This window comes from Prinia subflava, chromosome 8, assembly GCF_021018805.1.
Source record: "Prinia subflava isolate CZ2003 ecotype Zambia chromosome 8, Cam_Psub_1.2, whole genome shotgun sequence".
NCBI classification, from domain to species: domain Eukaryota; kingdom Metazoa; phylum Chordata; class Aves; order Passeriformes; family Cisticolidae; genus Prinia; species Prinia subflava.
The window spans coordinates 16,612,230-16,727,769 of NC_086254.1; the positions used below are offsets into that span (position 1 = coordinate 16,612,230).

The 115,540-nt window shown below is 52.5% G+C and overlaps 5 protein-coding genes across 10 annotated transcripts; 3 read left to right on the forward strand and 2 right to left on the reverse strand.

Annotated features, from left to right (window-relative positions):
• The first annotated feature begins 940 nt into the window (after nucleotides 1-940).
• On the forward strand, nucleotides 941-4,948 carry FEM1A (fem-1 homolog A). The gene has a single exon (XM_063403440.1). It carries the CDS (start codon nucleotides 1,104-1,106, stop codon nucleotides 3,108-3,110), a length of 2,007 nt encoding a protein of 668 aa, XP_063259510.1. The 5' UTR covers nucleotides 941-1,103; the 3' UTR covers nucleotides 3,111-4,948.
• On the reverse strand, nucleotides 4,074-10,372 carry TICAM1 (TIR domain containing adaptor molecule 1). 2 transcript variants are annotated; one of them, XM_063403438.1, is made up of 2 exons: nucleotides 10,303-10,372; nucleotides 4,074-9,524 (listed from the first exon to the last, which is right to left on the reverse strand). In XM_063403438.1, the coding sequence occupies exon 2, from the start codon at nucleotides 9,021-9,023 to the stop codon at nucleotides 6,984-6,986; it is 2,040 nt and encodes a 679-aa protein (XP_063259508.1). In that variant the 5' UTR covers nucleotides 9,024-9,524; nucleotides 10,303-10,372; the 3' UTR covers nucleotides 4,074-6,983. The 2 variants fall into 2 exon arrangements, with proteins under 2 accessions (XP_063259508.1, XP_063259509.1); XM_063403439.1 differs by having other exon boundaries at nucleotides 4,074-9,181; nucleotides 10,303-10,342.
• Nucleotides 10,373-10,593: 221 nt separating this feature from the next.
• Nucleotides 10,594-16,324, reverse strand: LOC134553572 (perilipin-4-like). The gene is made up of 7 exons (XM_063403423.1): nucleotides 16,035-16,324; nucleotides 15,385-15,580; nucleotides 14,731-14,813; nucleotides 13,240-14,455; nucleotides 12,617-12,816; nucleotides 12,318-12,446; nucleotides 10,594-12,245 (listed from the first exon to the last, which is right to left on the reverse strand). Exons 1-7 carry the CDS (start codon nucleotides 16,215-16,217, stop codon nucleotides 11,697-11,699), a joined length of 2,556 nt encoding a protein of 851 aa, XP_063259493.1. The 5' UTR covers nucleotides 16,218-16,324; the 3' UTR covers nucleotides 10,594-11,696.
• Nucleotides 10,681-38,858, forward strand: UHRF1 (ubiquitin like with PHD and ring finger domains 1). 4 transcript variants are annotated; one of them, XM_063403425.1, is made up of 19 exons: nucleotides 10,681-10,754; nucleotides 20,970-21,052; nucleotides 21,717-21,789; nucleotides 26,157-26,319; nucleotides 29,152-29,409; nucleotides 30,157-30,329; nucleotides 30,715-30,930; nucleotides 31,659-31,765; nucleotides 31,900-32,083; nucleotides 32,791-32,914; nucleotides 32,988-33,095; nucleotides 33,822-33,926; nucleotides 34,468-34,574; nucleotides 35,050-35,212; nucleotides 35,288-35,425; nucleotides 35,783-35,894; nucleotides 36,015-36,172; nucleotides 36,431-36,529; nucleotides 37,451-38,858. In XM_063403425.1, exons 3-19 carry the CDS (start codon nucleotides 21,734-21,736, stop codon nucleotides 37,595-37,597), a joined length of 2,418 nt encoding a protein of 805 aa, XP_063259495.1. In that variant the 5' UTR covers nucleotides 10,681-10,754; nucleotides 20,970-21,052; nucleotides 21,717-21,733; the 3' UTR covers nucleotides 37,598-38,858. The 4 variants fall into 4 exon arrangements, with proteins under 4 accessions (XP_063259495.1, XP_063259497.1, XP_063259498.1 ...); XM_063403427.1 differs by lacking the exons at nucleotides 10,681-10,754; nucleotides 20,970-21,052; nucleotides 21,717-21,789 and adding an exon at nucleotides 24,611-25,399; XM_063403428.1 differs by lacking the exons at nucleotides 10,681-10,754; nucleotides 20,970-21,052; nucleotides 21,717-21,789 and adding an exon at nucleotides 24,611-25,216.
• Nucleotides 38,859-40,351: 1,493 nt separating this feature from the next.
• Nucleotides 40,352-112,452, forward strand: KDM4B (lysine demethylase 4B). Of its 2 annotated transcripts, XM_063403593.1 has the most exons (23): nucleotides 40,352-40,490; nucleotides 49,650-49,800; nucleotides 51,223-51,398; nucleotides 52,325-52,439; nucleotides 53,692-53,885; nucleotides 69,817-69,866; nucleotides 72,178-72,281; nucleotides 74,744-74,881; nucleotides 83,691-83,887; nucleotides 84,331-84,363; nucleotides 87,350-87,519; nucleotides 92,481-92,851; nucleotides 93,270-93,390; nucleotides 96,093-96,271; nucleotides 97,569-97,791; nucleotides 100,554-100,630; nucleotides 101,433-101,488; nucleotides 101,937-102,045; nucleotides 106,607-106,792; nucleotides 107,224-107,388; nucleotides 108,073-108,192; nucleotides 108,992-109,084; nucleotides 109,743-112,452. In XM_063403593.1, the coding sequence occupies exons 2-23, from the start codon at nucleotides 49,660-49,662 to the stop codon at nucleotides 109,926-109,928; spliced, it is 3,204 nt and encodes a 1,067-aa protein (XP_063259663.1). In that variant the 5' UTR covers nucleotides 40,352-40,490; nucleotides 49,650-49,659; the 3' UTR covers nucleotides 109,929-112,452. The 2 variants fall into 2 exon arrangements, with proteins under 2 accessions (XP_063259663.1, XP_063259664.1); XM_063403594.1 differs by lacking the exon at nucleotides 84,331-84,363.
• The last annotated feature ends 3,088 nt before the right edge of the window (nucleotides 112,453-115,540 follow it).

A 115,540-nucleotide genomic window follows, 5' to 3' on the forward strand; every position in this document is an offset into this window, starting at 1 on the left:
AGCAACAAAAGTGAAATTCTGTGTGAAGGCAACAGGCATCAGTGGGATAATCCACTGTAATTCCAGACAAGACCTAAAACGGGTGGATGGACTGAATAATAATCATGACAGACAGAATAATAATAATGGAAATAATGAGACTAAGCTTATTTCCCTGGGTAGGAGAAACCCAGCTATAAATAAAATACAATGGGAGAAACCCTGTGCCAGTTCTCTGTATAAAGGTTAAGGACACTTAAACTCAATTTATGCCCTAAAAATAGACTCTGGTGAGTAAAGCTTTGCTCATCTAAGCTGAGCTATTTATTGCTTGAGTGTTTTCCCTCACTCCAAACAGGTATTGTCATTCAGGGATGGAGTGAGCTGGACATAATGTCCCGTGGGAGGAATTGGAGCGAATAAATCTGTGTTTGCTGGTGGGGACGAGGCTTTGCCACCTCCAAGGCAGGAAACTCGTACTTTAAAACACACCATCAGGCTGTGCAGGGCCGTGGGCTGGGCTGCGCCATCCCTGTGGCTCAGGACATCATTACTTCATAAAACCTGCAATTAAACCACGTTCGATTAATGCTGTGCAGCCGCTGTGTTTTGAAGCGCCATAACATCAAGGGATTTCAGAGACATAAATCGGCGATGGAAGGAGCCCACGCCGGCAGTCCCGGCCACGGCTGGACAGCGCCCGGTGCGCGCGGGGCGCGCTGGGAAGCGCAGTCCCGGCGCTGGTGAAGCCCCTTAGCGACGCGACCCGCAGCGGGCGAGGGGACTACACTGCCCAGCATGCCCCGCGAGGAGAGGGCGCACATCCTTCCCGCCTCTCCCCCCGCCCGCTGTGCCCTCTGGGAAACAGAGTTCGCTCGGCGCGGCGCCGGGCGGGCAGTGCCGCTCCTGGGACTACAGCTACCATCAGCCACCGCGCGCCCCGCTCCGCCCCGCGCGGCGCCATTTTGTTCCGCGGCGCAGCCTGAGATGGCGGCCGGGCCCGGGCGCTGAAGGTCCCGCCGCGCTGAGGGCAGGGGGGTCCCGCCGGCCTCCGCCCGCCCCGCGCCGCGCTGGGGCTGCGCCGCCGCCACCTGGTCCATGGCCTGGGGGCGGCCGCTGGCGCCATGGACCTGCGCACGGCCGTGTACAATGCGGCCCGCGACGGGAAGCTGAAGCTGCTGCAGAAGCTGCTGGGCAGCCGCAGCCGGGAGGAGCTGGAGGCGCTGACGGCGGGGCCTGGCGGCGGGGGCGGCCCCGGGGCCGGCAGCACCCCGCTGCTGATCGCGGCCCGGCACGGACACCTGGAGGTGGTGGAGTACCTGCTGGATCACTGCGGGGCCCGCGTGGAGGAGGGCGGCTCCGTCAGCTTCGACGGCGAGACCATCGAGGGGGCCCCGCCGCTGTGGGCGGCCTCGGCTGCGGGGCACCTGGGCGTGGTGCGGAGCCTGCTGGACCACGGCGCCTCGGTGAACCAGACCACGCTGACCAACTCCACCCCTCTGCGGGCCGCCTGCTTCGATGGGCACCTGGAGATCGTGCGGTACCTGGTGGGCGAGCGCGGGGCTGACCTGGAGGTGGCCAACCGGCACGGCCACACGTGCTTGATGATTTCCTGCTACAAGGGGCACCGGGAGATCGCCCGGTACTTGCTGGAGAAAGGGGCCGATGTGAACCGGCGCAGCGTGAAGGGAAACACGGCCTTGCACGACTGTGCCGAGTCGGGCAGCCTGGAGATCCTGCAGCTGCTGCTCCGCTCCAAGGCCCGCATGGAGAAGGACGGCTATGGCATGACCCCTCTGCTCGCTGCCAGCGTCACCGGCCACACCAACATCGTGGAGTACCTGATCCAGGGCGGGCTGCAGCAGGACGAGGCTGCGGGGAGCCAGAGTGGGACCTGTGCCTCCGCTGGGAGCCATCAGAGGGGCTGTAGTGAAGAGGGCTGTGAGGGATGTGGTGCCTCAGCTTCCAGTCAGGACGAGGTCCCGAACGTGTTCTGCACTCGAGAGGCTGCTGTGGAAGCGCTGGAGCTGCTGGGGGCCACGTTTGTGGACAAGAAACGAGACCTGTTGGGAGCCCACAGGTACTGGCGCAGGGCCATGGAGCTGCGCTGCGAGGGCGGGAAGTACCTGCCTAAGCCCGAGCCGCGGCAGCTGGTGCTGGCCTACGACTACTCGCGGGAGGTGAGCTCTCTGGAGGAGCTGGAAGCCCTGATCACGGACCCCGACGAGATGCGCATGCAGGCGCTGCTGATCCGGGAGCGCATCCTGGGCCCTTCCCACCCCGACACCTCCTACTACATCCGCTACCGCGGCGCCGTCTACGCCGACTCCGGCAACTTCGAGCGCTGCATCAACCTGTGGAAGTACGCCCTGGACATGCAGCAAGGCAACCTGGAGCCCCTCAGCCCCATGACTGCCAGCAGTTTCCTTTCCTTCGCCGAGCTTTACTCCTACGTGCTCCAGGACCGTTCCAAAGGCACTTTAGCCACCCACCTGGGCTTCTCCGACCTCATCGGGGTGCTGAGCAAAGGCGTCCGGGAGGTGGAGAGGGCTCTGGTGCACGGCAAGGACCCCGTGGCCGACTCGGCGCAGTTCACCAAGACGCTGGCCATCATCCTGCACCTGGTTTTCCTGCTGGAGAAGGTGGAGTGCACCCCGGAGCAGGAGCACCAGAAGCGCCAGACCATCTACCGCCTGCTCAAGTGCAGCCCCCGCGCCAAGAACGGCTTCACCCTGCTGCACATGGCCGTGGACAAGGACACCACGATGGTGGGGCGTTACCCCGTGGGCAAATTCCCGTCGCTGCACGTGGTGAACTTGCTGCTGGAGTGCGGGGCGGACCCGGACAGCCGGGACTATGACAACAACACCCCCCTGCACGTGGCCGCCCGCAACAACTGCCCGCTGATCATGAGCGCCCTGATGGAGGCCGGGGCGCACATGGACGCCACCAACGCCTTCAAGCAGACGGCCTACGAGCTGCTGGACGAGAAGCTGCTCACCAAGAGCACCATGCAACCCTTCAACTACATCACCCTCCAGTGCCTTGCTGCTCGCGCCCTGGACAAGCACAAGATTCCCTACAAGGGATTCATTCCCGAGGAGCTGGAAGCCTTCATTGAGCTGCACTAGGGCGTGACAGCCGATGGTCCCCAGCCTGTCCCCAGCCTGTCCCACCCTGCTGAGGTTGTGCAGCTGGAGGGCTTGGGCTGGCTGTGCCAAAGTGCCCAGGGCCGTCGCTGTGCTGAGCTTTGTCCCCATCTGTCACCACCCAGCTGGCGTGTCGGGGCAGGGGAGGAGGAAGCCCCAGAGCTCATGGCTGTCCCTCGTTGTCACCTTCAGGTACCAGCTCTCTCCAGTGCACTCTGTCCACAGAAGGCCACAGCCCCTGCCCTTCCCCATGCCACCGTCGTGTCCTGAGAAGGAGGAGATGGAGATTCCCTGGGACCTGCTGCCTCTCCCGTTAGTGCTGGATTAACTCAGTGTTCAGCTTTGGAGCAGCTACACATCCCCCTCGTGCTCTGGCCCTTCCCACCCCACACACCCAACAGATAGAAAGTGAGTGAGGAATAAAACAGCCTCCAGCTGATCCCTTCCCCTCCCTGCTGTCCAGGTTTGGGACAGCCCCAGCAGCCCAGGGGCTCGTGCTCTGCCCAGGGATGGCACAGGGCTGGGTGTGCTGAGGATGGGGTTTGTCTCTCCCTTGGTTGGCCAAGTAGCAAATAGTGTTAAAGGCCTGAGGTTTCCATGATTGTGTGTAAAGCTGGGATGTTTTTTCTCTCGTAGAGCCAGGCCCTATCTATGCTGCAAGACTTCTCCAATCCTGTAAGATAGAGGAAGGTCAGTTCTGGTTATACAGTTTCATCCATAGATGTTGTAGTTTATGAATGGGGAGGAAAAGAGTACTTTAAGAACAAAATGCTGCTGTGGTGTTCAGGCCCTTGGCTTGTCCATTCCACAGCCCTTCTCTCCATTCCCAGCGTGTACATGCTCTGGCTGCAGAGGGCAGCAGGGATTGAGCTGGAAGGGTGAGTGTGGACAGTTTGGGAGCCAAAACTGCACATTTGGAACTGTTTTTGAGTCTGAGCTCAGGAGGTACCTGCACTGTGGAGGTGCTTGGAGGGGTTATGAAAGCAAGTGAGTGTCTGTGGTGGGTTTGCACCAGGGTGGGCTGAAGGAAGAAGCAAGAAATGAAAGTTTAAGGTGCCTCCTTGTCCTTCTGAGGTTATCACCTGCTTGGGCTCTGTTATTGCCCCATTCTGAAACCTCGTGCAGTCCGTTCTTAGCAGCTGGTTTGGGCTTTCTTTTTTTTTCTTTTTTTTTTTTTTTTTTTGTAACTTCACTGAGGATGGTGCTACTTCCAAGGTGGAATTTGAAATCTCACCTGGCTGCAGTTCGGGCAAGCTCCTTCCTTTGATGAGCATCTGCACCCACCTTGTTTTTAACTCTGTAGTCTCAGGGCAGGTTTTTGCCTCCGTGAGCAGAACCCTCTGTGGTGGAAAACAAAGTTTCCAGCGGTTTGTCCTTGTGCAGGGGGCGATGGGCAGCCCGTGGCCCCTTCCCTGGCCCCAGCAGGGTGGGGAGCACAGCTGAGGGGGGCAGCAGCTGCCTGGAGCTCTGGGAAAGGTCCCACCGGGAGAGCAGACCCCTGGCCCCACCCTCGCTCTCTGTGCTACCCAAGCTTCTCTACTTGTATTTATCAGCCTCAATAACCACGCTTTCTGCCCCCTCGAGGTATTGTAGATCTGCCAGTACATTTTGCAGTGTTACCTATAACATTTATTTATAAAGCAAGGAGGTTTAACTTGAATTGAGCTGTAAAGTGCAGAGTTAGTTTAGCTGCCTTCTATTTTTTTTTTCCTTTCGGCTGAAACCTGAACTAAACTGCAGGAATGGGATTTGTTCCTTTGTGAGCTGATGAGCGCTCTTAACTTTAAATAATAAAACAAAAAATGGCTGCTAGAATGCAAGTGCCTTGGACTTCTTCCTGCTAACCCTCTGTATTCAGGTGTTTTCCTCTATTTTCAGTTTGTTTCCCAGGGATGGGACTGTGGGTATGGAATTCTGGGGTATTTGCAGGTAACAGGCAGGATTGGTTCAGTTCATGGTCACCCCTGTGAAAAACCGATCTGTGCTGCAGTGGCAAACATTTCTCTTGGAAAAGAGGAACTCTGGAGGGGATTCCTGCAGGCAGGAGCAGCTCTGGGGCTGCTCAGGGAGCTGGGGATCCAGTCAGGTGCAACAGCCACAAGGAGGAGAATATTCGGTGTGATGGAAATGGCTGCACTTTTTTTAAACACAAATAATCTGTAATTACATAGAGGGCCCAGCAATTAAATGTTGATAGTAATTACAGGGTGGGAGGAATCACTGCGTGATTTAGGGGTAATTACACTGAACAGGCCTGATTGACTGTAGGGCCAGCCCCATGTGGGCAAAACACAGAGTTGTGAGGAGCAGGCAATGTTTCAGTGATTATTTTGTTAATTCTTGGACAGAGAGGAGTTTTTCCTCCTCTGTGGTGGCTGCAGTCCCTCCTGTACCCCAGGCACAGCTCTGCTTCCCCTTTGTGTGATCCAGGCACGCTGGATGTGGCTGTGCTGAGGTTGTTTACAAGCTGGAGTAGCTTCCAGTTGCCTGATTTTGCGTGATTATTTATAGCAGGGGAGGAGCTGGGAAAGGAGGGATCTGTGAGTGCTCCCAGGGGAGGAATGTCCCGCCCCAGCTGCAGGGAGCAGGAACTGCAGAAACACAACACCTCTTCATGGTGCCATGGAGGGGAGAAACCTGGAAAATTCAGTGAATTCCTGCACCTGGAGGATGCCAGCAGGCTCTGGAAGGAGGAGATGAGTGACTCCATTGTCACTGGGTCCGGCAGAGTTAAAATGGTCTCTGAGAGCTGGAAGCCGAGTTGGGGGCAGCCCAGAGTCTCCTGCCAGGATTCAGTAGCTCTGTCTCACTCAGGGTGGGCTCGGAGGGCTCTTGGACAAAGGCTGCAGCCCGGAGTGAGCCCAGCTCGGGCAGGCCCAGGGCCGGGATGGGCTCAGATCCTCCTGGAACTGCTGGGGAGGCCCAGGAGCGTCGGGAGCACGCACAGGAGCACACACAGAGCTGCAGGAGGAGCTGCAGGAGGAGCTGCAGGAGGAGCTGCAGGAGGAGCTGCAGGAGGAGCTGCAGGAGGAGCTGCAGGAGGAGCTGCAGGAGGAGCTGCAGGAGGAGCTGCACCGGGGTCACCTCCCTGTGCGGATCCAGGGCCCCTCGGCCTCCCCGCTGGCCGGGAGCGGCTCCGAGCTGTGCCCTGCTCCGGGCGGAGCCGGCTCTGGGCTCTGCTCCCGAGGGAACAGCCCCGGGTCCTCTCTCGGTGGCTTTTGGTGACCTCTGCTGACGATCAGGAAAACGGCTGTGCCTGCAGCGTGGGAGGAGCCAGGGCTTTGCTCCGGTGCCCTCCTGGTGTTAAAGCTCAGCCTGGTACATCCCTTGCTCCGATCCTGCAGAATTACCCCTCCCACTCCCCGTTCCTGGATTTCTCCACCCTTCTGCACTACTCTGCTTACTGCTTGTGGTTTTTCATTCCACTTTTTCCTTAAAGGCAGCTTCCCAAAGCATCCCTTGCAGATTGTCCCTCAAATCATGTGGTCAGTGCCATGTCCCAGCCCCTCCAGCCAACATGCAGAATAGTTTTCCATATATCCCTGACTATCCCTTTTCTAATTCTACAGGAAAGAACCAGAAGAACACAAATAAATACATTAAAATTTATTTATAAAATCTTCAAGTATCTCCAGACAATCAGAAAAATAATTTTCTCAGTTACTCGAAAATAAGCACAAGGAAGAACAGTTCCAAGAGATCACCACATCTTTTATCCCAGAAAAAATGAAGAATTTTCATTTGTGCTTGAGGAAAATGGCACTCTTGATGCATAGAATAATAGTCCTAGTCCCAGCAGAATCACTGTAATCCAGAATTTGAAATTAGTTTTGTCTCTAAGCCTGGCTGCCCGGGTCAGAGCCCGTGCCTGGTTTGCCCCTGGCTGTCCCTGGGCCCTGCTGGGGCAGTTCCCGCCTGCATCACGTTGTGGTTCCCGATCTGAACCATGCTGGCGTGTTGGATGATGAGGGCTGGGGGCCCCCCCTGGCCGGGGGGGAGCTGTGCTTGGGCAGGGGGGGGTCCCCTCTGGGCAGGCGGGGGCTCCATCGGGGCAGGGGGACGCCAGTGCTGCGCTGAGGCCTCTGCTGGGGGCACCCGGGGAGGGGAGCCCAGGCCCAGGGCAGCCAACTTCTGCTGGGCTTGCTGCCATTCCCAGCACGCCTGGAGCTTCCTTCTCTGCTTCTGGTCCCACAGGGCTTTCTTCTCCATGATCCTCTTGGGGCTAAAAGTCTTGTGCACATTCCTGGAGAAGAGAGGAGAGCTCTCGTTCAGGGTGACGAGCACACTGAGCATCGTGGGGATCTGGCTGCGCTCCAGGGCGTTGGCCTTGGGCAGAAAGGGGATGACTGAGTCTTGCTTGGAGGGGTGCAGGATGGACTGCATCAGAGCAGTGTCTGTCTGGAACAGGCACAGGTTGCACGGGAAGTTCTTGGTCAGCAGGAGGATGGTGAAGGCAGAGTTTTCCATGGCATCCTGGAAGCAAGTCATGTGGCTGCGTCCGGCGATGAAGAAATCCTCGCTGAGCGTGGCACCGTTGGACACCCCCATGCCCTCCAGCAGGGTCTTGACCCGCTGGGCCACAATCTCATCTTCACTGGCATGCAGGACAACAAACGTGAAGAACTTGGCACCGTCTGGCTCTGATGGATCCACGGCTGGGACAGCAGGAGGCCAGGCTGGAGAGGGAGATGAGCGCAGGGGAGGGGGATAGAATAGGCTGGAGTGAGATTCCTGGAGAGGAGGAAGAGTTGAGGAGAAGGAATAAGAAGGAGGAGGAAGGGAACAGGTTGAAATAGCAGCAGGAGCAGAGTTACAGGGAATGGCTTCTGGAGTGTAGGACTCAGCTATGGGCGTGTGGGCAGGAGCAGTATCCACTGCAGCCCTTGGCTCAGGGACACCAGTGGATAATTGCTCTTCATCCTGCTTTTCTCCTGCTGTGTGAGGCTCTGTCACTGTGCTGGACACGTCACTGCTTTGGGCAGGCTCTGAGGGCAGCAGCGTCTTGGGAACGGGGACAGGGGTGGGGTGACAGGGACCGAGCTGCAGAGCCTCCTGTGGCTGGGGCCCTTGGGCAGCCGTGTCCTGCCCAGGGGGAGAGCTGTGTGTGCTGGCCCAGCTGCATTCCTGCGGGCTCTGGGTGTCCCCCTCGGGGTGTCCAGCACGGCTGGGCCACGGGACACACTCGGGGACAGAGGGCTGGGTGTGAAAAGCAACTGTTGGTGATGCACTGATCTCCAAACAGCTGGACAGGGAGGAGCTGCCCACAGAGCACAGGGTCCGTGGGCCTGACAGGTCTGAGCTGCCTCCGATCTGCACTGGTGAACTCCTCACCCCGTGGTGCGAGCTGGCTGCGTGGGGAAATCCTGCATCCTCATGGGATCTCAGCGTGGAAAACCTGTCCCCTGAGCCCCCGCTGGCTGCAGAGCCCTGTTTGTCCTGTTCCTTGGGAGGGACGTTGGTGAGTGTCCCCCGCTGAGTGTCCTTGCTGGCGTGGCAGGCTTTGGTGGCAGCCTGGCAGGCTTTGTCCCTGGCCTCAGGACTGCACAGCTTTTCCTGTGCCAGCACTGTGTACATCTGTGCCAGCACTGCCATGGCACCTGCGCCCAGCTGGGGAGGCTGCAGATCCTCCCCGTCCTCCCGCACTCCTGCAGCGCCCAGTTTGATCTCCTGGACGTACTGGGCCCCCTGGTTATCCCTCAACGCATCCAGACAAATTCTTGCCTCCGTTTCTTGCCCCAGAGTAAGCAGGACCATAGCTTGCAGTAACTTGCTGCAGGGCCCAAGTACCAAGTGCTTCAGTCTGAGTTTGAGGCTGAGCAGTTTCTCTGGTGGGGCCTGGGACAGAATATTGAACACATCCTCGAAGCTGGGCTGCAGCTCAGTGCTCTGTGCCATCTCAGCAGCTGCTGGCCCGGACCACGGACTGGAGCAGGGGATGGAAAAGCATCTGGCAAAGCCTTGTCTGCCTGTGGGGCTCGGGGTGCCCTGGCCGTGCTCCTCGTGCCACACAAACCCTCTGGTGCTGGGAGCTGGGGCCTCTCAGTGCTGGGAATCTGTGAGGAGAACACAGGACAGCGTTCAGAGGGGAGATGTGGGCACTGAGGGATCTCCTGGAGCTGCCAGGCTCTCTCTCACACCTCCCAAATATTTTTCCATCTGTTCTGTGCTTGCAGCTGTGCCAGTGCTCTGTGCGTTATTCCAACTCTGTGATGAAGCGAAGAGCACATTCTTTGTGTTCATTTCACATTAATTACAAGTGGTTTAAAATAATTGATGAAATAATGCTATATTTAGGGAAATCCACGTGTCTCCTTCAGGCAGCTGGCTCCAGGGGTCTCGCAGGCTCCTTGTGATGGAATAAAAGAGGTGTAGAGGAAAACCCTTCCAGCCGATGACCTGTGTTAGCAGGGGAGAGTCACAGGAAAGAATTCCTTTGCATTATCCCATCCAGCCCTGCCCTCTGGCAGTGGGAGCCATTCCCGGTGTCCTGTCCCTCCATCCCTTGTCCCCAGTTCCTCTCCAGCTCTCCTGGAGCCCTTTTAGGCCCTGGCAGGGGCTCTGAGGTGTCCCTGGAGCTCCTCCAGGTGAGCACCCCCAGCTCTAGGGCAGAGGGGCTCTGGCTCTTGGAGCAGCTCCGTGGCCTCCTCTGGACTCTGTCCAGCAGCTCCGCGTCCTTCTTCCATTGGGAGACTTTATATCCCCATCCAGTGGTGATCCCTGTGCCCCTGCACTCACCCCAGGCCTGTGATGGGATTTGAATTGAACCACAGGAGTGCCAGGAGGGGAGGAGCGGGTTCCCGGTGGGACACTGCTCCAGGCGCTGCCTGAGCCTGCTGCAGAAACCTTCCCTATTTAAAGGCAGCCCTGGCAAACGCCCCGAAATAACTCTCAGCTAGGGAAAGTTCCCAATTGCAGTTTTGTTTTCCTGTCTCACGAAAACCCTGCAATTGCCCAACTGCCCTCCGTCCCTGCCGGGCGGGCCTGCCCTGTGTCCGCAGCGGGCCCGGGGCGGCACGGCCGGGCTGGAGGAAGCTGGAGCGGGACCGGGGCGAGCGGAGCGCCGCCACCGCGGGCCGGGCCCGGGACGGGAAGGGATCCGCCGGGACGGGAAGGGAAGGGGTCCGCCGGGAAGGGAACCGCCGAGACGGGAAGGGAAAGGAAAGGCTGAGCTTACCTGCGGCCGGTGCCCGGGACAGGCGGAAGCGCCGCGGGGCGATGCGCGCAGAGGGCGGAGCGGGGCGGAACCGGGGCAGCGCTCCCGGGGACCGGCACGGCACAGCCCGGCTCGGGAACCGCGGCAGGAGGGCCCTGGCCCGGTGAGCCACCCTCTTCTTCCCCAGGCAGGGCAGTGCCGGTGGGAAGTGCTGGAATAGGGATGAGCCAGGCAAATCCCGGGATCCAGGGGTGGCAGAGGGAGCTAGCAGGGAGGAGTGGGGCATGGACAGATGCACCTGAGCCTCAGGAGTACAGGCAGAAGTCAGGGAAATTAATTAATTAACGCATTTTTGTGCTTAAGAAAGCATGGGACCTGCTAAAGGCACTTTGTTTTTCCTCTCCAGAAGAGCAGGAACAGACGAGCTGGCCAGGGACAAGGTTTGGTAAAGGCAAGGCTTCATCACAGCTCAGGTAAGGGGAGAACACAACCCTGCAGCTTTAGGTACACACAAACCCACATGGCTTTGAACGCAGGTCAGGCTTTATTGCAGTGTCTGCTCACCAGCCCTGGCACAGGGACAATGCCAGGAACAGTTACCAAAATAAGTTACATTAGAAATTATTAAAAAATAGTGTTTTCTGGGAAAGAACCAGCACCCGGATTAAAATCCCCCCTATTTTAATAAAAAGATATCCTAATCCCGTGGCAGAGTAACTCCTGGGAAAAGCTGCCTCATTTAATGGCTATGAAGTGTTTCACACATGGAATTACTCACAGATAATCCTTGAAGTCATTCACAGAACTAGGAAAGATGATTAAAGAAAACTCCACACTGCCCAGTGCCTCTCCATGAAGGAGAAAGTGTTTGGCTGACCCATGAGGAGAAGTCTCTTCTTGAGAAGCAGCTCCTCGCCCCAGCTGTGCCAGATGTGCTGCAGGGCCCAGCCTCCCCCAAAGCACAACAGGCACAAAGGAAGTTGTGTGTGCAACTTGAGTTTTTAAACGTGGAGAAGGCGGGAGATGGTATCAAAGGTCAAGCACAACATCTTCTCAAGAGTTCCACAGCTTGGGTGAATTAAAAACAAATCCAGCATTAAAAATAAGTTGAGATCACTTCTTCTCTCCCACAACTTGTCTCAGCAAGATTCAGCCACTCACAGCTCCAGCTGGGCTGAGTTAAAAAGCTGAAGTGCAGATCCCATCTCCCCTTTCCGCACAGCAGTTGGATTTAAGAACAGTTAATCGAGATTCAGAAATTCCCCACCTTGGTTATCAAATCTCTTTACAACTACATCTGACTCTAAATTCAGAGAGCAGAGGCACTCGTGGCACAAGTGGGCAGACAATTAGAAGATCCAGTGCTGTTCTAGCCAAGTAGCCTTGGCCAGAAGAGCTGGGATTTATCAGAGATCCTACTCTGGTGCACTGGTTTTTATCTCCTTTGCAACCAGGGCCACTTCTGTGTCCTTCTTTGCCTTCTCCTCCAGCTTCTCTAGCACTTCACACCATTTTTCTGAGAGCCTGTTGGTTTCCTTTGGCTCTTCAGGTGCCTTTGTCACCTCATGTGATAGTGGGGCCTTTTCCAGCTTGGGTAATTTTCTGTCACTCCTCATCTCCTTCATGTGCCTTCTGCTGTCCTGTGCCACCTTAGCCATGGCCCTGAAGGGCCCCACAATCCAGTTCAGAGGGGTGTTGTGAGTGACATATTCAAAGAGGACATCCAGGGACCTCCGGGCCTCTGCCACTCGGTCCTGGCTCCGGGCCAGGGTGGTTCTGGAGAGGTCCTGGAAGGACACGGCCCTGGAGAAAGAGCTGTGGAGCTTGTGGATGTGTCGAGCGGCCCGAGCCACAGCTTCCTGGATGCCGCTGGGGAGGCCGTGGATGCTGAGGCGGAGGCGGTGGTAGGCGGGCTGCAGCTGCTGGGTGATGATCCTGAGCATGGCCAGCGTGCGCGGCTCCACCTGCCGGGAGAGAAGAGCTCAGTTACGGGCTCGGAGCGCCTGCCCTGCTCCTCCTGCGCCTGCCGGGGCTACCTCTGGCTGGCACGCCGTTCTGACTTGGTTTCCTTTGGGCTGGGTCAGGCTCCAGTCCACCCACAGCTGATGGAGCTTCTCCTGCCCCTCCAGCAGCTTCTTGCCAACCTCCTGTTTCACAGATTCAATCTGATGGGAAAAACGAGAGGAAAGGTTGTACTGCAAGCACACACAGAGGCACAGCGCTTCCCTGCCAGGGAAGGATCCAAGGTGACACGGGATGGAGGAAGAGCTTCCAGCTGGATAGCAGGGCAGGGAAGGCTACAGGCAGGAGGAGGAAGGGCAAAGCATGTTGGTACCAGTTTTATTGCCAGCTGCAGCCGGGAGAGCGTGTCCTGGGTGCGGTGCCTGAAGCCCTGCAGCTTGGCCAGGGAGTGCTGGTAGGCTCGGTGCCGGACCCTGCCCGACAGCGAGCCCAGGCGCACAAAGTAACTCTGCTGCCTCTTCTGCTCCTCCACGGGGGCCACGCCAAACCCCTGCACCATGGTGGCCAGTTTACCTGGAGGAAACAAGAACAGAGCTGCAGCTGGGCTCCACTGCCAGCGGGGAGGGGTGCAAGAGGTTGGATCACCCATTGGAAAACATGGAGGCTGAAGCTTGCTGTGGGAGCAGGAGCTTTGTAGTTGTTCATGCGTTAAAGGCAGGTTAGTCCCTGCTCAGTCTTCAGGTAAGCAGACTTGATGGAGAGGCTGAAGCGTGAACCCACGTGTTTATTTACTTGAGGCTGATGGGTAAGGATCAGCCACCAAATGCTTGAACTCTGTCCCATACCACGTGGCAATTTGGTGTTGACAGCCACCAACTTGGTGACAAATTCAGAGCTACCTGTCTGCTTCAGAAGCTGAGTCTTGCTGTGTCAGGTGCTCTCTACTCACATGGGAAAGGACTTGCATCTACAAGCGCCAGGTAAGTATTTTCTTACCTAGTTCCTCCTCGGTCATCGGGAGGTAATGATCCACCAGATCTTCTGACATTCCCAGGACAGATTCCACGCCCCCAGCCACTGCCTGGCTCACTGCCTTGGCTTTGCTTATGCTGTTGGCCACCACTGAGTTGGTCATCTCCACACCGTCCTGGAGAGCCTCCCTGCCCTGCTCCAGGGCTGTGTTGATCTTGCTGGTGATGGTGCCATAGGCAGCATCCAGGGCTGTACCGACCGTAGAGGTGACCACAGATTTGGTCTTCTCAACGCTGTCTTGAACAGCCCCTTTGGTCAGGTCCACTGCTTCGGTCACCTTGTTGGCCACCAGGTCCTTGGCCCCCTGGGCAGCCCCCACAGCTGCAGTGATGGTGGAAGCAACAGCAGACTTGGTTCTGTCCACGCTGTCCTCCACCATGTGCTTGGTGACATCCACAGCCTCTGTCACCTTGTTGGTCACCAGCTCCTTGGCACCCTGGGCAGCCTCCACAGCGTTGACAATCGTAGAGGCCACTGCAGACTTGGTCAGGTCAACGCTGTCTTCTACAATGTGTTTACTGAGGTCCACTGCCTTGGTCACCTTGTCTGTCACCAGCTCCTTGGCCCCCTGAGCAGCCTCCACAGCACTGACAATCGTGGAAGCAACTGCAGACTTGGTCAGGTCAACGCTGTCCTCCACCATGTGCTTGGTGACATCCACAGCTTTGGTGACCTTTCCCACAGCATCTGTCACCTTGTTGGCCATCAGGTCCTTGGCTCCCTGGGCAGCCCCCACAGCTGCAGTGATGGTGGAGGTCACAGCAGACTTGGTCCTGTCCACACTGTCCTCCACCAGGTGCTTACTGAGGTCCACAGCCTCTGTCACCTTGTTGGTCACCAGCTCTTTGGCCCCTTGAGCAGCCTCCACAGCGTTGACAATCGTAGAGGCAACTGCAAACTTGGTTCTGTCCACGCTGTCCTCCACCATGTGCTTGGTGACATCCACGGCCTCTGCCACCTTGTTGGTCACCAGCTCCCTGGCACCCTGCGCAGCCTCCACAGCACTGCTGACAGTGGAGGTGACCACAGACCTGGTCAGCTTGACACTGTCCCCAACAACATTTTTGGTGAGGTCCACAGCTTCGGTGACCTTATCAGCCACAGCTTCCTTGGCCTCGCAGGCGGCGTCCATAGCAGATGTCACCTTGGTGGACACCAGCTGCTTGGTGTCTGAGATTACCTGCACCAGGGAGAGGCACAGAAAGATTTTGTTGTTGTTGTTGTTCCAAAATATGTTTTCCCTCCCTGAAGAAGCTTTTCCACTTGGGTTAGTTGTGCTTGCAGTCTGTGGGAGGGCCAGGGAGGTGAGCACACCTGTATTGACATGGACGTGGTCAGTGCTCACTCCCCCATGCTGAGGGCACCTCTCCAGCTTTCCCTGCTGCTGGGCTTTATTTATTTCCCCATATTCTTCTGTACCAAGCCATGGCTTCCCCAGGAAAAGCCTTTCCTTACCTTGTCTGCTGGCTGCTGCAGGAAGGGCAAGTTATTCTCCAGCTGATCCAGACCTTTACAGGCATATTCATTCACAAGGGCGACTGGAAGAGACAACAGGCACCGGTTTATTCTTACACTTGGGGATGGGTTTTTGACCCTACAATGGCCAGTTCAGGATATACTCATGAAAACAAGCCCCCCAAAATAAATCACCGTTCTGGGGTGGGATGTGTGTAGGTGTCTTGTTAAAAGTGAACAAACCCTAAAATTTGGCAGGCTCAAATAGTCTCCATTTTGCCTTCCCAGCTTTCCAACTGTAGACTTTAACCCAACTGCAGTGTGGCACCTGCCCTTGGTGGGTTTAAAGGCTTGAAATTGTTGGGATAAGCCAGACTGAGCTCTATCCCAGACTGACACAGCTCCAACCTGGGATGGCCCAAGCTTGGAGTGAGAGAGAGCGAGCAGGGAGTTACTGCTTGGTGACCTAAAGAAATCAGACTCTGTTTCTGCTGGAAACAGTTTCATTCCCAGGCAGTTCAGGGTCTCAGAGCTGAGCAGGAGGCTGGGTGCCAGAGGAGAAGGTGCTGTGGGAGGTGGGATCACCCTGCAGGAACATGAGCCTCCCCTCCCCGCCTGTCCCTCTGTCCCAAGGGTGCCCAGCCCTGCACTTACTCTGCGGCTCGAGCTGGCTCAGGATGGGCTGTGCCCCTCCGACCACGCTGCCCACGGCCACGGCAGCCACGGTCTCGGCCACGCTGCAGACGCCGCCGAGGCAGGGGTGGGACTCCTTGGTGTGGGTGTAGGCAGAGGACACCAGGTTGAAGGCAGAATTGAGCAAGGGCAGGTTGGTGACTCGACTGACAGCGCTCTAAACCCGAGAGAAAGAGTGACATTAGAGCCCAGCCTGAGCTGGTGGGTGAACACGGCCGTGTGTCTGTCCAGAAAGGTCCCAGCAAATCCATCTCCTCACCCTTCTTCCACTCAGAGTTGAGGAGACTCATCCAAAGGCCTCCACCAAGTGAGCAAGCCAGGGTTCAGAGGTCTGAACCCTGAATTCTGAGCCACACTGGTTTCAGCACCAAACCAGATGTGGAAGTAGGAGCTGTAACAGCCCCAGTTTCAGAGCTCCTTGCATCACTTGGCCAGCCCTGGAGTTGTCTCTTGAACAAAACAATTACCTTCTGTACTGAGGGGGTTTTGATTTGGCCATAGCTTCATGGGGCTAAGCTTTCTGTCCCCCAGTCTGGTTCTGGGGTGCTGGCAGGGGTTTACCAGCACATGTCAGTGGCTGATTTAACTGCTGTGTGTGCCCGGGCACCTACCACGCTCTGCTGCTCCTCAGCCTTCAGCAGCTCTGGGGTTGGGGTCTTTCCTGAGGCCATTCTGACTTCAGCTGCAGCTGGAAGGAAGAACAAGAGTACCATGAACACAATTTCATTGCCTCCAAAGAAATAAAATCCTGCCAAAGCAGGAAAGCAGAGGGCAGCAAAGCTGGGATTTGTCATTCAGCTGTTCCCAGGAAGGTTCAGGTCAGAAATAGGTGAGAACGATTTTATCTGTCTTGTGTTTTCTCTGTGGGGTGGGATGACTCTGGCTGGACACCAGGTACCCACCAAAACCACTCCATCTCCCCCCTCCTCAGCTGGGCAGGGGAGAGAAAATATAACAGTATAACCAGTTTGGGAAGGACATGAAAATCCAGTGGAGTTTTCCCTGGAGGATGAGCCAGGTTTCCCAGCTGCAGCATTCCATGGCTACCTGGCTACCATGGCTTCCTGGCCAGCAAGGCAGGAAATCTCCCTTCCTGTGAAACCACGGCTCAGACATTCTCATGACATAAGGAGATTGAAGAAGTATAAAATGTCGCAATAATCTGAAGGGGTATTGGTTCCCCAGCGTAGATCTCCTGTGGTATCTGGACACTCCTGTACTGGTGATAAACCCAGGATTACTCTGAGCCTTAGGCACAGCAGGGATTTCAGCACATTTGTTCTTCAGGACAGAGTCTGCTTTTCTCTCCTTTGCCAGTTAATTCCTATTCTTAGATTGGCTATGACATTTTCCAGTGGAAAACCCTCAAACCAAATTGCCTCCCAAACTGGATTTCCAAGCCAAGCACTGCTCCAGGCTCACTGGCAGACTCTTCCCAAAACAACTTGAGTTGTGGTGGAGCCCATTGTCTTGTTTCTTGTGTTCTCTGCCTTGGCCAAGGATTTTATTTTGCTGAGAAACAGGAACAGAGAAGAGAGAAGTAGTGAAACCAGCATTTGTGAGCCCTGCACTGGGCTGATGCTGGCCAGGGACATCTCAGGAGGTGACTTGGCAAAACACCAAATGTTGCTGCATTTACACCGAATTAGTCAGAATTCAGAGAGATTTGAGCAGGGCAGGGATGCTGAGTGCCACGTGCCTATAGCAAAAGCTGTCACACGAGTTGTCACCTCCAGCTCTCCAGTGAAAAGCTGGGAGCCCCTCTGGGAGCCCTCCCCTGTTTATCTGCACAGCAGAAACACCAACGGGTCCTCACCAGGCTGGGAGAAGTTGTAAAAACCTGTCCCAAACAAAGCAAGGCTGAATAGAAAATCCCAAAGTCCCAAAGTCCACGGGTTTGCTGTCAGGGGCTCTCCCTCTTGCTCTGCCTCAGGGCAGGTTTGTTATTTCTTTGGAGCCAGGCTGGGCTGACTTGGGGGCAAAGCACAGCTCTTTCAACACCATCACAAACAATCCCTTTCCTCAGTTATTTTACTTCTGGACAGGTGGAAAAAGCTCAAACTGTGGAGTTTGACACCGTGATGGCCTTGGTGTCAGGGCCAGCACAGACACTGCTGCAAAAGGAAGAGGGGAGGATTCTTGTTGGAATAATTCAGGAGTAACTCCTTGGCTGATGTAAAAGCTGGTGTAAGGTTGGATCAGGCTCTGAAGTGCAGGGATCCCGTGTTAATTATGGATGCAGCCTGCCAGGGAAAATCCTGCGGCACAGTCATGTTGAAACAAGGTTTGCTCTCCGCTGTGTAGGAGAAATCCATGTTTTGCAACACTCAGATTTGCAGTGTGGGCAGATCTCCACGGCGTGGTTTTCTTTTCTCTTTCCCTGCAGAAGTGCTGAGCAGCCCTTGCTTTACCTCAGAGGCTGCAGGAAAGGCCAGTGCTTGGCAGCTCTGGGTCAGGCGGTTCTGACTCCTTGGGAGAAGCCACAGCCAAGCCAGGATGGCCGGGAGGGGAAATCCCGGTGGGCAGAGCAACAGGAACAGCACCACTTTGTTTTGGTTGTGGTTCGCTTCGTATGAAAGTGATGATCAGATGATTCCACACCATTGCTACATCCGAAATATGAGGTCACTGCTGGAGAAAACTCTTGAAACGGGTGGTTTCAGAACGATGAAACTTCAGCGCTCTTTTCTAGCATCAAGGTCAAGAGATTTTCTGGCATCAGGAGCTGAACTCCTGATCATTGCCCAGCTCGAGTCAGTGAAACAGCAAGGGCTGGCACCAAACAGCAGGACAGGGCCACCAAACCCACCCCGCTGCTCCCTTTTCTGCCTCATCCCTCCCTGGCCTGGCAGAAGAGCCAGGAGTTCCCTGCAGGGCCCAGCACCTCCCTGGTTTCTGTCACTGCAGTGACCCGTTCATGGCTCTTTACTCCCCTGGCTGGAAGGTTTCCCTGTGGGAAGCACTCAGCTCCAGGAGAACAGGCTGTGTGTCCTGTGGGATCTTCGTGTTCAGCAATCTCCTCTCCCTCCCAAGGGGTTTTACCTTGGGAGACAAACTGAGCCACAGCAAGCACGGCTGGTTCAGTGGCCTGGCTGGCAAATTAATGACCACTGAGGAAAACAAAGCTAAATTTAGTTCTTTAGATGTGAGCAGGGAGGGCTCATCAGGGCAGAGGAATTCAATTGTAGTTAAAGCACCTATTTACATTCTTTTCGAGATTTGCTACTGATACCCCATTCCCAAAAATGCAGAACTGGGTCACAGGATGTCTGTGGGGAATGGGCTGCAAACGCTCTGAGGAAGGAATTAGTTTTAGAGGAGGATCAAATGATTCCCAGCTTTGACCCGAGGACAGTAGTTTCAGGAGGGCTGGCAGAAGTGCCCATCTCACCTTTCTGGATAAACCAGCAGCACTAGGAAACCTCAAAGATCAAAGGCACCCTTGCTGATGGATGCAGGGCTTCCCCCACACACCTCCAGCAGAAATTAAACACCACAATCAGTGGCCACCACTGGATCAGTAACTGCTTGGAACAGAAATATTTTAGGAAAGAGAAGATGAAGTTTTAACTAAATCAGCTTCTCAGTACTTCCCAATCTTTCCATGAGGACGGAGCTCTTGGTTTCACCTGGAAGCTGTAACTTGCAGACCAAGCAGCTCAGCACATTTCCATCCGGAATTTTCAGCAGAACCAGCTTCAGAAACTGAAATCCTTCCCAGCAATGCACAACTCAGGGCAGTCATGACCACATTTAAAACCTTGTTGGTCTTGAGAAACGCTAATCCAGTTTGGCAAAGCTGCCTGTGGGAGCAGGCAGAGCCCTGCAGGGACAGGATGCTCCTGAGCAGGAGTTCTCTTGTCACTCAGGTCTCATGATTCCACCAAAGGATCATGAGAAACAGCCTCAGGCAGGGCTGGCAGCGCTGTCACAGGAAGGGAATGCCCGGCTGGTCACCTGCGCCTCCTGTCCCCGCGGTGTCACCTGCACCTCCTGTCCCCGCGGTGTCACCTGCACCTCCTGCCCCTGGAGCATCCCTCTCGTCCCCACCATCCCCACTCACAACGCTGGGCTGTGCACGTGGAGGTGACTGGAGGGATTCACCTCCTCTGGAGCCCCCAGCCGGGATCCTCAGCAGACAAGAAGCAGAACAACCTTTTACACCCCAAACTGCTCAGTCACAGGTCAGAGATCCATGGAGCTACCAAGGAGTCACCTCAAAGCTGAGAAGAGTTTGAATCCTAGACTGGTTTGGGTTGGAAAGGACCGTAAAGATCTCCTAGTTCCAAACCCCAAACCTCTCAGCTGTTACCCAAGACAGACACATCACGACACCAGAAAATGTCACCTTTGGCCTCAGAGGGCAAAGCCCCTGCACACACAGGAGAGCAGGGACACAGGGCACAGCTCCTGCTCTCCCAGAGGGCTGGAAGGGCCCGTGGCACCCACAGCTCCCACAGCGGGGACCTCCGAGCCACAGCTCCTGCAGCCACGGGCGTGGGGACAGCACCGGGTCCATCGCAGCCTCCGCCCTGGCCAGGGCTGCGGAGCCCCTGGGACAGCGGGGACAGCGCTGGGAGTCACCCCCAGCCCCCAGACAAGGCACAGACCCCCATCACCCCCAGACAAGGCACAGACCCCCCCATCACCCCCAGACAAGGCACAGAGCCCCCATCACCCCCATCGCCCCCAGCCCAGCCTTACCTGCCCGCCCGGCGCCCGGCAGTGCGGAGGGCGCAGCGCGGGCGGTGCCCGGTTAAATACCCGCGGGGAGCCGGCCCCGGTGGAACCGGCCCGGCCAATGGGAGCGGCGGGGCGGGAGGGCGGCGGGGGCGGCTCAGGTGAGGGGCCGGGGCCCCTCGGGGCATGGGGGGCGTGCGGAGCTGCGGTTTGTCCCCCCGGGAGGGACGGAGCTGGCAGGGTGTCCGTGGATCTGCCGGGGTGTCCATCCCCGGGTGCTTTGGAGTCACGGAATAGTGAATACCGGAGTTGGGAGGGGCCCGCACCCCCTGGCCCTGCACAGACACCCCAACAATCCCCCCTGGGCCTGCGAGCTGTTCCTGCAGGAGCTGCGCACGGGGGTCAAGCCCTGGAGCTGCCTGGGGACAGGAGCGGGGACAGGAGCTGAGCCCGCTTGTCCCCAGCTGGGGACAGAGGCTGCCCTCGGCTGCTCCTTGCAGAGGGTCACAGATGTTGTCAGTAAGTCCCAGGGAAGCAGGACACGGCGTTTGTGGTGTGCCCCATCATCCTCATCCTGATGTTTTCTTGGCAAACTCCCCCTCCCCACATCGGGGCTGCCCCTCTGAGGAGTCAGACGGGCTCTGCCCCCTCAGCGCGGGCCAGGCCCAGCAGACACCTGCTGATGAAACCTTCTGCTTCTCCCGTGTGCTGGGATTTTCAGGGTAGCAGTTGATTTATGTTTCTATCCTTGCAGAGGGCCCGGCAGTGCAGGACTCCAGGGAGCTCAGGGCTTTTTGACAGCTATAACAAATACTGAAAACTCCAGTTAATGCTTTTCTTTTCCATTTGTGCCTTTTCATCTTCAGCTCTCAAAAACTGGTTTGAAAACATCAATTAAGCTTCCTGTTGTCTGTTTTCAAGATCAGCGGGGGAGGAAACTGAGGCACAGGTAAAAATTATCTGAAGTCTTCTAACGCTATTACAGTGATTGAGTCACCTTGTTTTGGGCCACTGGATGCAGGAGACCTTGGCTCTGTTCCTGTATTGCCATTCAGGCAGGGAGGTGCCAATGATTTTTGAAAATGTGCTGTTAAGCTGACAAAAATGTAGACAATTGTCACTCCTCAGCTTTGGGGTCGGAAGGAATCCTCATCCTGAGGCTGACTTAGCTGGGAAAGGCTGGAAAGGCCTCTGGAGCTCAGGCACTCCTGGAGAGCTGCCAGGGGGGGAGATCTCACACAGCCCCTCTGTCTGTGGGACCCATTGGGTCTGGAGAGAGCATTAATGGAGAAGCAGTTCCCAATGCCCACCCTGAACCTCTCCAGTAACAAATTGTGGCTTTTGCTTTGATCACCTGCACTGCTGGAAAGTCCTTGTGCATTGTGTGAACTCCATATTCTGTCCTCACCTGGGAACCTGACACAGTCACAGGATCCCAGAATGGACTGGGTGGGAAGGACCTTAAGTTTTTGGTGCAGTTCTGAAGTGTTTGATATCTTGTACTAAAACTGAAGTCAGCCAGGAGATTTTAACAATTGTGATGTTTGTAAGGGAAATAAAAGCTGTTCTTGTCTGTCCTGTGAAGAGCTGATGAAGTGAAGGTTTTTTTACAGGAGCAGGGAATCAAGAAATGAGTCCTGTGTGTTTTGCAGTGTTGGCCTGGCACGGCCAGTGCTGCATCCTCAGGTAACGTGTCAGTGATCCACTGCCAGGGGTTCCCGGGTGTGGAGGGCCCCAGTGGGTCACTTGTGGTGGGGATGGGGAAAGTCTCACGGGACAGGTTCTATTTCATCCCCTGAGTGAGTGGAACAGCCCTGTCTGCACCAGGCACCTTCATGTGGCTGTGGTGGGGCACAGGGGAATGTGAGAAGTGATAACCAGTAATTAAAATTGACCAGGCAATGTTTGATATCTAATGTGTGGGTTTGATATTAGGGTGAAATATCAGTGCTGGGATTTCCTGCTGGGTGGCAGAACTGCCTGCAGGGTCAGGAGAAGATTGGGGGGATTGCAGTGGCAGAGCAAAGGTTTGCACAATGGTTTCTGTGACCCTTGGTGCTGTATAAAAGGCACAGATTTAAATCTGAGATAAAATCATCACTAAGGTTTGGTGGGCGTGGGAAGGGCGTGGGAGGAGGTGGAGAAACACGTTTGGGGAAGGGAGAGGAGCTGGCTGGAGCATGGGAGCCCTGTGCAGCCCTGAGCAAAGCTGCAGCATCCAGACCTGGGGCAGGATCCTTGAGGAGCGAACCCCTCCCTCCTGGTGCACCTGTGGGAGCCAGGAGCTCCTGTCCCCCAGCCCTGCTGCTCCTGCTGGCCTTCAGCTCCCTCCTGGCTCTGCCTGGGGACGAGGCCTCACCTCGAGCTTCTCACTTGTCCCGTCCTGGTGGGGTTTCTGCTGAGTGCAAACCTGCAGGTGTGTGGGGGATTTGGAGGGTCTGCCCTGTGTTGGGAGTTCCTTTCCTGCTCTGGGGTGTGTCACAGCTCAGCATTGTCCCTTTGGGGCCCAGAGGCCACACGTGACACTGGAGTTGCCACTGCAAATGTTCATCTGCTGCAGCAGAAATCCTCTTGCTCTCCCAGGGCACTGACTCCATGAGTGATCTGTCACCGTGCCATGTCACCTTCCCCATGTCACCTTCCCCGTGGTGACCTTCCCTGGGGCAGGCACAGGCACGAGAAGTGATGAGAATGATGATTCAGGGCTGGGGCATGAGGAGCTTTGGTTCTGTTCCAAGCAAACCCTTGGGGTCCTGCAGGGCCCACGGAGGGGACAGCTTTGGGTCATTGTCATTCACTGCTGTGCCAAGGCCACCAACCTTCCTGGTGCCTCCAGGCCTTCAGAGCAGTCTGCTGGGTCAGGACACGCTGCAGGTCTCTGCTGCCCTCCTGCTGCATCAGCCCAGCAGGGCCCTCCTGTCCCCTGTGCCCTTGGCTCACCTTGAGGGTCCCCACTCCTGCTCCCCTCCCCGCAGCTCACCTGGGCTCCCCAGCCCCTGTTCCCCTGCAGGTCCTGCTCCCCTCCCAGGAGCTCCCCTGGGCTCCCCAGCCCCTGTTCCCCTGCAGGTCCTGCTCCCCTCCCCGCAGCTCACCTGGGCTCCCCAGCCCCTGTTCCCCTGCAGGTCCTGCTGCCCCTGGCCTGCTGGTGTGACAGGCCTGAATCATCACCTGTCCCTGGGAACAGCTATGCAAGGAATATGTATTTATGCACCTAAAAGCATAAATGGCAGTGCCTGTGTCCTGGTTTTGGCTGGGATAGAGTTAATTTTCTTCCCAGTAGCTGGTTCAGTGCTGTGTTTTGGATTTAGCATGGGAATAATGCTGATAACAACCGATGTTGTAGTTGTGGCCGAGTTGTGCTTACTCCAAATCAAGGACTTCAGTTTCCCAGGCTCTGCCAGCGAGCAGGGCACGGGGAGCTGGCTGGGAGCGTGGCCAGGAGGGCTGACCTGGGCTGGCCAGAGGGATGATCCATTCCACAGAACATCCTCCCAGTACAGAACATCCTCCCAGTACAGAACTGGGGCCTGGGGCCTGTCTGTCTGCGGGGTGAGCCAGGGGTGCCGAACAACTGCACTGGGCAGCTCTGCAGGGAGGAATTCCTTCCCAGTGTCCGAGAACCTCTCAGGCTGCAGGAAGGGCTGTGGTGGGCCCAGGTTAATCCTCCAGTACATCCACACGGGCTCGTGTCCAGGCAGAGCCTCGGCCCTGGGAGGAAGGGAAGCCTGGCCCGGGCAGGCCGCGGGTCAGAGACGCTCCCGAGTGCCCGAGACCCCCGGCCTGGCCCGGGCAGGCCCTGGCGCTCCGTGCCTCACCGGGGGCCATGGCGGGCCCGGAGGGGAGCGCGGTGCGGCAGAGGCGCGGCAGAGGCGCCGCTCAGCAGGCATGGCCGGGCCGGGAGGGCACCACAGCCCCACCACAGCCCCACCACAGCCCCACCACAGCCCCACCACAGCCGCTGCCGTGTTCTGGTGCGCAGGGGGGCCGTGGGCAGGCAGGGGGGCGCGGGGACCGGGGTGTGCCGGAGTTTGCCGGGGTTTGCCGGGGCCTCCCGCGCCTCGTGCTCCTTTGTCCGCGGCGCCGCGCGGGCGCAGCCTCGGCGCGGCTCTTCCGGCCCAAGCGCCGCCATCCCCGCCCGGCCTCTCTCCCCCACAGACACCGAGCCTCGGCCTTTCGTCCTTCTCTTGCAGCAGGCTCCTCTCAGGGGCCTCCTGGCCACGCTTTCCCCCTTCCAATGGTTGTTTTAAGCAAAAATTATCATTTTTAATTTCCTCGTAGTGGAAATGGTTTTGGGGATAAACATCCCGCAGGATCGGCCCTTTCTGTCGGCTCACGCGGCCGCGCCACGGCCCTGCCGTGTCACCCAGGCCATGCTGTCACCAGAGGGGCCCTGCAGAGTGCCACAAGCCCCCCTGGAGCTAACGGCCTGGGGAGTTAGAGCCCTGCTGCGGATTACTTGGTTTATTTGGACTATTCTGTTTATTCGAATTCGTTTATTCGGATTATTCGCTTTATTCGCATCATTCGGATTATTCGCTTTATTCGCATCAGGGCAGGGCCTGGAGCCCCCGGGGGGACAGGACCCCTCTGGAAGGGTGGCTGTCACAGGGAGGTCACTGGAGTCTCCCGTCCCGCTGGGGCTCCCCGGGGCCGGGTTTTAGGACAATGCCCGGTACCGTGCCCGCGGCCCCGGGGTTGGCGGTGATGGAGCCCCTGGGGATTGCCGGGGTTTCGCCCCCCCCCCCCCATCGCAGCGGAGCGGGGCCGCCGGGCCGGGCCGCTGGCGGGGGATCCCCGCGGTCGCCCCCGGTTCCCGGGGTGTTTTCCCGGTCCCGTTTCCCCCCGGGGCCTCCCCCGGTCCCGGGAGGCGGCGGCGGCCCCGCCCCGCCCGCGCGTTCCCGCCAGCGGCGGCCAATGGGCGCGCGCGGGGCGCGCACGGGGCTTTTCCGCGCCAAACTCCAAAGCCCGCGGAGAGCGCGCGCCGCACCGGCTGCAGCACCGCACCCGGTGAGCCCCGGCCCCGGCACCGCACCCCGGTGAGCCCGCGGGAGCCCCGGCACCGGCACCGCACCCCGGTGAGCCCGCGGGAGCCCCGGCACCGGCACCGCACCCGGTGAGCCCGCGGGAGCCCCGGCACCGCGCCCCGGTGAGCCCGCGGGAGCCCCGGCCCCGGCACCGCACCCCGGTGAGCCCGCGGGAGCCCCGGCCCCGGCACCGCACCCCGGTGAGCCCGCGGGAGCCCCGGCCCCGGCACCGCACCCCGGTGAGTCCGCGGGAGCCCCGGCACCGCACCCCGGTGAGTCCGCGGGAGCCCCGGCACCGACACCGCCGCCCCATCGGATCCCGCCGCGGGCCGGGGAGCGGCCGGTGGCACCGGGAGCGGGAGGACAGCGAGGGGCGCAGGGGTTCCCCCGAGCCGGGGCGCTGCGGGAAGCGGCGGGAGCGCTCCGCGGTGCCCGTGCGGTGACAGCTGGCTCGGTGCCCGGAGGAGACGCGTCGCTCGGGGCCGCGACAGCGGGACCGACCCCCGCCCCCGCACGGGCCCGCGGGAGGGGGTGTGCCCGTCAGGGGCGGTGCCGGCGGCACTGGTGCCCTGCGGGCCCGGGGAGTGGCATCGCCCCGCAGGGTGCGCGGGGATGACGCGGCCGGGCTGGGGCGGGTCCGGGCGCGGCGGGGGTCAGTGACACCCCGCGGTTCCCGCCGGTCCCGGGGCGGGTGCGCTGTACCGGGGCGCGGGGCGGGCACGGCCCCTTTAAGGCCACGCGCTGCCCCCCCCGCCTTTATCTCCTCTGTCATTTGCATAATCGCGCGAGACTCGGCGCGTGGGCGCGGCGGGCGCGTTTCAATTGTGGCGCGAGATACGGTCGGCGCGAGCCGAGCCGTTAGGCTCCCGCGTGGGGGGGCGGGGCCAGCTCCCCGCAGCCAATCAGCGGCCGAGCCGGCCGGGCCGCCGGCCAATGGCGTGCGGCGCGCGCGCGCGAGGGCGGTGCGGGCGCGGGCGCCGGGCCCGCCCCGCCGGTGCCGCCGCTGAGCGCGGTCCATTCCCGGGGCAGCGCCGGCGCCATGTGGATCCAGGTGCGCACCATGGACGGCAGCCAGACGCACCGCGTGGACTCGCTCTCCAAGCTCACCAAGGTGGAGGGGCTGCGCCTGCGGATACACGAGGTGTTCGGCGTGGAGCCCCAGCGGCAGCGGCTCTTCTACCGCGGCAAGCAGGTACCGGCGCGGCGGGGGCTTTGACAGCCCGGCACCGGCAGCGGCGCGGAGCCCGGGCACCCCCGCCCGGCCCCGTCCTCCCTCCAGCTGGGGACGGCTGTTTTAATTTAGTTCATTTTAATTGCGTGGAAGTGAGGGGGTTTGCTGCCATCTAGTGATGCCCGGCTCCCTCCCGCGCTGCTCCTTCCGCGGGTTTGCCAGGAGGGGAGCCAGCTGCAGAGTAGCCTTTATTCTTACTTTTCGTTACTATTTTCCAGCTAATGTGTTGCTCTTCTGCCTTGACATCGCCTTTATGAAGTGTCTGAAAATTACCAGTGATTTTATGGTCTTTAAAGTGCTTAATGTTTTTGAGCCTTGCAAGTTTCACTGCTCTGAAAGCCTTAAAGATCTCATTTTTCTTTGTAAACTGGAAAAAGCAACTCATGATTTTGAAGCTCTTCAGCTCTGACATCAAATTCTCACTGCATACAGAGCACTTGAATGGCTTAGTGCTGTGTTATGTTCTCACTCATACGTTTACAATTGCTATTGTACAACTGTTTTCTTCCCTGTGAGTTAATAATATTACTAAATTAGCACTGAAGTCAACCAAAGCCATTTTAAAATGCAATTGCTCTGCCTAGTCCTATGCTGCTAAACCTTCGTGCTAGAGAAACTCCTGGTCTGGTGTTTGGTTGATCACAGGATTAATTTCAGGAAAAGCAGCGGGATGCTGAGTTGGCTGGAGATGGAGAATTCTTTCTAGCTGCTTTTCTTTCTGTTTTAGGCTGTCTTGAGCTAACTGTACTCTGTAATTAGCAGGTGTGGCTGTAGAACATGGAAATACACCTGGACTAGCCTCAGTCTAAGCTCAGGTACCCGTTCTAGCACAAAAAGAGGAGTGTAGGATGGTGGAACCCACCTTTCTGTGGGTTAGTGTAGATCTGGGTGCGTTAATGACCCATTTGTGTTGTAAATGAAGCGCTGAGGGCGGGTGGTTCAGGCAGGTGCCGCCTGTCAGCCTCAGCTGGGCCTGTGCAGAGTGCCAGGGTCAAACAGAATTTCACAAGTGGGGATTTCTCAGTCAGGAGCTCCTGCCCTCCAAAGGGAATCAATCCCTCCTGCAGCTCCAGTTCCTCGGTGCGGGCAGGAACCATCCCCAGCGTGGTCCAGCCTCTGCTGGGCCCCGTTCCCGTTCCCATTGTGCTCTGGCTGCTGGAATCCCTGCAAATATTCAGTGTCTTACTCGTGAGCGTTTTGAAATGGGGTTAGAAAATTAGCTGTTGGTTCAAACCCGCCTCCTTTGCTGGAGGTTTCTCGTCAGTCTCGGGCTCTTCTTTCTGCTTTGAGCTCCTGTGGTTTCCTGCCCTGCTCCTCTGCTCTTCCATTTCGCTCTGCACCTGTTGCCACTCGTGTCCTCTGCTGCTGTTCCGTGCTTGTGACGCTGTCTCGGCTCAGAAGAAACAACCAATTTCTGCTGTGTCCTTACACACCTCGAGGAGTTTTCATCTCTAAACCAGCAAAAAGCTCAGAGCCCTTCCTGTGCAGTCAGATTTCCAGGGATTGTTCCAGAGCCATTTGATGCCATAAATCAGAATTGAATTATCATAGTGATTCCTGTGAAGTGTAAATTTTTGTGGTTTTGCTCTGCTTCCCCCCGATAGAGAACAAAGCTCCAGGGATTGCTTTTTCTGGTGGTTTGGACTGGAAGGGGATGATCATTTCCTGTATAATTTCTTAGTCAGACCTTAAATATGTGGGGAAGCTTGTCTGAACTTCTGACTGCTCTGTGGGCTCCAGCCTCACATGTTAACTCTAAAATGGTTGTGCTCCTGAGAGCTCCTGAGAGTTATCGAGGGACCTCTTTCTCCCTCTGCACTTCTCTTTTTGCAGGGGCAGGGTCTTGGTTTGACTACAAACCGTGCCAGACTTGCCAAATAAACTCTTAGAATGAGAGAGGGTGTGAAATTAGGGCACGCCTGGCCACGCTAAAGAGCGATTGGGGAGTTTCAAGTTGAATTGAACCTTTTTTGATTTTGCTTTCAATGGAAAAAACGTGTGTTTGCTGGGAGAAGAGTGTGATTAACTCTGGCTTCTCCTTACTGCTATGATGAATGGAGATGGTGTAACAATGATCTGGATCACACACAATTAATATATAAAGACAGTCAGAATTAGCATTTGGTATGTGTCTGAGTTGAGTAAGGAATCATTTCCCTTTGAATTTGTAGGTAATGTGGAATTATCCTTGAATCCTGGCGGGAATGTGGGGGGTCTGCAGTTGTTTAATTGACGTTTCTCGGGAATTTGCTGCAAACTTTTCCAGCTCTCGTAGAGGCTGGGTAGCAAGTCCAGGGCAGCATGGGAGCCTTGCCCTTGCAGACTGGGGTGACTAAAAACACTTTAAAGGGCAGAGTGAGGGGGAGAAGGGCCCAGGGATGGCCCCAGGGGTGCTGTGAGGGTCCCAGGGGTGCTGTGATGGCCCCAGGGGTGCTGTGGTGGTCCCGGGGGTGCTGTGGTGGTCCCGGGGGTGCTGTGGTGGTCCCGGGGGTGCTGTGGTGGTCCCAGGGGTGCTGTGGTGGTCCCAGGGGTGCTGTGATGGTCTCAGGGGTGCTGTGGTGGTCCCAGGGGTGCTGTGGTGGCCCCGAGGGTGCTGTGGTGGTCCCAGGGGTGCTGTGGTGGCCCCAGGGCCGCTGTGATGGCCCCACGGCCGCTGTGATGGTCCCAGGGGTGCTGTGATGGCCCCACGGCCGCTGTGGTGGCCCCAGGGCCACGTGGCGCGTGCTGGCGGGCAGAGCCGGCGGCGCCGCGGGCCTGGCGTGGGTGACCGGCGCGTTCGGTGCTCTCCCCTAGATGGAGGACGGGCACTCCCTGTTCGACTACAGCGTGGGCCTGAACGACATCGTGCAGCTGCTGGTCAGACAAAGCCCGGCCGTGCTGCCTGCTGCGGGCAAGGAGAAGGACCCGGAGCTCTCGGACACCGACTCCGGCTGCGGCCCCAGCGAGTCCGACAAAAGCTCCCACAACGGGGAGGCTGCGCTGGAGCTGGAGGGACAGCCCGGCCCGGCGGGGCAGCCCCCCGGCACCGCGCCCTGCCTCGGCCTCTACAAGGTGGGTTTGCACGGGCTGAGCCCCCAGACCCGCGCCCTGCCACGGGAATTGTTCTCTGCGGCCGAGAAGGGCTGACAATCTTCCGTACCCCAATTGTGTGGGCAGTTCCTTTCTTCCTCTCAAACCCTCCACCAACAAAGACAGAAATACCAACCAAGCCACAAACCAATTCAATGCAACATGCTGTAGGTCCAAATACTTAATTTCTTTTATTTTGTCCTTTGAACTAAAACTACAATACATTGGTTCATTTTTAAAGGCATTCAGAGTGTCTGGTTTGATTTTTTTACAAAATTTCCCAATATTTTTGCTTGGAGACACTACATCTGTCAAAGCTGAAACTTTCTTGAATGAACAAAAGAAAATCTTGAGCAGCTGTTCAGAATAATTTTACTTCTCTGTTTCAATGGATTTTATTACAGATCTAGTGATGTCTTTGCCAGGTTGTGAGCAAGACACTTTGAAACTCTGTTACAGACTAAGCAGTAGTGGTTGGGCTGGCTAACAGGGCTGGGTTTGCATGTGCTGGTGTGGGATGGATTTATAACCTTACAAATTCAGCCCAAGCAGACTGCAGGGCTGCACAACAGGACCAGGAGAGCAGAGGAAATCTTAATTTTTAAGGTGATCAGTTAAATATCTTGATAATAGTGCAGTTCTTGAGATGGTTAAATCTTCAAGTAGGTTGGAAATGAGTGCCTAATCTGCAAATCCCTTTTGGTGAGCTGTGCTCTTTGCTCTGTACAGATCAATGACTTGGTGGATGCTCGGGACACGGACATGGGAGCGTGGTTTGAAGCCACGGTTGTGAATGTAACCAGGAAAAAACCCACCAGTGAATCAGCTGAGAGCTGCACAGAGCCTGAGCAGCCCACAGCTGTCCCTGAAGAAGATGTAATTTATCATGTGAAATATGATGAGTGAGTTTGGTTTTGTTGCCTTCTTGACCAGTAAAGTCATTCAGGTCATGATGTTGATGGGAAATTTTATTGCAGATTTTGCTCAAGTTAAAACAGAACTGGGCAGTGACTTAGTAATTGTCACTGAGCCCTGGCAGCTGCAAGGTTGTTTTGTAGTCGGAATTCCAGGGGGTTGGGATCGTGTTTTTATGGATACCAGCATTTATAGGAAGTGCTGGTGTCCAAGTGTAGAAGGGAGCAAAGTCAAAATGGCTGGGTCTGTGTGGGAGGAGATTTTATCCTTGGTGTTCTCGTGCTGCACAGCAAAATCAGCCTGTGTGCATAACCCCAGTTCCTCCTCAGAACCGATGCTGAATCTGATTTTTGTTGTGTCCCTCCCCTGAAGTTACCCCGAGAACGGGGTGGTGCAGATGAGCTCCAGCAACGTCCGGGCGCGGGCTCGGACCATCCTCAAGTGGCAGCAGCTGGAGGTGGGGCAGGTGGTGATGGTCAACTACAACCCCGACGAGCCCAAGGAGAGGGGCTTCTGGTACGATGCTGAGATCCTGCAGAAAAGGGAAACAAAAATGTCCAGGGAGCTCAGTGCAAAGATACTGCTCGGGTAAGAGGTTCATGTGGAATAAACGGAATTCCCCTGCTCTGCTGCAGCTTTCTGAGGGACTCTGCTGGCAAAGAATGGTGCAACAGCAGTGCTGGGGACAGATGAGAAGTGGCCTGTCCTTTTTGGGTGATTAACTTCAGCATTCTGCAATTCTGATCAACTTCCACTGAGGAACTGGACACTTTAAGGAGTGCTGATCCATGGATTCACCTAATGCTGAGAGGATGCAAAGCCCTGTACTCCCTGTGAGGCAAATTATTGTTTGTGTTAATTATCCACAGTGGCTTTACAAAAACTGCAGTGTATTTCTGGAGATAGGATGATATAGAATGAACTCTCACTTTATAAAGGTGATGGAAAGTTATTCCAGTTCTCTCCTAAAGGAGACTCTCAACTTCAGGAAGAAAAGGATATATTTTTTTAAAATTTCAGGTAATTTTCTCTGAGTTGCCAGAATATTCCTCCTTTTTCCTCTCACCACAGTGATTTTGACTTTTTAAGTATAAAATATGAGAAGCATTAGTCTGAGATACATTTGGGGGCAGGGTGAACAGTCACTCTTGATAATTGAAAAGCTGCTAATGCTTGGATTCTCCCTAAGACAAGAGGGGGTTAATTGTAATTGCATGAAAATGATTTGATTTTTAATGCCAGAGCAGTCTGGTGCATGCAGAACTCGAGCTCTGGGATACTTCCAAACTTTGATCTCTTTTCTCAACTTCTTCTAGGGAACCTGGGGATTCTTTGAATGACTGCACAATTATATTAGTGGATGAAATCTATAAAATTGAAGAGCCAGGCACTGCCTCTCCCATCAGTTCTGGTACCCCAAAACGTGAGTCTGATGTGGAGTTGTTGTCTCTGTGAGGATCAAAGCTCTGAGAGTGCCCAGACTCGTTTGGTGGTGCCTCTTTGGCCATTGCCCGTGGATTTTGGCACGTGCTGAGTGTGGTTTGTGTTTGCCCACAGGACAGAGTGGCCCTGTGTGCAAAGCCTGCAAGGACAACCCCAACAAGACCTGCAGGGTCTGTGCCTGTCACATCTGTGGGGGAAAGCAGGACCCAGATAAGCAGCTCATGTGTGACGAGTGTGACATGGCCTTCCACATCTACTGCCTCAACCCCCCCCTGAGCAGAATCCCAGATGAGGACTGGTACGTTCTGGGAGCTGTTGGGGTGTCCCAGTTACCCCAGTCAGGAGCAGGAGCTGAGGTCTGGGGCTTGGAGCTGCCCTTTGCAGTGGCTGTACAGGAATGTGTTTTGGGTTTGTGTTTTTTGGTAAAACTGCAAAGCTTTTCTTGAGCTTAATGAGAGTAGTTTTAAGCCAGTGGCTTGTACAGTCCTTTTCCTAGTTCTGGGATCTTGGTGCTTTTTTGTGTACCTGCCTAAGGCCAGGGCTTGGAGCAAGCTGGGACAGTGGGAGGTGTCCCTGCCTTGGCAGGGGTGGAACAAAATGAGCTTTAGGGTCCTTCCAACCCAAACCAGTCTGGGATTCAAAGAGCACCAGATGAGAACCTGATGTTGGGAGGCTTCAGCTGTGCAGTGGCTTTTTCATGGCTCACTGTACATGGGATGTACAGTGACAGGTGTGGGTAGTGAAAAACACCTTTCAACAGGCACAGAGTCAGTGAAATGCTCTGCTTTGTGCCCTCTGCCCTGTTCCAATGCTGGGTGCAGTGATTTTATGGCACATTGCAGTGGCTGGTGCAAGGACAGGAGCTGTTGTAGGTCAGGGTTCAGTATGGAGAGTTTCTGTGTCCTGGCTGGTTTCACATGGGGAAATTGTAACGTAACTCACTATGTTTGGAGGAAATGCTGCTAATTGAAGGCTTTGCTGCTTGTTAATTTTCAATGGCTTTAGGTATTGCCCTGAATGTCGAAATGACGCAAGTGAGGTGGTTTTAGCAGGAGAGAAATTAAAAGAAAGTAAAAAGAAACAAAAGATGGCATCTGCTAATTCCTCCTCCCGGAGAGACTGGGGCAAGGTCAGTCCAAAGCTGTTTTCCTTGGAGTTGTGTTTGTTCCTTTGGGCTGTGGCTGATCCTGCTCTCTGCCCAGGGCATGGCGTGCGTGGGGCGCACCAAGGAATGCACCATCGTCCCCTCCAACCACTACGGACCCATCCCGGGCATCCCTGTGGGCACCATGTGGAAATTCAGAGTTCAGGTATGAACGGAGTCCTGGCCTGACCTGCTGTGGGGAAAAATGGGAACGATCCAGCTGCTGCAAGAAACCTGAACCAGTTATTGTGGAAATGTGTGTGTCACTGGATATGTGGAAGTGCAGAAGGAAAAGAATTCTGGCTTTGTCTGGATCAAGTGTTCCATAACTAATGCTGCATTGTTGGGGCCCATCAGGTGCTGGTTTATTTTGTTGTAGTGCTCTTTTTGGTAACTCAAAAACCCCAAAACAAACAGATTTGTTCGCAGTAGTTTGTCCTGGAGGTGTGTAGTGTGCCCTGGCAGGGATGTCTCAAACATCCATACATGGAACAGAAAGTTTCTCATCCTGTTAAAAAGCTGGGGCAGAAAAAAGCACTGGCCTATCCCAGTCTTGTTTTCAAGTATTGAGGGAAGGTTGCTATTACAACTCTTTCAAAACTTTATACAAATATTTAATACCTGTATTATTCCTAAATACCTGGAGCCTTTTCATTTCAGTAAGAAATATCCCAATTGTTAGATTTGCACCACAAGCCTCATCTACGTGTTCAATTTACTGACACAGTCAGTGCCTTATTTTTCTCGAAGCATTTTTGTTTCTCTCTCTTCCTGAAGCGTTTTGGAGGGTGGTGGTGAGAGCAGCTCCCCCGTGGCAGGTGGGGAGCAGGGGTGGGGCTGGGGGAGCCGGGGCTGCCGGGACCGGGCGCCTCCAGAGCCGCGTCTGCCGCAGGTGAGCGAGTCCGGCGTGCACAGGCCCCACGTGGCCGGGATCCACGGCAGGAGCAACGACGGCGCCTACTCGCTGGTGCTGGCAGGAGGATACGAGGACGACATCGTGAGTGCAGCCTGGTTATTTACGCACAGAATCTTGAAACAAAGGCTCAGCCTTCGTTATGTTTTACTGTCTACACCAAACACTTGCCCAGCCTCACCTGTTTCCTTCAGAAGCAAATGAGGCAAGGGAAACCTGCAGCAATCTGTGCCAACCTGAGCCTCAGGATCAGCCAGACCCAGTTTAATATCCCTGTGTCAGCTTTGGGTCCCAGAGCTGTGACTTCTCAAGGTCTGCATTGCACCCCCAGCTGGAGCAGTCTCAGGGCTGTGCTGCCCTGTGCACTTCCAGCAGATCCTGTGTGAGCCTGGGCTGCTCAGGGCTCCTTGCATTGCCCAGGGCTGTGACAAGACAACGTTGTCACCCTGGCCTCCCCTCCTGGCACCTGAGAGAGCCAGAGACTGGCCCAGTCTGGGAGCTTAAATACAGGAAGCACCTTTGCTTTTTTTGAGAATGTCCTGCTAAACCTCCCTGGTTGAAAGACTTTTCTGCTTTTATTGAATTCTTTTTGTGGCTGTGTCAAATGCATCTGTGTTCATTTCAGGATCACGGGAATTCCTTCACCTACACGGGGAGCGGGGGCCGAGACCTGTCGGGGAACAAGCGCACGGCGGAGCAGTCGTGTGACCAAAAACTCACCAACATGAACAGGTGGGCACGCGTGGGCTCCCCCTGCCCTCGGTACTGTGGGCATCCAGGGACGCTGGCTGAGCGGAGAAAAGGCTCAGGATGGGGCTGGGCTGTGCTTTAGGCTGCAGGTCAGATGTACAATGGGAACGCTCCTGTCAGAGCACTGCAATGGACAGGACTGTGGGCGGTGTTGGTGTCACTGGCTGAAACTTGAGGAACAGAGCAGAAATTGGTGCAGGAGTTCTCCTGCTCTGTCCTGGAGACCTTTGCAGCCACTGGTCACCTTGGGAGACCAGAGCATTTGTAATTCTGAGCTGTTGCTCACAGATGGGCCCGGACCTGAGTGCAGGCAGTGACCTGGGCTGGTGCCCTGGGGCGATGCCACGAGTGATGAGCTGTGCCAAATGTGCCAGGAGGGTCCCCGGGGTGGCAGTGTCCCACGGGTTAGGTGGCAGGGCTGTGCCGAGGCAGGCCCTGAGCTGTGCCCCTGCTGCAGGGCCCTGGCTCTGAACTGCAGTGCCCCCATCAACGAGAAGCACGGCGCGGAGGCCAAGGACTGGCGCGCGGGGAAGCCGGTGCGCGTCGTGCGCAACGTCAAGGGCGGCAAGCACAGCAAGTACGCGCCCCTGGAGGGCAACAGATACGACGGCATCTACAAGGTGAGCACGGGAAGGGCTGTGCTGGTGGCCAGGGGGCTCCTGCAGAGCGTGAGGGACCTGCTCTGGCTTTTCCAGGTTGTGAAGTACTGGCCCGAGACAGGCAAGTCTGGGTTTCTAGTGTGGCGTTACCTGCTGAGGAGGGACGATGAGGAACCTGCTCCTTGGACCAAAGAGGGGAAGGACAGGATGAAAAAGCTCGGCCTGACAATGCAGGTACTGCCTTGGCACATCACTGGACTGAACTTGATGGAGAGCAGGGATTTTTCTGTTAATTCTTACTGAGGATGATCCTTAGCTAAAAATTGAGACTAAGGGGGACATAAATGCTTCCAGTCTGCTGGGTTGTTTGTTTTTGTACATCAGGAGGCTAAAAGGACGAAACTTTCTCTCTTTTTTTGTATGGAATTTCTGTAGGGTGTGAAGTGCTTCCCTGTATCAGGGATCTGTTGTTTAAAATAGATGAAAGCTGCCCCTGGAGCAATTCTCCAGGGGTTACTCTGGGCCTGTCTTGGTCTGCAAGTCTGACCTGCTGTGTTTGCATTGGATGCTCTTTGTCTTGTTTCCCTGCAGTATCCTGAAGGATATTTGGAAGCTGTTGCAAACAAAGATAAGGAAAAAGAAAATAACGAAGATGATGAGTTTGATAGCCCAGGGAAAGGGAAGAGGAAAAGGAAATCAGCAGGTTTGTGGAGTAGGCAAGTGGATATAGAAAGCCTTGGAGGTTTTTGTGCATTTTACTTGGTTAATCTTTTCTGGTGGTTTTTTGGGTTGTTTTTAAAAAAGTCTTTGTGTTTTCTTTCAGGTGGGGAGGAAAAACTTGTCACCTCTCCAGCAGGGACTCCAAAGAAAACTAAAGTTGAGCCATACAAGCTGACATCCCAGCAGAAATCTCTAATAAAAAGTGATGAAGCCAACGAGAAGCTGTGGAATGAAGTCCTAGAGGCTCTCAAAGATGGACCGGTACATTGGGCTTTTCCCCAGCTGTGGTTGTGCTGTCCCCAGACACAAACCCTTGGCTGAGTTAAAGAACAGCTTTAGACCTAAAATGATCTTATGTTAGTGTAAACACCCCCAGCAGGTTCAATGGGACAGATTTTGCGTATTAAGGTTTGTTGAGATCTCACTATGATCAAAGTAATCCCTTGCATTTAATGGTGGGGGTTTGGGTAAATTTACGTGTCTTTCAGCACCAAGGTGATTGAAACGTTCTGTTTGCAGAAATTTCTGAATAAGGTGGAGGAGGCCTTTCTGTGCATTTGCTGTCAGGAGGTTGTGTTCCGGCCCGTCACCACCGTGTGCCAGCACAACGTCTGCAAGGTGCGCCGGGGGCGGGGGTGGGCGGGGCGGGGGTGGGCGGGGCCCGGGTGGGCGGGGCCCGGGTGGGCGGGGCCCGGGTGGGCGGGGCCCGGGTGGGCGGGGCCCGGGTGGGCGGGGCCCGGGTGGGCGGGGCCCGGGTGGGCGGGGCCCGGGTGGGCGGGGCCCGGGTGGGCGGGGCCCGGGTGGGCGGGGCCCGGGTGGGCGGGGCCCGGGTGGGCGGGGCCCGGGTGGGCGGGGCCCGGGTGGGCGGGGCCCGGGTGGGCGGGGCCCGGGTGGGCGGGGCCCGGGTGGGCGGGGCCCGGGTGGGCGGGGCCGGGGTGGGCGGGGCCCGGGTGGGCGGGGCCCGGGTGGGCGGGGCCCGGGTGGGCGGGGCCCGGGTGGGCGGGGCCCGGGTGGGCGGGGCCCGGGTGGGCGGGGCCCGGGTGGGCGGGGCCCGGGTGGGCGGGGCCCGGGTGGGCGGGGCCCGGGTGGGCGGGGCCCGGGTGGGCGGGGCCCGGGTGGGCGGGGCCCGGGTGGGCGGGGCCCGGGTGGGCGGGGCCCGGGTGGGCGGGGCCCGGGTGGGCGGGGCCCGGGTGGGCGGGGGGCCTGGGATCTTGGGCAGGAATTGTTCCTTGGGAGGGTGGGGAGGCCCTGGGATGGAATTCCCAGAGCAGCTGTGGCTGCCCCTGGATCCCTGGCAGTGCCCAGGGCCAGGCTGGAGCAGCTTGGGGCAGGGGAGGGGTCCCTGCCATGGCAGGGGGGGCACTGGGTGGGGTTTCAGGCCCCTCCAGCCCAGGCCAGGCTGGAATTCCCTGCTCTGCACTCTCAGTGCTCCTGTTCCCTGCGGGCCGTTCCCGGGAATCTCGGCCGTTCCTGGGAATCTCGGGGTTATCCCCGACGAGCCCAGCCCTGTCCCTGACCCCTGCTGGCCTCTGTCCCCAGGACTGCCTGGACAGGTCCTTCAAGGCCTCGGTGTTCAGCTGCCCCGCGTGCCGCTACGAGCTGGGCCGCAGCTACAGCATGGAGGTGAACGAGGCCCTGCAGAGCGTCCTGGCCCAGCTCTTCCCCGGCTACGGCAGCGGCCGGTGAGCCCCAAAGCACTTCTCCCTCCCTCCCTCCCCAGACACCCCGGGCTTAATTTAAAACAAAAAAAAACATAGCCTGTGTTTCCTCCCAGCCCTGCAAAAATGGTTTTAAGTCTTCCTCGTTTTTTAAAAAAACTGTAAACTCCAAGGATGATCCTTTTGTATGTTTGTGGATTTCGTTTTTGTTCTCTATGTTGAACTTCGCATTTGTATTTTTTTTCATCCCCTCAAACCTGCCATTCATCAGCACAGAATTATTTGTTTTTAATGGACTGAAAGTGCTTCCGGTGAGGCTGCTAATGATGAGGAACGTTCTCAGAGTGCCCCTGTGCCCCCTTTGTTTTTATTTGTTATTCCAAAAATGGCTTGGTTGCTAGAACAATCTTCACTGTCTGGGGATTTGGCCATCAAGGTAGACTTGTGCATCACCTTGGCAGCATTTTGATACTCAATTTGTACAAGATGGTTTCTGGCTTTGTACCATAAGTGGGTTTTTGCTATTTTTTTGTAAGAACTGGGTTTTATACATTTGACAAAAAGCCATTTCCTGCTAATTTTGTATCTCAGAACCAGAAGTCTGCTTGCTTAGAGCCAAGTGGTTGGAGCAATATGAAGTACTACCTCACTGGACTTCTCTTAGGGAAGGATTTGTTCAGCCAGGCGCTGTCCCCTGTCCCGAAATGCCATTGTGGAATATCCTAAAGCCATTCTTAAGTGCCTTTTGTCCTTTGCTGGAAGACTGGGCTCTGAATCACCGTCAATGTGATTTTTTCACATTTTTTTCATAAGCACTGAAATGTTGGGACTTGCCAGCCGGATTCTTTGGGAGCGTGGATCACTGTAGCTGTGTGTGATTAGTGGGGATTTGCAGAGGATCAGGTTTCCTAGTCATAGGTGTATTGGGGAGTTTTTTTCTTTGTTTCACTGCATTTCTACCTGGAAATGAAAAATAACCAATTCTGGCTTTTTTATGAACTGTTTTGGATTGGCCACGCCTCGAGAAGGCTCCCTTGGTCTCCCTCTGACAGTACCAAAGTTTGCAGTTCGATACCTCAGCAAGACAGGGATGTTTTAAATCACACTTTTCTGCAGACAGACTGGAACAAATGTGCCTCTTTTTGGTTTCCTCAACTCTTACCCTTTGGAGTGATTATGTTAATACGTTAGGGAAAAAGACCCCGCAACATTTTATAGGTGTTTTCAGTGAATTTGTCAATTTTTTGTATAATGTGCAAGTTGATGTTCTCAAAATAAATATCTTCTCAAATTAATTGTTGACTGCTCTTCAATTCTTTGAAATTTCATTGAAAAGGTCCTTGCACTTTTTACTCTGTGTTGTGATGGGAAGAATTGGGGGTGAGTGAAAGTGAGGAAGTGTTTTTGCATTTAAATTGCTACAACTGCAATGACTTCCTTTGTTTATTGGTTTTGTTGTTATTTGGAACTTGAAAAACAAACTTTGTTTCCTCCATAGGTGCCAATGTAGTGTTCTGTTAATGGCTTTTTAAAGCAACAAGTAGAATTCCTCTGCAAATTGGACACTTCTGGTGAGATCTGCCAAAATTATCTGTCCCATATTATAAAGTCCTCCTGGGAACTGCCTGTGCTGCTCGGCGAGCGGCTCTGGCTGTGGCACAGGAATTCCGTGCTGGGGAGGATTGATTTCCTGGGGAGGTTTCAGCTCCCACAGCCGGGCCCGAGAGGGGAACAGGAACCGAGAATTTCCCGGCAGAGACCCGGGAAGGGGCGGGACGGCAGCAAAAACCGAACGGAGCATCCGCTGCTATTCTGGGAATTCCCAGGGCGGGCACAGGATCCCAACTCTGCCCGGTGGAACCGAGAGCGAACTCCCCAATGCCCCCGGGGCTCCCGGGGCTGCCGGGGCTGTGCCCGGTCCCCGCCGTGTCCCCGGCCCCGAGGGCCGCGACCCCCGGGCCCCTCCAGGGACGGGGACCCCAAAACTCCCCGGCCCCATCCCCGCCCCTGCCCCGGGGCTGCGGTGCTGGGGAGCGATGGGCGCCGCTCCCCGCTGTCCACCCCGCTGTCCCCGCTGTCCCTCCCGGTCCCCCCCCGGTCCCCGCTGTCCCCCCCCGGTCCCCGCTGTCCCCCCCCGGTCCCCCCCGGTCCCCGCTGTCCCCCCCGCTGTCCCCCCCGCTGTCCCCCCCCGGTCCCCGCTGTCCCCCCCTGGTCCCCGCTGTCCCCCCCCGGTCCCCGCTGTCCCCCCGCGGTGCCCGCTGTCCCCTCCCGGTCCCCGCTGTCCCCCCCGGTCCCCGCTGTCCCCGCTGTCCCCGCTGTCCCTCCCGGTCCCCGCTGTCCCCCCCGCTGTCCCCCCCGCTGTCCCCCCCGGTCCCCGCTGTCCCCCGGCCCCGCCGTGCCCCGCCCGGCCGCGCGGGGGCGCGCGCGCTCGCCGCTCTCCCATTGGCGCAGCGCGGCCGCAGCGCCCCCGCCCCGCTCTGTGCGGCTCCTCACGTCCTCACCGCCCCGCCCCGCGCCCGACGGGCACCGCGGGCCGCCAATCAGCGCCCGCCCGGTGCCCGCCTCGCCCAATGGCCGCTGGGGGCGGGCCGCCGGCGGGGGCCGACCGCGTCCGATTAGCGGAAAGCGCCGGAGAGACGGGAGCGCTGCCCGCTGCCCCGCCCGGCGGTGGGCGGGCCTCCCGGCAGCGCCACCGGCCAATCAGCGCCCTCGATATCCTTGTTATTCGGCGAGCGACCTCGCCAATGGCTACGGCCGCCGTCCGTCCCCGGCGGCGCGGCCAATGAGCGCGAGGGCGGTGCCGCGCACGGCCAATGGGCGCGGCCGGGAGGCGGGCGCAGGTGGTGGCCGCGGGGCGCTGCGCTCGCCTGGGCGCCCCCCCTTCGCTGCGCCCCCCGCGCCGCCGAGGGCCCCGCGCGCAGGTACGGCCGGACCGCGCCCCGGCACCGGCACCGGCACCGGCACCGGCCCGGCCGAGCGGGCCCCGCCGCCCCCGAGCCGCGGCGCCCCGCGCTGCGCCCCCCCCCGGCGCCGGGCCCGCCGCCGCTGCTGGCCCGAGCCCCGTCCCCGCCGCTCCCGGCGCTGCCGCTCCCTTCCGGCCCCGCAGCCTCCGCGCGGCCTCCCCGCGGGCCGGGCCGGGCCCGCAGCCCCGGGCCCGCCGCGCTCGGTGTGGGTGGGAGCCCGGGCCCCCCGGGCCGCTGGGGCCGGAGCGAGGGGCGGCCCCGCGGGTGCCCCGCTGCCGCCGGGATCCGGGCACGGACGGGGAAATGGCGATCCCGGGGCTCGGCTCGGGCCCCAGGGCTGGGGCTGAGGCTGCCGCGGCTCCGTGATCGGGTGCGGGCGCTCCGTGCGGGAATCCGGGGGCAGGAGCGTGACAGCGGCGCGGGGTTGGAGTGTTTTTTCTCCGCTTTCCTCCTCCGGAGGCTGTCAAAGTCTGGGGCCCAAGCGGAGCTCTTTTCTTCTGTTTTGTTTCAATTCTCGTGTCACTTGTGCTGCGCGTGGTGTCACTGGCACGAGCGGGGTGCCCAGCCCGGAGCGCTGCGGGCTCTGTGTCCGGGCAGGCTCGGGCGGCTGCCCCGGGTCCGGGCTGCTCCTGTGTGCGGGGACAGAGGAGATGGATGCGGTGTGGGGTGTGGGGTGTGCGGTGTGCGGTGTGGGGTGTGCGGTGTGCGGTGTGGTGGAAGGGGAGCTCTTCAGGAAACCCTTCCCAAGGGTCTGCAGAGGGGCAGGGGCTGAGCTCTGCGCTGGGACAGGAGCCCAGGAGGGGCTGGAGCTGTGTCAGGGTTGGGCTGGAGCTCAGGGAAAGGTTCTTCCCCCGAGGGTGCTGGGGCACTGCCCAGGGAATGGTCCCGGCCCCGGGGCTGCCACAGCTCCAGGAGCCCCCGGGGATGCTCAGGGTGGGATTGTTGGAGGCCTGGGCAGGGCCAGGGGCTGGACTGGATGATCCCTGTGGGTCCCTCCCAGTTCAGGACGTTCCGTGATTCACCCCAAGGTGGTTCTTGGCTTTCCTGGAGCTCTTGGTTTTGAGGCTGTTCAGGAGCCGGGGGTGTTGCAGGGAGGCTGCTTTGGACCCCTTTGTATTGAAGAATGAAAGGCACCACTGGGGTTTCGTTTCCTCTGTGCTCCCTCTGTATTTTAATGGAGCTGCTGCAGGGCTGTGCTGCTGCTCTGACCCAGGACATTGGTTTTTCACTCTGGAACTCGTTTGTGCTGGGCCAGTATAAATTATGTTATATCAAGGTTGACCCTCCCAAGCCTAAGTTTTCTCTAGCCAAAAAGAGCTCATTTTAAGGAGCTCTGAAACCTGACAGCACTGCACCCACCACATCGCCTCTTTCCTGGGAACTTTTGCTTTTTTCTCATCAGTTTCCTTTTCCTGTTTCATTGAAATTCACAGTCAGGGAAACCTTAGGCCTAGAATGGCAAATTTACTGTTACATTTCAGCAATTACATCAAGGAGCTGTTGGAGCAGCCGGTGACTGCTCTGTGACAGCTCCTGGTGCTTGTCCCTGTAACAGGAGAAGGAAGCTGGGGCAGGCTGAGCAACTCCTGCAGTGCCTGAAGGAGTCTGAAGGAATCTGAGGGAATCTGAGGGAATCCACGGCTGTTCTGTCTCGTGAGAGGCAGGAGTTCCTCCCATGCAAAGGAGATGTAGGTGGATATAAAGTGATTCCTTGTTCCAGAGCTGATGTTCATGGATGAGATGCTGGAGCATCTTTTGACAGGGAAATTCTGTCTAACGCTCCGTGGTGGATTGTTCTTTCTCCTTTTTGTGCTGATTGGAAAGAGATATTTCCCCTGACTGGGACCAAAATATGTATGGTCTTATATATATACATTATGTATAAAATATGTAATATATATACAAAAGGACATAAAATATATTTATATATATATAAAACATACAGAAGGAGTCAGTTTTGTCAGTAAGTCAGAACACTTTGGTAAAGACCCAAAGTACACAGGTTTCAAGTTTGGCTTTAGCATGAAGGTGGGCTTTTATAAATAAAACCTCACACGTGAGAGGTTTCACCAGCTTTTGATGGGAATTCAACACCAAAATTCCCTTTGAGGGAGAATCCCACCCTTCCCTTTCAGTAATTCTGTTGGTCCATGGGAAGTGCTCAGCTGCTCCCCTGAGCTGTGGGGACAGAGCTGCTCTCGCTGGGGACAGCTCTCACCTCAACTCCTGTCATGCACCAGAGAAAGATTGAGCAGCTCCAGTGAGAGTTCCACAGCTCTGCAGGTGTTTTAGATCACCCAAAATACAGACAGCTCCTGAAAACGCTGAGCTATTTCCATATAAAAGGTCACAAGAAATTTGATGTGCGTTGGGAAAACCAGTTTGGCCAGCCCTGCTGGAAGGGCACGGGAGCTCCGTGGGGATTTTACATTTATGCAGGGTTATGTTTTATTTCCTCCTGGGATGTCCAGCTGCACTACAGCAAACACTAAGCATCAGGAGGCTCTGAATCACCTTGCAAATTTAAATCTCATATTTGAGAGCTGGGAATCCACCTGAGAGCAGAAATAATCACTGTGAGCTGCAGGCTGAGCCACCCAGGCAGCAGGGAGGGGAAGCTCTTGGCGGTCAGGACAGACTTGGTGTTCCTCAGTTAACTCTGGGCGGTCCTGAGGGCTCAGGACCGGTGATTTTCCCCTTCCTGACTCATTCAGTGCTCGGGGTGTGCTGTGGGGAAGGGTTTGCAGTGCCTGGGCTGCTCCACGTTCCTTCACTGGAGCATCTGCTAATAGCGAAGATGGATGACAGCTAAATATGTCACCACAAGTGAGGGATTTGCTTAATGGCTTTGGATGCCACCGGGATCCTCCGGGGCTGCACAAGGCGCTGCTGGAAATAATTATTTGTCATCTGGTAAAGAATTCAAGGGGGTTTGTCCATTTGTAGTAGCAACTGAAACCCTGGAGTACTGCAGAGTGTTGGCAGAACTTTCATTTCACACAGGCTGGGGGGTGTTAATGTCTGAGCACTGTGGGGTGAGAAAGGTGTTTTTCCATTTTCAGTTCCTCCACTAAACTGATCATTGCTTAATAAGATTTTCTCTTTTTAACCTTTGTTCTGGACCAAATGTGTTCTGTCTTGTCACAACTTAGGGATAGAGTCATTTGCTACCATGGCTTAATTAAGGTACTTATTTTCATTTATATTTTCCTAGGGTAAATCACTCTGCTTTATAAATGAGGCAGTTCCTCAATCACGTTCTTCCTGGATTACACAGGAGAACACATTTGTATTCTGCCCTTCTGTGGTCTGTGAGTGCCTCACTCATGGCAGGAGTGACCTGAAGCTTCATTATTTTTATATTTCCTTGCTGCTTCATGAGGCTCATGAACAAGTCACAGTCCCCAGATCCTTAGAAAATACAGGATTGTCCTTTTGTTTCTAAATCTGTTAGAAATTCTGCTTTTGAATATGGGCCAAGAAGTGAATGCTGGAAGTTGCTGGGGGGTTAAGGTGATTTCTGAGGTTTTCTGATGTTCCTTCCCGATTTTGGATCCACCCCCAGGGCAATGGAGAGGCCTTTGGTGAGGTTTTGGTGCAGATAAGAAGTTTTTATGAAGTTTCCCATATTTGATGTGAGTTCTGTTGGCAGAACAAGCAGCACAGCTCTGCCTGGGAGGGTGTGTCAGGTTTGGAGCCTCCAGAGAGCCTGGATAAAACAGAGCTGGGAGAGCTCAGATTGGTTTCACCTCGAAGCTTTGGGTTTATTGTGGGTTTTACACTGCCACAGCTCCAGGTTTGACTGAAAGGTGTGGGATGGGTGAGAGCAGCCCGGGGCTCTCCCCTGTGCCAGGAGGGGCTGAGGGGGCACCTGGGCAGGTGAGCCCTGGGGCTGTGCTGGGCTCTGGGGGCTCTGGGGCTGCAGTTCTGGGTTTGGGGTTGTTCGGGGGGGCCCTGGGGTTATTCTGGGGTTATTCTGGGGTTGTTCTGGGGGGCTCTGGGGGCCTCTGGAGCTCTGGGGTTGTTCTGGGGGGCTCTGGAGCTCTGGGGTTGTTCTGGGGTTGTTCTGGGGGGCTCTGGGGTTATTCTGGGGTTGTTCTGGGAGGCTCTGGGGTTATTCTGGGGTTGTTCTGGGGGGCTCTGGAGCTCTGGGGTTGTTCTGGGGGGCTCTGGGGTTATTCCAGGGTTATTCTGGGATTATTCTGGGGTTGTTCTGGGGGCCTCTGGAGCTCTGGGGTTGTTCTGGGGGCCCTGGGGCTCCCTGCAGAGCCTCTGCTCGCCCTGCCTGGGCCGTGCCCTGCCTGTGCTGGCAGCTGGAACTGGGTCAGTGTGTCACACCCAGCCCGGGCACAGAACTGCCCGGGCTCCCTTTGGTGTGGGCAGCACGGCCAGGAGCTCACACAGCCCCCCTTGCTGAGATGTTTTTGTTCTGGAAATCTGCAGGAGCTCAGAGAAGTGGAGCAGGTTGCTGAGAACTCCGGGTTTTTCATTCTGGCAAGGAAAACCGGGAATGAGTCCTTGTGAAGGTGTTAATGTGACACAGGAATCACCCTTGGGCCAGGCACTCATGACAGAGGTTCCTGGGGCTTTGCAGGTTTCTGGTGTCCTTTCCACAGGAATAAGAGACTGTGGAATTCTTTATTTTAACCTTTGCAGTGCTGCTGCCTGGGGCTGAGGTGCCACGCGTTAAAACTTGGAATTCTTGCTCAGATTCAACAGCTCAGTCCACATGAAGGGCCTTTTTAAAGCTTATTTCTGAAGTTGTTTTTGAAACACTCCTGAAGCCTTGCAGTAAACCCAGTGAAGATAAAGCACAGCAGAGATAACTCGTGCCATGCAGCAAACAGCCCTGGTGAGGCTGGGCCTCAGCAGTGCCCTGTGACCTGATTTGTGTGGGTTTGGGACGAGTTTATCTTGCCTGTGCAGTCCAACTTTTGAGTTTTTGAGGTTCTGATCTGGATTTAGTCAGAAATAACCGTTACATGTTAACTACCTTGCTTCAGGCAATAATAAACTGCTTTAAAGTCATCCAGATTTATTGCTCTTAAATGTAACCACTTCTTTTTTTCTTTTAAACACTGTAACTAAATAATTTTGTTGTTAGAGAAATGTGTGAGTAACTGTGCACTTCTACAGCAAAGAGGGTGTTTTGGGGGAAAATTTTATTTTCCCTTAATGAGCTACATATGCTGCTTGCTTTCAAGTACAGGAGGATCTGGAATTGCAGAGGAGCCTTGTGGAGTGTAAAATTTAATAGAAAATAACTCCCAGTTTGTCAAATCCCAAGCACTGTAGGTCTTCATCCCTGTGCTGGGTGGGAATGTTGTCTCTGTTCCTCTTTCCCAAATATTTTCTGTGTTATGTTTACTTAGCCTTCATGGAGGATATACAAAACTCAAAGCAATTTGAATGTTAAAAATGTAATGAATTGAATATATAAATATTTTGGGGAGAAAGGTGTTAGTTTAAATCCTTGCTGTAATTCTACAGTTGTTTAAAACGGACGTGAACAAACTTCAGACTTAAAAATTTACCCTTTGTTTGTGTAAATGCTAAAATCAGATTCTTGAGAATAGAGAGGACGGAAGGGAAGCTGTGTCAGATCTCCTTACACCACATAACCATTATAGTTTTAATAGATATAAAAATATATATAGCTTTTAGTAGTCTGTTTTATACACAGACCTGATGTCTTGCAGAAGTTTGTCTTTGGTTCTGCTAAGAAACTTTGGATAGAGCCTGATCCGTGAGAATTGATGGAAATCAGTAATTTGTTGGCTTAGTGAGAAAGGAAGTAGATGGAAATAGAAGAATCTGCCCTCGTGTTCCAGACCAATTCATCAAAAATGCCATTTCAGATAAACACATGAGGCTTCCATTAATATTTGTGTGCAGGACTTAAGTTAAATAAGGAGTTAAGGACAAGTTTGAAGGAGTTTTTCGTGAGCAGGGCTCTCGTTATTGTTGGGGAAATGCCTCAGATAGTGAGTGAGGAGGAGGATACTGAGGCAGGAGGAGTTAATGCAGGCACACTGCAATGTACATTTTGTGGGTGGGATTTTGTGCCAGGTGTCTGGCACTGGGCACTCTGCCCTGGAGCCGTCCCAGCCCACCAGGGACCCTCCATCGCTGGCACACAGAGGGCACGCAGGGGCTCAGTGCAGGCTGTGCTGACATTTCCTGCTGCTCCTCCTGAGCTGTGTTTGTCCCCGCAGCTCCTGGGGCTCCTGCTCCCCCAGCAGGGCGTGCCCAGCCCTGTGCAGCCTCCCCTGTGCCCTCTGCTCGGGGCTGGCAGCAGCCTGCAGGCCTGCAGGGTTTCTGTGTGTCCTTGCAGCCCTTCCAGCACCGCCCCGGGGATCCTGGGGGTGTTGTTGTGTCAGGAGGGGCTTTGCTCCAGCCCCCATCGCCTGGGGACAGCTTTACCTGAGACCTGCTGCCTTCTCCAGAGGTCTCTGCAGGAACTCGTGTTCCGGCCTGTGGAGAAACAGAATTAACTTTGTTTAGCAGGAGCAGCAGTGTCTGTGTGGTGTTGGTGGCCTCAGCTGCTGTCCCTGCTGCCTGGGGCCGCCTGGCTCTCACTCCCGGGCAGGGTTTCAGTCACAGCCAGCCCTGGCTCTGCCCAGCTCAGCACTGGGAACTGCCTGGAGCCCCAAACCCTTTCCTGGAGCAGGGATTCCCAGTCCTGGCAGTCACTGATCTCAGCTGGGCGTCTTGGACTTTCTCTCTGCTGTACAAAGGGTTCAGTCAACAGGGGCAGGAGTTCAGGCACAGAAGAGTCTTGGTTCACATCAGTTTTGGAAGGGAGAAGTCTCAGGTAAAAGTCACTGAAATTAGAACTCAGCTCTTTGTGTGCAGCGAGATCGTCCCTCTGGAGACAAGGTCTAGTGCTTCCTCACAGTGCTTGAAAATGGGAAGGCTTTCATAATATCTCAGGTTCTTCTTCTCTTACAAAGAAACAGAACGTATCCAGCTGAGAAAAAACCCTTCCCTGTTCTCTTAGGAGCTGATGGGGGCTGTGGCTGCAGAGCCCTGCTGGGTGGAGAGCGGGGTCTGTTCCCCCTGCCGGGGCTCCCGGGGCTCCCGGATTCTGCCCGGGAACCTTCCAGAGCTCATTAGGGCACTGCTTAATTGAGGCCACCTGAAAAACCCAGAGGAGCTGCAGCCCTGTCCTGTTGAAATGTTCTTTAGGTGGGACTGCACATGGGAAAATCCTGTGCTTTGCTGTGTCTGGGCTAAAGAATCCAGAGTGCCAGGTGGTGCTGCTTCTATTGAGGCAGTAAACCTTTTAATTAATTAATAAGGCTTTGCAGGAAGTAGTTTTATCCTTTAATTAATTGATTAAGCTTTGCATGAGGTAGTTTTTGATCTCCCTTCCTCACTGGAGCATGTATTTTCACTCTTTGCTCTCAGTTTATTGACTAAGAATTGGAATTTTGTGAGAGAATCTTGAGGGAAAGATGGGATAAAGCCTGGCTTTGCCTGTTTGTTTTTTCCCTGGTCGTGGGTAAAGCTGCAGATCCCGGGAAGCCTCTGAGCAGATGGTGCTGGCAGGGCTCCTCCTCAGGGCGAATCCGGGCGCCTCTCCCGAGCCAGCTCCTCCCGGGACCCTGGCGGGCTCCCCTCGGCCCCCCGGCATTCCCAGCCCCAGAAACAGCTCCAGGATTCCCGGGAAGGCTGTGCCAGAGTTTGGGGTGTTCCTGGCCCTGCCCCTGCCCTGCTTTCCCCTGGGCTCGGCCGTGTGTGAGGAGCTTTGAGCTGCCCTGGCAGATGGATCCCCATTCCTGGGGCTCACCCGGCCTTTCCTCCCCGGGTTCCTGCAGGGAATTCCTGCATCCCCAGGGGCCTGGGCAATCTGTGCTTCCCAAAGTGCTGACCCTGAAACTGTGATTTCTGCTCCCAAAAGGCAATTTCTGCTCCCAAAAGGCAATTTCTGCTCCCAAAAGGCAATTTTTGTTCCTTGTTTGGCAAGGTCGGGAATCTCCTTGGGCAGGGCCACCCTGAAGATGGAGGGGTGCTTAAAGGGCCCTTTTGTTTCCAAACTGCAACAATTTCTGTTGGAAATTGGAAGTATCCTGGGGTGAACGGGGTGAAATGGAAGTTTTCTCCCTCAAGTGGTTTTGCTCTGGGATTTCCTGCAATACTGGGATTCATAATTTGATTTTATTCTGGACTGGGTTCTGCATCTCTGGCTCCTGGCTTGGGAGGGGCTTTTCTGACTGTGAGAAGCTGTGATTTTCTGCATAAAATTCCTCTAAAGACTCCTTGGGGAAGGACATAAGACTTGCAGATCCTTGTTTTGAAACAAATTTGCATAAAAGTGACTGTGTAAAACTCTAACGTTTCCTGGTTTCTAAAATTTCACTCAGAACTGTTCCTGTGCCTTTGAAATGAAAAGTTATTCGCAGTTAGAATGAAACCTTGGTGCCCTGGGTGTACCCTGGTGTGGGCTGTGTCCCCCTCACCAGAACCTCCGATTGCCCTTCTGGATTTCCAGCACAGCCTTTAAAAAGTCCATTTTAAAAACTGTGATTTCATCCCGAATCGTTTGAGAGTTTGTTTTGGGCGTTTTGGAATTGTGCATCTGTATTTCTTGTAAGACTTGCCTGACACTTTGTTCTATTTATGTACACTGCAAGTACAAAGTGTAATGAAACTACATTAAAACCCCCTTAATTTTATAATTTTTAATGTCTAGCACATGAAAAAAACCCCAAATTAGGGAAAGGTGAACCTGGACAGAAAATGGTGGAGCGTTTTGGTGGCAATGCACACCGACAGTGCTGAAGGTGGTGAGGGGTTGTTTTTGTGGCCCCGTCCTGCTGAGACTCCTCTCTGTGGTGAGCTCGGGGAGATGTTAGCCCGTGGTCTGTATTTAGCCCCAGTCTGAGCTCTCGGGTGATCCTGGTGTCAGGAGTTCCTGACTAAGTGGATTTTTGGTTAGAAGCTCCTCTGTTAGAGGAGGTTCTTACAAATCCCCCCTTGCGAGAGGGAGAAAATGGAAAATCTCTCCAGGCTTTCTGTGGGACTCGTTGGAGCTGGGAGTTAAAACCCGAAGGTTTTAAGCGTTGTTTTCTTCTGCCCCTTTCCCTCCTTTGTCCCCGCGTGTCCCCTCTGCAGGACTGGAGCTATGGGGTCGGAAAACCCGAGCCCGCAGAACCCCGGCTGCAAGATCATGACCTTCCGGCCCTCGCTGGAGGAGTTCCGCGACTTCGGGAGGTTCATCGCCTACATGGAGTCCCAGGGAGCGCACCGGGCCGGGCTGGCCAAGGTGAGGGCCGGGCTGGCCACGGGGAGGGCCGGGCTGGCCACGGGGAGGGCCGGGCTGGCCACGGGGAGGGGCTGGGCTGGGCAAGGTGAGGGCCGGGCTGGGCAAGGTGAGGGCCGGGCTGGGCAAGGAGAGGGCCGGGCTGGGCAAGGAGAGGGCCGGGCTGGCCACGGGGAGGGCCGGGCTGGCCACAGGGAGGGGCTGGGCTGGGCAAGGAGAGGGGCTGGGCAAGGAGAGGGGGTGCCCAAGGGGAGGGGGTGCCCAAGGTGAGGGGGTCCCCAAGGTGGAAGGGGTGCCCAAGGGGAGGGGGTGCTGGGGCTGGAGCTCCTTCCAGGAGCGCAGATCCTGCAGCCCTTTGTGTTCATGGAGTTGTGCTTTAGCAAACTGTACCTGGAGTCTCTGCTCTGGTTGTGGGGAGAGGAAAGGAGAGGAGCTACAGGGCTTCTGTAGAGCTGTGGAAGGTCCTGAGCTGGAGGGACCCGCAGGATGATCCAGTGCAGCTCCTGGCCTGCACAGACACCACAGCAGTCCCACGCTGTGCATCCCTGAGAGCCCCTGGAGCTCTGGCAGGGCTGGGACCATTCCCTGCAGTGCCCCAGCAGCCTCTGGTTATGAGAACTTCTCATGTGAAGCTTCTAAATTCCAGTACCTGACACAGAACTGCTTGGAAAACTCCAGGACTAAGCGATTAGAAAGGGTATTTCTGTGGCCATGTCACCACAGGCTGATGAGATCATTTGTTCTGACAAGGACTCGTTAGGAGCGGTATTTAGCTGGCCTTAATAAAGCACAGCGGAGAAATAAAGCTGTTAGGCATGAAATAATTCTTATTTCTTCTAAAACATAGGTCAATTAGTGGGTTTATTGCTGCTCTAAAGAGAGCTGGCTATTGATGAAGAGCTCTCCGTGGAATGTTTCCTTGTCCACTCATGTGTACAAGCAATTACCTTCCAGGACTCTGCTAGGGAGATCATTTTAATAAAACTTGTTGGTAACTTCCAGGTATTGTATAGAAATTACTTCACTTGGAGGATTATTCTGAGCATTCCAGGTCGGTTTTGTGTCTCCTGCAGTTCAGACCCTGTAAGGGAAGTCGAGCCCACCCTGCCCAGCCAAACCAACAACTCCAGTGTCTGTTAGAATTCCCTGTTTTTTGTTCTCCCTGTCTCAGTTTGAAAGGCAGGTGTCTGCTAGGGAGGGCAGGGCCTCCCCTGGAATGGAGAATTCAAACCCCTCCCTCCAAACTGGGCCAAATTGCCCCCACCCCGTCCTTTACCTGCCCCCAGACCTCCTTTCCCCTCGGAGGGGAAGCTCCCTGAGACCCCAGAGGTGCAGCCCGGTGCTCCTTTGGCCTGTTCTTTGTTTTCCTTTCCCTGTGGCACCTCAGGGATGACTCTGTAACCCCCAATCCATCCCTGCCCGCAGGTGATCCCGCCCAAGGAGTGGCGGCCGCGGCGCTCGTACGACGACATCGATGCCATGGTGATCCCGGCGCCCATCCAGCAGGTGGTGACCGGGCAGTCGGGGCTCTTCACCCAGTACAACATCCAGAAGAAGCCCATGACCGTGGGCGAGTACCGGCGCCTGGCCAACAGCGAGAAGTGCGTGTGGCAGGGCCCTGCCATCTGCCACGGGTGGCTCTGGGCTTTTCCTGGCACCGCTGGCAGGGAAAAGCAGCCGTGTTAAAGGGGGAGCTGCTTTTCCTTGAGTCTCAGAGGGGTTTGTAACTTGGTGGGTTTTAGGGGTGTCTTGGATCTTTTTCTGGGAGTTGGTGTAGAAAGATTGTTCGAGGTCAGTGTTTGGCTGAGTCTTCCTGAAAAGAATGGCTTGGGAGCAAAAAGAGATCTCTTGGCTGTTCTGGAAAAGGGGTTCCGTGGCTGGGGTAGAAATCCAAATACCTTGGAGTGCTTGGGCTGGTCCTGGTGACACGGGTGGGACCCTGCAGGGCACTTCGGTCAGCTGGGCTGTGCCAGCTGCAGTTGCATCCTGGCTCCAGGCTCTGGAGTTTTCCAGAGTTCTGGAGGACCCTGGGTTTTAATCAGTATTGAGTTTATGCAGTCCTGGCTTTAAGCTGAAGGAGGGTGGATTTAGATGGGATTTTGGGAAGAGATTCCTCCCTGGCAGGGTGGGCAGGCCCTGGCACAGGGTGCCCAGAGCAGCTGTGGCTGCCCCTGGATCCCTGGCAGTGCCCAAGGCCAGGCTGGACAGGGCTTGGAGCAGCCTGGGACAGTGGGAGGTGTCCCTGCCGTGGCAGGAGTGGCACTGCAGGGGTTTAAGGTCCCTTCCAACCCAAGCCATTCCAGGATAATCAGCTCTGGAGTTTTTCTGGCACCTGGGAGCTCCAGCTGCCCTCAGCTCCCTGTGGGATGGGATCAGCTCCTGTTCTGTGGGATGGGGATGTGGTGCTGCACATCCTGGCAGTCAGCCTTCCCCGAGAGGCTTTGGGCAGAAAAGCAGCAAATTCTGTGAATTGCAGGAGCAATGCACCCCCAGGGCTGCTGCTCCTGACGTCCCTGTGTCCCTGCAGGTACTGCACCCCTCGGCACCAGGACTTCGAGGACCTGGAGCGCAAGTACTGGAAGAACCTGACCTTTGTGTCTCCCATCTATGGGGCTGACATCAGCGGCTCCCTGTACGATGCTGTAAGTGCTCTGCTCTCCTCCATTCACTTCAGACACAGACACTGACTTCCTTATTGCACTTTTCTCATTAAGGAGCAGTAATTCAGAGTTTCATTGGCATGGCCACCCTAAAAAGTCCCCAGTACCTTTGTTTTTCTCCCCTCATTACTAAAGTGGGACTAAACTTCCTCTGAGATTCTGGATAATAGTCAGTGGAAGCTGTGGAAAGCTGTTTTTTAGTAGAAAAGTGAGGAAAAGTGTGATTTAAACAAATTCTTATACAGAATGTGGCAAAAAATGTCTATACCTTGGGTTTTGTTTCTTTATTAAGGGAATAAAATGGAGATTTCTGCTGAAGCTCCTTAGAAAGCCAGAAAAAAGCAGCATTTCAAGGAAATGGTGCTTCATCAAAAATATTTTTTGATTCTTAACATAAATAAATTATTTGCATTTGGATTTTAAATTATTTGCATTTGGATTTTTTCTTTGTAGGCAGCTCCATTAGGATACAATGCACCTGCACACTGAATTATTTTACAATTCAAATTGTTTAAGCTTTTCCATGGTGAAATTTCATCCTCTGCTTCAAGTAATTCTGTAGATGATAAAGGTTTCTCTCTTCTTACTCCTTTTAGGCAGATAATTTAAATCTCTTCCTCTGTAGTGTTCTTTTGAGTGGAAATGGCCTTTTTTGGAGTGTTGTCTGATTGTGTGTGAATGTACAAGTGTCTTTTTATTATCAGTGTGGTTTCACATGGGATTAACTGGAGCAAGCAGAGGTATCTGAGGTGCTCAGAGCCAGAGACATCCCAGGGGTGCAGGGGATGTGGTGCTTGGCTGGGAGCATCACATCCTCTCCTGCTGTGGTCAGGCACAAACACTTCCCCAGCTCTCCTGTTTTACCTGGAGCTCTGAGCTGAGGGGGAAGTTCTGCCCCTTTGGCCACCCTGGGGTGTTTCTGATCGGGGAGGAACATCTGAGGGAGTGTTCTACCCTGAGTTTGTGCTGTGTTCCCTGCCAGAACAGTAGGGACTGTTAATACAGTTAATTTTTGGGTATTGCACAGTGCAGGAGCTCCTCAGCGTGCTGGAGCTCCCTCCTGCCTGCGCTCAGAGAGGAGCAGCACTTCATGTATATAAATATGTATATAAATATGTATATAAATATGTATGTAAATAAACCTTCCTGCAGCAGAGGGGGTTGAGTGAGTGCAGGTAACCCCCTGCCTGTGCTGGGGGGAGCTGTCCCAGGACAATCCTTCTGTCTGTCCCAGGACGTGGACGAGTGGAACATTGGCAACCTGAACACCCTGCTGGACATGGTGGAGCACGAGTGCGGCATCATCATCGAGGGTGTGAACACTCCCTACCTCTACTTTGGGATGTGGAAAACAACTTTTGCTTGGCACACAGAGGACATGGATCTCTACAGCATCAACTACTTGCATTTTGGGGAGCCCAAATCCTGGTGAGTGGGGGCTCCTGGACACCACTAAAATTTCCTTTCCCCAGCTCTACCAAATTCCACCAGGTTTACCTAATCTGTCAATTCCCATTTTTTCTCTCCTCTTCCCTCCTACTCTACATTTAAAAGCAATTTCACTTTCTTTCATGCTGGCTTGCTCAGAGGCCTAATTCCTGACTTTCAGCAGGATTAGGGAGACTTGTTGACATCACGATTAAAACCAGATTTCGACACTTGGGGATTTTTGCAAACTAATGCACAGGAGAGCAAATGGGATGGGAATGTGTGGATGCTTCAGAGGCTCTGTAATAGTGAAACACTGTTGTTCTTGCTCTGTGCTCTAGGCAGGAAACATCTGTTACTTTCACATTTCCATTATTTAAATACATAAATATGTGCACAGCTCCAGGGACAAGTTCAGTGAAAAGGTTACTTTTCCATGGTCATTTTTGGCGTGATGGTAAAGCATTTTTCAACACACTTGATGCATAGACTGGTTGGAAATAACTTCCCACAAAAGCAGTAGATAGTTAAGGATGAAATAAAGAATGTAGGAAATCTGGAATAAGTCACCAAGAGCCAATACGCTTCTTTTGAAAGCAATTTAAAAGTATAAGTGCAGAGACTCAGCAACCCAGGGGAGCTTTGCTGAAGATCTTGATGTGACTAATAAATATTGACATTTGCGTGCAAACTGGAGCAGAAATGTCAGGGGGAGGCTGTGCTGTCACCGTGCCCTGGCAGTGGCAGAGGGATCCTCCCCCCCTCGGGGCTGGGGCTCCCTGGGGGCTCCCGGTGGCTCCGGGTGTTGGTGCCTGTGGCCCATAAAAGCCCCCAGGGGCCAGGAGGCTGTAAATGAACGGCTCCAGTGCTCTTTTCCAGGAAAAGGGGTGCAGGGAGGGGCTGGCTCTGTGGAACATCAGTGGGAATTTTTAAAACCCTTCCAACACATCATGAAATCTGTTTCCCAGCATTGCTGATCCCTGGGCTCGCTGTCCACAGCAGATGCACGAGGATTTTGCAGAATCTCTTGTGGTACCTCTGTTAAACAAGGTTGGGCTCCAGAAATGTATTTGTGGGATGTGACTGATCCCAGGGAAAGGTTCTTCCCCAGGGGGTGCTGGGGCACTGACCAGGGCATGGTCACAGCCCCAAGAGCTCCAGGAGCATTCGGACACTGCTCTGGGACAGGGTGGGATTGTTGGGGGGTCTGTGCAGGGCCAGGGCTTGGACTGATGATCCTGTGGCTCTCCAGCTCAGAATATTCCATGATTCAGTTTGGATCCTGTCAGTTTTTCTTCCAGAATCCTTTAATTCCCATCTCCAGCAGGTGGTGCCACAGTCCACGGGAAGCTCCTCATCCCCTTTGCCATAGAACTCAGGGACACCAGCACAGCCCCAGCAGGAGTTCAGGGACACCAGCACGGTCCCAGCAGGAGCTCAGGGACACCAGCACGGTCCCAGCAGGAGTTCAGGGACACCAGCACAGCCCCAGCAGGACGGGGCTGCTGCAGGAGGGGTGTGGGCAGCTGTCCTGAGCTCTGGGTGGGGTTGCTCCATCCTTTCTCCAGGCTGTGTCTGAGTCACTCTGAGTTCTCCAAAGCTGCCCCAGCTGGGGGAAAATGAGGATTTTGAGGACAGGCCGTGTTTGGAGCAGAAGCTTTTCCCTTTCAGTGGGGTTTTCACAGGTGGGTGACAGTATGTGGCACAGGATGGGATGGGTTGTGACAGGATGCCACTGCTGGTTTGGCAGGGCCTCCCTGCTCTTCCCTGGAGCATCAGGCAGGAGTTTGCCACTCCCAAGTCACTCCTTCCTTGTTCTGCACTGTGACAGCTCCTCTGAAGGACTTCTCAGGCTCTTCTCTGAACAAGCATTGGCTGCTAAGAGCAAATCTGAATCCCCTCGGAGCAGATCTGGAACTTTCCAGGTGCCTGAGCTGCTCTGGGAGTGACTGCAGCCTCCGCAGAGCTCAGCTGGGGGAGCTCTTGGACTGCACTGGTGGAATTCCAGTGCTGCAGCCTGGCGGTGCTCGGGGAGGGCTGAAATGCTCGTTGTGTTTTGCTGGCACCACCTCTGTGGAAATTTCCCAGCTTCCTTCATCCTTTTTATAGACTCTGGGACTCTGACAGTGATCATCTTGGAAGCACCTCAGGGAATAGCAGGAGTGTGGAGAGTTACAAAGTCTACCAGTTTGGGGTTGAGCTCTAAAATAAGAGGCAGAGTTATTGTTTGGCTGTCAGAGATATTTATTCACTGGAACCAAGGACTCTGTATATTGGTAGTATCTGCTTCAAAACTGCCTGTTAAAAACTGTAACTCTTTGTTCATGTCTCCCATAAATTATCTTGGGGTGCTTCTCTCCAGGCTGTGGGAAGGGAAGGGCAGAGAGGAGCTGCTTCCCTCACAAACCTCATTTGAGTGGGTTTTAGGAAAAATCTGTATTTATTTCACAGAATCCCAGAATTGTTTGGGTTGGAAGGGAACTCTGGAGACTCCCCAGTCCAAGCCCTGCCGAGGTGGGGTCACCTGGAGCAGGGACACAGGAACGTGTCCAGGTGGGTTTGGGATGTCTCCAGAGAGGGAGGCTCCATGGGCAGCTGTCCCAGAGGGAAAGGAATTCTTCCTCAGGTTGGGGTGGGGCACCATCCTCTGACACCCCTGGGGATGTTTGTAGGGATTGATGAGGTATTTGTAGGGATTGATGAGGTATTTGTAGGGATTGATGAGGTATTTGTTGGGATTGATGAGGTATTTGTAGGGATTGATGAGGTATTTGTAGGGATTGGTGGGATCCTCTCTCAGCCTTCCCTTCCCCAGCCTGTCCAGGCCCAGCTCCTGCAGTTCCCCCTGCTGTGGGAGAGCTGAAATTCCTTCTCAGGGAGCTCTGGGTGCCCATAGGAGTTGTTCTCCTGGGTCAGGGGGATCATTACTGACTATTTCAAGTCTCTCATTTCTGTCTTTGCAGTGGTTTTCCCCTGCCAAGCAGGTGTTTGGGGGCAGGTAAAATCCCCGTGAGGCTCCTGTGTCCAGGCTGATGGAGCCTGGCGTTCCCAGCCCCAGCTGAGGGGGGTCTGTGGCTGCAGGTGCTGCTGCCACCCCCCTGCTCCTCCTGCCCTGGCCCTGCCTCCCCTGGGGCCCTGGGGTGCAGCTCCAGAGCTCCTTCAGCCCCACGAGGAGCAGTGCGAGGTCACGCAGTGATGAGGAGAACAAGGGGCTAATGGAGAGCAGCCATTTTCCTGTTTGCAGCCTCATTCAGTGATTTCTCTGTGCCCGTGGATTGCAGTGCATTTATTTATTGAGTTGTGTAGCAGTGGCAGGGGGAGCAGGGCTGTCTGTGCTCAGCCCATTCCGGGGGATTTTCCCTCTGGATGTGCTGCTCCTGCCCCTGCCCTGCTCTGGAATCCCTGCAGGATTTCCAGCTGCAGCTTGGGCAGCAGGCAGGGCAGGGTGGGCACAGCCTGAGCTGGGAGCACTGGGGGAACTGGTGTGAAGCCCCTCAGGCAGGAGCTGCCAGAGCCAGCCCTTCACTGGCTTTTTGCTCAAATTACAGGAAAATGTCCCTCTCACGTTAGGAATTTAATTGCCACCTTTTCATAGTCTCAAACTTCAGTAAAAACTGAAATGTATTTAATTCTGCAGCCCCATATTAAACCCCTCGTGGTAGGAATTTTTGCTGTATCAATTATACATATTATGTATAATTACCTCATACACTCCTGTGTGAGATCTAAAATTGAGCATATTGTCAAACGGTGCAAGCAGAAACTGATTTTATAATGACAGAAGCAACAAAGCTGAGTGCCAGGCCTCATTCTTCATGGTTATTATGGCATTTTATTGAGGAGTGGATGTGGCTCAGCCTTTGAAATTCCAAAAGAATATTTTTAGATGCTGAGGTGCTCCACCAGCACTTCCTTTTATCTCCATAAAGATGTGCACTCCCTACCTGGAGGCTTCCTGGCGTGGGGAAGTGCTGCAGGAAACTTTGAACCTCAGTATTGTGAATTTGTGATACACTTCTGGAGTGTAACATCTTTTTTTTATCAACAGTGTACCACCTGATTGGGTAAGAAAGTTATTTTTGTGGGATACTTTGTGACCCATCTTGCTGTACAGTGTTTAATTTACCTTCTCTGGGTGCTGCTGGGATGTTGCACTCCTCTCAGAAACCGCAGGTGTTAAACCAGACTGACACTGAGGAAGGTAATTGATTTTTATAAAATGTCCCTTTTCCCTTATCATGATGGATGTTTAATCCCCTTTAATTAAAACAGGGAGCCAGCTTTAGCTTTTAAGTTATATCATCTCCTCTCCAAAACACTCCCTTGCTGGAAGTGGATCATGCCTAATCTGTTTGACTTTGATATCACAAAGTACACTTTATGCCAGAACAGCAGTTTATGTGGAATTAAGGACAAATTACCAAAGGAACTTTAAAATAATATGATTAGTTGGAAGCACTGGTCACAGATACAATTACATTCCAGAAACACTTCTGGAATTCTGTCCTGTGGAAGTCTGAGGACTGCAAACCTGAGAGTCTGTGGAGTTACCCCAAACCTTTGTTGGTTAAAGTATTTTAGAATTTCTGCTTTCTTCCCTCCAGGTGCCCAGCGAGGCTCCCTGGGTGGGGCAAGTCCAGGCAAGGAGGGCAAATCCTCCTTGTGGCTGTCCCTGGATCCCTGCAAGTGTCCAGGGCAGGCTGGGACAGTGGAGATGTCCCTGCCCGTGGCAGGGGTGGCACTGGCTGGGATTTAAGGTCCCTTCAACCCAGGCCAGTCAGGGATTCCGTGGCTTTCTTGTAGCACCTCAGTTCAGTGCGTTTGTGGTGCTGCTGCCAGCAGGGAACCTCTCCCTGAGGGGGAGATCCAGGCCAGGACTGGGGGTTCCCCTGGGAGGGGTTCTCAGAGGAGCCTCTCTGTCCTTGGCTAAGAGCCCCTCCTGGGGCAGCAGCTGAGGAGCTCCCTGGGTTTATTTCTCACTCTTGTCTGCAGGAACTGCAGCTTTCCTTGCTGAACTCTTGTCCTGTCCTCCCCCAGGATAGGAAATGTTAATCCCTGGAAAACTGCCTTGGAGGAGGGAAATGACCCAATGCAGTCCTGGAGCTTAACTCTGCCTCTTCCCTGCTCATTTTCCTGCAGGGCGCTGCCCCTCGCTGCCTCCCCCGGTGATGTTCTGCTCTCCCCTGCTTTAGCTCCCTCCCAGATGTGCAATCCCAGTGCCAGCAGCTGCCTCGGTGTTTGTTCAGCACTGTGGCTGCAGGGCAGGGCATTGTCCCTTCACCATTTATTGCTCCTGCTGTTCCCCCTCAGGGGCACTGCCCGGGCTGCTGCAGCCCTGCAGGGCTCAGGTGTCACTGCAGATGTCAGATGTCACTGCAGCCCTGCAGGGCTCAGGTGTCACTGCAGCCCTGCAGGGCTCAGGTGTCACTGCAGCCCTGCGGGGCTCAGGTGTCACTGCAGCCCTGCAGGGCTCAGGTGTCACTGCAGTCACTGCAGATGTCAGATGTCACTGCAGCCCTGCAGGGCTCAGGTGTCACTGCAGCCCTGCAGGGCTCAGGTGTCACTGCAGCCCTGCAGGGCTCAGGTGTCACTGCAGATGTCAGATGTCACTGCAGCCCTGCGGGGCTCAGGTGTCACTGCAGCCCTGCGGGGCTCAGGTGTCACTGCAGGGTTGGGCACGGGGGTCTCAGCACCCTGGAGATTCCTCATTCTGCATTAGCTGCAGTCACTGCTGAGATTTGCCCTTGAGGGAGCTCATGCTCCACACTGAGAATTTTTATTTTTCTGAGTTTTGCTTTTCCTGTTTCTTGGTGTTGGGGAGAAGATTCTGCAGCCTTTCCTCCCTCAATCCCCAAGGTCTGCATCATCTTCCATGGGAAGTGTGTGAGTGAGGTGTCCTTGCTCCTGGAAGTGTTCCTGCAGAGGTTTGGAGGATTTTTTTGTGGAGTGGGGAGAAAGGAGAAGCAGGGAAGGCCATTTGGCCGTGATGGCAGCTCCTCACAGCTCCCAGATTTCCTTCCTGCCTCTGCTGTCCCATGTAATCTGTTTTACAGCTCTGCAGTTTTGGATGGAGAAAGAGCAGAATTTATGGTGATGGTTGATTTATAGATTAACTGCAACACCATTTGCTCTCAGGCAGCTTTGGCAGAGCAAGACCCTTTTCTGTTGATAAAAGGGAGAGAGAAAGGAACAGGGATATTCATTAAAAGGGATAAAAGGAAAGTGAGATAAAGTATGGCCAGGCAGAACAGCTTTTCACTCTCCTGACTCTTCTAAAATGAAGGTGAAATCTGCTTTGGAATGGGTTTCTGCACTGTGGGTCCGTGTGCACGAGGGTTTGCTGGGAGCTGCCTGGAAGGAGGGATGTGCTGGGATGCAGAGTTGTCCCCCTGTAACTCCCAGATAACTGAGAGCAGTGAGTCATTAGCACAGCTCTGCAGTCATTAGTTAATCAGTGCAAGGCCCTGCCCAGCTCCCAGCCCTTCCTGCGGTGGTGTAGGGGGATGAGGGGGGACAGTGCTCACTGCTGGTTTGCTTTCAGAACCCAGGGGTCACCCCCTCGTCCATGACCCGAGTGAGCTCTGGCTTGGATTATCTTCCCAATCAGGTGGTGCAGTCGGAATAGTGGAGATTTCTCTTTTTAATAGACTCAGGTTTTTGTGGTCTTTCATTAGGCTGTGTAGACAGATTATTGAAAGGTCATTTTTGTGCTGCAGAGGAGGCACAGGATTAGGGGAGTTAGGACTCAAGTATTGCCTTTCTTCATTCACCCTCATCTAACTGAGGAAATGCCACGAAGGTCAAGCCAGACTCTGGACTGGTGGAATCAGCTGAGGAGGGGCAGATGGGTTATCTCAGCCTCAGCACCTCTTTCACTCAGCTCTCTGCTGTGTTGTGCTTCCTCTCCAGAGCCCTCTTTGGTTTTTATCTCACCCAGACCCACTGCAAAAGGCATGGAATTATTTTTGTGCTGCCATTTCAGTTTTCATCTGTGCATTTTATGTCCATTTTCATTGAGCCTGTTCTGTTGGTTGAAATCAGAAATCTTAGAGGCTGAGGTGGGTCTGTGAGCTGCTGTACCTGGCCCAGCACAGAGGAGCCCCTTCCCACCGGTGGTTCCTCTCTCCAGAGTGTTTTCAGCAGGTCTGGGCTCACCCACCTCCCCTGCAGCACCCCGGGGTGGCTCCTGCCACTCCCTGCTGTGGGTGCCCAGCAATTGCTGCCAGCCCTGGAGCCCCAGCTGGGCTTTGGCTCCTGCTCCAACCCATTCCTGCCTTCCCAGAGCGTCTGCTGAGAGCTCAGTTTGAAATGAAGACCTGTGCAAGTCTGACAGGATCACAGATCGCTTTAATAAGAGAGGCCTGTGAGCAGAGCAGCGAGGCTGGGGGGGAGGATGTGCTTCCACCTCCTTCAGCCTGATCTGACCCAGCCCTGGGACAAGAGCTGCTGGATTCCAGCCTGGCACGGAGCTGGTGCAGGGCTTGGGAAGGCTGGGAGGAACCAGGAGTGGTGCTGCAGAGCTTTGTCTTTATTCACATTCTGGTAACACATTGGCAGAAATCAGCGGGGATTTTTTTTTTCTTTACTCAGCAGAGAAAATTGTGGAGGGGCGATGCCAAGTGCAGCACAAGGGAGGTTTAAAATAAGAGGAGCCCGTAGTAATGACAGCACTTAAATGGCACTCGGAGCTGTCTGAGAGCTGTGACTCGTTAACCCCTTAATGCCCCAAGGAATAAAGTGCTGGCTTTGCATCCCCTTCATTTCCAGCTGCCCAATCAGCCACGCAAAGGGGATCAAACAGAAGAAATAAAGGAAACTTTACAAACTGTGTCAGTGATCTTTATCAAATCTCAGCTACAACACTTGTGGCTTTGATGCTGACAAGAGCACAGCTCTCACTTCAAGGCAGGTGTAGTTGGGAACGGCGCAGTTTGATGGATGAGCAGCATTAAACCTTTGGAATGCTGGTTTTTCTCCTCAGAAAAGAGTGTGTGTGCAGAGGCATTGCACCTCTAGCACAAGGGGTTTCCTAATCTAAGAATATCTTTCATTACTGGTGAGCACATTTCTTTTGTTCTGCTGCAGGCAATTAGCCGTGTTTTGTCAGGAGTGCTGTTGCTGTGCCCGGTGAGGGAGGCAGCTCACACAGGTCACTCAGTACAAGGCACAGAGAGCTCTGATCTCCCCTGGTTACCTTTTTTCTTCTTTTCTGGAGCTGAAATGAGCTATTATTTTAGAATATGAGCTCTTTGAAGCATAATCTTTGCTTTTCTTTCTATTTGTATGATATGCACTACAAAAACAACCAGTAATTAATAATCTGATTGCCAGTTTAGGGAAATGAATCTGATGTGAACAGGTTCTTCCAAACAAATAACGGGGAATGGCAAGGGGGTGAATCTTGCAGTCATTCATCTCTGTTGAATTGTGTACTAATTATCTTCTTGGCTAAACTGAATGAGTAAATGACTTCATAATGTTTTTCCCCAAACACCTTTTGGTGGTGAAATGGCTCCTTCCTGCTGCTCACTCACGGCAGGCAGGGGCAGGCTGGGGTTATTTTCACACGTGCAGGGAGAGATGCTCCAATGTGCTCTGCAATTTTGTGCTTTGTGCCTGGCACTTGTGCTGGGGAGCTGACTGGACTGGGGCACTGAGAGTCCTTCCAAGAGCAGATGGTTGTTCACATTAAATTCTCTGCTTTTAAAAAATGGATTTAAAAACTGCATTTGGAGTTCTGGAAAAATCTCCTCTTTGGATTTGTTGAGCTGGGGGTTAGTGAATCGCTGTGGATGTAGCCCATTGTGCTAATCTCAGAGCTCAGTTGTACCTCTTGAAAATTCATATTGCTTTAAAATCAGAACTTTAAAAAGCTCCTGTCTAATGTCACTTCTTGAAACTAATGGTTCTTTAATCCTGTTTCTAGCTCAAGGCAACTCGGAGGGTTGAAGAGTCCTTTAGAAGTACATGATTGGCACAAGTTAGGCTTGACTCTAATCTTCCAATACTCAATCCCCAGGGATTTGATCCCAGCTTCAGAGTAACCTGGGATACTCTGCCCATCCCCACTGGAAAACAAAGAGAGTTTGCAGTCACAGCTTCAGTTTCTCTGGGGAGGGAGGAAGTTTCCATCGTGCTGTTCCAGTGGCAGCAGAGTCGCTGCCATTTCTCCCTGCTGTGGATAATGAGGAAGTTCTGTGTGTGGAGAAGGAATTCTGTGCAGGGAAGGGGCCCTGTGGGTGGGTGCTGCCTGTGTCTGGTGGTGCCCAGCCCCTCCTGGGCAGGTTTGCCCTGAGTTTCTCTCTGTGCTGGTTCTCCAAGGGTTGCACTGAGCAGCCGTGGCAGGCAGGTGGGTTTGGTGTGTTTTGGGATTGTGATTTGGTGGTGTCATTACCTATTTACTGCTAATTATGGCTTTTGGAGTTGATACTCCCCAGCCTCTGTGTTTATCTCTCACTCTTGGGTGTATTTCAATAAAAATGTCATTATTTGAAATCATTGACACTGCTGGTTAAAGATACTGAATTCCACCATCCATTGTCCTGTGAAATGATCCATTCAAGATAAAACTGCAGGCACTCGATCAAGGTTCTGTCCTAGGAGCAGGGAGCTCTCTGATCCTGTGTGATTTTATCTCCAGGCAGAGTCTGCATTCCTGCCACAGCAAGGGGAGAGGAGAGGTTCCCCTTTCCTAACCAGGGAAGGGAAATGGAGATTTCCAGCCCATTCAGTGTGGGCCAGCCTCAGATTTGATGAGAAGAGGAAAGGGAGTTGATTTCAGTGGTTTAACGAATTGTTGGGAGAGAGAGATGAAGGGAGGTTAATGATGGAGGAGGGTAAAGGTGAGGAAAGGAGAGGTGACCCTGCAAGGGAGGTGACAGTGCCACCAACAGAGGAACAATCAGTTCTTCATTTTGAAATGCCTTTTCTTCTTTTCTCATACAGGTAAAACAGCTTAAAAATAGTGTTGGACAGCAGGAGCTGGGCTCTGATCCCCGTGGTCCCTTCCAGCTCAGGATATTCTGGGAGGTTCTAGCGTGGAAACCCCACTTGTACCCTGAGCTTTGCTTTGGCACAGTCAGGAGATCTTGTTTAATGTTTTACCTTGTAGAAAAACGAGGCCTCAGGAGCAGGATCTGAGCTTTGCAGGGAGGGCCCGCCCTGTGCTAATGCTGGTTCTTAATGGTCCTGTGGGGTGATAAATATTCCTGATGGACCAAGGGGTTTTCTTTGCAGGCTCTGCTGCCGTCGTGGGGGCTAAAGATGCTGAAGGTCGGGGTTCAGATTCTGGGTTTATGGGCACCCTTTGCCTTGCAGAGGCTGAAATAGCAGCTTTTCATTCTGCTTGTCATGGCTGAGAGCAGGTTGGCATTTGAATCTTAAAGGGTCACTGTTCTTGGCACAATTAAATCTGCTTTGAAGACAGATAACTCACCCCAGCTTGACACGCTGGCCTGGGCATTTTAAATGTGCTGCTCCCGCTCTGTTTCTGTTCCTTATTCCATAATTATGGTGTGTTAAACTGTGTGGGGCCTGCTTGGGCAGCCCTTGTGCAGACTCTGTGAAATTGAGTTTCCTACCTTCTCCCAGGAACTGAAGTGACATTTCCAAAGCCTCCTGCTGCCCAGGAGCCCAGGGGGTGGGATGTGGTGGACTAATCACGGCTTAATTGCTCCGTGTTGGTGCAAGAGGGAGTAGCTGAGGTGTGGAACAAGGTGTAACTGGCAGGAGCTCTGCGAGGACAGCTGGAGCAGGAAAAGGTCTTGGAAGCCTTGGGGGATGTGGGATGGAGGGACAGGAGGTCTGGTCCTCTGCCAGAGGTAGGGATGGCTTCAGGTGAGAAAAATCCCTCCTAAACAGGGAGAAAACTGCTCTGGGCAGGCCTGTGCTATGGATGAGGTTTGGGTTTTTGGCCACTGGAAGCCCAAACTGAGCTGACGCCTTTGAGGCAGCAGCAGGGAGGGGAGAGCCTGGACTGGGGGTCCCTGAGGAGCAGCTGGAAGGTGCCCAGGGGGGTCCCTGTGACACCAGTCCTTGGTGGCCTCCAGAGGGGTCCCTGCACCTCAGGATGGCCTCTGCTCCTTTTTACTGACACACTTGTTTAATTCTTAATCCACGAGACATTTGCTTATTTATTCTCATTGTTCCTGATAATAATTCTAAGCCATTAGAGGGGAAAATTGTATTCAGAAATGCTGTTTCACACTTTATTTGTTTGATGATTTAGAGCGATAGAAAATAGCACATTTGCTGGCTTTTATAGTCTGATAATTATCCACATCCATCAAGCCCCATTCCAGGGGAATAAACAAAACACCAAGAAAATTACTCTATTAATGATATCCTGTGATGGCAGATAGGACAGACCTCTCTTTTGTAGTAAGGATGGAGTGGAGGCTGTCCAGTTAAACTCATGCTGGGAAGGAATTCCTGCCTGGGAGGGTGGGCAGGCCCTGGCACAGGTGCCCAGAGCAGCTGGGGCTGTCCCTGTCCCCTGGCAGTGCCCAAGGCCAGGCTGGAGCAGCCTGGGACAGTGGGAGGTGTCCCTGCCCTGGCAGGGCTGGAAATGGATATTTAAGATCTCTCCCAACCCAAACCATTTTGGGGTTCCATTATTGCACATTAACAAAAGCAAGCCACCACTCCAGGAAGATCATTTTCTAACACATTTACAGCTCTGGGGCAGAACCTTTTGGACCTGTGATCCTGGCTCAAGGACTCAGAAAATGACATGAAGTAGAGATCAGAAATGCTGGAATTAGGTTTCATGAAATAAGTTTGGAAGCTGAGAGTCTTTCCTACAGAACAGCAAGTTCTAGATGTGTACAAGTGGTACTCGATCCACTTCAGGGATTTTCTGTTGTTTTGGTGGAAAGTAGAAAAAGGTAATTTAAAAGGCTCAGTATATTACTTTCAGGTTGTTGACTCGGGGGTAAGATGACATTTGAGTCATAGAACTATAACTTTTTTTTATCTTGAGCTGGTTTTTCTTTCTCCATTGTGTAAATCTCGCTCTCCCTGACAGAGCAGCAGCTCATTTTTCCTGCTGTAATCCCCAAACTGCTGAGTGCCAGGGTTTTGGGTGAAGCCTGGCCCTTTGTCTTGGTCACCCTGTGCAAGGCTGGCCCACAGAGGGTGCTTTGCCTTGGAAGTTTGATTTCTCTTCCCCCAGCTGCTGGTTTGGCTCTGTGGCCATAAATTTCCTTTTTCCTGGGGCCGGGCTGAGCCAGAGGGGGGATCCAGGCCGGTGTCCAGCACTGGGGCTGGTCAGGCCTGCAGGAAAGGGGAACTGAATTTTGTGTTTTTTACTGTGCCCACACCCCTGGGTCCTGTGGGTGAAGGTTTTGCTGAGCTGAGCCCAGGTGTGGGGACAGTGACAAACTGTGGGGACAGTGACAAACTGTGGGGACAGTGACAAACTCTGCGGGACAGTGACAAACTGTGGGGACAGTGACAAACTGTGGGGACAGTGACAAACTCTGGGGGACAGTGACAAACTGTGGGGGACAGTGACAAACTGTGGGGCACAGTAATAAACTGTGGGGCACAGTGACAAACTGTGGGGACAGTGACAAACTGTGAGGACAGTGACAAACTGTGGGGGACAGTGACAAACTGTGAGGACAGTGACAAACTGTGGGGACAGTGACAAACTGTGGGGACAGTGACAAACTCTGGGGGACAGTGACAAACGCTGGGGGACAGCAGCACCCACCCGTCACAGGGCCCAGGGCTCGGTGCCACCCGGGCACACAGAGCCAGCCCCTCCTGGTGCTCACTGCACCCCTTGCACTGCAGCAATTTTTAATATTTCCATTGTTGTTCTGCCTCCTAATCGATCATTTTGTGTGTAAGGGAGCTCAATCCCTGCCGTACATGCAGGAGCCTTCTGTTTCTCTTCCTGGTTTTAAATAGCAGCCCAAATTCTCTTTATTGCCTATCTTTATGTAAATCAGTCAGATTTGTGAGCATAACTTAAAGCAGAAAATGACCTACTTTTAATTCTCTTCTGCAGTTAATATTTTGAATTCCTAAGAATAAATGCAGAGGGATGTGTAGGCTCTGCTTCCTAAAGACTGGCCCAAAGAAAAAAGTTAATTTCTAAAATTGGAGTCAGCTATTACCATGCTGTGCTGGGGTATTTTGATTTGTATATTATTACATATAGTCCTTTTTTATAAGCTGGAAATTCCTCCTCTCTGACTGGTTTCTGTCCAAGCAAGTCTTTTTTCTTTGTCTCTCCATGGGCTGTTCTCTGAAGCCTCGCTTGGCTTTTTGCAGGCTGCAGTTTCAGATAACACAATAACCATGTTCCGATGTATTAAACTTTTAACATCCTCAAGATTCAATTAATCTTATCTTTACAACTCCCAATTACAGGCACTAATTAAGTGAAGGTTGCATTGTAGACTGGGGATATTACATTAATCATCAGCAGCCTTGTAGCCATAAATTAGTTCTTTCCCAATCCTTCAGAATTTTTCCCAGAAGGAATGGAATGTCTCATTTCCCTGTTTTAAGGGACATTAATCCCACAAAGGAGCTTTGGATCGGGATTAGTTTTATCACATTTATGTAAGTGATGAATGGTCTTTGTAAAATAAAAGCCACTAGCTTTGTCCCAGACAAATGAAATTGAATTGTTTGATAATTATGCAATTTAAGGCACTGTCAGACTTTGGTCAGGGGATGTTGGGAGTCCACTGCTGCATTTATTATTTTACAAGATTAGGTGCTACATAGTGTTTTGCCTTAAGTTTTTTGAAGCCATCGGTTGAAATCAGCTTAGTGCCTAAACCCAGTGTGTGATTTGTGTGCTGGCACCCCCTGCCAGGCACACGGGAGGGCTTCACATCCTGCCCTGCTGAGCCTCCCCTGCCTCCCCCTGTCGGGTTTACACCTGGAAATGCAGAGTTTGTGTGGCTGGGATCCCCAAATCAGTGCAGAGTTTGTGTGGGATCCCCAAATCAGAGCAGAGTTTGTGTGGGATCCCCAAATCAGTGCACAGAGTTTGTGTGGCTGGGATCCCCCAGATCAGAGCACAGTTTGTGTTCCTGGGATCCCCAGTTCAGTTCACAGTTTGTGTTCCTGGGATCCCCCAGATCAGAGCACAGTTTGTGTTCCTGGGATCCCCAGTTCAGTTCACAGTTTGTGTTCCTGGGATCCCCAGTTCAGTTCACAGTTTGTGTTCCTGGGATCCCCAGTTCAGAGCAGTTTGTGTTCCTGGGATCCCCAGTTCAGAGCAGTTTGTGTTCCTGGGATCCCCAGTTCAGTTCAGTTTGTGTTCCTGGGATCCCCAGTTCAGTTCACAGTTTGTGTTCCTGGGATCCCCAGTTCAGAGCAGTTTGTGTTCCTGGGATCCCCAGATCAGTTCACAGTTTGTGTTCCTGGGATCCCCAGTTCAGTTCAGTTTGTGTTCCTGGGATCCCCAGTTCAGAGCAGTTTGTGTTCCTGGGATCCCCAGTTCAGTTCACAGTTTGTGTTCCTGGGATCCCCAGTTCAGTTCAGTTTGTGTTCCTGGGATCCCCAGTTCAGAGCAGTTTGTGTTCCTGGGATCCCCAGTTCAGTTCAGTTTGTGTTCCTGGGATCCCCAGTTCAGTTCACAGTTTGTGTTCCTGGGATCCCCAGTTCAGGAGCATCCTGAGCCCTGCAGGGCCAGGGCTGGGCACTGCTTTGTCCCCTCCTGCAGTGTCCTGATCCCAGTGTGGGGTAAGGAGACAGGATGGGTTTGACATCTTTATTGGAAAGAACAAAAATAATGCATTTTTTATTATTCACTTTGAAGAGAAGTTATAGCTGGCAATAAATGCCATTCCCAGAAATGTAAATTCTCAGAATTCTCTGTCACAAAAAGCAGGGAGAGCCATATTTAATTTGCTGCAGAGTGTAACCAATGATTTACAAATTTCCATTGGCAATATTATTGTGTGTCATCATGTTAAACACGTTTAAATGTATCCTGGTGTTCAGTTCCCTTCTTGTAACCTGCACACATAAATCTTTGTCACCTGGGCTTTGCTCCTGAGAGTATTGTGAACTTCAAAGCACTAAGAGAACTAACAGCTTTGGGGAAGAAAAAGCATCTGAAACTTCCCTGATGTTTGTACGTGCTGGGCACACCCAGCCCTGTGTCTGAGACCTGTGGGACAGCTGATTGTTTTTCCAGAGTTATGTTCAATAATTTGCACTCAAAAGAAAAAATTCCAATCAAATTCTTTTGTACTTTATTGACCCCTACTCTAAGAAAGCTCTCTTTAGGAGGTGTAGAGGTTGTTCCCTACACCCTGTAATGATGTTTTCATCAGCAGGCCCTACATTTCAGGGCCACCTCATCAAGAAAATTATTGAATACTTTAATTCCTTTATTTTTCATCAGACAGTAAAATCCAGCAGGGACATCAGGATCGAGCCATGACTGCTTGAGCTGTGCTGAGGAATATTTACTTTTTTGAATAAAATGAAAGCTAGTTGCACAGAAGAAGGTTTGTTCTTTTCCAAAGCACACAGACCCTCCTTCACACCTTTCAGCCCATCCATTCCTTGCTTATTAATATTTAGCACAGTTTTATTTTGCAGGTATTTTCCCCATGGAGGACACACCTGCTGTTCCCTGCACTCAGTTATTCTGGGCTTTCCAGTGCTCTATCTTCGCTTTGTCTTCTCCATTTTCCTTCTACCTTGTGAAATCTTGTGATGCTGTTTGAGAACGTGGCAGGAAAATGACACTTCATGTGACATGCCTAAGGACTTCTATTAAATGCTGTTTTTTTCCATGATTGTGTGTTAGTGATGCCTTCCAGACACGCAGAATTTTGGTTTATTGCCAGCCGTGGTGTGCTGTGCTGAGGGCTGTTGCTCCCCTCGTTCCTGGCCCTTTCCTTGCCCTGTTTCCACGAGGGCTGAGCTGAGGCTGTGTCTGTTCCTCCCCCAGGTACGCCATTCCCCCGGAGCACGGCAAGAGGCTGGAGCGCCTGGCCAAAGGTGAGCTCTGCCCCGGGCTGGGCTGGGCTGGGCTGGGCTGGGGCTGCCCTCACCTGGGGCTGCCCTCACCTGGGGCTGTGGGAGCTCTGCAGGGCTGTGGAGGTTCTGCTGGGGGGTCCTGCAGGGCTGTGGGGGTCCTGCAGGGCTGTGGGGGTCCTGCAGGGTTGCTGGAGCAGCTGCAGAGCCAGAGAACTGCCCAGGGAATTCTTCTTCCAGCTCTTCCCTCCAAGCCTCCCTCTCCTGGCACCTGAACTAAAATTCCTTGGAAAACCCTTGAATTTTGAGGCATTGGGGCCAAACCCTCCCATGCCTGGGGAATGGGTTTAATGCCCCATGGTTTGGGCTGGAAAGGACCCTAAAAATCCTTTTATTGCACCCTGCCATGGGCAGGGCCACCTTCCACTGGGCCAGGAACAGTCCCAGGGATGGGGCAGCCACAGCCTGTCCCAGGGTCTCACCGCCCTCAAACTGACATTTTCTGGCTGATAATTGTCATCTTCCAGTTTGTATCCATTGCTCCTTCACCCTATAAATACATTCTGTATTTGGTGGTTTTCCTTTTATTTTAGCCTCATCCTCCTTTATTTTTCGGTGGCTTAAAGTTCATATTAAAAACAAACAAACAAACGAACCCCAAACAATGAAAGAAGGGAAAAGAAAAGGAAAATGGAGGTGGGGGAAGGCAGAGTTACTCTGAGCTGTGGCAAACTCCCACCTCTCAAGCTTCAGGGAAGATGTCTGGCTGCAGAAGTGGATGTGTTTTAATTTGTTGGTGTTGTTTCTATTTTTGTTCACTTGCAAATGTTCAAGGAGCTGCCCAGCTAAAAAAAGCTGCTGGCCCGGAATAATGAACTCCAAATCTCTGTGGTTCATCTCCAGCAAGGCATCTGGAGTGGTTTAAATCTGGTGGTGAAGGTGGGAGCAGGCAGGGAGATCTGGAAGACTCTGATGCAAAAGAAAAGTTCAAATGCTGATTTCCCAGCAAACAGGCAAATTCCTGCCTTTTCCTGCTGAGCAGACTCCAGGGTGTCAAGGGGAGCAACTGATTGTGGGGGTAAATGCAGAATAGCTGGGATGGGTGTCCTGGGGCTTGGTGCTGTGGTTTCCTGGCACTGAGCTCCATGATCCCTAAATACAAATAACACTGGGAATGGCTGCTCAGAAATGTTGCATTTCAAAGCTACAGCTCAGTCATTTGCCAGGTCTTAATAGATGAAAAAAGTAATTTTTATAAGAAGTCACTCAGTCAGATCACTTGTGTTCTGCAGACTCTGAAATACCACTCCAAGTCTGACAGCAGCAATAATAAGTTTCTTGCTGTTTGTAACTAATTTTTACAGATGATCAATTTTGAGGCACGGAGATGGTTTGTGCTGTAAAACCAGGAGCAAATTATCAATGATCTTTTTTTCAGTTTCCTGTCTCTGGAAGCTGTGTGGGTGATGATTTAACTCTGCAAAGAGCCAGAATTGCTGCCTGGCCATTCCCCTGTCCTGAGCATCAGTGGGGAGAAGTTTACTATGGAGAAATGAGTGTGCAATTAATATGGAAAATGAATAGCTGAGCTGTAAATGGGCTCACTGGGAGAGCCATGGAGCCCATGGAGAGAATGTTAATGTGTTACCATGTTATTGGTGCTAATCACTTAAAATGTGCTTCTTTATTAGTGGCTTTAATGAGAGCCACTTAAACTGTGCATTAAAAAGAGGAACTGCAGAGAGGGACGACAGACTGGGTAGCAGACAGTCATAATTTTAATAGAAATGCTTTTAGTACAAAAAATATAAGAAAACCTGGAATCCAGTAATCCTTTTGACTTTCTGAAAACCCTTCCATTATGCCTCATCAATTAGTTTTGGTTCCAGAGCCTGGGTTATTTGTTTTCCTAAACTGGGTTTGAGTCCCTATAAACACCCAGTTTGTTATGGAATCAGCCACTTGGAGGGAAGGACATGATCCTGAGGAAAATCAGGATCGTTGGCTGGGCTGCCCTTGAGGGGTCTGGTCAGTGTTTACCACAGGTTTAGTTTTCTTCAATATTTGTGATTTGTTTTAATAACTCAGCGTGGACCTGGGGCAGGAGTTAACCCTTGATGGTGCTCAGGTCCTGCTGCTTCTGCCTCGTTGGTGACCACTGTGACCTGTCCCTCGTGCCACTGCCCGGGATGGAGATCTTCCCTTCCTTTTCACTGAATATTAACATTTTCCCCTTTAGGCAGTGAAATGTGGGGCGGGTTGGTCTGGAGTGTAACAGATTTTGTTTTCCCAAGAGCAGCCCTGCAGTGATGCTCCTCTTTGAATGTCTCCACAGGATTTTTCCCAGGAAGCTCTCAGGGATGTGATGCTTTCCTCCGGCACAAGATGACCCTCATTTCCCCCTCCATCCTGAAGAAATACGGGATTCCCTTCGACAGGGTAGGTGCAGGGCCCTGACCCTCATTTCCCCTCCATCCTGAAGAAATTTGGGATTCCCTTCCACAGGGTGGGTGCAGGGGGTGCCTCCCTCAGCTCAGCCCCACCTTGGCTTCACTCCCAGGCCCTGCTGTGCTGAGTGCAGCCGGGTCCAGACCTGCAGGAGGAGTTTGGGGTTTGGCTGAGACCCTGCAGGGAGGAAAAGCTGTCACTGAACCAACTCTGGCAGCCTGGGAGCCCCTCAGGTAGAGAGGAGCAGCTGATTAGGGTGTTCTGGCTCATCGAGGGGCAGCAAACCCCCCCAGTGATTCAGGAACACTTTTTATCTTCTCGTGGATCCAGTATCCCAAGGTGGAGCTGGTTCCCTGTTGTGTGAGTGTCCGTGCTGCTCTGAGCCTGGAAGGATCCCTGCAGCTCTAAGCCCTGATCTGAAAGGAGGGGTCGTGTTTGTTTGCTATGATCGTTTTAATGTGCTTATTCTTAAAGTCTTGTGGCAAGAAGTAAATCTCCTCAGCCCAGTGTGGTTACAGGGATTTGTGTCTGTGCAGAATCACTCAAACTGCTGCTGCTGGGTGTTCCCAGCACACGGAGCCAGAGCTGGGGATGTGGGAAGTGTCAGAACCTGCTCCACAGGGGTTTCATGGAACCATGGACTGGGAAGGGACCTTAAATCCCAAACAGTCCCAGCCCTGCCATGGGCAGGGTCCTTCCACTGTCCCAGGCTGCTCCAAGCCCTGTCCTGTGGCTGTTGGAGGAGGGTCACTTATTCAGGGCAGGGAACAAGTGCCATTTTTCCTGAGGAATGGAGATAGGATCCCTTCATCCGAATTCTTGGCAGATTTCAATGAAGTTGAAATAGGCAGCATTTATAAATCTCTATAATGCTGTTCTGGAAAAAAAGAAACAGATCAATACCAGGGCTTTTTAATAATTAAAAATGTGTATTTCTGTAATCTCCTATTGATTTCTCCATTTATTCCTCAAGAGCTTGCAGAAGTCAGTAAATTTGGGGCTTTCTTCATGAGTGGCAGTTTGTGCTGGCTTTCCTTCAATAGTTATTACTTTTCTGCATGGCCTATCCATCATCTGGAGTGTTCTCTAATTTATTGTGGGATAATGTTGACAGCAGTGCCATGGATGATGTGGGCATGAAATGGAGACACCGGGATGTGCATTCCCTGTCAGGAACAGAATCTGTTCATCCTCTGAGCAGCAGAGGGGCACTGCTGGGCTCTGTGGAGGGGCTGGGTATCACAGCAGCTTTCATTCCCTCTTCTTTAAATTATTCTCCTAATGATAATGACATCAGTGGGTTCAGATGTTGGCCCAGCTGAGGGGGAGCTGTTTGAACTTCTCTCTGTTCACATTTTGCATTTTCCCCATCCCTGTGTTTGGGAGTGCAGTCCCCTGGAGTCCCGGGGCTCGGAGCTGCTGGGGTGTGAGCTGTGGCTGTGGGAAGGAATCCAAACAGGATTCTTGGCCTGTGACAGCTGGGAGAGCTCTGTCAGCACTGCTGGGCTGGAAGGACAGGGAAGGTCAAGCTTTGCCCCTTTCTGTGCCCCGTGGGGGGAAGGGGCTGCTGCAAGAGGGGCAGCTGGGCTGGAGCTGCTCCTGTGCTTCAGGCCATGCCCTTAACAATTAAATTTCTTCTTTTCCCAATGGTTTTTCTGCACAAGGTATAAAAAGAGGGTTTCTTTAGAAGCACCAAGATTGATTTGCCTCTGGTTCCAGCTGTGATCTGTAGAATTCAACCCTTATTAATAATGTCTGTCATGCTTATTGTTGTTTTAATTTTATTGAAGTCGAGTCACAGAATGGTTTGTGTTGGAAGGGACCTTAAAGCTCATCCAGTGCCACCCCTGCCATGGCAGGGACACCTCCCACTGTCCCAGGGTGCTCCAGGCCCTGGCCCTGGGCACTGCCAGGGATGCAGGGGCAGCCCCAGCTGCTCTGGACAATTCCCAAAGCAGCCAAAGATGGGCTGTAATTTTTAGGGTGTTTGATTTGGGGTGAACAGGGGTGAGTGAGGCTGATAAATGTGGGTGGGGAAGGCCCCTGCTGTGCAGAGGGAGGGTTAGGAGGGAAATCCAGGGCTCCTGGCTGCTCTGGCACCCCATGGGGGTGGGAATGAAGGTTTGGAACTGCCATGAGCCAAAGCAGTCACGTCAAAGATTTTTTTATCTTTTGGAATGTTGGAGCCCGAGACCCTTTTGTCACTGGAGCCTGCAGGTGTAGATAGTTCAGACCGTGTGGCCCCTCCGTCCACTGCTGTGAGTTTTCCCCCTAAGAGGAATGCCTGAGTGCTCCTGCAGTTCACCAGGAGCTCCAGGCTCAGCCAAGGGCTGGCAGTGACTGCCCTGCAGTGGGAAGGGATTCAATCCGTGGGGGTTTGTAACGGCTCTGATTCTCCAGCTGCTGCATCAAGTGACCTGTGGGGTGTCTCCTCCTCTGCCTTTGTTTCCCAGATCACCCAGGAGGCCGGGGAGTTCATGATCACATTTCCTTACGGTTACCACGCCGGCTTCAACCACGGCTTCAACTGCGCCGAGTCCACCAACTTCGCCACCCTGCGCTGGATCGACTACGGGAAAATGGCAACACAGGTGGGCTCACCTGGGCGGGGACAGTGCCACCAGCTGGGGACACCACAGGGCACAGCCACCAGCTGGGGACAGCACAGGGCACAGCCACCAGCTGGGGACACCACAGGGCAGAGCCACCAGCTGGGGACACCACAGGGCAGTGCCACCAGCTCAGGGACACAGGGCAGTGCCACCAGCTGGGGACACCACAGGGCAGAGCCACCAGCTGGGGACACCACAGGGCAGTGCCACCAGCTGGGGACACCACAGGGCACAGCCACCAGCTGGGGACACCACAGGGCAGTGCCACCAGCTCAGGGACACAGGGCAGTGCCACCAGCTGGGGACACCACAGGGCAGAGCCACCAGCTGGGGACACCACAGGGCAGTGCCACCAGCTGGGGACACCACAGGGCACAGCCACCAGCTGGGGACACCACAGGGCACAGCCACCAGCTGGGGACACCACAGGGCACAGCCACCAGCTGGGGACACCATAGGGCAGTGCCACCAGCTGGGGACACGGGGCAGTGCCACCAGCTGGGGACACCACAGGGCAGAGCCACCAGCTCGGGACACCACAGGGCAGTGCCACCAGCTGGGGACACCACAGGGCAGAGCCACCAGCTGGGGACACGGGGCAGTGCCACCAGCTGGGGACACAGGGCAGTGCCACCAGCTGGGGACACCACAGGGCACAGCCACCAGCTGGGGACACCACAGGGCAGTGCCACCAGCTCAGGGACACAGGGCAGTGCCACCAGCTGGGGACACCACAGGGCAGAGCCACCAGCTGGGGACACCACAGGGCAGTGCCACCAGCTGGGGACACCACAGGGCACAGCCACCAGCTGGGGACACCACAGGGCACAGCCACCAGCTGGGGACACCACAGGGCACAGCCACCAGCTGGGGACACCATAGGGCAGTGCCACCAGCTGGGGACACGGGGCAGTGCCACCAGCTGGGGACACCACAGGGCAGAGCCACCAGCTCGGGACACCACAGGGCAGTGCCACCAGCTGGGGACACCACAGGGCAGAGCCACCAGCTGGGGACACGGGGCAGTGCCACCAGCTGGGGACACAGGGCAGTGCCACCAGCTGGGGACACAGGGCAGTGCCACTGGGGCTGCTTCTTGTCCTTACTGCTCAGGACAGAGTGGAAAATGCTTTGGGATGTGCCCTCGCTGTCCCACGGTGCTGGCTTTGCCTCTTGATGATTTGTTTTACTCTGAGGGTGCAGCAGTGACTTCCTCCAGTGTTACAGTCACTTTGTGAACAGGTTGTTTTGGGATTGCTAAATTGGAATCAGTTTTCTGGTGCGTCCAGGCTGCGTTTCACAGTGAGTGAGGTGACTGATGTAACCCAACACAACTCATTAGGTGCACACTGGAGGGGAAGGAATAGGCTGGAAATACTTTTAAGCTTTAATAACACTCTGGTAATAACACTGAAAATACCTGAATTCCTCTAATCTGAGCACTCAGTTAAGTTTGGAGAGTTATGTTTGTGTGGTTATTTCTCATTAGGGCAGACTCCTGGTGTACTTTTGTGCTCTCCTGGTTTGAACTCTGCAGAAAAACTGACAGCAAAGCTCATTCAGTAGAACCTGGGAAGTTCTGCCATGGGCAGGGGCACCTTCCACTATCCCAGGTTGCTCCAAGCCCTGTCCAGCCTGGCCTTGGACACTGCCAGGGGTGGGCCAGACATTTGGATTTGTTCTGGAGTTAAAGGGATGGTAAGAAAACCCTTAAACTGCAAGAGGCCTCAAATCAGTGTCAGGTGTCTGAAACTCAAAAACAGCCAAGCAGCCTTGGTTTAAAAGTGTAAGAAATGGTGTTTGTCTGCTGTGACCTTGTAAAGCAGGTTTATGTGTGGTGAGTGGTCATGGTGCTACACCCCAGAAAATGGGGTTTATCATGGAAATTCAGACAGACCCTTAACTACAACAGAGCCAGCAGGCACCACTCGAATATTAAAAGCAATTTTGGGTTCAGCCATGTGTTCACAAACAAGTGACATTTGGGAAGTGCAGTTTTAGATGGAGCCTCCATGCTTACATTGTTAGGCAGCGTAGCGTGAAATTACTGAACAAGCAGCAGCAGGGCTCGGAGCAGATCTGGGGACACAACGTGGAAATGGGGAAGGAGATGCCCAATTTATTCCCACTGCACTCCGTGGCACTTGTCTGTTCTTCCTGGTTAATAATTCTCTGAACCACGTGTTAATTAACCCCGGGGTGCCTGACTGGGGGTCCCAGCTGAGGGGGGAGTTTGTTTCACTGTGAGGGCAAAGCTTTGTTTAAACCTCCTTTGAGGTTAAGAGGGAATGATCAGCTGAGGGTGTGCACTGGAGCTGCCTGTGCCTCTGTGGGGAGAGAATTCCTGGAGAGACACCAGGAGGAAATTCCTGCCTGGCAGGGTGGAAAGGCCCTGGCACAGGTGCCCAGAGCAGCTGGGGCTGCCCCTGGATCCCTGGCAGTGCCCAAGGCCAGGCTGGACAGGGCTTGGAGCAGCCTGGGACAGTGGAAGGTGTCCCTGCCATGGCAGGGGAGGGGTGAGATGAGATTTAAGGTCCTTCCCAACCATTCCATGATTCCTGAATATGTAATTTTTAGTTAACTACTGCAGCTTTCCTATATTTAAAAAATGGCTTTATTGATGTATATGCTCCCAGGCACAATTGGATTATCCTTGCTCACATGCAGGCAGGTTTGGGGTTTTTTCTTTCCGTACACTCATTTATAAAAGTTGTTGGGAAGTCTGAGCTGGGCACAGCTCTGCAGGCTCCTCCTGCAGCTGCCTGGGGTGATTCCTCCTCCCTGGGCTGCCAGCACGGCTCTCATGTCCTGCCAGCCCTCAGGGGATGGGGACAAGGCAAGGCTCACAATTAGCAGCTGTAACGATGTCCTGACATCATCCCGGGGAGGAGATTTGGGCTCTGCTCTGCTGGGGGCTGTGTGTGTCACTGGTGCACGGGAGGGGAAGGCGATGCTCACCTCAGAGAGCAGAGCTGTGCTCATTGCCTGCCAGATGGGTGCAATGTTCTGCATCTCACAGAGAACCTGCCTGGGCTGTAAAAAATACAGAATAACCAGCCTGGAGTGTAAAGATCAGCTTCTGAGACACTGCTCCTGCTCTAATTGTAGAACAAGTGTCGGGATTAGCAAAAAAATAGCAATGACTGCAGAGTAGTGTGGGAAACTAACAGTGGGCAAATCCACTTGTACCTGTAAATTAGTAACCAGGATGGACAGATCCTAAAAATTCCAGTGGAAATTGGTTTGGTGAATACCAAGTGAGTAATCTGAGCTGTCCTGTTTGGTTCAAAGCTTTTTGAGAATGTGGTGTGAGGCTTTGGGGTCTTTCCCTCCTTGGGTTTTTAGTTAGAGCAGGCGCTTTTCCCCCTTGGGTCTGAATTTCTGATCCTCCCATTAATTGCTCCTGCAGCCCCGGTGCTGAGGGTGGTTTGTGACACATTTCACGTTGTCTTTTGGGAGTGCAGAACTCTTCAGGACTGGTTCAGTGCTCTCAGCGAGTGCCAGGTCCAGAGAAGGGTCTGGTCCCCCCTCCATGGGGACAATTCTGTGCTGCTGCCCCTCTCCGGGGTGGTGTCTCCCCCCAGCTGGACACAGTGCAGGGAGCAGCAGCTTTTACCTGTGCTGGAGTTTATTGCAGGTGTCAACGTCTCCATCTGTGCTGGAGGAGCCTCGTGCTCAGCTCCCTCCCAGCCAAGGTGACTCTGAGGGCAGCCTCAGCTTCCCTCCTCCTGATCCTGGTCTGGGCATGGGAGAGGCTCCAGCTCCTCCTGGGCTGCCAGGGCTAATCCTGTGTGCTGCCAGCTCCTCCCAGGGCCTGGCAGGATTCATTCCAGCATTCCAGCACCTCTGCAGGCTGTGGCAGGGATGCCCTGGGAGCTGCAGCCCTGTCTGGGGTCCCTGTCCCAGTGCCCAGCACAGCCCCAGGAGGGAGGAGGTCCCAGGGGATTCCACAGCCTGGGAGATCCTGGCAGTGTTTCAGAGTCAGCTGTAATCCAAATATTTGCTTTGGACTTCAGCATTCCTGGTTCAGGGGTACAGCTGAAGAGGGATGGGTTTATTTCTCTGTACTACAGTTAATGTTTGCCTGCATAGGCAGAACTTGGAAATTAGGGAGAAATATTTCCCTTTGTTTTCCATAGTTGGAGTTCCTCAGTCGTTTGTCTTCCATTTGTAATATTTTTTTTCTGTTTGGTTGTTGAAAAAAGCTGCTGAGTGAAAGGCAGGAAATTACAATTTTCATTCCTTACCACCTTTTTTTAATGTTTCTTTTTATTTTGCACCACGAGCCTGCAGTTCCTCCCTGCATTCCTGGTTTTTTGTTTCTGAAAACCCTTGGATGCCACCACCAGAGGATTCCTCCAGCTGTGTCTTTGCCCAAAGAACCCTTTCAAAGCAGGGCTTTCAGGAAAGTGCCCTCCCTGTAGTGGAGGTGGCCTGGGAGCCTCCTGCTATTCAGAGACCCTTTCAGAGTGTAGAGTTTTAGCAGAAATTCAAATCCCAGCTCAGCTTTTCTATTTCTTTGCCAAACTGGACTGAAAATAAGTGGATGGGAGGGGAACAATTGCTGCACTTTGCTTTCAATTAAGTGCAGCCACTCCTGCAGAAGGTCTGGGTTCCTGCTGGCTGCCACTTTCAAACCTTCCTTTCTCTCCTGTTTACTGCAGAGGAGTGCTGGGGTTCTCTCTCTCAGATAAATCGGGGTCAGGATTTGCTGCCCAAATTCTGCATTTGGGGTTCTGAACAAGCAGCTCTGCCCCTGTGCAGGCAGCGCCCCCGTCAGACCCAGCCCTGCTGCTCTCTCCTCTGGGGAGGGGCACAAGGAAAACTCCGCTGGATTTTCCTGCTCTGCCAAGAGAGGGGACCTGTGGATCCCAGCCTGGGATCCTTTCAGGGTTTGCTGCTTCTGAACCCTCTGCTCACTCCTTTGTTCTGTACTACAGGTATAATATAGAAATAATCTCGAATTTACACTTGCAATGTCTGGGATTTAATGTTGTCTAGCATATCATTTTCCAGCTAAAATGGAAGTTTTCTTCTTCCTAGTCACATTTTTGTAGATTTTTTTCCCTTCAATATGTCTGAATTCCCAAGAAAATAAAACTTGTCAGGTTTTTGCAGAAACCTGTTTGGTAATACTGCAAAATTGGTCCCCAAAATAAGGCAAATCAGAATTGTATTTTTGCATTACTTTGTGTCTATGCCTCAACTGACTCTAATTAGACCTTTTAAGCTTAGAACACATAAAAAAATCTATTATGAAATAGCATTTCCATAGTTTATTTTTGTCAGACATTCAAAATTGCTCTTTTACTCTAATTAGACCTTTTAAGCTTAGAATACATTAAAGAAATCTATTATGGAATAACATTTCCATGGTTTATTTTCGTCAGACAGATTCAAAGGTGCTCTTGTACAAATCCTTCCACCTTTCTTCATACTTATTTTCTTGTATTATTTGTAAACACCCCTAATGCCCTGCTCTTGATTCTGTGCAGGAAAAAGGAACTTTTGCAGCTCTTTTTGTGGGGAGGTGGAGAGGGGATGGTTATTTTTTGGAAGCTTTGTTTTATCAGTCCCTTTCCAAGCTCCTCTCCTGAAGCTCTGGGAGCTTCTTGGCACAAATTTTGTTAATGAAGGAAGAACACCTGGAGTTGTGTGGGCAGAGTCAGTGCCTGGATTTGCAGGGAATTGCTGGAATTTGCTGGGAATTGCAGGGAATTGCAGGGAATTGCAGGGAATTGCAGGGAATTGCTGGAATTTGCTGGGAATTGCTGGAATTTGCTGGGAATTGCAGGTTCCAGTGCTGGGGTGCTGCTGGGTGGGGTTGGGTCCCAGGGATGGGTCGTTGCCACCAGGGGATGGGATGGATTATTTGGGATGGGTTATTTGGGATGGGTTGTTTGGGATGGGTTATTTGGGATGGGTTATTTGGGATGGGTTATTTGGGGTGGGTTATTTGGGGTGGGTTATTTGGGATGGGTTATTTGGGGTGGGTTATTTGGGGTGGGTTATTTGGGATGGGTTATTTGGGGTGGGTTATTTGGGATGGGTTATTTGGGGTGGGTTATTTGGGATGGATTATTTGGGATGGGTTATTTGGGGTGGGTTATTTGGGGTGGGTTATTTGGGGTGGGTTATTTGGGGTGGGTTGTTTTGTTTGCTTAGGCTGGGACAGTCCCACAGCGTTTGTGTCACACACAGATGTTGTGTCTGGGGGCAGTGGGGTGGCTCTGCCTCCCCCAGCCCCACTCCTGCACCCCAGGGATGCTCAGGAACATTTTGGGAGCAGGCAGGGAGGATGGTGCCCTGCAGCCAGGGACAGGGGGAGTCTGTGGAAGTCTTTCCTAATTGTTTTGTTTATGAAGCTCTGGGAAGGGTTTCCAGTGGGTTTCCTAATGAACTGGTTTGTTGTTGATGCTGGTAATTACTCTGCAAACGGGGGGTCAAGGCTCATCTTCTTTCCCACAAGCTTCCAACCACCAAGCATTAAACACAAACTGCAGTTTGGGCTTTTCCTCCTTCCCCTCCTCAAAGTTTAACTCCTCACTCACAGAATTGCTGCCATCCATCTTCCAGAATGTACTTGGAGTGGCTGAATGGAAGGAAAAGGAAACTGGAGCCCCAGACTGGTTTTTCTGTCCTGTTGGATCCCAGTAGCAAATCTGTAATTTGGGAACTGGGGAATTTTGCTGCTGCTAAGGAGCATTGATCACTCTGGGGCTCGTTTCTCCCAAAAGCTGAAGCTCTGCCTTGGCCTGGGTGCACAGGGGGAGCTGGGGGTGTTGTCTGTGTTCTCTGCTGCCTTTCCACAGAACCACCCCTCCTTCCCAGGAATTTGCTTTTAGGCTTCATTGTTGTGAAAAGCAGGTAGAAAAGCTCTGAGCAAAGATTTTAGTCTGGCATTTAAAAGCTGAAAGAACTTCAATTTCGAGCACGTTGGGGATTGTGATGGATAAATTTCCATTAAGGCAAAGTGGGAGGCTCAGCTGAGTTTTACCAACTGCTTTGATCTGAATATGAAGGTTTTTGCCATGAAAACCAGAGGTGCCATTTAAAATATGTCATTTTTGTGACTATTTCTAAGGAAAAGGCTTATTTTCCATTAACCTTTCCTATGTGATGGAACTGCTGAGGTTCAGTTCAGTGTTAATAGTTGGGAATTGAGGGAAATATCTTCCCAAAACTGTTGCTGAAGGTTGAAGTTGAATGAGTCTGCACTTTTCCATAAATCATTTGATTTTATGACTTCAAGGAGACAGTCATTTTATTTGATTGTGTTTTTATATAGACTTATTTGTGTTTTTATGTTAAAAAATATTGCAAATAAGATAATGGTTGTGCATTCAATAGCCACAAATTCCCCCTATCAGTCTTGGAGCTAGAATTGATGGCACAGGGCTCCTGGTGTGGTCACATATTTTACCACAGGCTCCAAATTAGAGTTGCAGATAATAAAATAATGAGAAAGGAAGAATGTTGGTGTTTTAGGCTGAAAAAAAGTCTGATTGTGCATTTCCTTACAGTATTTTTCCATGTGCTTATAGTTAATAAGGCTGTTAACTTATGGAACAGGAGAGGTGAGGCTGCCAAAAGAATGGATAGAATGGTTTTGAAAAGGTGTGGAGGAAGGGTGGGGAAAAAACCCAAACCAGTCCTGCAGAGTGACTCCAATTACCTGAGCCTCAGCTCGGAGCTGAAAAGCAATTTAATGGCAGCAAAGCTTTGCACCCTAGAGCAGAACCCCCACGAGAGCTGTGGCTGCAGCCCCCAGAAGCACCTGGGGGTTCCTGGGCCCTTTCCAGCCTTCCTTTGATGAGGTTCATAAAGGGAATCTCTCTGAGACTGGTCTCAGTGCCCAGGTGAGAATCCCCTTGCTGCTCCCAGTCTGTTGGTTCATCCCAGCAAAGGGACACAGCCAAGGAAATCCCCTGTGAGGCCTCTCTGTGCAGTGGCAGGGCTGTAACTCCAGGTCAGTTTTAATGAGCAGATGCCAGCTGAAGTGAATAAAGCACATTTTCTTCCTCCTGATGGTTTGGATGCAGGCTGTAGTTACTGCAGGTTTTTCATTTCTTCCCCGTGTGCAGGATTGCTGTGCCATGTCAGGGTGTGTCATTGGGAGGTTTAACTGCCCTGTGCTCTGGGTCAGCCTTGGGTTCCTGCAAGGCTTTTCTGAGTTATGAGGTGGTACCAATAATATCTTTGCAGCCTGGAAAACCCTGCCAGAGAGAGGCTGATGGAGGGACTCGAGGGCAGGCTGTGCCCTGGGCTGCAGCAGACACAATAATTGTGTCTAACGCCTGCAGCACCGGGCTCGAGCTGTGCCAGTCCCACGAAGCTTCGGCTCCTTGGGGGCTTGGAGGGAGAACAAAAACCCTTGGGAGCAGAGATTGCCCTGCCCGTGGAGCGTGCAGGAGCAGCAGGGCTGGGGGTTGGCAGCAGTGCCCAGCCCCGTGTGGGGACAGTGGGGAGGTCCCCGTGTGGGGATGTCCCCGTGTGGGGACAGTGGGGAGGTCCCCGTGTGGGGATGTCCCCGTGTGGGGACAGTGGGGATGTCCCTGTGTGGGGACAGTGGGGATGTCCCCGTGTGGGGACAGTGGGGAGGTCCCCGTGTGGGGACAGTGGGGATGTCCCCATGTGGGGATGTCCCTGTGTGGGGACAGTGGCGAGGTCCCCGTGTGGGGACAGTGGGGAGGTCCCCGTGTGGGGACAGTGGGGAGGTCCCCGTGTGGGGACAGTGGGGAGGTCCCCGTGTGGGGATGTCCCCTGTGACCCCGTGGCTCCCTGGCAGTGCACGTGCCGCAAGGACATGGTGAAGATCTCCATGGACGTGTTTGTGCGGGTGCTGCAGCCCGAGCGCTACGAGCTCTGGAAGCAGGGCAAGGACAGCGCTGTCCTGGACCACATGAAGCCCACGGCCCTCAGCAGCCCCGAGCTGGACGCCTGGAACGAGACCAAGGCAGAGCTGAAGGCCAAACTGCTGCGCAGGTAAGGACAGAGTGCCCGTCCTGGCCCTGCCAGGGGCTGGAATTGCTGCAGTTCTTCACTGGAGAGGCTCCACACTCTTCCTCCTTTGCTCTCCTCGTGCAGTTCCCGTGCTGTTTGTCTGGGGTGATGTGTCCCTCGTGGTCCTGTTTCCTTCCCGTGCTATAAAATCATCTGTTTTCCAAGGGGACACTTTGTGCCCCCCACATCTCATCTCTTACCCTGGAAGACCAAAAGATCTACAGTGAACATTTAGAGCTTGACTGATCAGAAAGCAGGAGTTAAAAAAAGCCCATCAGTTGCAAAGGGGATTTTATGCATGCCTTTCTGTGCTTCCTTTGATCTTTGTATTAATTTTCTACAAGTCTGTGATTTTTGTGTGTTACAGCATGCTGGAATTGAAAATTTGGCATGCTAACCTTTTCTGTTGGAATCTTGCTTTATAGGATAGGAGATGAGGAAGAGGACAACAAACACCGGTATGTGACCTCCCTCAGCAACTTCAGTCACTTCATTCTTTTTCCTGGTTTCTCAAAATAAGTTTCCTAAATAAGCTTAATAAGTTTTAAGTTTCTTAAAATAGCAACTCTGGGACTCTTTTCCTCTGAGTTTTTTTGTGAAAGGCCCCAGGAAATCTTTGGGCCTCCAGGTTCCTCAGGCTCCGTCTTGGTTTGGATTTCTGTGATCTCATCCAGCACTGGAGAACCTCAGCTGTCCCACGGCTCCTTGGTTTTCCCTCCTGAGTGGCTCCCCTGGGCTGGCAGGGGTGTGAGGGGGTGGCTGGGTGAGGGGAAGGGGAGCTGGGCACTGCTCAAAGCGCTGCTGCATTTTTGTGGCTGCTCAGGGGTCCTGATGTGGCTGATGTTTGCACAGTGTAAGGTTCTGTATGAGCACCAAGGATTATTTTCCCTCCCTGAGCCTATTACCCAGCAGAGAATCCTCTCTCTCAGCCTGAGCCTATTGCAAATGATCCAGGTACTTTTTTTGCTTATCTGTTCAGCGTTTCCTGGATTATTCCAGCATTATCCTGAAGCAGTTTTTAGGCTGTTCAATACTCCTTAGCAGTACTTTCTGTGTTTTTGTCTTTCCAAGACATCATTTTACTTCAAGCCTGACTTTTCTCAGCAGGATGGAGGGATGGGATTCACCTCTGCCCAAACCTTCACAGTTGTAGCTACTTAATTTAAGTCACTTTGTGGTCTGTTCTTCAAAGAGTACAAACGCTGCTTTTTTGTCAGCTCTCTTGGAAAAATGGAGCTTTTAAACTCTGCAGAGAGGTGTTATTTCTTCTCTAAGGTCAGTCAGACTTGCTTACCTTAAAAAACCCATCTTGGTTTACTTTATGGCTTCAGCAGGAGGCTGTGCTAGTCCAGTCCCCAGCAGCCCATTCCTGGTGTGTGAATTCTGTCACACACAGAACAGACTTCTGCAAGTGCTCAGCCCTCAGCCCGTGCTTGTGGAAGCACTTTCTTTAAATGCTGAGCTTTCTGCCTGTCTCCCCCACAACCCCTGAGTGAGAGCACTGCAGAACACATCTTCTTTCTCTCCTGTGAGTATAAAGCTCTGTGCTGTAATTTTTGCCTGGCATTTCCACACCACAGGGATAAAACACACTTTGCTAAAACCAGCTTGCAACACTTGACTGTACTGCTCCTGCAGCTCCAGAACATTCCAGCTGCAGTGGCAAAGTCTTACAGCTTTATCTTCACCTCCCAGCCCACGCTCCCCTCCCACCGTGTGTTCTTGGGGTATGGGGAGGAGCAGGGCTGATCCTGCTGGGTTCAGCCCTGTTCCTGCTAATGACTGTCCTGCAGGTGTGAAGGCACCAGCTCTTCTTGCAGGGCCACCATCTGCTGAGTCTGGCAATTACAGGTCCCTGTGCATATGGACCAGCTTCCTTTTCTAGTCATCATTCCTCTCAGGTGGAATTTTTTTCTCCCTCCTTTTTCAGTGTAAGGGCTGATTAAGGACTCTTAACTTTGTTGTGCTCCAAATCTAATTAGGAGCTGAGTTTTCTGGGCTCTGAGGATGGGGAGCTGCTTTTTAGCTTTGCTAGACTTTGGGACTGATGAGTAAAGTGTGTTTCAGTCTTTGTCACACGATGGTGGATGAGGCCATAAGGAAAATGCTGCTTTCTACCAAAGAAGAAGTGCCTACATGATAAAAATGGGGTAAAAATCACAAGCTTCTGAATCAGTCCTTTTGGAAAAGGAGAGCTGGTTAGATTTAAACCTGAAATTCGAGGAGCAGTTGCACAGATTGTGTGAAGCTCTGTGCTGGGGCTGGCTGGATGGAGTGACTGGGATTTGGGGCTGCACCAGTGCTCACAGGGCTCTGGAGCTGTGCCTGTTGCTTGCAAGGCTCCAGCCTTTATCTGGTCCCACTCTGGCCCAGGGGGGCCCTGGGGGTGGGGAGAGGTGGGGAGGGGACCCAGCTGGCCCCGAGTGGCCAAGGGGAAATTCTGTGCCATAAAATGTTATGGGGAGCAATAAAAACTCGGGAAGGAGGGGTTTGGCCTCTGAGGTGCCATTTTTGGGGACTGTCTGGGCATTGCTCTGCCTGGGGAGGTGGTGAGTGGAATTTCTGGGCTTCTTTCTTTTTTTTTTTTTTTTGTTCTTTCCTTCATCTATTAAACTGCATTTGTCTTGACTTACAAGTTTCTGGCTCTTGTTCTTCCAGTTTTCCCTCCCTGTCCCTCTTGAGCAGCAGGGAGTGTCTGTGGGGGTACTTGGCTTCCTGCAGTTCCCAACCCAAAGATCTTGTCCTGCCTTCTGAATTTCCATTTCTCTTTGCTCTTTGCCTTAGTGGCATTGACTTTAACAAGAATGAACAGCATTGCTATTGCCTCGTTAGTATTTGTCTGTTCTTATTAATATGCATATTTTTTAGTTAGATTTCTTCAAGGCTTTGGACCTTCCAAATTTACTGCTGAAAAATCATAGACTGCCTATTGATTTTGCTCTGAGCATTCATTACAGTGTGGTTTTGGGAACTGGCAGTGCTGGGTAATGTCTCAGAGCTGGAAGATGATGTTTTGCAGACTTCCAGCAGTTTGCCAAAGGGAGGCACGGACAGAATGGAAAGAAATAATGGAATGGAGGCAGAGGATGAAAGAGAGATTTAAACAAGTTTTCATCTGTATTTTGAAATACAAGCAAAATAGATTGAAAACACAATTAAAATCACTTTAACTGCAGCTTGTGAGCTTACATTAGTAATGGTAGAGAAAAGCTCTTCAGGAAACCCAGACAATTAATGGCTGCTGTGAACGGCTCTTAAATGTTGTGTTATGCAAGGTTCATCTGTTCCTTTCAGATATCTCTTTTGCCCTGTAGCTATTTTAGCTACCTTGTGTTTTCTCTCCAAAGAAGGTCCTTTTGTTTTGTATTCAGCTTTTTAAGTCAGTGATGGTTTTCTATTTTGAAGGCTGTTCTTTTATGTCAAATCACACTTTTGTACTTTCAGGTCTCACAGAAAAAGGAGTCAACCCAGAAGACACAAAACAGAGGATCAGAAGTCTCTTGGGGATGTCATGGCTATTGAAACTGCCTTGGAAGATGTGAAAGTAAAAGAGGAGCTGAAAAGGGGGCCGGATCTGGAGGAAGAGGAGAGAAGCAAAGGGATGGAGGGAGAAGGTGAGGCCAGAGCAGTGAGGAGCTGGGGCGAGCTCTAAAACACCTCTGTGAATAACTTGTCTGCTGCTGTTTATTTCTGTTGAAATATCAGCAGAGTTTTCTCCAGTATTAAATCTCTCCTCACTGAAATATGTCATCATTCACAGCAGCAATTGATTTTTCCCTCTCTCTAAGGATTCGATCCAAATAGCTTTTTTGGCAGGACTTGAAAATTTTGTAGGCCCAAACTATTACAGGATTGTAAAAATATATATTATGTGAGGAATATTTTAAATTATTTCATAGAGAAACAAATAAATGTATTTTTGTGTCCTGCTCTGAAGAAGAATGATCTGTGCACTGCCTTGTGCAATTCATCTTTCCTCTTCCACTCCCTTTGTTCCCATTTTTCAGAGACTGAATCCAGGGAGCCTCAGTTTGGGTGGGATCCACAGCTGCTGCACGAGTCCCACTTGGGTTTCTTTGAGTTTAGCTGGAGCAGGGAAGCTTTTCAGCTTCCTCTGCATGAAATAGAAAACCTTTGTGCAAATAAAACCAGGCTGTGACAACTCCCAGTCCTTTGGGGTTCCTTGTGCGCATCCAGTCCCCAGCTGAACCCACCCTTTGTGAGGGGGCTCTTTCTGTGGCACCTCTTTCTTGGCTGTGTAGAAAAGGTTGGAGTTCTTGCTGGGAAAAAGCTGCTTTTTCCCCCCAATGTGTGGTTGAGTGTTTTTTGTGTCTGTGACACTCCTCTTTGAGGCTTCACCAGCACCACTTACAGGGAATTAATTTACATCCATTGTGTACATCCATTATTTGTTTAGCATTTGGAGAAACTGATGCTGCAAACTGTTTAGAGAGCCTTGATAATGATCTTAAAGGAAATCTGTGGAAGCTCTGGGAAGAGAATTGAGGGCTTTGTTCAGAGTCTGTCAGATAGACAGTGTATTTTCTCTTTTTACTGGAAATAAGGAGTTGGAGAACCATTGTTGCACAGTGCAGATACTTAATTTCTATTGCCCTGAGCTTGAGAGCATCAGCAGTGTGTTAAATTGTCTGCTCTTAGCTCTTGTACAAGTTTAACACTTGATGCTTGTAATAAATGGCCCGAAAATGCTGATTTTTCTTCAGAGACAGAGATAAGTGACAAGAACAGATCTGAGATCATTAGAATGGCCAAGGAATAATAAAAACTCTGTTCTAGCTGAACGGCTTCCAAATCATACACTTCCACTGCTTCTTAAGAGCTCTGTAACTGTTGGCTCAGGAGGGAGAAGCTTATTTTCAGCACCATTGCAGAAGTGCCACTGGAGCAAACCCCAGCTTGGTGTGGCTGCTCGCTAATATTCAGCTTTCCTACTGCAATACAGCAATTAAATCCCAATGACTTCTCTGGCTTTCCACATCCTGCTGTCTGCATTGCCTCTCACCAGTGTCTTAGGGTTTCATCTTGAAGAAGAAATCAGCAGCTGTTTGGATGCCCTGCTCTGGCAGTTCTGCTCCCTCACCCTCTGCACTTCCTTTCTTTATTTCCCTGGTTTTAATTTGACTTCATTTTCTCTTACACCAGGAGACATGACCTTGAGAAGGAGAAAGAATGAGGTTTCAAAGTAGTCGTGGTTCCAAAGTGGATCTTGTGCTTTGTGTTGGTTATTTGGACACGCTGAGTATTTATAACTCAAGGTTTCCAGGATTTCTGACCCAGATCCCTTACAGTGTTTACTTTGGGTTTTTATGACTCAGCTTTATATTCATAATTTATTATGTTGCTATTAATATATTTAGAATTCTTAGCAGGTTGTCTTGGGCCGTTAGGAGGGAGAGTGTTGAGGCTTTGCCCTTGCCTGGGCGTGCTGAGCAGCAGAAATCCTCCTGCTCTTCCCTGGGGGGCAGAAAGAGCTGCAGACCTGAGTGCCACCTCCAGGGCTGGGGGCTCCAGACCTCCTGCCAAGGCCTCTCCACCCTTTCCATGGGGAAATTCCTGCTGATGCCCACCCTGAGCCTCCCCTGGCCCAGCCTGAGGCCGTTCCCTCTCCTGTCCCTGTTCCCTGGAGCAGAGCCCATCCCAGCTGTCCCCTCCTGTCAGGGGCTGTGCAGAGCCACAAGGGCCCTCCTGAGCCTCCTTTTCTCCAGCTGAGCCCCTTCCCAGCTCCCCCAGCTGCTCCTCAGTGCCCTGGGCTCTGCTGAGGGTTCAGGCTGTCCCTGGGCAGGCAGCACAGCCCTGCCACTCGTGTTCCTCGTGTCCCACCCACCCCTGCCATCCTCCCGCAGCGGAAGGACAGGACAGACATTCCTCTCTCTGCATTTGTGCCTTCAGATCCCTTTTCTTCCTGGAAGGGTTCAGGATACCCAGACAGGCTCTTGGAATTTTGCCTCCCCTTTTCCTGGCTTCTGACTCCACAGATTCACTTGCAAACTCGTTTGTTCATCTTAATGCAAAAACTTTCAAGCACAGTTCTCTGTGCCAGCTGCTGTCAAATTACCCTTTAGAAGTCAATAAAGCTGGTGAATGGCATTTGTGGTGCTGTTGGGGAGAGAATTCTTGGAGTGTATAGAGAGTAAATATGATCTGGTTTTGTGCAACTGGGGAGAAATCCAATTTGCCTTTCATTCAATATGTTTGTTTCTCCAAGGAAATTCAATATTCCTTTCTCTGTGATAGAACAAACCAGTTTATCTGAGGGACTGCCTACACAAGTAAAACTATAATTATTGAGCTGGACCTGTTCCCATTTTTATAAGTTAGTGTAAATAAAGTGATCAGACTTCTAGGAAATGCTGGGGTAAGGTGATCCCTAGGGGATTTCAGCAGGGATTTTGGCACTTCATCCTATTGTGGGATTACTCACTCTTCTTTGTGCAGAAACCTCTGTTCTGTGATGGTTATTCTAATTTTCCATTCATGGCTTGGGCTGCTCAGGTTCAGACCCCTCTGAAGTGGAGGGGTCTGGGTGGGTTGGGGTTGGTGAAAGTTCTTCTGTCCCTGATCATCCCAACCTGGATATCCCCTCAGTGGAGAGCAGGAATTTTAATCACTGCTGTAGAATGGGAGTGTGTGGATCCCTTCACAGGGAGAGAGGTGGGGAAGACTTCCAGGGGCCAGTTCTGCCTCTGGTGACAGTGCTGAGATGTTTATCTGCTCAAGAAGTGTGTCACATCCATGAGGGCTGTGCAGATAAACTGAGTGACAGTGAGCTGGGAGAAACAAGGACATGGGGGTGAGTAAAGGATATCTCAGGATCCAGCTGAGCTCTGTGCTGCACCTGATTTATGCTTTAAAAGCATTTTTAAAAAAAGCTTGATAGCAGAAGTCTTTGGGTAATAATGATTCAGGTATCTTTGTTCAGTTCTTCATTTCCTGGGGCTGTTGGGTGCGTTGACACACGGTAATACCCAGATAAGAGCTGTGCTTGCAAACACAGGCAGCAGCAAACTGCTGATACAGAATCGGGGGCTCCAGACTCTTTTAGCTGCACCTCCTTATCAGCAAACAAAAATCTGAGCGTGCCTCCTGATGTATGTCTTTATTTATATACACATTCATTCGTATATAGCACAGAAATACACATGTACACGTGTATTTCTGTGCTAATATGCCCATTATGAATATGCAGAAAAACAGGTTGGAAAAGGAAGGCAAAAAGACAAAAACACTGTTTAAAATATTTATTTTATTAATGGTACAAAAAGATTTCATTTCTGCACCCCAGTGGATGGTTTTGTGCCCCTGACTTCGGAGGACAAAAAACTTGAAACACAGAGTCAGGGCTAGTGTGACGTGTTGCAGGATTTTGGCACACTGTCCAGTTTCGTAGGGATTTAGATATTCTCCCTCCAGGAAACGTTGTTTCTAGCAGCCTTTGTGCTCCAGTCAGGAATTTAATAGTCCATAGAAACGACACAAGTATTTTCTTTCTGGAACAGCTTCTCTAGGTCAGTGCTGGGTACAGCTGAGTGCGTGCAGCGCTCAGAGTGTCCCTGGAACGTGGTGATCCCGTGGTGGGATGTGATTCCGTGGTGGGATGTGATTCCGTGGTGGGATGTGATTCTGTGGTGGGATGTGATTCCATGATGGGCCGCACCAGCCCAGCACTGAGCTCTGGGGAAGCAGAGGGGTGCTGAGTGCCCATTGGAATGCAGTGTTTCCATGGTGGGATGTGATTCCATGGTGGGATGTGATTCCCCCTGAGCTGGGGGAGGCAGAGGGGTGCTGAGTGCCCATTGGAATGCAGTGATTCCACGGTGGGATGTGATTCCCCCTGAGCTGGGGGAGGCAGAGGGGTGTGTGTGCCTGTTGGAATGCAGTGATCCCGTGGTGGGATGTGATTCCGTGGTGGGATGTGATCCCGTGGTGGGATGTGATTCCGTGGTGGGATGTGATTCCGTGGTGGGATGTGATTCCGTGGTGGGATGTGATTCCATGATGGGCCGCACCAGCCCAGCCCTGAGCTCTGGGGAAGCAGAGGGGTGCTGAGTGCCCATTGGAATGCAGTGATTCTCTGGTGGGATGTGATTCCGTGGTGGGATGTGATTCCATGGTGGGATGTGATTCCATGGTGGGATGTGATTCCATGGTGGGATGTGATTCCCCCTGAGCTGGGGGAGGCAGAGGGGTGCTGTGTGCCCATTGGAATGCAGTGATTCTCTGGTGGGATGTGATTCCACAGTGGGATGTGATTCCATGGTGGGATGTGATTCCACTGTGGGATGTGATTCCCCCTGAGCTGGGGGAAGCAGAGGGGTGCTGTGTGCCCGTTGGAATGCAGTGTTTCCACAGTGGGATGTGATTCCGTGGTGGGATGTGATTCCCCCTGAGCTGGGGGAGGCAGAGGGGTGCTGTGTGCCCGTTGGAATGCAGTGATTCTCTGGTGGGATGTGATTCCACAGTGGGATGTGATTCCCCCTGAGCTGGGGAGGCAGAGGGGTGCAGGATTCCCAGGAGCCGTGCCGTGGGCTCTCAGTGTCTCCTTTGTCTCCGGCAGGGGAGAGCAAGGCCCGGGCGCGGCCCCCGAAGGCCAAGGGCGAGCGGAAGAAGAAGCAGCTGTTCCCCCCGGTGCCCCCGGTGCCCCCGGCGCCCCCCGAGGCCCCGGCGCGGCCCCCGGCGGCCCCGGGCGCGGGGCAGGCCCGGCCGCCGGCGCCCCTCAACGTGGTGCAGCCCTCGGAGGCGCCGGCCGAGGAGGACGAGTTCAGGCCGCGGCCCATCATCCCCATGCTGTACGTGGTGCCCCGCAGCAAGAAGGTGGTGTTCGACAAGGAGCACATGTCCTGCCAGCAGGCCTTCGAGCAGTTCGCCACGCAGAAGGGGCTGGGCTGGCCGCTGCCGGGCCCCGGCAAGGACGAGGACGGCGCCGAGGTCAGTGCGCCCAGCCTGGGCTGGGGGCAGCCGAGCCTGGGGCAGGGCTGGAACCGGGTCGTCCTTTGGGTCCCTCCCAACCCAAAGCTGGCCGGAACTCTGTGATTCACAATTTCCGTGGAGCTCCCGGCTGTGGAAGGGATTGAGCAGACTTTTCACGAGCTGATGGAACTGGCAGCGTGCAGGTGTTCTGAGGCTGTCCTCATTTGAGGAAAACTCTGTAGTTTACCCAACTTCTTAAGAGTTAGTGTTGGCTTTTGTGTGCTCCAGGAACTGGCTCGGAAGGCTTCAGTGGTTCAGCCAAAAGGCACAGAAAAGTTTGCTGTGTGAATCCAAGAACTGTGTGTGACAGGGGCTCTGCCTCTCTTGCCCTGTTCCCTCCTTTGGTGCCCATCCAGCTTGTTGTGCTTCCTTCCAGGCTGCCTCTGCCTTCTCCAAGATGAAGATGGAGATCAAGAAGAGCCGCCGGCACCCTCTGGGCAAGCCCCCGACGCGCTCCCCGCTGTCCGTGGTCAAACAGGAGACCTCGAGCGATGAGGGTGAGTGAGCAGCACCAGGGACGTGTGGCTGTCCTGGCTGATGTCCTGCCTGGCCCAGGGAATTGCTGGAGCCTTTGACAAAACTGGGTGGCCTGAAGCTCTGTGTTACACGTAGCTGGTAGGAAATGAGCGCGTTCCAGTTTTGATAACCCAGCTGGAAACAAAACTCCTCCGTGGGAGGTGTCACTTCTCACCTCCCACCCTTTTTTCACTCAAGAAAAATATTTTGCTGGCTGCAGAATGAGGCAGCATTTTGGGCAAAGGGGAAAAAGGAGTTTGCAGAAAATAATATCTTAAAGGCAAAGCTCTGTCTTGGATATTGCAGTGGGATGAGGTCTGTTCCCCTTGGAGGCAGCGGAGGTCAGGTCTGCTCATGTGTGTGAGGAAAGTCAGTTCTAACATTTTGCTTGGCTCCTGATCCACGTCAGTGTTGGGGTCCAACTTTCCTTGGCAGGTGCAGAAATGAGAATTAAAATGTTTTTTGGTGTTTAACTGTACATCACCGATTCCTCTTTTCCCACGTTCCAGTCCCTGTGAATGCCCCAACAGTGTGGACCAAGGGGAAGGAAAAGATCCTTACCTCTCACTCTGTTTTGTGGTTTAATTTCCCTCTTTGGGGCCTTCCAGACATTACTCAGAATATGGACAAGGCCCCAGTAAGGAGTTTTTGTGTGCTGGGTGAGGCACGTGGGTGTAGCTGGCAGTCCCTGCCCACCACTCCTCATTCCAAAGGACAGCATCTTTCCCGTTCACTCTCCTTCAGGAGGGCACCCACTGATTTTTAGAGCAGCCTCCTGCAGGAAGGGCCTCTCCTGAGCACACTGAGCTCCTTTCCTCACCGAGGGGGATGCTCTGATGCCTTCCAAGTGTGGAACATGGGCTGAAGTGTGCAGAGGCAGCTGAGACTTGTCATCCAGTTTTGGTGTGAGACCTTGGAACCAGCTCTGTGCTGGAGGATCCTCATTAGGCAGATTCTTCTCCCTGCCTTGACTTTTGGATGGTGCTTGGGGACTTGGCTGGTGGAGCAGGAGCAGCTCTTGTGGCAGCTGGCATTTCCTGGGGACTGATTTACAGCTCTGCTGGGCACAATCTGATCAAACAGATTCGTCCCTCCCCACCAGGGAGCAGAGGCAGCTCTCTGCACCCCGGGCGCGTTCAGGGAATGATGTGCAAGGATGATCTGCAGGCTGCAGGGGAACACTGAGCGTGCAGAGGAAGGGAATGCACATTTCACACGAAGATGCAGCCCAGACAAATTGTTTGCAGTGTGGGAGCCATCCTGAATGCCCTGTGTCCCCCTGGATCCGTCCTGGGAGGAGCGAAGGTGACAGCACACGACAGTCATTCCCTTTCTTCTCTCCCTCTGTCACTCTGGATTAGGCTGCTGCTTTCACTGCTTTCACTGGCGTCATAAATCCTGGCCTGCCACCTGATGTGCCTCAGCTGAAATCTGGAGAAATGTGGGGTTTGATTCATGTCTTAAAAATAAACAAGATAAGACACTTTTTAGGAAATAACCCTCATATGAAATGTGACACACAGCCAGCACTCATCACCTCAAAAAAGGGATTCATTAAACACAATAAAATTTCCACATTGTCTGACAAATATATTACGGGCAACATTTAAAATCTGAGGTGTAAACTCAGCCATTAACATTTTACTCCGAGTTCCTTTTATCCTTTCAGGTAACCCAAGAGTCAGAAAATCTTCAAAGGGAGGGAAAACTGGAGAGGAGACTTAGACTTGTAGAGCAGAACATAAACTGCTTCTTTCCAGTAATTAACAGTGAAGCAGTGAACAATTTGGTTTAATGTGCTGAGCTCTGGGGATAATGTTCTTCCAAGATGTTTTTGAGTTCCCTGTTCTTTTGGAAACTTTGCAGCTTGGTGATGCAGGAGTGATTTACACTCAGTCTTGAGTGGAAAACTTCTTTAACACTTACAGTGACTCAAAACTCCTTCATAAGGAAGGGTAAGAAACTTGGACCCCCAGACTGCCACAAATGGATTCTGCAGTGTTTTAATCACAGAATGCCAAGGACCTTTTAGAGGTTTATAAAATAAAGAATTAGCAAACTAATTAGCAGGAGCAGTCCGTGGCAGAGCTCTGGCAGAGGGAGGGTGGTGGGGGATGTAGATGGGAGGTTCAGTGGTAGAGAATGGCTGGAGCAGGGTCAGGGTGTGCAGGGCAGCCCTGGATGCACCGGGGAGCCTGGGCTGGGGCTGGGGCTGGGGCTGGGGCTGGGGCTGGGGCTGGGGGTGGGAGCTGGCCTGGCCACAGCAGCCCCCAGCAGCCCCAGGAAAGGGGCATTTCCTTGCATCCTGTGTTTTGAACTTCCCAAAGTTCAGATTAAATCTTCCTTAAAGGATGGTGGAGGTTTCACAGCTGGAAAGGGGAGGGAGTTACAAAGGCAGTAAATCTCCTTTCTGTCCTTCCTTGTGGCCAGTTCCTTCAGGTCACTGCTGTCCCTCTCTTGTGTATCCTATCCCCAGAGGGAGATTCTGTCAGTTAAGGAAGTATTTGGGGCACAGGCCTATGAGAGAGCATGGAGGAGTTGAATGTTTTTATTTAATGCACTTCTTGTGTTGTTGAGACCTGAGCTGTTTAACTCAGGTCCTTTTGCCTCTTTTAACCATAAACTCTTTTGCCTTTACTGACTGCCCGTTGTTTTGGGATATTTTTTTTCCTTTTCATTCTAGAAACGTTTCCATTTTCTGGAGAGGAAGATATGAGTGATCCAGAGGCTTTGAAATCTTTACTTTCCTTCCAGTGGAAGAACAAAGCATTTAATTTCCCAGCTGAAAGGAAGTTCAATGCAGCTGCTGCCCTGAGTGAGCCATACTGTGCTGTCTGCACCCTCTTCTACCCCTATAACCAGGTAATTCCTGCTCACAGTCAGGGAATCATTCCCTGGAAAAGACCCCCAGGCCAAGTCCAGCTGTCAGTCCCCCACCCCTGTGTTCACCCTCAAGCCACGTCCCCCAGGCTGTGTCCATCAGTTTTTATCCATGGTTTTGGGGGTGGTGACCCCCAGTTCTCTGGGCAGCCTGTGCCATTGCCTGCCCGCACCTTCCATGCAGAGATTTTCCCTGATGTCTCACCTAAACCTCTGACACTGCTCAGATGGATGAATTAGGATGCAGACAGTTCTGACAGAGACAAACCCATACAAATCTGCACACCAGAGAATCGTGTTTGGATTTGGCAGTGGTTGGAGGCTTTTTTGTTATCTTTCCTGGCTTCTCTGGCTTGCTCAGTGTTCATTTTCAAATCACATTGAAAGAGCTTTGCAAACACTGTTCCATGCAGAGAAAAGTCACACCAGGCTCCTGTTTCCATACGGGCCCAAGTTGCTGAATTTATGCAAACAAGCCACAAAATAAAAATTTACTGAGTAAGCACATCCATCATCTTTTTTTGGAAACGACCAATATGCTTTGGGAGATGTTATGAGCAGAAAGGCAAAATTCATCAGATGAATTAGTTATTTGTGCAGTTGTGCATTGATTTGTTCTCATATAAAGCCAAATCTGGCTTTGTGTGCCCACCAGGAATTCATGCCTTAGATACTTGGAGCTGTGTTGGAAGCTTTTCCTGAGGAAAGCAGAACCCCTTCGATAAAATCTCTTGATTTATTATACAGACTGGAAATAAAATATCTGTTCTGATTGCTGGTTGTTGTGAGGAAAACTGGGTGCAGCTGAGCTGGTTTTATCCATTGCTTTTAACTCTGTCTGCTACCAGAAACCTTGAAATGTCCTTCAGGAGAACTTCTTGCAGGAGAAGTGGGGAAGGATGCCAAAGGGGTGGGAGAGGGGGAGGGAAGGTCTTACTTTTAGTAATATTTTCCTTTTTATTTTTCCTTGGTGTTTCCAGCTGCAGTTTAGGAATTTAGATTTTTGCAGAAGAAGAACAGGAAAAGCTGCTCATTGTTCTAATGCTTCTTTGAGCTTTCACAACAAATTACAGATCCCAGCTGATGCCTGAGGAAGGGGGGGGAGGCAAGGCAGGGTGGGAGTCGGGATCTGGGGCTGTTTTTGGCTGCCTGTGCCCGGTGTGGGGCGGCTTTTTTGCCAGGAGTGCTCCGAGGGGAAGGGAAGAGGCAGTGCCAGTGACAGAGCTTTTCTCTCCAGTGACAGAGCTTTTCTCTCCAGTGACAGAGCTTTTCTCTCCAGTCCTCACAGGTGGAGAAGGAGGCTGCCCCCGCCCCCCCAGGGGAGCCCCCCTCGTTCCTGCACCTGTCCAGGTGTGGGCAGAGGAGCAAGCCCCTGATCCCGGAGATGTGCTTTACCTCGAGCGGAGAGAACACCGAGCCCCTTCCTTCAAACTCCTACATTGGAGAGGATGGCACCAGTCCCTTGATATCCTGTGCCAAGTGCTGCCTGCAGGTTCATGCTAGTGAGTGCTTCCCCAAAGCCTCGGGGTCCTGGGACACTCAGCAGTTTGTGTGCTGCTGGATTTCAGCTCCTTCTTGGCAGGTCTGGATCCTGTCACTCCCACTTTTATCTTTGTTGGTACAGGGATATCAGGAATCCCAGAAAGATTTGGGTTGGAAGGACCTTAAAGCTCATCCAGCTCCCAGCCCCTGCCATGGGCAGGGAACCTTTCTCTCAAATCATACCTGTGTGTTCAAGTCCATCTTGGCACTCACTGATCTTAAAAATACACACCAATATTCTTTTTACTGCTTATTTTGTTGGCTGATTCTTCTCTGTCTCACAGAAAAGATTCTTTCTTTTGATACCTTTCATTTTTTGTAATAAAGCAGAACTCAAAGGCTTTATTGCACTCTTTTCTCTCACATATTTCGTTCCAATATTGTTCTGCTGGGGGAGGCTATATTGTTCCTGCACGCAGCAGAGATTATGGAGCAGTTTGAGATATATTTTATTAGTGTCTGTGATAGTGTTTGTAGTAATGGCACTTGATTACAAAAGGGAACATATGTCTGTTTGCTTCCCTGATAGTTATGTCGAAAAGAAGATCTGATTAATCCTGGTGGAGTGTACCTTCAGTGGAGATTGAACAGCATCCAGTTAACATTTGTGACGAATTACTGTTCAGCTGTTTGATCTTGACAGATGGGGAATCTTATTTGACTTGCATCAGCTGGAATTACTTTTGTTGTTCCAGTTTTAGAGTCTGCAGGTCCCCGTGCAGCTCAGCAGGGCTGGGGCACTGGAAGGCAACTTTTGTTTCTGCTGAATCCCTGACTGTGGTCATTTCTGGCTAATCAGGCCACGGGGTGCAGAGTGGGTGTGAGGAGGAAGATTTCATCCTGCCTTCACACGTCAGGGCTGCTGCATCCTGCCCGTCCTCAGGCCTGCAATGGTCCAGTCTGTCAGAATGGTTCCTGTGGCCAAATTCTGTGTAAGGACAGAGGGTGTGGGCCAGAGGATGTTCATCTGCAGGCTCAGCCCTGAGAGCCACCTTTCTTTAGAGAAACTCAGTTTTATGTTTTGGCTGTGCTCTCCCCTTGAGGACAGGACAGGAGAGCTGTTAAATCTGATGGAGGCTCCAGTGCCTGCTTGTTGCCTTGTGCTCTGTGACATCCCTTTGACTTTGCTGCAGAGAATCCATTTGCTTTTATTGCAGGATTGCAGTGGTGAGGTGTATTTTGGCTGACTGTAAAAGCAGCTGGCAGCCTGTGTGTTCTTGGGAATGCCCTCTCAAACTGTGCTGGGTTCCAGCAGCCAGGCCCTACAGAGAGGGAAAGGGTTTGGGAAGGTTTCTGGGGTTTAGAGGCACTGACAAAATCCATAAAAAGCATTATTTTTCTTGATCTGTTTGGATTATCCCTATGGGCCGACCTGTGGGGTTCAGTAAATGGGACTGCTGTGCCCTCACAGAGTCACTGAGGTTGGAAAAGACCTTCAAGGTCACCAAGTCCAGACATCAGCCCAGCACCAGCACCCTGACACCACCAGCCCTGTCCCCGGGTGTTTCTGAGCACTTCCAGAGATGGTGATTCCACCTCTGCCCAGGGCAGGCTGTTTCAATGCTTTACAGCCCTTTCCATGAGGAAAGTTTTCCTGATTTTCAGTCTCAGCCTCCCCTGGTGCAGCTTGAGGCTGTGCTCAGGGTCTGGCTCTCCCCCAGCTCAGTTTTGGACTGAACACCCCTGTCCCTGCTCTAGGCCCGGCTGGAATTTGCTTCCCTGATTTGCCATATGATGAAAAGAGACCTCAGATGTGGAGAGCAGCTGCAGATCCATAGTATTGACTTTCTTTGACATGCTGTTTATCTGGTTAAGTGGATATTTATAAATCAGGCTGTGGTGGCAACCCCAGTGCTTTCTGAATGTCTTCTTTAAGTTTAATTCAGCAATCTGAGATTGTTGTTCCCAGCTGAAATGTTCTGTTCGGTTTGTTGGGATAGGTGAGGGCTGGGTGGGATTTTGTTAGGGAGGACAGAGGCTGGAAGGAATGAGCTGTGTGTTAGTTGAGATGCTTTTCTTCAGTCTTCCACTCCCTTTACAAGCTTGCAGGAATCTCATAGATCTACTTTTCCAAAACTGGGTCTGTCTCTTTTCCCCATTGTTTTCAGTGACAACCCTCAGTGCCTTTTATAGAATTTTAAGGACTTTTTTTGTTCTTATTTCCCTGTCTTTATAATGGGCATAATGCCACTTTACTATTTTGGTGGTGTTGTAGGAGGATTTGGTGCTTGCATGTTACAGTAATTGATGCTCTGTAAAATGAGATGTTCCTACCACTTCCTATAACCATAAATTAAATACTGCTAACCATGTGGAATGCAGGTATTTAATTTCCTTGCAGTATTACTGGGCTTGTCCTTCCTTATAACACCACAGCAAAAGTAACTTCTTCAGCCTTGCCCAAATTCAGTGCCCTTCCCTGTTCTGATGTGTGAGTGCACTCCAGCAGTGGTGGCATCACCTTGGAGCCCAGTTCCTGCCTAAAGAAACAAAGTCTGCTACTGCAGTCCTTAGAAAGGTGAAAAGCAGACGTGAGGGTTACCTGGGGGGGTTTGGTTTGTTCGTTTTCAGACCCGCTGGTCCCAATTCCAGTTTTGTCACAGCCCGCTGAATACAGCTCCTCCAATGCTTTCAAAGTTGTTTCTGATCTCAGAAGTCACGGGGTGAGACTCAGAGGGGCTGCCAGGCCCTGCTGTGACGGGCTGTGCTCTGTTTGTCACAGGCTGTTACGGGATACGCCCGGAGCTGGTGAACGAGGGCTGGTGGTGCTCGCGGTGCTCGGCCGGCGCCTGGGCAGCGGTAAGGGCTGTCCCCACCCCTGGGCACTGCTGGGCTGCCCCCACCCCTGGGCACTGCAGGGCTGTCCCCAGCCCTGGGCACTGCTGGGCTGTCCCCACCCCTGGGCACTGCTGGGCTGTCCCCAGCCCTGGGCACTGCAGGGCTGCCTGCACCCCTGGGCACTGCAGGGCTGCCCACACCCCTGGGCACTGCAGGGCTGTGCACACCCCTGGGCACTGCAGGGCTGCCTCCACCCCTGGGCACTGCTGGGCTGCCCACACCCCTGGGCACTGCTGGGCTGCCCCCACACCCCTGGGCACTGCAGGGCTGCCTCCACCCCTGGGCACTGCTGGGCTGCCCACACACCCCTGGGCACTGCAGGACTGCCCACACACCCCTGGGCACTGCTGGGCTGCCCACACACCCCTGGGCACTGCTGGGCTGCCCACACACCCCTGGGCACTGCAGGGCTGCCCCCACACACCCCTGGGTGCTGCTGGGCTGCCCCCACCCCTGGGCACTGCTGGGCTGCCCCCACCCCTGGGCACTGCTGGGCTGCCCCCACATCCCTGGGCACTGCTGGGCTGCCCACACACCCTGGGCACTGCTGGGCTGTGCACAACCCTGGGCACTGCAGGGCTGCCCACACCCCTGGGCACTGCTGGGCTGCCCACACCCCTGGGCACTGCTGGCATCGCCCAGCACACAGGGGTGGTGGGAGGGCTCAGGCTGCTTTGCCATCCCCGCCGGGTGGTCCCTCTGTGGGGAGGGTGAGCCTGGCAGCGCTGCCGGGTGCCGCAGTGACAGAGCTGTGTTTCTGCAGGAATGCTGCCTGTGCAACCTCAGGGGAGGAGCTCTCCAGATGACCACTGATGGCCGGTGAGTGCTGCCTCTGTGTTTGCCTTCCATTCTGCACCTGCTCTCTCTGTCTTGTGAATTTGGCCTTAATGCTCAGCGTAGCAGCGATTTTGGGGGTTCTGGAGGGAGCTGCTCCTCGCTGACGTGGCAGGAGGAGCCCAAGTGCTGCCCTGCTCTGCACCAGGCTGCTCAACAGCACAGCTGAACCCCTGCTGGATGTGGTTGTTTCTCAGAGAAAAGTCTTCTCAGAGAATGTGCAAAATGAGTGTAAAAGAAGGTTGATCTGTTGTTCCAGAGGCATTTACCTTGTGCCACCCTGATTAACAGTCGATTGGGAGCGTTGCCAAGGCTGCCAACCCCTGGAAATGTGCCTCGGTGCTGAGGGAGGCAGGGAAATGTTAACTGCCCTCCTGAGCATTTCATTCAAATGATGGCAGGCCCTGATTTGTGTCTTCACTTTGCTCCCCAGGTGGGTCCACGTAATCTGTGCAATTGCTGTCCCCGAGGCGCGGTTCCTCAATGTCATCGAGCGTCACCCTGTGGATATCAGCGCCATCCCCGAGCAGAGGTGGAAACTGGTGGGTGTCTTGTGCTGGGGAGGGTGTTTGGGAACAAGAGCCAGGGGGAAAAGCTGTAACTAAACAGAAAAACATTGTGTGGGTTTGTAAAGCAGCTGAGATTGGAGGTGATCTCGCTCTCATTTCCAAACAAAAGCTGCACTGTTTGTGTCTGCTGAGCCCTGTCCTGCTTTGACACACAGCCAGCTCTGATTTCCAGATGTGCCTTTACTCCCTGGGAGTGTGCTGGACCCTGGGCACAGCCTGGGACTCCTCCCCACCTGCAGTCAGGTGAAAACTGCCTGAAACTCCATTTACTGCAAGTGCTGCCCAGCGGGAGTGCAAGGGGACGTGGAGACTGGGGACAGGCTGACTTGTTCACCTCTAATTCATCTTTCCTTACAACATTTCTCTTCTTCTATCAAGAAATCTCTTGTAGAAATGAATAAACATTTCTGTGACCTGACTGCAAGGATTTTAATACAAGCCCAGCTCCAAGTTGTTATTTAGCTGTGTGGCCTCATCCGAGGGATTAGTAATGGACGATTCATTAGCTCAGAGCAATTTATCTTAATGTTAGTTAATGCTCCATCACTATAGTGTGTTATTGCAAAATAAATTGTGCTTTTGCTGCTTTTTTTGGTACAGAAGTCAGCTGGGTGACACAGTGTGGGATGGGGAAGGTGCTGGAGCAGTGATAGATGGGTTAGCGCTGATGGATTCGTTAACAGAGCTGCTACTTAGTGCAGTGAGCCCGGGTGAGAGATTAGGAGGAACCTATCCCTGCTTCCAGAGTTATTTCTCTGTTGTGCAAATGGGTTTTGTACACAAATGTGAATGTAAAAAGCATTCATTATTCAGCAGGAGTGATGGGGCAGCGCAGTGCCAGGGTGATAAATCTTGCAGCCGTGGCTCTTTATGGATCAGCTGACACTTCCAACGTGCATCCTCTTCATTACCAGCACTTGTAACGCTGAACTTAAAATCCTTTTACACAGCACTCACTTGTATTGCTTAATGGAGCCTCACAAGGAAACATGACTTAATTCTTTAACCCTTCCTTGGCTGCCTGGCTGTCCTGCCGAGCCAGGGCAGTGTCTGTGTGTCTGACTCCACTGCTTTGCTCTGCTCCAGAGCAGAGCCTGTGCCTGCCAGAGCCTCTGCATGGACCCACTGCACCCATTTCTCCTTCATTCCTCAATTAAAACTGCAAAGTTTCATAGAATCCCAGAATATCCTGAGTTGGGAGGGTCCCCAAAGACCTTCAGTCCAACTCCTGCACAGATGCCCCCACAATCCCACCCTGACAGCGTTGTCCCAGCACTCCTGCAGCTCTGGAAGGAAATTTCATTTGCTTTCTTCTGTTGTATTCCATCTGCACCTCGTGTTTCCTTCCTGTCTCAGGGAATGTGGAGAATTTTTGCATGAAGTGCCTCGACTTGCAGAGGTCAGTGTTGGAATTTACAGGCACATATTCCTTATGCTGCTGTTAGCCAGAGCCTGGCTTGTAGCTCAAATGTCAAAGCGTGGCTGGAAGCCCCTCACTTGGAAAGTTTTAGAGTTATCAATTAGGTAAGGATTAAACAGCCCATGTGGGTGGCAGAACACAGAGGCAGAGGGGCTGTGGTGGGCAGTGTGAGGTGCAAAGGGGGTGTAAATTGGGTGAGATGGTGTGGAGAGGCTCAAAGCCGTGGGGGCAGTTTTAGGATTCCTCCTGGGAGCCTGCAGGTTATTCCTGCAGCACGTGGGGAGTCAGTGCAGGAGCTGGGGGTGTCTGTGCTTTGGAGGGGAGCAGCTGCAGTTAGGAAATAAACTGGGGGTGACCAAAAGGGGATGGAATTGGAGCTCCTGCCTTTGGCAGTGATGGGCTTGGTGCAGTACCTGATAAAATTGGGAAGATGACTTTTGTGGCTGGAAAAGATGGAAAAGGAGAGCAGGAATGATGTGAAGGGTGAGGACAGTTGATGTGAATGGATGAGGGTGGTAGATGAGAGAGAGGGTAGGGATTATCCTTGGTTATTATTTGATTTTTTAATAGATTTATATTGTTTTAAGTTCTTGTGATGAGGACAGAGGTACCAAGGCGTGGCAGGGATCTGGTGAAGGGTGTACCCTGTTCTCTAAGCTCCAGGTCTCCCTGTGCAAGCATTTGTGGGTATGGCACCATTTTCAGGACTGCAGTTTCCTGCTCCCAGATTGATGGCACATTACAGGCCTGTGCACGTAAATTATTTATGACGTGGAAATTTGGAATAATTAGCTGTCATTCCTCAGTGGAGTAAATGAATTACAGTGTTCATCATGCAGCAGACAGCCCATTTCTTACTCTCAGCTGCGACCTGACTCTGGTGTGCATTTATTCCGAAGATTTCTCTCCTGTGCTTTGCACTCTTTTCCCTCCCACAGAAAATGCCTTTAAATCTCCATGTGCAGCTTTCCCACAGCACTTGGTACTGGTGTTTCTGTCCATCCCATCTCCCACACTTCCACATCTGCATTTTCATACGATCCCACACTGGTTTGGCTTGGAAGGACCTTAAAGTCCACCCAGTGCCACCCCTGCCATGGCAGGGACAGCTCCCCCTGTCCCAGGCTGCTCCAGCCTGGCCTTGGGCACTGCCAGGGATCCAGGGACAGCCCCAGCTGCTCTGGGCACCCTGTGCCAGTGTCCCACCCTCCCAGGCAGGAATTGTCACTCCCTCCATCACTCCTTTCCCTTCAGGCTCACTGTCACTCACATTTATCTTTTGCTGATACTTGCTCTGAATATCCCTTTGGGGCAGCTCTTGTCCTGTCACAGGGTGGCACCGGGCGTGTGCTGATCCTGGCTTGGCAGAGCCCTGTTGGCACCAGCAGGGGCAGATTCCTGCCCTGGGAGGGTGGAGGCTCCCCGAGCCCCCTGGGTGCCAGCAGCTGTCCCTGGATATCGACAGGTTAAAGATGGATCTGTGCCATCGACTCCCCTCAGCCCTGCTGGGCACTTTGTGCTGCTTATCAGCCTCTGGAACATGGTTTGCAGGGCGATAAAGGCTCAGCTTATTAAAGGCTAAACCCACGTTCTGGCAGCACTCAGGCTCTGGCTTTGAATTTCCTGGCTTTTGTTCGTTTGTGTAAAAAGGCCAAATTAATCTTTGGTGTAAACAAACTGCCTCCAGTTAATTCATAGGAAGGAATGGGACTTATTTCATGGGAATGTGGGCCAGGCAGGGAGGGCAGTGTTGCACAGGAATAACGAAGAATAAATCTCCTGTTCCTTGGCATCTTTGGCTTTCAAGGAAGAGCAGTGTTCCTGGAGAAGGAACCACAGAATCCCAGAATGGTTTGGGTTGGATGGGACCTTGAAGGTTCTGGAGTTCCACCCCCTGCCATGGTCAGGGACATCTTTTGTTCATTTTCACCATGGAAGGCAGGTTTGTCTGGTGTGTGATGTTAATTCTGCCCTGATTTGCCTTGTCCCAGCCTCAGATAAGGTAGAGAAGCTGCCCCATCCCTGGAAGTGTCCAAGGCCAGGTTGGACAGGGCTGGATGGGTGGGATGAGCTTTAAGGTCCTTCCAGCCCAAACCATTCTGGGATTTGCTGGTCAGTGACAGATTCCTGGAAATGTTAAAAACTGAGAGGTGTTTCCAAAAGGATCCCTGGAAACATCATGCAAGCATCCATTCTTCAGACTGGGATTCCCTTTTCCATATTTCTGAGGGGCTGGAAACAAGAACTGGTGCTGTTCTGGGGAGTGAGGAAATTTATCTTGTCCCCACTACAGCTCCTGCTCTCTGTCAGTGCCATCGGGCTCAGGATTTTTAGCTTTGAGAAAATGCAATTTCTTTTTAAAGCAGTCACACATCTTATATTGATTTACCTAATAACTGGATCTGCTTTGCAGAAAATGGGTGTGAAAATGTCTCCAAGATTTCAGACCTTCCCCCCCCTAGTTTTGGTGTTTTCGTACAATGTTTTTATTTCTTTTGTTTGCAAAACTGACTGAATTATCTACAGTGGCTCATCTGACATGGATGCCAATAAAATATTTATGGTTGATATGCTTATGCATCTAAAATAAACACAGAGTATTTTTGTTCCATTATATGATTTTATATTCCATGAGATCTAATCGATACAATGTCCCATTAGATATAATTGAGCAAATTGCCACCCAGTTACCGTGTTCTGTTCTTTCAGAAAAATGGAAATGTTCTTTTCCAGCAGTGCACCTGGGAGGGTGCAGCTGCTGCTGGAACTGATGAACTGTGGGTGCTCTGCTGTGTGTGAGGGGGGTGAGGGTGCAGCAGGTCTGTGGTGCCACTGGTGGGGTTTGCCTGGTTCCAGTGAGCCCAGTCCCGACTGGAGCCCGGTCTGTCTGTGCCCAGTGTGGCTCTGCAGGGTGCCCGGGGGTGCTGGCACGGCCAGGGGAGTGGTGAGCTCAGGAATGACAATGTCTGCTGCAGTTTCTTGGCTTGCAGAGATGCTGGGTGGGGGCACACCCAGCCCTGGCCGTGGCACAGAGCCTGGGGCACCGCAGCCGTGGGGCCGGGGGCTCTGCGGGGCTGTGCTGCTCCCGGGCTCTGAGCTCCCTGTCCCTTGCAGAGGTGTGTGTACTGCAGGAAGAGGATGAAGAGGGTGTCGGGGGCGTGCGTGCAGTGCTCCTACGAGCACTGCTCCACGTCCTTCCACGTGACGTGCGCGCACGCGGCCGGCGTGCCCATGGAGCCCGACGACTGGCCCTACGTCGTGTCCATCACCTGCTTCAAGCACAGAGCAGCAAACCACAGCGTAGGTTTTGGGCTTTGTTGGGTTGATTTGGGGTTCTGGGCTTTTTTAAAATTGGGATTTTGGGGTTCTGGGGGTTTTTTAAATAGTTTCTCCCCGCCTGTGTTGGCCCAAAACGTTTTATGCTTTTAATGCAGAAGGATTGTCCAGGAAGCCGTTGTTGGGGATGGCTTTAATCTGCAAGAGGGCTGGTTTGGATGGGATATTGGGAAGGAATTCCTGGCTGTGAAGGGGGTGGAACACTGGCACGGGGTGCCCCGAGCAGCTGTGGCTGCCCCTGGATCCCTGGCAGTGCCCAAGGCCAGGCTGGAGCAGCCTGGGACAGGGGGAGCTGTGGGTGGGCTTTAAGGTCCTTCCACCCAAACCATTCCATGGAACTTTGCCCACAGCCTGTCCAGCTGTGGCTGCAGCTGACCCTGCTGTGCCCCACACAGGTCCCGTTCCGCAGGGAGGTGGCCCTGGGGCAGGCAGTGATCACCAAGAACAGGAACGGGCTCTACTATCGCTGCAGGGTCATCGGCACCTCCACCCAGACCTTCTACGAGGTCAACTTCGACGACGGCTCCTACAGCGACAACGTTTACCCCGAGAGCATCATTGTAAGGCACTCTGTGTCAGGGCACCACAAACTCCTCTGTGTCTTGGGCAAAAAGCAAAGCAAAACTTAACTTTTCCATTTTAATTTTTAAGTTGCTGCTTGCCTAGAAAATCTCATCCTGCTCTTCATGACAGATCTTGTTTCTGACATTATCTCATTTAAGTTTTAGTTGCTTTACAAAGATGTGATCTTGCCGAATGCAGATGACTTCACAGAAGCATTTTGTTTGTTCTAAGTTTCATCCTATTTGTTTTGTGGTTGAATAATCTTATTTTTCAACTGACAAGTGTGATTCATGGGGGAAGCAGACTGTCCCTGAGCACTTCTGGTTCAAAACAGGGAATTCACTTAATAGAGGGAATGTCTAGAAGAGGCTGATTTGTCAGCTCATGCATTGCCTTCCTGATTGTGCCACTGATTCACTGAGTTGCCCTGCTTGTTTTTGAGGTACGGGAGATGTGATGTTGTGGGATTTGTAATGAGAAATGTCCGTGAGCTGGGTGCTGTCAGCAGCAGGAGCTGCCAGAGTTGATTGCTGGTCTCAGGCTGGTTCTGTTTGAGACGCCCACAGTTAATCACAAGTGCAGGGCTGTGTCTCATTGCTCACGACACTGTTCCGTGGTTTCTGCACCCTCTGGCTCCTGAGCTCTGGGGAGCTGTGTCTGATGCCTCTCTCTGTCCTCAGAGCAGGGACTGCCTCCAGCTGGGGCCCCCTCCCGAGGGGGAGCTGGTGCAGCTGCAGTGGACGGACGGGATCGTCTACAAGGCCAAGTTCATTGCAGCCCAGATCAGCCACATTTACCAGGTGAGGGTGCCAGGGGCTCCCCGGAGCTGAGCCTGCCCGGGGGGCTGCTGGAGCTGGGCACAGAGGAGGATTCGGGAGCACAGATGATTTATTCCCTCTGAGTTTGTCCAGCCTGGACGTGACACCTCCATTAAACTGTGCTCTGTGTCCTTCTGCCTCGTACAGAGAAGTGTATTAAAGTCTTGGGCAAAGGAAATAAGAATCCCTTAAAAACTTTTAATAGTTTTAACATTTTGCTGTGCACGTTTCCATGAGCAAACATCCCTGGAACATCTGATGCATAATTCATGATATAATCAGTGCTTAGCAAAGAGGGTTTCATGGGAGGAGATTTTTGTACCTGGCTGACTATTTCTGCTGGTTGAAGTACAAATGTACTTTAGTAGCTGGAGCTGTTTCCGTGTGACCTGTGAAAATGCTTTGTTTAAGATGAAAGAAATTCTTATTACCATACTGGCCTGAATACAGGGCTGCTTTTATTACAAGTGAAAAGCTGCTTTTTTCCAGATATGAATCAAAAATCAGTAGAAATGTGAGGTGCTGGGCCAGCTGGAGTACAGATATTTTGGGATGCGTGGAGCACTGAATGAATCCACTTGGATAAGAGAGGGGTGCCTGAACAGCAGCACTTCTTGGGCTCAGCATCCTCTGCAGAGCTTGGGAGTGCTCATTCCACAGCAGCCCTGCAGAATCCAGGGGAGCTGGCCCCTGGCTGCTCCTGGAGGGCCCAGGGGTGCCAGGGGCTGGCGTGGGCTGTGTTCAGATGCTGCCTCTGAGTTCCTCTTCTGCCTCCCTGCAGGTGGAGTTTGAGGATGGCTCTCAGCTCATGGTGAAGCGTGGGGATATTTATACCTTGGAGGAAGAGCTTCCCAAGAGAGTCAAGTCTCGCCTGGTGGGTACCAAAATAGCAAACAATAAACCAGCTGCAGCTCGCAGAACCCCCTCACATTTTCTTCATGTATTTTTTAGACATTAGGTGAATGCAGCCTCCAGTTTCTGTGGCTGTAAAACTGCTTGTCATTCCCAAAATACAGAGTGGAAGAAATCCTGGCCATGAATGCTTGAGAGGCACAGAAATGATTTTCCCTTGCACGTGTTCAGCTCAGAGTTTTATTTTCTCTGGTTAAAAGATTATGTTCAGATCATTTTACACCATATGAATTCAGTTATATGGAGTCATCCTGTCCAAGTGTGAGGTGAGCTGGGCTGCAGCTCAGGGGTTTCTGGAGAACTGATTATCACCGTGGGACAAAACCCCTTTCTCACCAAACTGGAGATTTAGAGTGTGGCTCTTACCTATAAATCTCTTAATCTACAAGATCAGGCTGTCTTTAAGTGCATGCAGTGGAGTTACTGAGCCTAGAAAAGATGAGGGATTTTATTTCCTGGCTTTTTTTGGTTCCAGCCCTGCTGGTGCTCTCAGACCTGGCCCTCTGAGGCCGTTTCATTTTAGCAGTGATGGGGAATGCCCAGGTTGCTCCCAGCCCAGGGGGCCTGGGGGTCTCTCCTGTTTTCCTGTGCCCCTCACGGATGTTTTGTGTCTCCTGCAGTCCCTCAGCACTGGGGCCCCTCAGGAAGATTTGTTTTCAGGAGATGAGGTGAGAGCAGCCAAGCGTCCCCGGCTGGGGAATCCAAGGAATCCTGAAGAATACGGACAGAGCCCGGATTACCTGGCCTTTATGGAGAGCCTGCTGCAGACACAGTACCAGCCTGGGACTCAGAGCAACATGTTTTAACCAGGATTCATTCAAAATATTCAATTAACCCTTTCTGAGTTGGCGGAAAAAGAAAAAGGAAACTGTGGAATGGAAGACCAGCCCTGTGCAATAGTCTGCTGTGAATTTCTTTCATCTCCTCTTGCTTTGGACTGCAGGAAATCCCTGTCTGGCTGCTACCTCGACCTTGCCAGGAGTTGCTGACCAAGAGCTGGGGAGCTTGGAAACCCTTCAGCTTTTCACACGGAGACTTTGGAAGAGTTTCTACAGATGGAGCTTTGTGACTGGTTCTTTTTTATGAGGATAAGGTTAAAATTTAACAAAATGACTTTTTCAAATCTGTCAAACTTTTGTCTTTCAAGGTGCTATTACATTGACTACTGAAGCAGCCTTTGGAATCGTGTTTTCTGTACATAGACACCACCTTTGTGAAGTTTTCTATGAATGAGCATTATTAAAAAAAAAAAGCAAGCAAAAACAGGAAAACGAAAGTTTCCACAAAACATTTTTCTAGATTATGGCTTTAAAACAGAAAATAAATTAAATCCTCCCCCTCCCCCCGAAATGAATCGTGACTGATGTTACAGCGGGGAGAGGGAGAGCAAGAGCAGATGTCCTGGGATGTTCTGGGTTCTTCTTTTGTAAAGAAACACTTTGTAAGCTGGGGAAGGTGGGGGAAGCAGCGTTCACAGCTGGGGTGTTTCTGCCAGGGGCTCTCCTGGGATGGACGCTGGCATCGCTGCCACGTCACAGGGAGGGGCTTAGGGAAGAAATGGCCAGGTTTGGGTCACTCCTGTCATCTTCCTTCCCCATCTTTGCCATCACAGTTGCTTTCTAGCTCAGGATCAGCATGGCTTTGAGTTCCCGTGTGCCACCCTGGCTTGGCAGGAGTTCTGTTGCTGCTTGTGTGGGTTCCTCCGAGCGGCCCCGTCTGACAGCAGCCCCTGCTCCAGCAGCACTTCTCCCCTGGGAACCTTCCTCCCTCCTTTGTCTCTTTTTTTTTTCCTTTTTTTTTCTTTTTTTTTTTTGAGTTGTGCTCCTTACAGTGTGAGAATCATTCCATGACAGAAGCTTGGGAGGTGTTTGTATGTTTTTTCTTTTATCCTATTAAAGAAGAAATTCCCCAAACACCTGACTGTCGTGACATCCTTTCCTTAAGTAAAGGCTGAGCCTGTGAGTTGCTCCTGGGGAGGAGGAGGAGTTCCAGCCCTGCCTTTGGCTGCACTCAGCTCTCTGAGGACTGAAGGAGCACTAAAGGCAAAGCCCAGCCTCAGGTGTTGGTGGGCAGCTCCCACCTGGAACCCCCGAATGTGGAGCAGGGCTGGGAGAGAGCCCGACCCAAACCCTGCCAAAGTCACTGCAAAGTCTCCACCCTCCCTGGGGGACCCTGCTCAGCTCAGAGGGGCAGAGCTGGGGGGGTTCAGGGGGCACCCGGGCCCTCCCTCCCTCCACGGGCCAGCCCACAACCTGCAGTGCTGCACTGAATCTTTGCCACTTAATTCCCTGGAATTGCTGGATGGAGAGAGACAAGATCCTTGTTTTTATTGTTATTTTTAAGCCCCTTTGCAAGGTGGTCGTTGTTCCGGGAGAGGCTGTTAAGCAAGGCTCTGGCTAGATCTTTAAGGGAGTTAAGTGGGAAGGATTTGTGGGCTGGCAGATGGCAGATTAGCATCTTAAGAGACTCCGTGGGTATTAAACTGTCCTAGTGAAAGAGTGGAGATAGAATAAAGCGATTTCAGTTTTTTTCCTTTGGTTTTGTTCTCCCTTGAGGATTGGAGTTCCCATCCCTTCTCCTGCCTCTGCTGCGGGTCCTTTTCATGTGCGTGGTTGTGAGGCCTTGGAAACAGGGTTCTGCTTTTGGGTTTTTTGATTTCTGAGTTTGTGACGTTTTCAGTAGATGTCTCCACGAATAAAACCAAACTGAGACTAATAAAAATTTAAAAAATTGGCAAGGTTCTCCCGAGCCTCGGTTGTTCCTCCTACAGAGCTGTCTCCTGTCGGTTGAAATGTGATTAAATAGAAAACTTGCTGTATAAAAGACTAAGAATGTTTCCGGGCCACGAGAGAAATATTTAAAACAATTCAAAGAGAAGTTAAACCAGCAGAGGATTTTTTTTTGGAGGTGGGAGGGGAGGGTGGGATGGGATGAGCGACGGGGAATTTCCTCTGCATGCTCCAGTCTGCAATAGCACCCTTGCTGTATCCATATGTAGTACCTTTCCCAAATACTATTTATATTGTAAAAACAGAAGTGTGTTTCCTCACCCCATATTCAGATGCTGAGTTATGTTGAAACATGAACCTGGAACTGTGGAATGCCCTTCCTTGGTGCAAGGGTTTTCTCTCTTTTTGTTGATTTTTGAATCCCTCTTTTTGGTTGAGGAATGGCTTGTGCAGATTCAGGACAGTGGCCATACTGGTGGCCTCAGCCTATTGAAAAGGAAATAGGAAATGCACATTCCTACCCCCTCCTCCAGTGAAATATATTTGTAAGTGTCTGATTATGTGTTATAAAAATAATGATTTTTTTTTCTTTCTCCCCTTAGATTAAGGCTGTGATGTATTTTTTGCCTATTTTTTTCTCTCTGCCTCTAGGTTCAAAATGAATTAAAGGCTGTTGAGCATTTCAGAATGACACTTTTTGGGGGGTTGAAGTCTCTTCATTTCTAAGTTTAAACTCTTTTATGCCGCAGGAGGTCGTTGAACCTCCTCAAACAGCATCCTCCTGAAACTTCATTTAAACACCTTGAAAGTCCCATCCTGAGCTTTTTGCTGAATTCCTCTCCAGTATTGCAGGCTGAGGCTGGTGCTGCAGGTTGTGTGAAAGAAAAGAAATCTCCGCCCTCAGTCTCCTGCAGCTCAGTGGTTTTCCTTGATCTGAAGATCCTCGGGTGGGAAGGGGCTCTGGGGCTCAGCTGTGCTGTGGCTGCAGCAGGGCTGGGCAGGGTTCCCGAGGAGCCCCCGGGGGCTCCTCATTTCCAGGTCACCTCTTGTTCCTTGTCCCATGAACAACTGTGCTGGCACAGGCACTCAGAAAAGGGAACTTTTGGCACAATCCTGAGACTCAAATGAGCTGGAGCTGTTGACACAGAATTATTTGGCAGCTTTGATAGCAGAGGAAGAGAAGTCCTTGGGTTACTTGCTCACCAACAGAAAATCACTGGGAGTTGTTTATTCTGCATGGCAGAAGCAAAACAATTAAATTTTTGGTTTCCAAGAGGGGAAATGTAAAGGTCACTGTGCAAATACTGTTTGGAATTACACAGCGACCACAGCTTAACCACTTTTCCTGTGGAACAAACAGGATTTTGGCTCTGTTTCAGCACAGTTCACTTTGGCTTACCTCTCCACCCCAGCCTTGCCATTTCAGATGCCAGCTGCTAATATCCCCTAGCAAACGAGCTTGCAGCCAGTCTGTCCCTGAAACAGGAGTGAGGCCCTCCCCTGTGCCCCAGATCGGGGTTTAAAAATAAAGAAATGGCCAGATCCACTGCTCATCTGCTTCATTTAACAGAGCCATCTCTGGAAAATGCAGCAAATTGTCTTTGATTAGGAGTGAATGGTCAGCTGCCCATGATCCAGGCCAAGCTGCTGCTCTTGGAGAGGAGCAGGGATTCACTGCCTGGCTGCAGGGAAGAGCCTGACCTGACTGAGCTGCACAGGGGTCTCTGGGCACTTTTCTCTGTGGAGGAGCCACGAGGTGGGAGAAGGGCCCTGGAGCAAATCTGATTCCCCCTGGCTCTGCTCAGAGCTGAGGTTCCCCTCTGTCACCTGAGTGGCTCAGAGCCTGCTGGAGCTGGAGACGTGGTGTGTGTGATTAATCTGGGGAGGTGACATGGAATTAACGCTGCAGTCCAGGAGCTTTGTGGCCTGGGTTGGGTGATTAGTGTGAGATTTTTGTCAGCACGAAGTGAAAAATCTGCCTGAGCACAACTCGGAGATCCCTGTGCTCAGGGGTGGGCCTGGGCTGCAGGAGCAATTTATCATCACATTTTTCACTAATTCAGCTTAGAGACAATTGGCTGCTTGTTAAAGGCTGCGATTCCTCTCACTCCTGTGACACTCCCAAATCAAGGACTTGGCCCATTTTGTCCCAATAAATTTTTCCCTGCAGTTTTTCTCAGAAGGGAGAGATGTCCTTGGGTGTTTTCCTGTTCAGGTGTTTGTGCTCAGTGGTGAAGCACCTGCAGGTGCCATGGGTGGGGTGGAGCTCTGGGGTGGGCAGCAGCAGTGACAGCCCCTGGCACAGGTGCCCAGAGCAGCTGTGGCTGCCCCTGGAGCCCTGGCAGTGCCCAGGCCAGGCTGGGCAGGGCTTGGAGCAGCCTGGGACAGTCCAAGGTGTCCCTGCCATGGCAGGGATGGAGTGGAAATAGAGACAAGGTTTGCTGAAATTTGATTTTTCTGTTAACAAATTAAAACCCACCAGAATATTTTACACTTATTTTGGTGATTTATTAATTCCAGGGTAGTTTGGGGAAATTTATGGCACTGTGTTTTTGTGTTGCTGGAGCATCCTGTGTGCATAATTTGGGGTAAGATTAGTTCGTGTGTGATAAAGGAATAAAAAACCACAGTGAAGACAGGTTTGTACCCTGGAAATGGTTTCCAGTCTCAGCTAGAACATGGTGAAACGGGATAATGGGAAAAATAATGGGAAATGTGCTTTGCTGTGTAATCACTGGTCTCTGGGGATTTTATTTTGGTGACTCAGCAGACACAGAAATGAAAACTTGAGGCATTTGGCCACTGCCAAGGTCGTGGCTGTTGCTCTTACAGCAGGATTTCAAGTTTTACAATAAATTTGGGGCAAAAAGAGAATTCCAAGGTGTTCCTGGGACCTTGGCAGCTGCCTGGCAGTGGGGTGGAGTGAGATTAGGAAGAATTAGGGTAGAATTGTTTGTTCCAAGTTCTTCATTTCTTTAAGGTGATTGTTTGTTTCCAAGTCAGCTCTGCCCTGCTCTGCTCGGCACCTCCAGAGGGGGAGGAAATAAAACAGACCAGGGAAGGTTTTGGTGCTGGCAAGGTTTTGGTGTTGGGGTCTGTTTGTGCCCCCACCTCTGGCACAGCCCAGGAGGGGCTCGGGAATGGCCGGGGAGGCAGCGGAGGCGCAGCCGGGGCTGAGGATGCTCCGAGGGAGGAACGAGTGCAGAGCTCGGGTCAACCCTGGGGCAGGGCTGGAACCAGCCCGGAGCTCTGGGGCTGCACCAGGGACCCCCAGCTCTGCCTCCCGTCCCTGCAAGGAGCAGACAAAGCCAAGATCTGATAATGGAATCTGCTTGGAACAGCTGTCTGCTGACAAGTATAATAAACTGTATTAATGGTGTCATTATTATTCTCTAATTAAAAGCTAATAACTAAGAGTTAATTGCCTTTAAAAGATGAAGCAGCGCCATGGCAGGGATTTATCTCTGCTTTTCTTTGCTCGCCTGGCTGTGCTGATATTTTCAGGCTAATTAATTGAATCAAATCTTACTGAAAACTAATAATCTCTCTGTGTCGATTCAGCCAATTGAATTAAAAGGTATTTGCTGTGTGCTGGGCTCAAACAAGCCCTCACCTATTTATAAATATCTCTGTGTGTCCGTGCTCTTTGCAGCTTCTCACCTCGGGCACAGGGTCAGCAGGACACCGGG

What these genes read in the sequence shown, in the direction of transcription:
- FEM1A (XM_063403440.1), top strand. Translation starts at nt 1,104, where the DNA reads ATGGACCTGCGCACGGCCGTGTACAATGCGGCCCGCGACGGGAAGCTG.
- TICAM1 (XM_063403438.1), bottom strand. Translation starts at nt 9,023, where the DNA reads ATGGCACAGAGCACTGAGCTGCAGCCCAGCTTCGAGGATGTGTTCAAT.
- LOC134553572 (XM_063403423.1), bottom strand. Translation starts at nt 16,217, where the DNA reads ATGACAAATCCCAGCTTTGCTGCCCTCTGCTTTCCTGCTTTGGCAGGA. An exon ending in CTGAGGAGCAGCAGAGCGTG is followed by an intron (nt 15,581 to 16,034) that starts GTAGGTGCCCGG and finishes TCTCGGGTTTAG; the next exon opens with AGCGCTGTCAGTCGAGTCAC. An exon ending in TGCAGCAGCCAGCAGACAAG is followed by an intron (nt 14,456 to 14,730) that starts GTAAGGAAAGGC and finishes TCCCTGGTGCAG; the next exon opens with GTAATCTCAGACACCAAGCA.
- UHRF1 (XM_063403425.1), top strand. Translation starts at nt 21,734, where the DNA reads ATGAGTCCTGTGTGTTTTGCAGTGTTGGCCTGGCACGGCCAGTGCTGC. An exon ending in AGTGCAAAGATACTGCTCGG is followed by an intron (nt 30,931 to 31,658) that starts GTAAGAGGTTCA and finishes AACTTCTTCTAG; the next exon opens with GGAACCTGGGGATTCTTTGA. An exon ending in AAACTCACCAACATGAACAG is followed by an intron (nt 34,575 to 35,049) that starts GTGGGCACGCGT and finishes CCCCTGCTGCAG; the next exon opens with GGCCCTGGCTCTGAACTGCA.
- KDM4B (XM_063403593.1), top strand. Translation starts at nt 49,660, where the DNA reads ATGGGGTCGGAAAACCCGAGCCCGCAGAACCCCGGCTGCAAGATCATG. An exon ending in AAGGCCAAACTGCTGCGCAG is followed by an intron (nt 83,888 to 84,330) that starts GTAAGGACAGAG and finishes CTTGCTTTATAG; the next exon opens with GATAGGAGATGAGGAAGAGG. An exon ending in CGGCCGGCGCCTGGGCAGCG is followed by an intron (nt 100,631 to 101,432) that starts GTAAGGGCTGTC and finishes GTGTTTCTGCAG; the next exon opens with GAATGCTGCCTGTGCAACCT.